Source organism: Boleophthalmus pectinirostris, unplaced genomic scaffold (assembly GCF_026225935.1).
Source record: "Boleophthalmus pectinirostris isolate CB_2022bp ecotype Guang Dong unplaced genomic scaffold, ASM2622593v1 HiC_scaffold_10, whole genome shotgun sequence".
In the NCBI taxonomy this organism is placed as follows: domain Eukaryota; kingdom Metazoa; phylum Chordata; class Actinopteri; order Gobiiformes; family Gobiidae; genus Boleophthalmus; species Boleophthalmus pectinirostris.
The window spans coordinates 14196982-14310454 of NW_026570971.1; the positions used below are offsets into that span (position 1 = coordinate 14196982).

Sequence of the window (113473 nt, forward strand, 5' to 3'; positions counted from 1 at the left end):
TTTCCCCTTCATAAAATGTATCAAACATTCTCTTTGTTCCGGCTTTAAATCCTCGATCTCAGGAATCGTTGCCAACACAGAATATATGGCTCTTCGCTGATTGGCTGGTGCCTGAACTCACACTTCCAGGGTTCTTGCAAACTGTCTAGTGTATTATGATTCCTGACCTAGTCACTTGGAGAGAAATGAAATTGAGCGGAGGCACTAGGTGGCACCAGCCTGGCTACTAAGTCTATCCCATAGTATCGAAATTTGACACACTACACTGTAGTAATGGGCTTACACTGTACTATTTTAGCTCTTTTTATCTGACCCTCTACAAGAGAATTTATAGCACTCCTTTTCAGACATGAATAATGATATTACACTGACGGCATTTATCCTGGTCTGTAATTAAATAAACATAAAGCCTTCATGTAGAAATTAATGTACGTCACCATATTTCATACTTAACATTAACCATATTGAAGTGAGTGATGCTGGGTTTCAGACAACGTCAAAACATTGTATGAGTCTGTTTTGTAAAATGATGGGGGTATGTTAACAAGCAGTGTCGCTCTGCTTGTTTTATTTTTAGATATTTCTTTCAAAATACCATATCATTTATACAAGAATTTTCTGAAAACACTTAAAACACCCCCCAGCCACTCTTAAATCTAGAGATGTATTAGTTCATCAGCTGCTTGTACTTCTGTGAGTAATAAGAAACAAATTGACCAAAAAATAAAAATGTATGCAATGCCTGTCCTTGTCATGAGTTTACCCATGTCTCAGTAAGTTATAATCATGCTTCGTCCACAGGGTCGTGTACCTCACCTGTGTGTATCTCACCTGTGTGTATCTCACCTGTGTGTACCTCACCTGTGTGTATCTCACCTGTGTGTTGTTGGCCTTGGCCTTCTTGTTCTGCCTGTTGCTGGTGAAGTAGTGCAGAGTGCCGTACTCCATGAGAGCAGCGAAGGTGAAGATGAAGCACACAGACACAAACAGATCCATGGCCGTCACGTACGACACTTTAGGCAGAGACTTCCTGGAAATGGTGCTGAGCGTCGTCATGGTGAGCACCGTGGTGATGCCTGCAATAAAACAGGACAGGGCATCATTGGCGTGTTTATACAAGCGGTAAATACTATGGGTGTGCAAAAATCTGCTTTATTGATATATCCGCAAGAGTATTTTTTAGTATCTTTTAGCAGTTGCTTATTTCTTGCTTATTTAGTGGAAGGAAACTTATGCAATATTCTTGATTTATTCACAGTACTGACGATTAAAATTAAGAAATAAAAAACTGAGAAATACTGTTATTAGGGGTGTAACAATATCCAAGTCTCATGATACGATATTGTCACAGTATGAATCTCACTTTACGATATTTATTGCGATATAGTGGGAAAGCTCATGATATGGTAGGGAGTCTCACGATTAGGGATGTAACAATATCCAAATCTCTTACGATATTTATCCAATATTTTCACGATATACATCTCACGGTACAATATTTACTGCGATATTTTGTGGAGGTTAACAAAACTGTTAATATGCTACTTTTCCTCTTAAAATGCCTTGACAAGACCCAAAGAACTAAGACTCAAAAGTGTTCAGAACTGTTATTTCTTCTTGTAGTCTACACCGAAGCAAAGGATCATGGTCTGTGTAGTTCTCTCTGTCATTTTTGGGCTATTGCTGCACCATAACTCTTAATTTAAGCAGAGACTTGTAATTCGATATATTGTGATAGCCCACGATATTATTGTGAGAACTTTGACGATACAATATCACGATATTTCGGTTATTGTTACATCCCTAGCTGCAACTAAAATGCATTTGGTTCTTAAATAAAACAGCATACACTGGAAAAAACAAAACAATATCTACTTAAGTTAAAATGACTAATTAAGAACATTTTACTTTATTTGAGTAGATTCAACTTGACAAGTAAAATTATCTACCAATGGAATAAGTGTGTTTTTCTTAATTTAAGCAACATTCAATTTTGTTTCTTATTTTAAGTCCAAAAAGTTGTTGTTTTTCTTATTTTAAGTGTAGCAAGATGCATTTTCATATTTCAAGTACAAAATATCTTGTTCCACTGGCAGATTATTTTACTTGTCAAGTGAAATTGACTCAAATCATGATAAAACTTTCTTAATTCAAGTCATGTTAACATGACTAGACTTTGTTTTTTGCAGTGTACATATCACAGAATATCAGGTGCAGTATAAAAATGACAGCATGTATCTCCAAATTGTGATAATATTGTATCGTGAGCCATGTATCATGTATCATATCAAATTGTGAGGGACCCTGTGATTCCCATCTGCAACTAATCATTGAAATAGTTGAAAAAAATATATATATAAATTATTATTATTATTAACTATTATTTCTTTTATATATGGGTATATTTTAACAACATTTTAAGAACATACAGGCTGAAATATGGTGACTGAAGGCTTGAGACTTGAGAAACAATGTCTGAAATTGTTGTGTAATTTTTTCACATTTTAATGAATTTTTTTCAGCCTGTATAGTTCAGATAAGTAACAAAAATATGATTATGATTATTATTATTTCAATTTATCATGGCAATGGTTGTAAACACAGTATCAACTCACTGGCGCAGAAAGGCTGTGTCCTTGTGTCGTCACTACATTCAAAAGAGCTCGTTGTTACATAAAGTGCTAGAGGCGGGTCAGATTTCTATGGTGGGGTTTTCATGTGGCATGTTTTATCCTGGTTTACGGTTCATGTCTCTGTAATTATGAGGCTTATACAAACGAAATAATATCTAGCAGCAGAAATGAACTGAACCAGTGATGTATTTTGTTCACTTATTCATAAAATGGCATGGTGTTTTTTCACAGACCCAGTGACGTGCGGGCGGGGACTGCATCCTTGTTGATCCAGAAGGAGACCCAGGACAGCACCACGATCATGCTGCAGGGGATGTACGTCTGGATGGTGAAGTAGCCCATCCTCCGGCTCAGGTCAAAGAAGATGGTCATGATCACATATTCACCTGGAGTCATGAAGACACACATTTTAATCTGCAAAATATGAACTAACTTTAAATGTGCATTGTTTTGTCCCTGTAAGAATGTTAAAAAAAATCTTAACTTTAAACTTTAAGGAGCACTGTGCAACTTTTTGGTTCGAGGTCACCTGCTTGTTTCTATGGATATGTCATTGCTCTGCTTAGAATGTTCCACAGTATGACATTAAACAGCTCTACAGTTAGAATTCATTCGCCTGACAGTAGGCGGGTACTTTTTATCATTTTACCACGTTGCCATCGCTGCTATTTGGTCACATATGTAATGCGCCGCTAACAGGGATATCTGGTATATTAAGCTTTTCCCAAATCCCATAGGAAGAAGGGCAATAATGTCTTTCCCCTTGATGAAATTCGACATTCTCTTTATTCTTTCTTTAAATCCTCGGGAATCGTTGACAACACTGAATATATGGCTCTTTGCTGATTGACTGGTGCCCGAACTTGCACTTCCAGGGTTCTTGCAAATCATCTATCGTATTTTGATTCCTGACATAGTTGCTAGAGAGAAATGAAATTGAGCTGAGGCACTAGGTGGTACCAGCCTGGCTATGGTTTTATAGCTCAAAAATACTAAAACAAGTATTCTAACTGTGAGTGGGGTTGCCTCTCCACTAGGGGTGTGCAAAAATATAGAAATATTGATATATCGTATCATTTAATGTGATGTGATATGTGATATAATATCAATATTGTGAACTGCTGTATTGATATATCACCAAGAGTATTTTTTGTTATGTTTTACTAAATTATTTTGTTAGAGTGCTACAGTTTTGTTGCTTGTTTAGAGAAAGGAAACTTGTTTATGCAACATATTTGACATTTTCAGTGTTTTGATGATTAAAATGTTTGTGTTTCATATTAAGTTTGCACAAGAAGTGGTTTAACAAAGACTTTTCTTATCACAGCCATGATTTAGCCATTATTTTTTACTGAACCGTATCAAATCAATTTGAAATATATCACATCGAAAGTGCACTGTATTGAGATATGTATCAAATCGTGACCTATGTATTGAGGTATGTATCATATCAGCAACTTCTTAATGATACCCAGCACTCCTCTCCACAGATCTGGACTGTAATTTTGTATGGTTTGGATTCCATGAAGATAGAAAGGTTTAATACTATGAGGCATTTCAGACAAAGCAATAACATCTCCATGAAGAAGTTACATAATGCACTTTTAAGGTTCATGTAATTTTGTCTCATAAAATGACGACCCCGTAGAGCAATTATTTTTGTCATATGTAAAAGATAAATGCAAAATGTTATGCTTCAGATGTTATTGCTTTGCCCCTAATCTTCCACAGTATAGCATAAAATTGACCTATTGGGCTTGGATTCAATTACAGCTGTTTTATTGCGAGAGAAATTGCCTGTAAAACTCATTCTTACTGTGAACATGCTCGCCTCTCTACAAATCTGATCTGTAACTTGGCCTTGTGGCATCACCTGCTTTGTCTCCATGGAGATAGATGAGTTTAATACTGTGAAATATTCCTCTCTACTCTATCAGAAAAGTTATAGTGCACCTTTAAGCAATGTATTTTAGACCAACAAATCGATGTAATCCGTCATTTTCAGACCCACAAATTTAAGATTAGATGTATTGTAAAAACTCAGAGTTATATATTAACACACAACACTTTTTAAATCAAGCAATATTATCACTATTGCAGCATAATTTTGGATTTTAAAAGTAGGATTCTGTTCAAAGGGCATTTGAGAGAAGACTGAAGTATAAACAACTAATCACATTAATTTCAGAACATGTTTGTAGAGATCTGAACTAGGCACAAGAGTTCTCTAGGCCCACAAAAAAGAAATAATTGTAGCGTTTGCACCAACTCAAATTAGAATTTCTGTTTGATTACGATTAACTGTCCAGCCCAGATTATCACAGAGTAAACCTCCTGTCACTAACCATACAAACATGAAGCACTGGTCACCTGACTGCGTGTGAGCCACATCTGAAGTGTTCCTGAGCCCCACGAAAGCAAACTGGTACAGCCTCCAGTAACGTTGGTCTGCCACCTCCACGGCCCTCCTCTGCCACCGGTACATGATCTCATTCCTGGGGTAACCATCTGGACACATGCAGCGAGGAGCCAAGACAACACAATGGGATTATTCTCATGTGTTTTACAGGAACGACATGTCTGCCGTCTGAATAAAGGGCTGTTTGCACTAGAAGAAACGCAAGTAAAATTTTGACTACATATCTTTCATTGCTTACTTCAAATAAGAATATTAGTTTGGATTGCAGTAGTTTTTAATTTGTTCAGTAGTTTATAATGCAGAATATTTCACTGTTTTCATGTGTAAACAGCCCCCATTAAATCTCTGGTAATGTAACTGAACACTACAGTCTCATCAAACTCACTCCAGTGAACATCACATTGGTGCTGAATGACAAGTGGGTAAGCAAGTAGCTCTATTTATTCAGTTACACTTACTTGAGTAATTTTGAAGGTTCAATACTTTTAAAGGTGTATTGTGCAACTTATCTGGTGTGTCCATCACCTGCTTGTCTTCATGGAGATGTTATAGTTTTCCCTGTTGCATGGACTTTAAACACTTCCATCCAGCATTTTTTCATTACAGCTATTTCTATTGCTCAAAAATACAATAATTCTCTCTGTGAATAGTGTTGCCTTTCCACAGATCTGATCTTTAATGTAGCCTATAGTTGTCTCCCTTGAGGTAGACAGGTTTAATCTTCTAGACGAGACAATATCATCTCCATGAAGATAAGCATTTGACAGACCCTTCACCAGAAAAGTGTGTGCAATGCTCCTTTAAGTAGGGATGCACCATTACTTGTGTCAAATATCAGCACCAATAATGAAAACTTAGCTGAATCGGGCATCGGTTCCCTGGTTGGACCTTTAATTGGATGTAATAAGACCACTTAAGGCTGATTTTGACCTAGAATGTCTTATAATGTTTGAACTTTTATTCATACAAAATGTTTCTGTCATCGTTTGAAGGATGAATAACAGTTACATAATCTCTCTTGTGTCCTGTTAACTATGTGTAAAGATATAAGAGCGACTTTCCATCCTTTCACTGGTATCGGTTAATATCAGGTATTGAGAGATACTTAAAATATCAATATCGGAATCGAAACTGAAAAAGCTGGATCGCCACATCCCTACTCTTAATGTGGCTACTCTTCTCAGTGCAATTCAAGTGACAGAAGCTTTGTCTTGACTATAAATGTGTTTACATCTTCCAAAATGCACTTTAAATGTTATGCGCATAAATCAAAATGAAGCAAGCAGATAAACTTTTATGCAAATAAATGGTTCTAAATGTGATATTTGGCATTTCCACCTCACATTTATGTATCTGCCTTTAGTTCTGCATTATGAAGTTGCTATATTTGCCCATCTAAACCTGAATACAAGTTTGTGATTTAAGGGATTGGTGCAAAAATAATTTAGTTATGAGCATTTCAACCAAAAGGTGATGTTCATAGTGTGAATTTTTGAGACTTCACTTTTCTATCTGGATTTCTAAATGGAAAATCTGTAAAGAACCCAACATGAGGCAAAGCACAAGACCAGATGATAGATGAGGAATGGCACAAGGACACGGACAAACGGATCAGACTGGGACGGTTCACAATTCATCCAGAGACTCCGGTGGCTGGTGAGGCTCTTCTCTACAGCGGCGATGGGCAAAGAGTGGGCGAGAGAAGGCAGTCGCAAGCATATATGAACCATGAGTGGGGAGCACGATTAGCCAGTGCACTGAATAGTAACGGAGCCGGAAATGCGGCGTTCAGGAAAATACGGAATAACATGAAGGGAAAATATGTGGGCACCTACAGCTTGAAAACTCCAGGGGACACGAGTGCTCATCCATTGGAAAGTTATGCAGCTTAAGGTAGCACTCGGCATTTATAGTCAACCTGACAAAGACAGAATTGTGACACAGAGAAAGTGCTCTTAGAAACGTTTTTCCTTTTCAAAACATGATTGAGTATTTGGTAAGGGCAGAAAATATCCAAAAAACAAATATATATGCACACTAAAACTGAACAAACCACACATGTAACTAGGCCTGTCACGATAACACATTTTGAGTGAGATATAAACAATTCAAAATAATACTGAAACAAATTTATACCACTGATAAATAACTATTCAAGGAACTGCATGTAGCCTGCACTCTTACTGTTTTTAAAGGTACTGTAGTCACAACTGAATCTGAGTTGCCGGTGCCCAAATATGCAGACAGAGGCTGTGAAAGCCCCTGTGAATGCACAGAACCTCCAGAATTCACTCACTGAGCTGCAGAGGCTGCACTAGCACTGATTCATGACTGGCTGCTGGTGCTGGGGTTTAGGGAGTGACCACTTAGATCAGAGAGGCATTTTACATTTAAACAAACTGGGTTTCAGCATTGAAACCCAAATAGAAATCTAAATGAGAGTCTTGTGTGAGGTCATTCTGATTGGCTAATCATTTGGCTAATCATTTAATTGGTCTTGACAGCCAAAAGCACCAAATAATAACATAAACAACTTGGCCATCATTTCCGATATTGTAATCAAAGATAAATCAGCATTATATTGATGTCAGTAAAAGCTATATTTGATTTGAACATGTATTCCTCATATCTGGAACATGAGTATCATAGAATATCTTCATGAAATTTAAAATCAAAATACACACACACACATATGCGTGTGTGTGTGTGTGTGTGTGTGTGTGTATTTTGCTCTTTAGTTAGTATCTATGATGAGTCATAGAAATTATTAATTCAAGTTGAATTATTCAACCCTCTACAGCTGAAATCACAAAAATAACCAAAAACTTTACACAACTGCCAAGAAAAAGTACCCATGATAAATACTGACCCCAAAAATGACTTTTCCATCTATCAAATACTGAAGTGGAAATAGTAATTGCCGTGACAGGCCTGTACCTTCCTTCCCTTGTGTGCGTGTCTGTGTGTGTGTGGAGGAGAGCCTTACCTCAGTGTGTACATGACGCGCCCATTGCTCCACAGGCGGAGCAGTCTGTTGGGGGTGGTGATCCAGTGAGCGTCAGATTTTCGGGAGTTTCTGAAGAAGGTGTCTGGGATCCAGATTTTGCCTACCATGTTACTGTTGAGCATGAGCAGCTTCATGGTGCTGTTGAACTTGAGCCTGCTGTCGTACCATGTCTGAGCGAAGAAGATGTCAATGGTGTACTCCTACACAACAAATACAGGGTGTATAGAAATGTATATAATGAAATGTTATTTCACACATAACTGTACTACTACTAAGTCCCCAAAATCATCCTGTATCCATTTAGTTAGAGGAAGCAGCCTCAGCAACAGTGGCTGAAAGTGTCTTTAAATGTGCAAAAACATGTGTATAGGGAGGAAACTTTTATAATTATATAGTGATAGAATATTTTTCTTCAGTCTTCTTCTTTTGAAAACTATAAACCATGCTGTTAGAGAAATACCATTTCTGAGGGCACTCACTGCCAGCTCAGTCTCCAGTTCCTATTCTGTGTGAACGTTCGACTGCTACAAAAAAAATATTACCAGGGACAGTTAAATCTCTCTATAATCACATGCCTCCCACAAAGTGCAGTGTCAGTGTCGGCTCACCATGTTGATGGGGTCCACAGGCCCAATGCTGTTCACGTACACGGCTGTTTCAATCACTGTAGGCCTCACTAAAACAGTTTACCTTGTTAAACATATTCAAAAATAAAGTCTTTCTTCATAAGAAAAGCAGAAAGAGCACTTACCTCCAATGTCTGGCCTCAGCTTGTTGTCGTAGCCTTGCAAAAGTTTATTGAGAATCAAAGTGACATCGCTCTCATAGACTTTAGGTGATAACACCCACGTCTTGTTAATAGGCACATCTTCATAGTCCTCCTCCTGCTGTTTACTGGACCCAACGGCTGCCCTGCACAAACCACAGTCATATATCAGAGGATCAGTGTAAGCTCTGAACACAGGCTACAGAGAGCAGGCTCTTTGCTCCTATTGTGGGCTGGGACAAGCAATTCAAATGAAAAACAACATAGTGTCACCTTGTGGGTGGAACAGCCAGTCCACACAGGAGGCTGCACACTCCACTGGCCAAGTTTGGTTCCTTGTCCTCTGGACAGATGTCAGTAATATTTACTGCTCATTTAAGCGACTCACCTGGGTCTTGAAGTTATTCTGCTGTTGTTCTGAGCGCTGCTGTGAGTGTGGGGTGTTACAGGACTCACTGAGTTGTTGTATGTGCCGGCAAAAAAAAAAAAAAAATAGTGAAAAAAATTTATGCATTTACATGTACGTCTAATAGAATGTCTCGAGTGTAATAAAACAGGAGCCTGTTTTTTCCCTGGAGGAAAGGGGAAAAGCTATTTAGTTTAAAAAGGTCTATGTTGACATGGGAACACATCCACAAGGACATGAAGCTAACAAAAATGGAAACTCCATTGTGATGTTTCATCAAACAGAAACAATATTGGGCTGTTCACACCAGAGACACTGGTGTTTGGTTCCTGGCCCGGGCTAACGTGTGATGCTGCGGTCGGAGCTCAGAGCTGGCCCCGCAGACGCAGTGTGGCTCCAGATTAGCCTGCGGAGAAAAGACACCGGCCAATGGACCTGGCGCACACTAAAAGAGCACACCTCGCCATGTCGGTCACGGCATCCAACAAGGATTTGGCAAATAAGTAGAACAAGAGGGCGTTTATGTATATGCTAAAGGGTCTAGGCCCCACTGTGGTGAAGAAATGAATGACAGGTGAGCTCGGAGGGGACTCGCTCACACGCGGGCAGCACTCACAAACACACTCTTTATGATTAATGATAAAACAGCTTACCAGAGGCGCAGGAGAGCGAAGAGCAGCCAGGACTTCATGGCTTTGTCCCGCTGGACGCTGTTTGAGCGGAGTGTCCAGCGCACGCAGACTCGGTGGAAGGTGCAGAGCCGTGCCGAGCCAGCGGTGAGCTGCAGAGGAGAGGTGGAGAGGGAGCTGACTGCGCGCTCTCTGCAGTGGCGCTAACAGCCTGCTCTCTGTGCACAGAAGAGCACAAAGCACTCAGCCTCACGCTCTTGTTCCCTTCTATTCACTATCTCCAGCAGGCTGCACGAGGCTGCACTCACTGTGCCCACGGGCACGGCACTAATAACGCCGACATGTCACGTCCAGTCAAACAGAGCAGCGCTGCGTGGCACAGCTGCCAGAAAGAGCCACAGAGCAGAGGAAGGAGGAGGATGTCAACTCGGCCTGTTTCTGTGGAAGTCCTCTTTATATACAGACTATTTATATTTATTTAACTCATTCGTTCATTAGTCCACTGTTTGCTCCCAGCTCTGATAGCCCCTGTCCTCTCGGGCTGAGGGTCAGGCAGACTGTGATTGTGATGTGAGAGTGGACATGCGCCTCCCTGTGGTCAGGCCTAAGATCATATTCTACTTGAGGGAAAACTTGCTTCAAAGGTCAAGTAACTGCAAAAGCATATGGAGTTGTGATGCTCCTCAGACTGACAGTTCTCCACATTACACTCCAGGAATCCTTCTGACAGCCTACTAAAATGTAGCCTAAAGGCTAATTATTAAAAATACATAAACCGCTATCTAAACACATGCAATGGCTTTTTCATTTTGAGACTTGCAGGCTGAAAGCAGCAGGCGTGGACACGTGTGAATGTGCTAAGTGTAGAGGACAGAACGGGCCGCTTAAGGGCTGCTGAGGCATCACTGCGCGCTCAGGTTATGTGCAGGGTAAGCAGCACACAACAACAAAGGCACGCTCAAGGAACACCACACCAGCACTTTCACAGCACTCAGAGGTTTATTAGAATACTCAGAACATGTCATAGGCTAGTCACAGTCATTTGGCATGTTGATTGTCGGAGTGCAATATTTTTGTAATATAGGCTACGTGTAGAAGAAATTAAGACATAGATTAAGTGAGGCAAATGTGTACACAACATTACAGTGAGAGGTATGGTAACTGCACAAGAGAATTTCAATACAAATCAATTGCTTTATATTAAAGGCGCACTACGTAAATTTTCCGGTGGAGGGTTCGTGTGCTCTGCTACCTGCTTGCTCCATGGAGATGTTATTGCTTTGCCCTGAGTGTTCTGTATGGCATTAAAGTCAGTTCCGTGAAACACATGTATGTAATTAAATAACTGAAATATAGATATTTTTAATGCCATGCTTTGGAACATACCAGGCAGAGCAATAACACCTCAAGACAGATGGAGATCCCTCCACCCGACCAAAAATAGTGCCCCATTAATAACAAAAAATATATAGGCCTATGCAAAAAGTATAATTGTAAACATAGAACACTTATACACATATTGATACTCTGACATCATGCTGGGGGTGTTCTACATGTAGGCTATCTGTAATGGTGGAATGCTTAGGGGTTACCATGGTGATACAATGCAGACGTTAGCAAACATGGACAAAAACGTTCATGTGCGAGAGACTTGTTTAACAGCACAAATTAGCTCACTGTTGTAGTTCCAGCTAAATGAGTTGTTTCTCGTCAGATTGTGTTAAAATAAAGCACAGATTAAAGCCTAGTAAACACTCAGACAGAGCAGAGCCTACAGATAGCATCACACCCCCAGGGAATGTTGATGTAGCAGCTGCAAAGTATCCATGACAGTAATTTAAACGCTACATGTATCAGCTACTTATTTAAGAAATAATGCATAAGGGAGTATTTCGGCACTGGGTCAAGGCTATACATGTGAATAAGACAACGAATATCCAATGCACTTTAATGTGGACGTTTTAAAGAGCCTGTACCTGATTTCACAACTTTCTGGGATAGAGTCAAGCAATTGTTTCTGGTGACGCGAGTTGAGGCTCACTGATGAGATGGGAATTTTTAAATCACCAGCTCCAGACACCAATGTGAGAACTTCATTTATCTCACAGAGGGGAACGGCCGAGGCTGAGATTTGAGATTTTAAAATGGTTCAAACTTAAGAGTGGGAGTGTGTCCGCTGAAATGAAGCATAATCTAGGCCTACATAAAAAGTAACACTACAAGAAAATATGTCAAGCAGTGGTGGAGTTAGTAATTTGGGGGCCCTAGGCAAAGTTGAGTTTCGGGCCCTCACTATAATGCGCCATTTTTTTTGTTTGTTTGTTTGTTTTGTTTTGTTGTTGTTTTTTAATATATTTATTGTCTGTTTTACCCCATTGTTCTTGGCACATGCACTTCTCTGTTTATTTGAATTATGGTGGATTGGAAACCAGAACTGAAAGTAGTTTTATTTTTTTTGCTAGTATGATTACAATTTTGTTTACATCTATTACATATGATTATTACTTTTTTTTCTCATGATTAACGTTTAAGAGTAAACTACTCTCATTTAATGTCATATTGAGAGAAAATCAAATTGGTTGGGGGCCCCTCCAGGTTTGGGGGCCCTAAGCAGCCGCCATCTTTTTTTTTTGAGCAAAAAGCTCTCATTTGTGGTGCCTACTCTGCTTATGTGCAAATTCTTATGTTGAGTTAGTGTTACTCAGTTTAAAAATGCTTAAAAAAATAGGGGGAAAAATGACAAATCATGTTAAGGAATCATTCAAAAGAGCCAAGACAGAGAATCAAGTGCCTCAGATAGTGTCAAGGAGTTGGTTTTCCATGATTCTTGGTGAACAATGTGCCTGATTGGATGAAAAAAGATGACCCTGTAAGTAGCCTTTATGATTGTTATTACCTGAGGAAATACTGTAAATGGACAGATTATATTTTAGACTATTTTTTTTTCTTATTTACCAGCTTTTGCTATACAATGCCTGATGTAAAAAAAAACAAAAACATTTAACTTGACAAGAATACATTAGAATCAGGTACAGGCCCTTTAACTTACATGCCCTTCATTTAGTACATTATTGGCAGTGTTTACGATTTCACCATCACACTTACACCCATATTACACCTAGGCCATATATATATAGAATAACATGTTGTAAACAAGCTAAATAAAGGTGCACACGTTCTCAATTGTAATTTCACGCCAAATGTGCTGCAATAACAACTTACGCAATCCATGTCACCTTGCGCATTTAAGTTCATGATTTACTGAACGAAACAACCTAAATCTTCAGTAGAAATGAAAGCAAAGTTTACTGGTTTTGGTGGCAGCAAAGAAGATGAAGAGGCTAAGGAGGCTGGTAGTCCTGCTGCTGCGGTATACAGTTGGCAGAGTAAGTGAAATAGAAAGAGTGGAAAGAGAGTGTATTTATTTGAGATGTGATAGATGAACATTTGGAAGGCTGAAGGAGGGAGGAGTGCTTTTACATGAGAGCAGCTTATTGTTTAAGGCTGTGCCATTAAGTGAATTTTGATCACGATTTCGATTTGAGAGTCAAACGATCTCCAAACTCATATAATCGAGTTGAAATTATTAAAGCGATATTTTTCTGTAAATTTGCACATTTATTTTATTTTCTAAATATAGAGATTGTAGAACAGCTGAATATATACTTTATTTTGGATACATTTATGTTTTTCTATGCCTTATTTCATGTTACAAGTAGATTTTAATCATTTTATGTTTTATACATCGTAAAATTGCTCTAAGGTACATATCTGTAGTCTATATTTATTTTCAATTTGAAAGTTTGGTGCAAATTATCAATAACAAAGTGTTCCTCGCAGTGTTAGGATTGGTTCACTCGACGGTAGGCAGGTACTTTTTTTTTTATTTAACCAATCACTGCTATTTGGTTGTGACGTAAGTAATGCGCCGCTAACAGGGCTAACTGGTATATTAAGCTTTTCCCAAATCCCATAGGACGAAGGGCAATAACGTCTTTCCCCTTGATAAAATTCACCAAACATTCTCTTTGTTCCGGCTTTAAATCCTCAATCTTAGGAGTCGTTGCCAACACAGATTACACGGCTCTTTGCTGATTGGCTTTTGCCCGAATTCGCACTTCCAGGGTTCTTGCAAACCGTCTAGTGTATTCTGACTCCTGACCTAGTCGTTGGAGAGAAATAAAATTGAGTGGAGGCACTAGGTGGCACCAGCCTGGTTAGTGAACAAATGCATCATGTAACTAAAAAAAATAATCGTTTGAATAATTGTGATTTCAACACTGACCAAAATAATCAAGATAGTATTTAGTTAGAGAATACCTGTATTAAAAAGTATATTGTAACCTCTTATGTTATATGGTCCAATCAGAGTACTGTATTCTGAATGCTTAGAATTTTTTCACATATATTTGAGCAAATTTTGTATTATCCCAGTACAGATCTATTGTATAAGCAGCTCTCATGGTCCAAATAAGTTTGCTGTGTGCTGTCTGCATCTAATTATAAAGTGTGTCTGGTGTTTGAGAGCTAGGAAAAGCACTTACAAACTTACAAAAGTGAATTATTCGAATATTCGTGAAGCATAAGTTAACTGAGGAATAACTTTGGGCCACATAGCAGCTTTAAGTTTCATTATATTATATGTAAAACTGGATAAAAACTGTTTGATGTATGGAGAGGATGAGGAGGCTGACCGTTCTGCTGCTGTGATGGAGAAATGGGTTGAGGAGAATGTGTGCGACATACTGTAGCTCAGTTTCCAAGATGGAGGAGAGTTCAGAGAGTGGCTCTGAGATGATGGGTCAATGCTCAAGATCGCAGTCTGTGATTGGCTGACAGTGACAGGCAGGTGACATGAGCAATTACAGTCTCCTTGATTGAATTTACCTCAGTAACCCTAACCATGATCATCTTGTGTAATGGATTGAACCCTTTTTCAGAGGCAGTGGTGACTTTTGTGTTACCGGCTGCAGAATGCCTCAACTAAATGTCTCCATATCTTTGATCACCAGTTCTCGGTTAAGGTAGGTGGCCCAGTAAACCAAATTAAAACTGCCGAAGAGCACGGGGAACATAATGCGGGACAGGCGGTCGATCTTGCTGACACTGTTGAAGGTCTTCTTGGATTGGTCACTCTTAGTGATGGTTATGGCCGGGCTCTTGCTGGGGTCAATGGGAGCGCACTTGGAGATGGTGGGGATGGGGGAGTCCTTGGTCAGGCTCGGGTAGTAGTTAGCCACGGCCACAGCGTACGCGTTGTTCTTTTTGATAATAGACATCTCTTTTCTCTGTGGGAATAGTATGAAAGTGTGATTAATAGTAGTAATGATATTTGCGATAGTTTTGCATCAGTCAAGAGGCAGTTTGTGAAGAAAAGTTGAGAAAAATGTTGAAAATTACAGGAATTCAGTTTAAAATTTCATTTAAGAAATTACAATTTTCAGTGTCTGTTTTATACATTAGATTAATTATGGCGCCTGATTACAGTATGGTTGCTTGATAATTTTTGGAATTATGGAATTACCTCTAAATATTATGTGATTTCTATGATATTATTTCACATCTGCTGCACAAGTCCAACCAGGAAATCAAATTATGAACATGACCAAAAATGTCTTTTAGCAATGTTAACTGTGTGTTGTGAAAACAGTAGTCAGTAGTCTAACCTCTCATAACCCTTTTTTTTTCTATTAAATTGAGAGAAAGAGAGAGAGAAAGGACATAAAAAGCTATTTAAGCACAAGCATTTTCAGAATAGAGACAGAATGGTCACAGACTATTTCCTGTTTAAAGTTAAAAAAAAAAAGTTATCAATAGAATACACTCTAAATATTCTCAGACCACATATGAGCTGTCATAAGGTAAGCCAGAGCCCCCTCAGCACCTTGTCCTCCACCACAGTCTTGCCGTCCCAGGCCCATCCTCGCTTGGTGAAGTAGTTGACTGTGGCAAACTCAATGAGCGCAGAGAAGACGAAGGCGTAGCACACAGCGATGAACCAGTCCATGGCTGTAGCATAGGCCACTTTAGGAAGAGAGTTACGGGCGCTGATGCTCAGAGTGGTCATGGTGAGGACTGTAGTCACTCCTGAAAACACACCGAAGGGGGTTCACTGTATGAGTGTCTTGAGAGTCTAATCACAATGTAAACTATTATCACAATATCCACTTCATGGTAAGTTACAATATGTAAAACAACAACAATAATATTGTGAATAGATTCATGATATTACAAAAATATTACTCTAAAAATGCATTAACAAAACTTTTTATTAGACTCTTACAAGATGAAAATATTGGCAATATGCTTACTCCCCTTGACATCTGATATTGTTGCATATTGTAATAACTCTGCATACTGATGGTGAGCGTCAGTGAGATCAAAACTATGGAGCTCATTCTGTGCAGGTGGCAGAGCAAGCAGCAGAATTAGAAAATATTTTGAACCCTGCACGTATGACCTGGAGACTTAAGTGTTAGAAGAACTGCAAATGAGCACAGGGCCGTGGGCAGGGAACATTTCTGAAGCACTCAAATTCAGAATAATACAGGATTACTAAAACCCCATGAATCACTCAAAAATACAACTCCAACCATTTCATCCTCATTAAAATCTCCAAAAGTCTATTTAATACGTCTTTAGAAAGCCAGAACAACTCAAAAGCCCCCTGCTTAGAACCTCTTAAGTGTTTGTGCCGATGTAATCATATTATACTTGTTGTTTTCTGAGAGACTGTAAAGCATGAGTGACTCACCAAACACAGTTCTAGCAGGGACAGACTCCCTGTTGAGCCAAAAGGAAACCTGTGACAGGATGACTGTCATGATACAGGGCAAATACGTCTGAATCACAAAATAGCCAATTTTCCTCTTCAGGTGGAAGTGTGCTGTCATCACTGTGTATTCCCCTGCAGATGACAAGAAACAAGCAGCACATTTATTAAGACATGCTTGGCTTAATAAACATGTTTTCTTCTTTTAAGGAGTCAAAAATAGAGATAAACAGAGACTCACAATAGCAAATGCTAGTGTTAAGATTATTATGAGAGGAAACATCACATTTTGACGATTATTCACCATTATTAAGACCATGACCAAACAAAAATGAAATTCTCAGCTTTCTTTTACAGCCATTGTCTCATACACATAACCCTTCCTCTTGCATGTGACCAACCTTCTGATGATAATATTAAGTCAGCATGACATACGCAGTCTCATAATAAAGAATTACACTTGTTTTTTTAGTTTTTTAGAGAGTAAATGAAACTGAAAGGACTTCATCTTGCCACAGTTATAATTCTTTGATTAATCAAATAATCTTGACGTCCCTCGCGCTGACCTCCCTTGGCTAAATATAGTACTGTACAAGGTCCTGACCGGTGCTGGACTTGATGGTCTCTTTGCCCACTGTCTGCCCCACCAGGTCATACTGGTTCAGCCTGGATCCGTCCGCGGCCACCTCCACGGACTCGGTGGCATTTCGGGACCAGATGTACGTCACTTCTGTTTTGGTGTAGGCATCTGAAGAAGAGAAACATGCACAGACTTCAACTCTGATCGGTTCTACCATGGCTCATTCCTAAGCAACTAAATAATCAGCATCTAAAAGGCTGTTTAACCTTGTTTTGGGTGATAAAAACAAGAATGTGTTTAAAAAGAAGAAAATGAAGCGAAGTCATGCAGAAGAAACAAGGATATGTCAAATTACAGCTTCCAAATTTCAGAGGGCAGGAGTGGGAGTCCATTGGGAAGTCCTCCAGGTGCATGGGACACTCGGCTTGAACGGTCAGCCTGGATACAAAGCAAAAACACAAAAATGAATCTATACATCTTAAAATAATTGATACTTTGCAGCTACATCACGCTGGGGGGTCGTACGTGTGTATTTATGATGGAATGTTCAGCAGTTACCGTGGTGACAAAGCACACATTAGCAAATACGGACGAAAAAGCTTGTGATCAATACAAGCTTTCACGGTGCTGTTTAGGTGTTTCATTTTCAACAAAACCAGCAGATTGCATTAAAACAAAGCTCAAACTAAAGTCTAACTTGAGTGACAGCACTTTAGACAGAGAAGTGCTCACAGTTAGCGTCATACTCTTAGGAGAATGTTGACGGCATCAGCATTAACAGAGCTATGTTGACAAAACTGCATAACTTCTATATAGTGCGTACTCTAAATAAACTATTTCAAAGTCAAATATTACAACCAATTAGGGCTGTGCAATTAAAGGTGTAATGTGTAACTTTTCTGTCCAGTTGCTAGCTCCTTGTAAGTGCTTTCCCTTAATGTTTCACAGGATGTTATTAAATGTATCTATAGTATTTATTTAATTGAATGTGTTTTATTGCTCAAAAAAAGTGGGCTCTCCTTTTCACAGATCTGACCTTTAACTTCTCGCCTTCTCGTCTCCATGGAGATAGATACAGTCAGTTCGATGTCATACTGTGAAACATTTCAGGCAAAGCAATAACATCTCACTTTAAAGGAGGAAATCATTGGAATGCTACACAGAGCACCTTTAATCCAATTTAAACAAAATGGAGATACAGTCATTTCTAAAAGCATGTGGTTTGGAGTTCAGGCTTCGAAGATAGAAATGTGACTATTTTGTGTTGAATTCATAGAGTGTAAATATAAATGGACATAGCTGCCGTGTTCAAAATAGGTAGTGAACGTGGGGGTGCTCCATCAAGTCTGGCTCCAACTGACTTTACATTGAAAAATTGTCACTCCTCTCTCTGTAACTCCTGCACTGAGCCTCATCATTTTGGTCTTAAAATGTTCGTATTAACCTGCTCTACTTGATCGTGGTGTTTTTATTTTGCCTGTTTCTAGTCCTATTTGCTACTTCTATTTCTATTCCTATTCGTAATATTGAACTCGGCTCAAAATTCGCTTCCATTCGCTGGCCTTGTGAGCTTCATTTGATTCATTTGATTAGTCCACTTCTTGATACACTCTATGGTTAAACGGCAGTAATTAAGTATGAATTGTTGATGAGCAGTAAATTAATACTGAAGGCCAACTGTATTTTTAAATCACTCAGCCCTGTACCTCATGGTGTAGAGCAGAGTCCCGTCCTCCATGATGCGCAGCAGCTTGTTGGGCATGGTCATGTTGTGGGCCACAGACTTCTTGCCGTTGTGGAAGAAGGTGTCTGGGGTCCAGATCTTGCTGGCCATCAGGTTGTTCAGAGGGAGGATGTTCATTGGTCCGTGGAACTTGAGTCGCTCGTCTTTCCAACTCTGGCGAAAGAATACGTCCACTGTGTACTCCTGTGGAATCAGATTTAAATAATGTTATTTAAACACACAAACAAAAGAGGCAGGAAAAAAGAACATAGAAGCCTATTAGGGGTGTGCAAAAATACAAATATATCGATATATCGTATCGTTTAATGTGATGATACAGTATCGATATCATGGGCTGCTGTATTGATACATTGCCAAGAGTATTTTTTGGTATATTTTACTAAATTATTTGTTACATCGCTACAGTTTTGTTGCTTGTTTAGAGAAAGGAAACTTGTTTATGCAACATATTTGAGATTTTCACTGTTTTTTTGATGATTAAAATGTGAGTTTCATATTACGTTTGCACAAGAATTGGTTTAACAAAGACTTTTAGTATCACAGCCATAATTTAGCTTTTATTTTTTATTAAACCGTATCGAGTCGATTTGAAATATATCGTATCGAATTGAAATTGCACTGTATCGAGATATGTATCATATCGTGGCTTATGTATCGAGGTATGTATCGTATCAGCAACTCCTTAATGAGACCAAGCCCTAAAACCTAGATTAATTTTTAATCACAAAATAGTTTTTTACTAGAGTAATATTATTAGAAATAATACTCTTAGGTTTCTCGCCCCTGTATTTTCAGATTTTTTTTTTTTAAAACACCAAAATTTTATTTTTGTGGCATTTTATTCTTTTAATATTCAAGCTCTCTCAAAAATCAGACTTTATTTCTAACATTTATCCCATTTTGAGAATATAACATCACTTCAGTGGTAATTTATTTGAGACTCAAATTTTAACAACAGTGTACAGTCTCAACAACAGTATACAGTCTCAACAGTCTCAACAATACATTTACTTATAGCTGGTAACTTTCAGAATCAGGTGTAGCTGCCCTCTTATTGTCGACATGAATATTGCCTGTAATGTTCCATGAAGACAAACAGGTAAAGCCATGAGGGCAGGTCAGCTTTGTGGAGAAACAAGCCTGCACAATGTTTATCTTTTTTCAATTAATTAAGTGCAAATGTAACACATAAACACACACGTTTGATGCTATAGTGTGGAACAATCCAAGCAGGGCAGTAATATCTCAAAAGAAACAAGCAATTTGCAGACCCGCGGAAAAGTGACAGTGTGTCTTAAAGCATATTTTCGGAAACACAACCATTCCCTAAAGAAGTTATGTTTTATAGCAATAAAGGCCAGCCAAAAGAACCAGCCAAAGCTAAACCATCAGATGACTCATTGAACACTAGAGGGCAGTCTGTGTGTGGATCCCCCGACACCAGGATCGCCCATAAGGAAAGACGACACATCCACCTCTCCAACAAACACACACACAATATTAAGATTTTAATTATATCATTTCTCTGTGTTTCTCTGAAAGCTTGAATAATGCGTAGATTTATACCCCATGTGCTCAGGGTTCACAGCCAGTCTTGGGGCCGTCAGAACATTGGCGTGGTTAAAATCCAACTGTTACCCCAGGCAAGTGTCAGCTCTCATCTCCATCAGCTCAAAAGCACACCACCTCCAACCGCCTGGACGCAGCCCAGCGCATTACACATTACCACAGTGTATACAGAGCCTTGGAGAGAAAAGCCTTTGTTTGTGAGAAGACAAACCATTGTGGAATTGTTACAATATAATAATTATCCTTTGTTGATTAGGCAACTGTGACAATGATAAATGCCCACTTTTCATTCTGTGGTATAATGCACTTACATGTCTTTATATAAAATAGGAGGGCTTGTTTCTGTGAATATGTTCCACAATATGACATTAAACAGCTCTACCTTACATTTATTCAATTACGGGCGGTTTTATAGCTCAAAAATACTTCGAAAAACAGGCATTCTGACTGTGAGCGGGGGTGCCTCTCCACAGATCTGACCGGTAACTTTGTCTAGTTAATTCTTCATGAGGATAGAAAAGTTTAATATCATACTGTGCAACATTTGACGGACCCTCCATCAGAAAAGTTACACAGTGCACTTTCAACCAGGAAGAAAATCCCATTGAGATAAAAAAAAAAAAAAAGCTTCTTTTTCAAGGGAACCCTGGCCAAGAGGAAGCAATTACATAGTTACAACATTCTTATACACAACAATAAAATTACATGGATCACAGATAAGTAGAAACAAGTGCACATTACTGAGGCCGTCTCTGATGCTTTAAACTACTGTACTATTTTCAGATCTGTTATAATGTTGTTTCCTCATCACAAACATAACTGGAGCTGTGTTTTGTTTCATATTTTAACACACAGACTCTCCATCTCTCAAACGGAAAACAGTCTTTTCATGTGGCAATACAAGAAGTGCTCCACTGTGTAATCATTTGGATGATTTCAGCCCATCTCTACTGAACAAAAGGTAAAAGGAGCTGCTAACTTGAAAACGATAGGGGTAACGATATCCAAGTCTCACGAGACAATATCGTCATGGTATGAACCTCAAGTTACGATACTTATTGCGATATCGTGGGAAAGCTCACGATATGGTGGGAGGCTCACGATTAAAGATGTAATGATATCCAAATCTCTCAGTTTTCATGATATACATCTCACGATACGATATTTATTGCAATATTTTGTGGAGTTTAACAAAACTTTTAATATGCTACTTTTTCCTCTTAAAATGCCTTGACAAGATTTAACCCAAAGAAATAAGACTTAAAAGTGCTTAGAACTGTTTTTCTTCTTGTAGTCTGCATTGAAATAGAGCAAAGAATCAGGGTCTACGTAGTTCCCTCTATCTTTTTTGAGCTGTAAAAGAGAATTTTGAGCTTTGGAGATGTAGACAAACTAATAATAAAATGTTCCTCAAACATGTGTGAATGAAATAAAATACAACTCCAGGCGTATTTTGAGGAGACAAATTTGTGTAATATATGACCATAACAGCAAAACATTTAAAAACAAGAGCTCCAAGCAAGTAGAGCTGCGTGGAGAAAAGCTTTCTTAAGCAAGTCTGTGCAGACAAAACGGTAGGAAACAGAAGGCAGCTGATCATTAGAATGCAAGGAGTAAGAGTCAACTCTTGTCTGCGCAATTAAAGTACAAATATAGGCAGTAGTCTAAGTATAGCCGAGTAAATAAAAGTACTGTATATCAATGCCCCTGCCCCCTATTGGTACAAATCACAGTGATGTGTCATATCAATTATAGGTGTTTTCATAGCCCCACCAAAACCTGTAACTTGTTCTGTTTGCGTCATGATGTCTCCATGGAGATAGATTAATGCCATAATGCAATATAATATAAGTAAGTATTAGTATAAGTAGTGTATCCCTCACCAGAAAAGTTATGTAGTGCATCTTTAAAGTGCTTGTTATCAGATTACATTCTCCTCTAGGTTATAATGTTATTTCCTCATCACACACATTCACATTCACACGAACCCTGCACATTTAGGCTGAGTTCTTCTCTCAGACAGAAAGCACTCTGTTCCACCTTGTGATGTCACATGGCATCCAATACAGGAAGAGCACCACTGTGTTTGAAACTCACTAGAAACATTTGGGTACTTTCAGCCCTGTAATTGCCAATCTCTAATGTACAAAAGGTTTATAAAAGGTAGCTGTTAAGTTGAAAACAGCTCCTTCATGACATCACAAGGTGGAAACTTGATCTTTGGAGGTGTACAGACAGACTAATAATAATGGGTTACTCAGTGAATGAAACAAAACACAACTCCGGGTATGTTTTTGAGGAGGTAACTCTGCTGTTCAGACCTCTGCAAACATGGGATTCTTGTCTTAATTGAACAAATGCTCCTGGTTTAAATGTGCTTTGTCAACTGAACCAAGATTTTAAAAATAAAAATGAAACCAAATCTTATCTCAGTAATTACAGAAAAAACACAAGCTGTAGCATTTTTTTTCAATTTGTGCATTCAATGGCATGTACGCTCCGACCATTGTATGACATATTTTTTATTCATATAGAAAAACAGGATTGAGATGTTCTAACTGCTGGTCTAAAGGAAGTGAGTTAAGTAACATTAAGAGGTTTTCTGAGCATTGGAATGGTACAGGGCAGTGCTATGGCTATTAACACAAAGGCCACATAGGAGTGAGTGACATTATCTGATGCAACTTTGATGGAATCGGTAAAAAATACATAAGAAAGGCAGCCCTTTCTCCCTTTTATAGAAGTGTTGTTTCAGTCTCATCCACTTACTGTGCACTCTGCCCTACCTCTGCTGCTGAGCCACTTCAATATTTGAGCAGACCCCACAAAGGAAGCAACAGTGCGCGCAGAGCAACTGTCCACAGCCTTTGCATAAAATCACCAGAACAGGGCACAAAGCATTTAGATAGAGTCCAAGAAAAATACATATTCTCCAAGGTAGTCTAGTCGTGCTTCTACTATGAAATATGCCGATGTGAGCTGAGGTCTGTGGGCACTCACCATGTCTGTGTCGGACACTGGGCCAAAACTGGTCACATAGATGTCAGTCTTCACCTCAGTCACTCGATCTATTATGTAAAAGGACTCTGTTAGACAGCACACACAGTACCACTGCACACACAGTCAGATAGTGTTTAGTCATTAACAATACATACAAAACTTGCATCGTTTTTTTTTTTTTTTTTTTTTTATATATTGCAAAGGTCTGTAGTTGTAAAGGCATACTAAGGCATACTAAGTACTAACACGAGAGAGTGAATGTGTGCAGTGAATAATACCTCCTAGCCCGGGTCTCAGGCGGTTGTCATATCCATCCAGGAGACTGTCCAGGATCTTGGTGAAAGTGGTGATGTCTTTGGAAGACCGTGTTGAGTTGAACTTTGCTTCACAACTAGAACAAATTAAAAATGAGACCACAGTTAATCATTTTTTTCGTTTTAACAGTAAAATATGATCAATAAGCACACATTACACGTGGCAGAAAATACCTCTCGGTAGCCGGTAATATGTCAACATGTGTCATGGATGGTAAAGTTCGTGACACATATGGTCAATCTCCGCACTTACCGGCTGTGGCACAGCACAAGCAGAGACAGTAGGAGCGGGAGGCAGGCGGACCTCCGCGGGTCTCTCCCGTGGAGCGGCGGGAGCAGCTCGGTCATGATCAAAGCGCGCACCCACAGATCCTGATGTCTTCTTTTTATCGCATCCACGCACGCTCTCTGTCACCTGCTAGAACCATGTGTTTACACGAGCCGGCACGAGGAATCCATCAAATTCACTGTTTTCTTCTTCGAGAAGCTTCAAGTTGTGCGCGACCAAAAGCGCTCACCGCTCACTCACCCGTGGCACACGACAAGCTGCTGACTGCCGCTTTCGGTTGGATGCACGGTGGACTGACGCGCCCCTCACGAGCACAGGCCTACTACATGGTAAATCACTATAAGCTGTGATAGAACAATGCTCTAACGTAAAACCACAATATATTTAGCTCCTGTTCTACATTGATTAAGGAGAAAAAATAACTATATTCTAGGCCTAATTCAACTTAACCACTGTAGAACTTAAACTCGTTACACTGCCCTCTGCTGTCAATGAGCTCTATTAACAGCAGGTGGGAAAAGACCTCCTACAATAGCCCACTGTTGACTAAATTATTGATATTTTATATAGGCCTCCTGTCTGTTCTGGGGTCACAGCTCACTGCCACTTCTCACAGTGAATCACGTAATGTAAAGGAACTTTTATATTTTAATAGCCCATGCTCCTGTTGTTTTGTATTTGAGTTGAATTGAATTTAATTGAAAATCTATTTTGGCCTGATCTTGTGAGTTTGGGTTTGGCATAGTATTGATAAAATTGCAAAATGATGCAAAAATGCTTAATTAATATTTGTATTTCCCTGTAAGTTTATGCACAAAAATGTACTCACTGGCAAAGACAACAAGTGTTAAAACTGTGTAGAGTGAAGTGGATATATGATGAGTGCCTTCAGAGCATGATGGAGGGCACAAAATTGTACGCTTTATGAATAATGCAGTGGGCGTGCAAACAGATGGGGGAGGTATGTTTGAAACGGGACTGCTTATAAAAGGGTATACTCTAGACTGACATATACAATTAAAAAAAAAAACATTTAAATGCAATAAGCCTATAGAGTTTTTAATGTGTAAATGTCCTATGAGGCTAAATAGTTGTTCTTTTTCCCCTCTCCTATGGAAGAGCAGAAACACGTGCGCCCTGTGATGTGCGTCGAGAGGAGCACGTACAGCTGCTCTGCACATACAGATCACGTATCCTGACTGTGTTTAGGCTCAAGTGAGTCTGGGAGGCAGCGATAGGCAGAGCTCTTCTTTACTGCAGTCAGCACCCCCTGGACTCGTCACATCCGCGGAGCCTTTTATTAACGTAACCAACGCTCCGTGAGCCCGCTGCACTTCAGGCTCTGGCGTCCTGTGTCCGGGACCACTGGAGCAGAACACGGATGAACTAAGGCGCCTTACGGACTTCATAATTGCACGCGTTTGATCTTTTTTTTTTTTTAAGAGCTCTACTGCCTTTCTGAGCGCGCCCGTTCGGCTAAATGCGTGTGGATGTGGGGGGAAGGACGATGCGTGTTTTGGGGCTCTAAGTGCTCAGCCTGAGTCTCGTACGGGATCCTTCTTCGGGCTCAGGTGCAGCGGAGTGGACATGACGGCCGGTGTGACGCGCGGGCTATGCGGGCTTTTCTGCCTGTCCCTGCTGCTTCCCATAGCGTGGGCTTCACAGAGGTGAGAGAGCATGCATGTTTAATGTCAGTCATTTTTAAGCACAACTTCACTGTTCCATCTTCATTCTAGCGCCAGCGAGCCCAGTAACATGTCGTATGTAAAAGCCACGGTGGATAAGCTGTTGAAGGGCTATGACATCCGCCTCAGGCCTGATTTTGGAGGTACGGCTCGGAGTCTGCAGTGTTCCGCTCCTCCTGACGCACTGGCATAACGCTGCTCTTCTTGCAGGTGCACCTGTGGACGTTGGCATGAGCATAGACATCGCCAGCATTGACATGGTCTCTGAAGTGAACATGGTCAGTACTTTTCATGGGTACATATGTGTGTGTGCTGAGGGCTAGTCTCTGGAGGGAGCGAGCAGAGGAGCAGGTTGCAGTAATTACATAAGGCCTGGAGTTTGTGGAGCACTGATGCAGAGGAGCACAGCCAGAGCAGGTGAAGATGGTTCATTTGAATTTTAAGGAGGACACAGGGTCCGATGCAGTAAAGATCTGCACTTGGTAGAGTGTTACGCTTATTCAAGAATTGATATTAAATAATGTATTAATTCTGCAGATAGACATGCATTAAACATAACCTATGCAGAGGGTGGGGCCGAGACCAAAAGTGCCAGCAAACATGCCCTCTGTGCTCTTCATATTTCAAACATTCACTGTAACATTGACATAGACTTATTTCAACACCAGATTTACACAAGAATTACAATTTTAAAGATAATTCTATTTGAACAAAGAGTGCTAAATAGGGAGTACACCTAGGAAACTTAACAGAGAGCACTGAGAGAGCCCAGAGACTGTACACTACACCAATAATGAGTAGAGGAGAGAGCAACTGCAGTCACATAGATAGACATCAAATAAACACGGAGTACCCCACTGCATTTACATTTACATTTACATTTACATTTACATACATTCACACAGCATCCATATAATGAATTCCACTGCACACAGCTTTAGAACAGGGAGTACCCCAGGGAGTACCTCACTGAATTGTACTGTATCCATAGAGACAGCAGGGACCTCAATGTACCCACATACAGCCGAGAGGAGAAAGTGAGTTTGTATTATTTTGTATTATGTTATAGTGTAAAATGCAGGATAAAAACAGGGTAAAATAGCGTTACTGGACCGTTTGTTGCACATATTTGTATCACCAAATACAAAAAAGAGAAATCATGTACACATCATAACAGCCATGTTGTTGTACTACGGTACAGAGCTGAGAGATAGGGAGTACTCCACATCACCCACATGTAACGATCCAACCAGAGACCAGAGAGTACCCCACTGTATCTATATACAGTAGAGCGCAGGAGGAAGTAGGTCATGCAGCACCACACTGCAGTAGTGATGACAGGGCATGAATTTCTATATTCTTGTTTACTGCAGTGCACAGAAACACAAGTAAAGAGAGAAAAGAAAATACTAAGAGCTTCCTGAGGGCAACCAGGGACAAAGCGAGCTAAATGTGCTGCAGTGACCCACACCAGCCTTCAGAGGTCAAGATGTTTCATGCTGTGTTAGAATGGCCCACTTTAGCAGGTGGAAAGTAGACGGGCTGTAATGTTCACAGGCTTTTGCTGTTCACACGTTGTTTTGACACGAGTTTAGCTGATCAAAGAGGAAGCACGCTTTTGTAAACAGCCTCTTTTAATGATGAAATGGAGTGGTTGTTGTTTTTGTCTCTTTTCTTTTACAGTTCAAATAGAAGCACGCGTTAGTTTGTATGACGCTCAGAGTGAGTGAACGAGGTGATAGGTTAAGAGTAGGTTAAGGATAAGAGTCATGCTGAAGGATTTGATAAAATATCTAATTCAGAGTGTTAAGTGTGATAAGATTTGATTAGGCTTCATGTTCTTAGTCTAGTTTCAGGTCAGTATGCACATTTTAAACACATCTACAGAGAGTTGAAATGTTAAAAATGCACTATATGTAATGTGTATGTTTTGTGGTGTTGGGGTTCTTGGGTTTTTTTTTTTTTTCTTTGGGTATAACATTCCACATTATGGCATTACATTTATCTTCATCAAATTGCAGGTGTTTTAAGTGCTAAAAATAAGTGTATGCACACTTACTGTGAGAGAGGTCACCTGCATATTTCCATGGCGATAGATATATTTATTGCCATACTGTGGAACATGGCTACAGTACACTTGAAAGCGTACACAGTGCACTTTAAACTGATAAACTAATACAAGAGTGACAGCCATTTTAGAACATGTTTGCAGCGATCTAATGTTAGCATATTTTTTACATTATACGTTTCCATGGAGGCTTTTGTACAGTTTGCACAATAATATACTTCCTAAAATAGCAAATAGCAGCCTTTTCCCTTTTCTATTTTTGCTCAATTGATATCCTGTAGCTTTTGCAGCAGAGAAAAACTGTGCTGGGTCTTGTGTCCACAGGATTACACCATCACCATGTACTTCCAACAGTCTTGGAGGGACAAGCGCCTCTCCTACACGGGCATCCCCCTCAACCTGACCCTGGACAACCGCGTGGCCGACCAGCTGTGGGTCCCAGACACTTACTTCATCAATGACAAGAAGTCTTTTGTGCACGGTGTGACAGTCAAGAACCGCATGATCCGACTGCACCCTGACGGCACCGTCCTGTATGGGTTAAGGTAACTCTACTTGTAGAATCATCATCGATACTAACAATATAGTATCATACCAGTGAGACAATTTGGAGACAAGGCCTGGAGGAGATCGTCTTACAGTGCGGAAATCTCACATCCTCTCACCTCCTCTTGTATAGCTCAGTTTTCTGCCTTTGTAGGATCACTACCACTGCAGCCTGCATGATGGACCTGCGCAGATACCCACTGGACGAGCAGAACTGCACTTTGGAAATAGAAAGCTGTAAGTACTCCATGATCTATGTGCTATTTTTCATATTTCAAATGGAAACATAAAAGGGAAATTTCAAAATGTAAATGTTATAAAGCATTCAAGAAGTGCAGTGCATTTAATACATGTGTTGCTACTAATATTGTAATAATATCAATAATTATCACCTGATCATTTCACTTTGAACTTAAGTGGTATCATTTGCAAACTGGATATGGGTCATATTTGTCCTAATTTGATTGAAGTCACAAAAGTTAGATTATCAAAATACAATATTGATACTTTTAAAAGTGTTAATGCTGAAAAAAGGGCCATGTCAGCTGTAGAGTTTTTTAGGGGGGCGCTATAGGCAGATTTGTGATGTTGCCCGCCTGCCTTCGCCCACGGTATAGTCTATAATCAAGTCATTTTGCCAAGACCTTTGTAGGCATTACTCTTTTAATTAAGGCTCCTGAATAGAATTTAACATTGAATTAAATCTACAGATGGAGCCCAGTAATTCATCAGTTCTTTTGCTTGTAGTTGAATTCTTTGCGTAAAAGAATAAAGATTGGATTAGTACACCTTGTTGAGTCTTTGGTTTCACTGTTAATAATCAGACACATTCAGGGACATGTTATTGTGAGATCACGGTTGGCCTTTAGCCCACACTGCCTATATGTACCACAGGTCAGGTCTGAAATAGGACTACGTGCTCCAAATGCCTCTTTGTTAAAACCTTATTGACTGAGAATCCTCATCTGTGCTTTCAGATGGCTACACCACAGACGACATCGAGTTCTACTGGCAGGGAGGAGCCAACTCCGGCTCTGTGACCGGAGTGGAGAACATTGAACTGCCACAATTCTCCATCATAGACTACCAGACCCTCTCCACCAAAGCAGTGTTTGCTACAGGTCAGACAACAGCAATTCAGGGCAGAAAGGGGAGACCTAACCAGACAGACAGGAGGGTGCAAAGAATAGTTTAGAATGCTTTTTAAGACATCCTAGTGACAGAAGGGAAGAGATGAAGAGGCTGAGGGGGCTGATGGTTCTGCTGTTGCAATGGAAGAGGGTAGAGAGAGTGTATATTTACTATTTATCAAAGGCAAAGGTAGCAGGCTTGATTTGGATGAGGTAAGAAATGCAGCCCCTCTAACTGAATTTGATCACAACTGCTGGTCTGGTACAAATCATCTCTGTTTGTATGTCTAAAGATCTGTGTTTATGTCTCTCACAGGTTCGTACCCCAGGCTGTCCCTGAGTTTTAAACTGAAGAGGAACATTGGTTACTTCATTCTGCAGACCTACATGCCCTCCACCCTGATCACCATCCTGTCCTGGGTCTCCTTCTGGATCAATTATGATGCTTCTGCTGCCAGAGTTGCATTAGGTTAATTATTTGGCTTTTTAAATTTGTCTTTGAGGCAAGTAGTAGGAAGTTTAGTACAGCAGAAATAGGAGCAAGTTCAACATTGTTATCTAGCATGAATTTTGAATATGTATTAAATTGGAATATCACAATGGCCAAAATAGGTCTAAAACAGGACAAAGCAGGTATAAAATAGGACTAAACAGGGGTTTTAAAGGTGCATTGTGTAATATTTTTGGTGGAGGGTTCGTCAAATGCTTCATTGCTTTGCCTGGAATGTTCCACAGTATGACATTAAAGAGCTCTACCCTACATTTTTTAAATTACAGGTGGTTTTATATCTCAAAAATACCTAGAAAAACAGGCATTCTTACTGTGAGCGGGGTCGCCTCTCCACAGATCTGACCTGTAACTTGGTCTAGTACCCATGAAGATAGAAAGATTTAATACCATACTATGAAATGCACCAGACAAAGGAAGCATTTGAAGGACCCTACACCAGAAAAGTTACACAATGCACCTTTAAAAAATGCACATTTAAAAAAAAAAAAAAGCCTAAAGTATGACAAATCAACCAGCTATAAAGTATTTCTTAACCACCACTATTAAATCTAAACCTAAATCAGGAATAGCTCAGAGAAGTTTGAATAACATTTATGGACCTAATGGCTGCTTTCTCTCACAGGAATCACCACGGTGCTGACCATGACCACCATCAACACCCACCTCAGGGAGACGCTCCCCAAGATCCCCTACGTCAAGGCCATAGACATCTTCCTCATGGGCTGCTTCGTCTTTGTTTTCCTGGCTCTGCTGGAGTACGCCTTTGTCAACTACATCTTCTTCGGCCGAGGTCCTCACCTGCAGAAGAAAGTGGCGGAGAAGGCCGCGAAGTCCAACAATGAGAGGAGGGGCATGGAGAGCAACAAGGTGCAGGTGAGATAGACTAATCATGTCACGTAGGCTCATTCATTTTAGACACAACCTAGACAGCCTAGATCATAATTTTATAACATTTTGAGTGCATGAATCATCATCTTTGGGGTTACTCAAGTCATCTGCTGCTTCTAAAAGTTCACTCTTTGCTGTGATTGGGTAAACCCTTTTGTCAGTGTAACAGAAGCTGGCCAGTAGGAGGTGTAGTTGAGTAAAACAGTCTGAGCATAGAGAATTAAACGGAGAACCAATGAACAATATAATAATGTTACCAAAATAGAATACAGTTGTTCGTTTGTTAATAGAAGCATTGACTTATATTGGTTTGTGTAAAAAATATCTGAACTGTATATGGTTCTTCAATACACACCGGAGTCCAAAGATTAAGTCTACGATCTTGGTCAAACTATTGTACATGTCTTTGGTTGAAAATTGGCCTCCAAAAAACAAAGACACGGGAAGAACATGTGCACGTACATATCAACTTTATAGATATCTGAGTTGGATCACCATTCTGTGCCCAGGTGGACGCTCACGGCAACATCCTGCTGACGAGCCTGACCGGCGAGATGGGCGGCGCTGACATCATGGGCGCCCTCACGGACCCCCGAGCCACCATGTTCTCCTACGACAGCGCCAGCATCCAATACCGCAAGCCCATGACCAGCCGGGACCTGTACGGACGGCCAGCCATCGAACGCCCCCTCAGCCACAAGAAGGGCAGACTGAGGAGGAGGGCATCCCAGCTCAAAGTCAAGATACCCGACCTCACCGACGTCAACGCCATAGACAAGTGGTCCCGCGTGGTCTTCCCCATCACGTTCACCCTCTTCAACCTGGTCTACTGGCTCTACTATGTGCACTAAGCAACCAGCAATGCAGTAATAAGTTATAAGGGACTTGTTTTGAACATATAGAATGAAAAGTCACAAATCATGTAAATATGATGTAAATGTAAATTATATAAATATATATAGAGAGAATACTTTATAAAATGCTTTTTTAGTTACTGGGATAGGCTCCAGTACACGCCGCCCACAGAATAAGCAGATAAGGTGAATGAATGTACATGCTTTTTTGCTGTTTGTTAGCTCATTTAAAATACAACTGCACAGGATACACGCAGTTACTATATGCAGTCATACATTCTTTCTCTTCTAGATGGTATTTTTCATATTTTAATGTTGCATGTGTAACTTTTTCCTTATTCTAATAGTTAAGAAAATGAATAGAACCAAGAAGAGTTTGCAAATGGGTAAATAAAAGTTGTTGAAAAATGTCTGTACAGTTGTGTTATCACGATGTTAATATGTCAAACTCGATTTCGATACTAAGGAATGGACTCAAAATGCTCAATACTGATTTCGATACCGCTATAATAAAAAAAAAACTAAAAAAAACACTCTTTATTTAGACAATAGGATGTCATTTTCAACATTAAAAACTCCATATTACGCTATTTTCTGATCTCTTATGTTGTTACCTATTATGCTTTTTGTTTCATTCAGTTCAATATTTATGCATATTCAGGCTGAGTTCTCTCAAACAGAAAACACACTATTCCACCTAGTGATGTCACATGTACTTCACTGTTTTTAAACTCCATACACCATCACCAGAATCATTTGGATAATCTCACTCTTGGTATTTCCAATCTCTACTCAATAAAAGTAAAAAAATATAAAACGGAACTTGAAAGCTGCTTCATGACATCACAAGGTGGAACAAGCTATTCAGTAGTTTCTGTACTGTGAATGCGTATCAATACTTGTTCAAATGAGTATCTAGTTTTGATACCAGTTTTAATATCAATTATTATATTTTTGACCATCCTAGTGTAGTAAATGTAGTAAATGACAAGTTATGGTTTACAAGATATTTAAGATTTTATTTACAGTTACAAACAAATTATTTGCTGCTAAAAAAAACAAAAATGCACCAGTGGAACATTGAATTAAACATGGTATTACATCTTTTGAAATAACTCTGGCCTCTTCAGTTATGACGTTCTCATTTTAACTGTAGAACCACCTGGAAATGACAAGTACAAGAATAAATCAAACACTGACTATCAAAAACAGAATCTTGAAAAGGTAATGTTGAGAGTTAAAGACCACATATTACTAGGGATGTAACAATAAGCGAAATACTGCGATGTCGTATCGTCAAAGTTCTCACAGTAATATCATGGACCATCACATAAATTAAAAGTTATGGTGCAGCAATAACTAAAAAAAACTACATAGACCATGATCCTTTGCTCTGTTTCAGTGCAGACTACAAGAAGAAATAACAGTTCTAAACACTTTTAAGTCTTAGTTCTTTGGATGAAATCTTATCCAGGCATTTTAAGAAGAAAAAGTAGCATATTTAACAGTTTTGTTTGCCTCCATAAAATATCGCAATAAATATCGTACCGTGAGATGTATATCATGAAAATATCGTGAAAAACGAGAGATTTGGATATCATCCCTAAACGTGAGCCTCCCACCATATCGTGAGCTTTCCCACAATATCAAAATAAATATCATACTGTGAGGTTCATACCGTGACGATATCGTATTGTGAGACTTGGATATTGTTACACCCCTAGATATTACCTTTTATATTCATTAATTTCCTTTCATTAATGAACTAACCTGGGTTTAACTTTCTGGACTGCAGTTGCAAGAGTAATCTGTACTGCTTGCTGTGACGTAATATGATGTCAGGACACCAGAGACAATAAATAATTTTGAGAAAACATCAACTTGAGATTATTTTCGGGATCATGATTAGTCTGTGATTTATTAATATTACCATGAGAGAAGCCTGATATACTAACTAAACATCAAATATACACATTTCTTCAGCATATTTGTAACGATCTAAACTATATGGTCAGCAAGTTTTATACACACAAAAAATTGTATGTGACATTGTGTTGTGTGTATAATTGCCGCCTTTGCCATTTGTGATTTCATTCAAATTGCAATTTCAGCTTGATTAATTCATCTTTCAGCCTTATTCTCCACCATTTTGACAGATAGCAGAAACACTGGCTGCATGAAGCTTGACTGCTGTGTTCTGTACCTTATTAGCTGCCTCTAATGAAGTGATGAGAGTGTTAAGTTCCTCTCGGGTCATCTCCATGGTAACTGGACGCAGGACTCCCTTTTCCCTCACATCCAGACTCAGACTGAGCAGCGGAGTCTGTAGAGATGAGATCTTGTCACTGGACAGAGCAAGCTATGAAAACAAGAAAAGCATGTTATTGAGAAAGCAATATCCCACCAAGAAAAAATGACCAGGTTTTCAGATTAGAATGTTGAATTTTCTTGTTTAAAAGGAGACATTATGCTTTGTGGGGGGACATTTTTAAACTAATATACAGTATGCAGATCAATATTGTACATGTTGATGCAGTATTGATCTAAAATGGCATAGGTATAGAAACATTCACTGGATTTCTCTGTTTCAACTTGCAGATCTGAGAAGCTTTTCATGGTGGAATTTCACCATAGCAACCAGCAGACTTTGTTTTTATTGTTGAAAAATGGCCACTTGACATTTTGTCGCTCTACATGTATGACTCAGAATCTGATGTTTTTGGAATAATTTGAACTTTCAGTAAGTAAGTAGATACAGAGCACTAAAGCCCTGTATGCAAGATTACTCAAAAAGTGTAGTGTCATAATATGGTTGATAAAACTACGTAGATTTTACATAATATGCCCCCTTTAAAACACAGAGATTACCTTGAGTTGCCAGTCAAAGTCAGTGAGGACAGCAGAGGAGATGGAGGTGGTTTTGTCCAGTAATGCATGGGTGAGCTCTTGGCGTCTGGCTTTTAAAACACTCAACAATATATCCTTATGTTTGGTCTCTGACAGGGCAGCCAGCACCTAACAACCAAACCAATAGGCGTTACTGTAAGAAGAAGGACTGTTTTTATGCATAAGAAATGTTTTTTAAGAGCCTCACTTCCTCATCAGAGCTGTGACCCCCAGCTGCTAAACAAAACAGTCTGGAGAGGAACTTGTTCAGGTCCAACCACTCATCCAAACTGCAGATGGCGCTGTAATCCTCTCTTTGCGGCTGCTTTCGTCCACATACTCCATCCACCACTGCATGGCACAACTGAAAAACACAACACTGATTTTAACAGCAGGGTTTAAAAGAATGACATACACCCACTGAAGAGGATTGTCCTAAGTCAGAATGCTATTGATTAAAGCTGCACTATGTAACTTTTCTGGTGGAAGGTCCGTCACCTGCTCGTTTCCATGGAGGTGTTACCAACAGTATGGCATTACTCTTATCCATCTCTGTAAAGAAAAGCTGGGGCTGGGGGTACATACAGGTCAGATCTGTGAAGAGGCGACCACTCTCCCGCAAATAATGTTTCATGTAATAAATAAATGCAAGATAAATAAGTTTAATGTGATACAGTAGAACATTACAGATACACCATTTACACTTCCATGGACGGGAGCAAACCTGTGGCAGACCCCTACTAGAAATATACAGCAAATGCATGACAGGCTGCATGAGTATTTTTGCTAGAATACATAAAAAAATAAATAAATAAATAAAAATAAAACAGTTTGACATCTTATGCCCACTGGGGTCTTGGCTGGGTACTTACTTTACGACATTCCGTGTCTGAGAGTTTATTCAGTAAAAGAGCCGTCATATTTGCACCATTTCCACAACACAAAGCTTGAACAGAAAAGCACGAGTTTCCGCTTTTTCCCGTGAGTCAGCTGACAGAGGTCACGTGAGAGCTCAAGCTGCGTTCAAAGACAGTATGTGGATTTCAAAAACTAAGATTTTAGGTGTTTTTTAACGTATTAAATTTGTTTACAATATTTTTCACAATATTTTTATATTAGTTAATGTTTATATATTTATCTGGAGTGTTAATAAATTCATAGGGTTGTGGCAAAGATAAAAGCACAACAGTGTAGATGCGTTGAGCAGTGAACGCGGCCCGGAGCTGCCTCCCGTACACATCCTCCCGCTGCTGCTTTGACCCTGGAGCTCAGTGATGCCTCTGCCCGCAGCCGTGTCCCCAAACCGGGCTCTGACAACGGCTAGTACCCCCAGCCTCTCCCCCGGACCAAGTTTTTTCTGATCCAGGACTATGGTTGAGCAGCGCCCGGAGAGACGCTCGGTCTGTCCGCTTTCACTAAACAATAGCCTCAGGTGAGCGACTTTGTTCTAACCTTTCATGACTTCCGCTGCTAGTAAATTGTAAGCATTGCTGTAGCTGATCCTACAGAAGTGCTGCATGCTCGTTTGTAGGTCAGGTGTACTTTTTAAGAAAAATAAACCAAGTTGAGATTATATATAGATTAGAGTGAATTAAAGAACTGAAAGTGGAATTTATTTCGTCCCGAAGGTGCACAAAGCAACAGAAAGATGCAGCCACGATTAGACAAACCACAACATCCAGTGTTCATAAACAAGCACTATCAGATGGCTTAGTATATAGTTGTACAACTGTTGTTACTGTGTGTAAACTATAGCTCTGGTCTGTCAGGTTTTGGTGCAGGTACACTGTTAGGGACATATCGTGTTGCTACTCTGTGATAGCATGAATAACACTGCTCTGAAGAATGGGGGTGATCAGGTTAGGCATGTTGCAGCTAGATGATAACAGCACAGATGCAATGCACTGATCACTCAACCAAAAACATGCTTTGTTTTGTCTTGTGCTACAGTGTAATTTTGTCATTTGAAACTGACTGTAGTTATTGAAAAGAAATCGTGAATTGAGAGAAGACAATATTGACATTTTACAAAGTTGATATGTTTGATATAATAGACCTGTGAATGATATGTTTGTTGTGTAGGCAGCTGATGATCTGAAATGGAGCAGCTGCACTGGGTCAGGTTCCGCTGTCAGCAGCTATGGGTGGCCAACCACACCCAGGGCTGGTACTCACCCGCGAACCTCGTCTCTGAGAAGTACTCGCCACAGAGGAATACTGGGAAGAGGAGGACTGTACTGGCCCGCTGGGGTCCACACCAGGATGAGTACCACAGTATCAGCAAGGCCTACAAGACCAACGCTATCCGCACCACCAAGTACAGCCTCCTCACCTTCCTCCCCATGAACCTGTTTCAGCAGTTCCACAGGTGGGCAAGAGTACAGCCTCTCAGACTCATACACTGTATAAAGAAGTCTCTGCTCAGACCACACACTCTCACATCTTCTTTATTATTATTATTATTATTATTATTATTATTATTATTATTATGTTAATACAGAGTTTGACAATGTTGGTAACAATGTAATAGAGCTAAATCGAAAGTTGTTTAAAGGTTCTATATTTAATGTTGGGAAGTAACTAAATACATGCACTGAAAATACATGGGCCTATTCTGAATAGTAATTTTGCGTAACGTTATTCCGGTACAGTTGCTTTTTCATTTAGTGCTAATCAGAATATAGTTACTTCCCCAAAGTCAAAGGAATGCATTGGAGAACATGATCACACAATTCATGTTTCAAACTGCACAGTATTACTGGGAAAAACGAAAAACTCAGCTCTTGTGGTGAGTGCAAGTGTGATTTTTAACTTCTCCATTGCGTTATAAGAAATGCTTAACCAATGGTACAACAAACATAAGGCTGTTTATAATCCTATATTGCATTTTGACTTTATAATTTAAATGCAACTGTATGTAAAATGACTTAAAATATTTAGAAAACAGTACTATGATTGGACTGGATCAGAGTACTTTACTTTAATGGAGGTAATCAGTATTCTGTAACTGAATACAGTTTTAAAGTATTCTTCCTGTCTGTGCCTAGATTATACGAAATGGATTCTTGTGAAGTTTCACATACCTGAAGTTGTGTTCTTTTTCATGCTCACATGCTTGAGTAACCCTTAATCTGTCTGCATCTCCATAGCTCAGAATGCTCTGTTCCACCTTGTGATATCATGTAGTGATAATTTTCAAATGAACAGCTGCCTTTTATTTTTTGTTTAGTAGAGATTGGCAATTCCATGTTTGAAATTGCCCATATTATTCTATTGAAAGTGTGTGGAGTTTAAAAACGCATTGGAGCACAACAGAGTGTTTCCCATTTGAAAAAGAACTCAAACTAAATATAGAGGGTTTGTTGTTTGACAAGTGTGGACGAAACAGAACACAACTCAAGGTATGTTTGTGATAAGGAAACGCCATTATAACAGATCATAAAATAGAGTAATATGGGGCTTTTAATCTTATCAAAGACATACAGTATTTTAAAGCAGAATAAAAACTGAGAACTATATCCGTCGTACATTCTTTTGCAATACAAACAACATGAGGACACTGCTGTTATGAAACACATTGTTCACTCCACACAGTTTTGCAATAGATACAGTATTTTACCACAAGGTTAATAACATGGTAATACCACAACATCATTTAGATTTAATTATAATGAGCGTGAACTGTCTGTGGCACTGATCTTGTGGTGAATGTGTGCAGAGCGGCCAACCTGTACTTCCTGTTCCTGGCGCTCTTGAACTGGGTCCCTGTAGTGGAGGCCTTTCAGAAGGAGATCACCATGATTCCCCTGGTGCTGGTGCTCACCGTCATCGCCATCAAAGATGCCCTGGAAGACTACAGGCGCTATGTGTTTGACAAGAAAATCAACCACAACACAGCTAAAGTGTACTGCCCGTGAGTACGCTATATTGTTCATACTCTTTCATTTATACAGGCCAATGATTTTGGTATTAGGATTAGTCAAAAATCATCTAACATTCTACAGTGTCTGATAAGAAATGAAACACTGTACTGCTATAAAGAGGAACTATAATTTCATTGTGGTTTCATTTATGTGTAATACACAGACTAAAAACTTTGATTTTATTTATTGCTTCCTGGTCCTTGTGTTTTGACATAATAACCAAAAACAAATAATGTTTAGTTTTTTTACACTCTGCTTTACATCATATCCAGCTTTGAGACTACTTGAATTTATTCTCTTCAATAAGCACAGGCTTATTACATCAAAATACCAAACAGTAACTGGCTGAAATTCCTCTCTAGTTGTAACAAGCTGTGAACAATCAAGTGGGTGAAAGTCCCTGCCCTTTAGCAAACAGCCACTAGGTGAAACTCCTGTCCAGGATTACTGTCTGGTGAAGGCAAAAGGGTGAGATTCCCAGTGTAGTTAAGTGTAAGACTTTCTCATGAGGGAGAATAAATTCAAGGGAGCAGTGCATCTCCTACAGGTCTAAGAATTAAGATAAAATGTATGAACAAAAAAAATGCTAATTTATGTGTGTACTCTTGCAACATCACAAAAAAAACAAACAAAAAACAAAACACAGGTGCTCCTCGATTGCAACTATTGCAACTGGTTCCAGGAATTTTGACGTCTATGCACCTGCAAATTTCTTTTATCATTCATCTGCTGGAATCTGGTTTCTTCATGTTCAAATACAGATGATCCTGTGTAAGATAAATATTTTTATTTTTGCTGTTTTAACAGATTAAAATACAGTATAGCATATATCAATGTGGCTTTCTTTTTTATTTCATAGATTAAAGATCCTATATTATGCAAAATTTACATTACTTTAAGCCATGTTATAATGCTGTTACCTCATCAAAACATACCTGGAGTTGTGTTTTGTTTCATTCATACATTTTTGAGTTGTTTATTATAAGTCTATATCTATATCTCCAAAGGTTGAAATGCTCTGTTCCACCTTGTGATGTCATGCAGTATCTACTTTTTACCTTTAGTTCAGTAGAGATTGGCAATTCCAGGGCTGAAGGTGTATGGAGCTTAAGAAGAACGCAGCTTAAATATGCAGTTTTAAACATGTGTACATAGAACAAAACACAACTCTGACTATGTTTTTGATGAATAAATAGCATTATAATATCAGAAAATAGTGCAAGTCACAAAAATAAAATATTGAGTTTGTATGGAAAATTACTGATAAGAAGTGATCAGGTTCAAGATTGGCGTCTGAAGATTACAATCATATCTCTCTCTGAACTTTTGACTCCACAGAGCATATTGACCAGCTGTGTGTCCCTGTACTCTTTCATTATGACCTCACACTTTGTACAGTATTAGATTTCCCAGCACTGGCTGTAAAAGTTGAACCTTGAGATTATTTATTAGAGGTGCGGTGGTTCAGGGAGGGGCTTACGTCCAGTCTCCACTTTCCCAGTCGTTCATTTTGCTTTAGTATGTTCACTGGACTTTGAAATGACGGCTGGAATATGCGCGAGGAAAGCTGGCATACTGGACTAATGTGTAAACTGAGGCATGGACTTGGACTTGAGCAGCACCGGAGAAAAAGAACCGTGGTGTCTTCTTGTTGTCATGACGATGATCAGCTGACGCTCCTCCTCAAGACGTACCCGAACAACAGGATACGCACCACCAAGTACACGCTGTTGTCCTTTATACCCAGGAACCTTTTCGAGCAGCTTCATCGCGTCGCCAATATCTATTTCATCTTTTTGGCTGCTCTCAACTTTGTTCCTGTTGTGGAGGCGTTTGAGCCAGAGGTAGCACTGATCCCCATTATTCTGGTGCTCCTAGTGACGGCTCTGAAGGACTTCTGGGAGGACCTGCGCAGGTTTAGGTCTGATCGTGAGGTGAACAGGCTCAAGTGCAGGGTTTATTGCAGGTACGCTGACCTGGCACGTGAAAGGTCATGCTGATAAACACACGTGCATAGATCTTTATTGTGATGTAACTACATGTATTTTAATGTTTCTTTTTTAGATACCAAAAACATTGTAGACTCATTGTTTAAAGATGTACTATGTAACTTGCTTGTCCCCATGGAGATGTTACTTCTTTGCCTGAAATGTTCCACAGTAGCCATACCTTTCTGTCCTCTGTTCATGGATTACAGTCATTTAAATTACACAGTATTTTGTTTTAAACAGGTAATTGTTATCGCAAATGTGACATTTTTAATCATTTCATCAGTTTTTATTGTCCTGAAAATCATTGCATTTTTACTGTGAGCAAGGTGTCCTCTGTACTAGGGGTATTCAACTAAAATTTAAGGAGGTCCAGAGAAAATCTCCTCAAGCAGAGGTCCGAGACATCATAATGTCTAAGACTGTCAGATCAATGAAAATACAAGTTAAAAACATTGGCTAAGTAGCGTCACGTGGGTGGCTTAACTCGCACACGATTGGTTTGTATGTTCCATGGTCCATTAATACAGTGCTGTGAAGGCCACTACACAACACAGGATTTTTCGGTCTTAAACCATTTTGAAACGTGCAACAAAAAGCACACACCACAGACATGACAAAAATCTTATGAAACTTAAAATCTCAGATTACAAAGACTGCTGATATGACTGCACTATACTGAGTTGACCTACCTGGCCTGGTGTTTAGTTATTTATTTAGTTTATTTGGGCTCTCCTTACATTTAGTTTACATTACAGGTGTCCTTACATTTAGTTTACATTACAGGTGTTCTTACATTTAGTTTACATTACAGGTGTCCTTACATTTAGTTTACATTACAGTTCTTACATTTAGTTTACATTACAGGTGTCCTTACATTTAGTTTACATTACAGTGGTTTTACATTTGTTACATTAAGTCTTACATTTAGTTTACATTACAGGTGTCTTACATTTATTTACATTACAGGTGTTCTTACATTTAGTTTACATTACAGGTGTCCTTACATTTAGTTTACATTACAGGTGTCCTTACATTTAGTTTACATTACAGTGTCCTTACATTTAGTTTACATTACAGTGTCCTTACAGTTTACATTACAGGTGTTTACATTACATTACAGGTGTTCTTACATTTAGTTTACATTACAGGTGTTCTTACATTTAGTTTACATTACAGGTGTTCCTTACATTTAGTTTACATTACAGGTGTCCTTACATTTAGTTTACATTACAGGTGTTCTTACATTTAGTTTACATTACAGGTGTCCTTACATTTAGTTTACATTACAGGTGTTCTTACATTTAGTTTACATTACAGGTGTCCTTACATTTAGTTTACATTACAGGTGTTCTTACATTTAGTTTACATTACAGGTGTACATAGAAGCTTAGGCCAAAAGGCTGAAGCAGTTGCTTATTAGCACCTACTCCCATACAGTTTAATGTCATATTGTGGACCATTCCAGGCAAAGCAATAAGAAAAGTTACATAGTACGGTACACCTTTAAGATTTATTTGTATAATTTAGCACCAAGTGACGCAGGTTCTTTGAAAAGCAGTATATGTATTTATTTTTCTCACCTCTGACTATTTATATCCCTTGTGTGTGCAGTAATCAGAGGGACTACGTTGACTGCTGCTGGAAGGATGTCCGTGTGGGGGACTTTGTGCGCCTGTCGTGTAATGAGATCATCCCTGCAGACATGCTCCTGCTGCACTCGTCAGACCCCCGGGGGCTCTGCTACATCGAGACCGCCAACCTGGATGGGGAGACCAACCTGAAACAGAGGCAGGTGGTTTCCAAGATGGAGGTATATACTCTTACTGCTCATATCCGCACATTCAAACATGTCTTATTTTATAAACTCCTAAATAAACAATGACCCACTTGTAATATAATCTCATAAGTAAGGTACCAAATGTAAATTCTGTTTCTATATTTAGCAAAACCCTTAAGCGTGTCAGTTGTCAATGTTTAACCTCAATCCATTCAAAACAGACAGGTAATGGTTTATGGCATGTGTACTTTTCCTGTTTGATTAGAGCGTTATTATCAAAGACAGTATGCCAAACATAGATCGACTTCTGGGTTACATCGTGTCATATTCTTATCCTGCATTATCTTTTTATTTCTCAGAATGTGGAGTTTGTACCTGAAGATTTCCACTGGCGTATTGAATGCGAGAATCCGAACAACAACCTCTGCAGGTTCAGAGGATATATGTAAGTTGTTTTAATACACTGAAGCTCTTAAAACGATCATGCACTCCACTCCAGCCCCTGCATATACATAGAACAACAGTAGATATTCATTTGAGCAGGTACTGATATTAAACGTCACATTCACAGGACAGAAATTAACCCCTGAATAGCTTAAGAATGATTTTGAGCTGTATCAAAACACATATAAAACCACATAGATTAGTATACACCATAGACTGTATATATAAATGGTCAAAGCTAATACCGTAGCTGCCGTGTTCCAAATAGGAAGTTTGCATACAGGTTCTTCCAGCTCCTACTGACTCTGGCTCCTGTTGACTTACAATATTGTGAATATTGTGGCCCCTTCTCTCTAACTGCTGCTGTGAGCTTCATCATTTTGGTCTTAAAATGCTTGCATTAACCTGCTCTACATGATCCTGGTGTTTTGTGGCTTTTTTGTCCATATTTTGAACTATGAACTATGATTTAAAGGTGCACTGTGTAACTTTGCTGGTCTGCCACCTGCTTGTCTCCATGGAAATATTATAGCTTTGCTTGGAATGTTACACAGTATAGCCATAAACATTTATCTAGCTAGCATTTATTTGATTACAGGTCTTTTAATTTAATAAAATACCTTGAAAACATGCATTCTTATCATTACTGGAGTTGCCTCTTCACAGATCTGACTTGTAACTTGACCTGGTGATGTCTGCATGGAGATATATGTCTTTATTGCCATACTGTAGTGCAGTGTTTCCCAAACTTTTTTCTGGGGATCCATATTTTAAAAGTCACAAACCATTGCGACCCAAGTTAATAGACATTATTCATAAATCACAAAATAAAGGTGGATTTGGCCATTATTGAACAGAATATTTTATTGTTAACTGAGTGATCGTGTCTCTCTGAACAATTAGTATAATTCAAGTAAAAACAGTAATTGAACCAGCAACAGCAGGAGGTATCCACAAGTTGCCTGTTTGGACTTTAAATGCAACCCATTTCTTTTTCATTTCAACATTCAATTGAACCAGCAATATTGGAATAAAATAGTCCCTAGCTCTCTCATGTGTCAGAACTGTATGTTGCAGATCTACATGCAGATTGTAACAAGGTGACCCCCCAAAAAAATCTCTTACAATCCACCTGAGGGTCATGACCCAGTTTTTGGGAAATCATGCTGTAGTACAACATTCCAGCCCAAAGCAATAACATCTCTATAGATATAAACAGGGGAAGAACCCTCTACCTTTAATGTTGAAACTTACATTCTATTGTCTAAATAAAGAGGTTTTTTTATTATCAACATGGGATTGGAATCAGTATTGAGTCTATTTCTTAATCTCGAAATCAAATTAGAAATGTGAATATCGTGACAACAGTACAGTGTAATCAAGCACATCTTTCCATTTCTTCCCTGTATTTGTACATGATATTGCAGCTGCTTGGCTCCTTCCACAGTGCTGCAGTAGTCTCTGGGGACCTTTATAGGGAACACTGAGCTATCTAATGTAGTCACTGTTGTGTGTGTCCTCAGGGAAAACTCCAGTGGAGCTCGAGTCGGACTCCATAACAGCAACCTTCTGCTCCGGAGCTGCACCATCCGCAACTCTGAGGCTGTGGTGGGCATTGTGGTTTATGCTGGTGAGAAACAGTCTCCATTTTGTAGACTTAGATTTAAATTGAGTCAAACTTTATTGATCCACAAGAGAAATTATTTGGACACAGTAGCTCACACATCACAATAAAATATAATAACAAAGAGCACGGAAAAAAAAAATAGCAAGAGACTGGTCAAATAAGTTATAGTAATATAAAGTGATATGTACAAATAAAGTAAAACATTTAAACAGTGCCATATAAACACAGTATATCACAGTTATATACAAGGGGTTGTAAGGAAAAACAGTGCAAAGATGATATGATTGGTTCTTCCTAACTGTTTATTCATTAAGTCCTTGTAGTTGTTTGCACAATATATCGCAATCTGAAACCGAAATTTGAGGTGGCGCAAACCACAAAGGCTGCAATTGTCCTCTGCAAAGAAAAAAAAAATCCTCTACAAACATGTTCTGAAATGGTCGATTATGTTTTAGTTCATCAGTTCATATTTCAGTCTTCTTTCAAATGTTAATTCCCCCAGATTTAGACTTGTCGTGTCTTGTTCTGCACAGTCAAACATAAACTGACATTGACTTGTGCTGTTTGAATTAGGTCATGAAACCAAAGCGATGATGAACAACAGTGGGCCCAGGTACAAGCGCAGCCTTCTGGAGAGACGTCTCAACACGGACGTGCTGTGGTGCGTCGTGCTACTCATAGTAATGTGTCTCACTGCGGCTATAGGTTTGTATGAAGAGAACGTCTTATCTAATTATTCAGAGGCAGTTTCTCTTTAATATACCAATGTGTGTTTAGGTCATGGCATTTGGCTACAGCAGCTTAAAGATCCGATTTTTCAAGTGGATGGAGAAACATCCCCTGCACTGGCGGGCTTTTATGTCTTTTGGACCATGATCATAGTGCTACAGGTAAAACCCTTTTCCTCACTGGGCCAGAACCCCACCAAAATGTTGGGTCAGAAATCTTTATATACAAAAGTTTACTGGTTTATACTAATTGGTTTATAAAGAGGAAATATACTTACATGAAACCTGTTTTGAAGCAGTTAATACCATCTGCATCTTACAGCAGAGTATAGCTTTGATATATCTTTTTCAGTCACAATCTTGTGATGTGTTTTATTTGTTTTACTTCAATAAAACCTACAATCACTTTCTCCCTTTCAAAACAGGTGCTGATTCCAATCTCACTTTATGTCTCAATTGAAATAGTCAAACTGGGTCAGATCTACTTTATCCACAATGACCTGGATTTGTACAATGAGCACATGGACTCCAGGATCCAGTGTCGAGCTCTGAACATCACAGAGGACCTGGGACAGGTGCAGTACGTCTTCTCTGACAAAACTGGAACTCTGACTGAGAACAAGATGGTGTTCCGCCGTTGCAGTGTCTATGGAGTGGAGTATCCTCACGATGACAATGGTGAGATAGAACACTAAACAAAATTATGAGTCTAAAGGATCCGGCCCCTCTGATGTGTGATTATGGGATGTGGATGTGCAGGGCGCCGTCTGGAAGTGTACAGTGAAGACAAAGAGGAGGCACGTCGCTGCTCCCTCAGCCCTAGGGCGAGCTCCAGGAGGAAGTCTCTGAGCTGCCGCTCTCTGAGCTGTAACCGCAGCTCTGTGTCCCTCAACACTCTGACCGCTGACTCTGAGGAAGAGGAGGAGCTGTCCTGTGCCAGCCTGCGCCGTCCCAGTGCCTTCTACAGCCAAATGGTTTGTTTACATGACAACAGAGCAGCTTCACATATACACCACTATACATCTAACACACTGTTGTGTGCTCAGGCGAAGGAGGTGGTTCCAGACTGTGAGCTGGTGACAAAGCTGAGCTGGCTGCGTGCTCCTGACCTGAATGTGGCCCACAGCTGTGCCAAAGCCTCCTCCAGCCTGGAGATGGCCTTCATCACAGACTTCTTTCTAGCACTGGCCATCTGCAACAGTGTGGTTGTGTCTTCGCCAACACAGTCCCTAAATGTGGTGAGTATAGTCATCTTAGTGAACCACTGCAATGACTTGTAGCATTGCTAAACAACCAGAAATACATCACTGTGCTGAACTACCAACAGATTTAAAAACGAACAGTTCTTGCAATGCAAGATACTCCGTACTGTCAAAATACAAATTATACATTATACTAACCAACTCTGGTTGGCACTAGACTATTCAACTATTCAAAACATGCACTTTTTAACCTGCCTAACCCCAGTAATATAAATAAGATAAGATATTAAGGAGTGTGCTATTCAGTGTGATATTAAGATAAGATATTAATCTATGTGTTCCATATCTACACTTGAACCTAAGACAAACAGTGGTGTGATGTGTTGTGTATTTATATTGACACGTTTGCTGTGTGTTTTAGCTTCCTCAAGCTCAGACACCTCTACGTTCTCTGGAGGAGATCAAACTCATGTTTCAGCGCTTTAACCTGTCTGCACTCCCAGTACTGCCCACTCTGCCTCCCCCTCTGAAGAGCAAACTCTTTACCCGAGGAAAGACTGGCTCTTTCACTCTCCCCAAACCTGCGGCAGAGGGCTGTGATCACACACCAAACCCAGAGAACTTCAGTGTAAATGGTATAACCTGTAAAACATCTAGAGCAGACATGTCAGACTCAGGCCTGGGGTCCAAATTTGGCCTGCGATATATTTATATTTGCCCCGCAAAATCATATCAAATATGTATTAGAGCTGCCCACTGGCTACAGATAGGCTATAGAGACATTATTTATTTAAAATTTTGTTATTATTTCATATTATGTTTGTTCTGGATTCAATGTTTAAGCCAAACTATTATTAAACATTTATTTTAATAAGAAAAGATTTAACATTACATATCTCGAAAGAAGAGAAAACATACAAATGTTGTTGAAATGTTTCTATAAATATTTAGTTTGGCCCATGACTTAGTCCAGGTTTTTAATTTTGGCCCTCTGTGAATTTGAGTTTGACACCCCTGATCTAGAGGGTCATGTCTTTGTATAGATCTAGGACTCATTAGGACAACTTATTTTCCCTAACAACCTGCATCCACAATGTTACAGCATGTTGTATATGGATGGCTTGCTAAATTTATCAATAGTATATAGTTTAAACTAAGGAACCATATATTTTGATTATAGATTCATTATGTTTATAATTTGGTGTTTTGGTTTGCAAGACAATTATCCATTCAGAAAGCATCATGAGCCTCACATGAGCCTCTCATTTGGGTTTCCAGTTGTAATGCTGAAATCCAGTTTTAAACCTTGAATGTCTCTCTCTGATTCATTAACTACATATATATCATCTCATCATTTAGCTCCATTCACTATAATGATATAAGATGGCTGTATAAATTATGGTTATACTATAATGGCAGAAATTAAAATGGTTGCAAGCTGCTCCCCCAGACAACAGTCCAGTCCAAGCTGTCAATCAAATCCTAGCTCATTAGATATGCATAAACTTTAAAACTCCACAGCAGCTAAACAGACCTCCAACCTTTTGTTGGGTTGTTGTCAGACACCCATAACTTGGCATTTGAGGCCAGAATCAGTTTTTAACAAGTGGAAAGTCAACATAGGATTTCATTTTGTGTTGCCGGTTCTGTAGCCAGATCTTGTGGTCAGCAGCCAGATTGCAGCAATGGCAGCCTGCCGTCATTAATTAGTGCTAGTGCAGCCTCTGCAGCTCAGCAAGTGGATTCTGAGCTTGAGGCATGGCCATTACTGAGATTGAGAAAAACTTTGTATGTATGTCTGGTCTATATGCAAGCTAAGGCACTGGTAACCCAGGTTCAGTTGTGATTGTAGTGTCCTTTTTAAAACTGTAAGAGCACAGGCTACATCCAATTGTGCTTTTGGTCCTGTAGGTGGTGAAAAGTTGAATGTTCCTGATGGAGAAGAAGTGCCTACATTGATCCTTCCTGAGGCAGCAGCAGCAGCGGTGGAGTTTGAAGTAGTGGACCCTGAGGACACAGTGCTGTATGAAGCAGAGAGCCCTGATGAGGCCGCTCTGGTGTACGCCGCCAGAGCCTATCACATGACTCTGAGAGCGCGCTCTGCAGACAGCCTGCAGGTGGAGCTGCCCACAGGGGGCACTGTGCAGGTTCCCCTGCTGCACGTTCTGCCCTTTGACTCCAACAGGAAGAGGATGTCTGTGGTGGTGCGTCACCCCCTCACAGGACAGGTGGTGGTTTACACCAAGGGAGCAGACTCTGTGCTCATGGACCTGACCCGCTCCCCCACAGGTAACAAAAATAGTGTTCTAATTGAACTGAAGCTTTTACTCTCTGCCTCAGCACTTTGATTTCTTGTGGAATTTGCCTTTGTCATCATCCTAGTTCCTTCTCTGTGTGTTTGCAGCTTTGCAACTGGCTCCAAATGTTTACAGTCATATACGGCTGCAAACACAGAAGCACCTGGACAGCTATGCCAGAGAGGGGCTGCGCACACTGTGCATTGCAACAAAGGTAAATATGTCACACTATAACACTGATCCATGTGCCCCTGTCCCCTAAAGCTCCTGTGTATGTGAGCAGACAATGGAGGAGGAAGAGTATGAGGTGTGGCTCAAGACACAGCTGTTAGCGGAAAGCAGCATCGAGAACAGAGAAGAGCTGCTACTACGCTCAGCTCAGGCCCTGGAGACCAACCTGACTCTTTTGGGTAACAGTGGATACACTCACTCAAGTACACACACGCACACACACATATGCACAGAGAAGTAGCAGCACCTGTGTACTGTGTGTACAGGAGCCACAGGAATCTTGGACCGCCTGCAGGAGGAGGTGTCTGAAACCATAGAAGCTCTGCAGAGGGCTGATGTCAAAGTATGGATCCTCACAGGGGACAAACAAGAGACCGCTATCAACATCGCCTTTGCTTGTAAACTACTGTGCCCCTCTGACCAGCTACTGACAGCCAACTGTGAGGATAAGGTCAGCTCCCACCCACATGTCAGGACACTTTTAATGTATAATTCACAACAAGTCTCTGTAGTTCTTCATTTGCTTTGCTTGCTTTGAGATTTGTTTTAGAAAGAAAGATCTTCCTTTCAGTTTTCATGTCCTGCACCTAAAATAGTGACGCAGTGTTGTCTGTGATTGTGTTTTGCAGGAGAGCTGCGCAATGTTAGTGCAGGATTTTCTTCATAGACTCACCTGTTATGACACTGAAGCCTCAGGCTCAGGGACCTCCAGCACAGAGGCCCCTAGCACAGAGGCCCCTAGCACAGAGGCCCCTAGCACAGAGGCCCCTAGCACAGGGGCCCCTAGCACAGAGGCCCCTAGCACAGGGACCCCCAGCACAGAGGCCCCTAGCACCGGCACAGCTGGGTCTGTGCTGGTGATCGATGGACACACTCTTGACTGGGCTCTTCAGCCTGAGCTACAGGGAGACTTTCTAGAGCTGAGCAAACATTGCAAAGCCGTCATCTGCTGCAGATCCACTCCACTCCAGAAGAGCCAAGTGGTCCGGCTGGTCCGGGATAAACTTAAGGTCATGACCCTGGCTGTGGGTAAGAGCACCACTACTATTATCATTATCCAAAAGCACAAATAACACTGGTATTAGACAATAGCATAGGTGCTATCTGATGACTCTCTGTGTAATGTTTTAGGTGATGGAGCCAATGATGTGAGCATGATCCAGGTGGCAGATGTTGGGGTTGGGATTTCTGGACAGGAAGGCATGCAGGTACTACACTGCTGAAGACACTGTGAATCTAAGAAGCACAAATAACCAATGAGAAGGTGCTTAATGAATCATTACAATGGCCGTCTCTGTAAATCTCTGTGCTGGCTTTTAGGCTGTGATGTCCAGTGACTTTGCCATCTCCAGGTTCAAACACCTCAGGAAGCTGCTGCTGGTACATGGCCACTGGTGTTACTCGCGCCTGGCCAATATGATCGTCTACTTTATCTACAAGAATGTGGTGAGAGACAGCTTGCATAGTTCATGTGAGAACATGCTTTATCCACTCTGTGGTGTGGTCTTCACCTAACAGTTCATGTGTTTCAGATGTATGTGAACCTTCTGTTCTGGTACCAGTTCTTCTGTGGTTTCTCTGGGAGTGTTATGAGCAATGCATGGGTTCTCATCTTATTTAACCTGATCTTCACCTCTGTGCCTCCTCTGATCTATGGGATTCTGGACCAGGACACGCCTGCAGATGTTCTGATGGCCCACCCTGAGCTCTACCAGAGAGCAAGGACCTCCAAGGTTAGTGTCCTGCTTTATTTGATTATCACTCTATGTGACTACATACATTATAATTTGAATGTGTTCACAGGCCTATGTTCCCTTGATGTTCTGGATGAACATTCTGGATGCCTTTTACCAGAGCCTTGTCTGTTTCTTCATTCCATACTTTGTAAGTCCACCACCTTTGTATCCTCTGTATTCTTCAGTGTAAGTTTACAGTAAGACGATAATATGTTATGTTTCAGGCCTACAGGGGCTCAGACATAGGCAGTCTGTCCTTTGGGTCACCCATAAACGCCTCGGCGCTGTTCATCATCCTGCTGCACCAGGTGGTGGAGAGCCACACTCTGGTCTGTGCTGCTGTGTGTGTGATCACTGATCAGAGGATCTAGTCTATTTTTCTGTCTAATGCCCTGATGTGTCCCTGTGTACAGACGTGGATCCATGGCCTGGTGTTCTTCCTTAGTGCTGGCTCATACTTTGCCTTTGTGCTGCTCCTCAGTGTGCTCTGTGTGACCTGCAGCCCTCCTACTAATCCTCTGGGAGTAGAAACTAAGCAAATGTCCCAACCGGCCTTCTACTTAGTGTGTACTTTAACTACTGTCACAGCACTGCTACCCAGGTAACTCATCCCCACTCAGGGCTCACTCATTTCACCTCGAAGTGCATTTTAGGCAATGAAATAGAAACAAATAGAAATAGAAAGTTTACAGTTGTGAAGACCTGTTTTATCTTCAAATATTATTAGTCAAACACAATTTCTGTGGAATAAACATGAGTGTTTGTGATTGGAATAGGCTGTGCACTCACTGTTTACTGTAAGTACTAATAGAGTGCCCCCTGGTGTTTGTTTCAGGTTGTTGTTTCGAGTTCTGAAAAACTCCTCGATCAGAGTGGGAGGAGCAGAGCAGTGGATTCTGAGGCCACACAGCCCCTCTGTGAGGGGCAACTGTCCAGATGTGGAGCCCACAGACCCTGAGCTGTCCTGACCCCAGCATACACTGTCATTACACTGATGACTGGATGCTGTTGTTAGGTTATGGTTATGACTATGTGAAGGAAATAGCAATGTTGAATATTCACTGATTTGCCCGACTGAACTGCACTGTTTCCACTGGAGAAAGAGTGGGCAAGTGCATGTGAAACTTTTCTCTAATGAGGTGCTATTTATTACTTCACCAGTGCTAAATCCAACGCCATATAGTCCTATTGTGTTGTCCACATCTTTTGTACTTGTCTGAGTTTAATGTTCCTGTGAGGGACATGAGAATCTGTGCTGATTATTTATTACTTGTTTTTGCTTGTTTGAAAAATTATATACTTGTGTCAATGCAAGTTACAAAACCTCAAACACAGAATCTCTCATAATCATGAGGACCGTAGCACATGCCACTTTCAGTGTTTTTGTGTGGATATTGTCAGAGTGGAGGTCTCTGCTAAACGTATGGGGCTGTTGGCACCACTGGCATGTCTCAGGCAGTTATCAATCACCGTGTATGAGACGTGTAGTAATAACACGGATATGCCTCAACTTTTTACTTCTACATATTTCCCAGACTTTGCATCCTCAATAACAGTCACATTTACACTGTTATATTGCTGTTACCATCCTGATGTTTACAATTTTGCATTTGCAAAATAATATTTTTTTTTTTATTATTTTAATATATTGTAATATTATGGTTCGTGAATTTTAAAATGTATTTTCTGGCTCAGTCTAATAATTTTACACTCCACATCGAATCATCAAACATGGATTGCACACACCCGTGTTGCCTTAGGTCCCGTTTTTATGATGAATAATATTTTTTTTTGACTGACTGCATTTACAAACTCCTCAAACCTGCAATAAAGACATTTGTACAGAAAGCATATTTGTTTGTTTGCATGTACTTCTTCCTGGGTTTACACAGTCACTCTTCTACGCTACGGTGGTTTTCCCCAGTTCCTTATTACGCAGTATGGAGCTGGTGCGTGTTCATTGAGCGTGGAAAGCGCACTCTGTAAACTGGACACACTGTCCGCGCTGTGCCAAACACTTTTATACACTTTACGCTCAGCACCGCGGGCATTGTGTCGGACCGAAGGATCATGAGTTTGAGCTCCTGTCACAGCAGCAACTCGGAGGACATGAGCGACGAGCTGGAGACGCTGGGGTAAGTGCGGCTGTTTACGGTCGGAGTACTTAAGTTACTGTTTGATCAAATTATTAGTTATGATTAAAATGCGGAAAATTCTTATTGCTCAACTGCACTGCCAATGAAGTAGGCCTAGTTTTCGATGGAAAGTAGCCTATCGGTAAAACACAAAAGGTTTTTGTAAACACAGACGTTAGAGAATATTATTCAATGTTGTGGTCTACAATTCAAGGGGTTTATTTATTTATTATTTATTTATGCATTCTAAATATAAACTCGTAAAATTGATATGGCCTACTAAAATAAATACATAAACAAAATAAACATAATAAAAAAATAAAAAACAGAACAGATGAGGTGACCAGGAGGGCCATTTTAACCAAAGAACCAGTGGCTGACAAAGTAAGACTATAGTTTTGAGCATTCCAATTGTTTTTTTATTTGGTAAAAAACCCCTGTGCTGTGTGCTGTTTGCTTACAGGTGGTACCACTGTGACCTGTCCCGCCATGCTGCTGAGGCCCTGCTGCTAAACAATGGTGTGGATGGAAGTTACCTCCTGAGGAACAGTAACGAGGGCCCGCAGAGCTTCGCCCTCTCTGTCCGGTAACACCACCTCACCTGTCCTTTGCTTTGGTCAGATCCTTCAAAGCTCCATACACTCCACAAAGGCTCACCCCCTTACCGGGAAAATTATATAGTGCAACTTTATTTCTTAAGTTAAAACCAAAACATGGAACTTTCACAGTGGGAACAGATATGCTTTTATTATCATTTGTTTTTGTTTAATTAAGAGGTTCATAATAGATAATAAACGACTTGTGTATTATGAATGAGTCTTTGTTTGCCTAAATAAAGTGTTAACCTATTCTATAATTTCACAAACAGGGCCAAGGATTCAGTGAAACATTTCCACGTTACCCGCAGAGACAGCAGTTATGTGTTTGGCTTCAATGAGTTCCCCACACTCGAAGATTTCGTAAAGCACTTTGCAAACCAGCCTCTCCTGGGCAGTGACACTGGTGAGTCTGTTTGTTTAAAGTCTATATGACAATATATGACAATATAACTGGAATTACCTCTATACGTATATGTCATCTGCTGCCAGTGTTCAAAGAGGAAGTAAAGCTTTAAACTTGTTGAAATGTAGAAAATAATGTGTGATTATTTGCAACATTTTAAATATAGGCATGATGACTACATTTTAAATGTCCTATATTACACAAAAGTGACTCTTGTGAGCTTTAAGACATGTTGTTATAATGTTGTTACCTCATCAGAAACATACCTGTGGAGTTGTGTTTTGTTTCATTTACACATGTTTAAGTAATCCATTTACACTATTAGTCTGTTTATATCTCCAAAGCTCAAAATGCTCTGTTCTACCTTAGTGGTAGTTTTCAAGTTAACAGCTTAATTTTACCTTTAGTTCAGTAGAAATGGGCACTTCCAGGACTAAAATCATCTAAATTTTCTAGTGAACCTGAACTGAGTTTAGAAACACAGTAAAGCACTTCCTGTATTACCTCATGACAATGGTGCTTTCCATTTGTGAGAAGAACTCAACCTAAATATGTAGAGTTTGTGTGTGAAACAAAACACAACTCCAGGTATGTATTTGATGAGGAAACAACATAATAACATAGATCAGAATATAGTATAGTATGGCGGCCTGATTCATCAGTCTGACCTCGCAGCATTAGGATTCATTCGCTCGATGGTAGACGGGTACTTTTTAAAATTTAACCAATCACTGCTATTTGGTCGTGGCATATGTAATGCACCTCTAATGGGGCTAACTGGTATGTTAAGCTTTTCCCAAATCCCGCAGGAAGAAGAGTAATAACGTCTTTCTAAAATCTTTCTTGATAAAATTCACCCAACATTCTCTTTGTTCCGGCTTTAAATCCTCGATCTCGGGAATCATTGCCAACACAGAATGTATGGCTCTTTACTGACTGGCTCGGACTCGCACTTCTGGGGTTCTTGCAAACGGTCTAGTATATTCCGATTCCTGAACTAGTGGCTGGAGAGAAATGAAATTGCCTGGCCAATAGTATAGACCCTTTCATGAAAAATCTAGTCTGACTTGTCACTTTAATGTGCATGTCTCCGAGGATGCGAGGAAGCATGGACATCCTTATTACACTGACGTATTAACATTTCCTGTCTGTGTTGCCATAGGAACGCTGATGGTTCTCAAGTGTCCTTACCCCTGGCGCGTAGAGGAACCACCTATCTACGAGTCTGTGCGTGTTCACACAGCCATACAGACAGGCCGCACTGAGAATGACCTGGTGCCCAACGCTCCAGCGGTAACTAAACATTTTTGTAACCATTCATTTATCACACTTCACGCTAGAGGCAAACTCAGAGTATTGCTAAAAGAATTGTTAAGGTTTTAAATGTTGGTTCACAACTTTTCAGATGGACAGCTGGGATTAACTAATAAATACAAGCGCAGGTATTGAATATTGAAATCCATTCCACATACAAGTTGAACCAGATTGTTTTGGTATTAGGTATTCACAGTCACTTAAGATCTTAAAGTCACGTCAACTGCCAACAATAACACCTGGATGATTGGAAATGATCAACACATCTTATGAGGGCGCATTCACACTCACATAGACGGCATTACAGAGTATAAACGTGAAATCAATCAAAGACGGGTAGACTGGAGTCAAAAATTGTACACACTTCAAAATAATATTACTCAAGTAGAAGTACAAATTACAGCTCAAGTAAGTGTAATTTAAAGAGACAAACCTTCTCTGGAACGCTCTGCCTCCCCATGTCTGAACACCCCTGACAGTGGAGTGTTTTAAGTCTCGTCTTAAAACCCACTTTTATTCTGTGTTTTGTTTTGTTTTTTACTTCTTTATTGCTATTTTATGATTTTTATGTTTTTTAGTTTTTATTTGCTTTTACAGGTTTTATTGTCTTAAGACTGGTATCACCAAATTTTAGCAATTTACCTTTTTGTTGTCTTCACTTTAAGATCTCTGAGCAGCATGATCACACTGAGCAGAAACTGTTTTGTTTATAAAATGTGCTATAGAAATAAAGTGGATATGGATTTGAAATAATGCACAAAATCTGCTATCTTCAAAGGCAGAGTTAAGGACTTGCAAGTCGAAACTTGGACTCGAATCAGACTTGAGTCACTATTTTTTAGGACTTGAGACTTGACTTGATAAAATGGACTAAGACTTGGGACTCAACGTGGACTTGAAGGTCAGCGACTCTGACTTGAGGCCTGCAACTTGAGAAGACTTCATGCTTCTCCTAAAAAGTATTTGTTTTTTAGAAAATAAATTTTCTCTTTACAGTTGATAAACGCGGTGTTGAATTTTATTGGAGCAAACTGGAACATGTCCCTCCCACTTCTGTTTGTTACTTTGGATGTAACTGAAGTACTGTGATATGGCATCCTCAAATGTACTACAGTAACATACAGTACAATACAGTAATATACAGTACAATAAAGTAAATTTGTGGGAACTACAAAGAACACAATCCTTTCATTTCAGTGCAGACTACATCGGAATCTAGAATAACTGTTATTAAGCACTTTTAAATCTGGATTCTTTCTGTTCTGACCATAATGATTCACACGAAGATCTGGTCAAGACATTAAAAAGGGAAAAAGTGCTTTTTAAGATTCATATACATTGCAAAAATCTAAGCTATATTCGGTACTTGTTTGGTTTAAAGAATTGAAATGACTTGAAGCTCAAAGCAGACAACTTGGACTTGACTTGGACTTATGGGACAGTGACTCGAGACTCAACTTGGACTTGGGACTTGCAAAACAACGACTTGGTCCCACCTCTGTTCAAAGGATAGACACAAAAGGAAAGTTACTCTAGTAAATGTAAATAAGTAATTGTAAATACCCAGCAGGCTGCCTCCCACCTCAGCTGTAAACTACTGCCCTTTTAGAATAATATATTGACCAAAATTCTGTCTTTTGTCTTTCTTTTTTCAGCTTGGTACTAAAGAGGGCTACTTAATCAAACAAGGAGCTATAGTGAAGGTAAGAAGTGGTGATCTGATCCACTATCGGATGCATTGGCTGGAGTCTCTTTATACTGAAATTATTGTATTTATATGCACAGAACTGGAAACAGAGGTGGTTCACGTTGAATCGATACGAGCTGAAGTATTTCCGAGACAGAGAGGTGAGTGCGTAGTGTACTAGTTAGGTTTGATAAGCATTCATAGAGTCACTCCTGATGTTTGTGTGTATCTGTGTGTAGTGTGTAGAGCCAATCCGGACTCTGGACCTTAGAGAGTGCTCTGCTGTTCAGTTTGACTATTCCCAGGACAGAGTTAACTGCTTTTGGTGAGTAATTACCTCATACAGTGTTAATCTTTATTGTGGCTACATTGCTTCCTACATTATTTTAGTGATGTTTTTGTTAGGCTTAGGGAATGTGCAATCAAAACTGCACATAGGCTTAGGGAATGTGCAATAATTAATAGAACAGAAGAATGCAAGGGTTTGCCTGTTAAAGATAATTTAAGGGTCCTGTTGGTGCATCAGTCGTGGTCATACTGGTCTTATATTTACTTTGTTTTATGGTGTTTGTTTATGTGCTGCTTTGTGTTGTGTTGTCCTGTTTTTTTGATAAAGCATGTTACCCCCTGTCCCAAGATAAATTTCTCCCATGGGAGACAATAAAGGATTATCTTATCTTATCTTATCTTATCTTATCTTATCTTGTCTGGCATGTTCCATAGTATAGTATTAAATTATATTGCATTTGATTCATTATGTTTTCTTTATTGCACAAAAATACCTTGGAAAAACATTCTTCCTTAGTGCAAGTGGGGTCATCTCTCCACAGATCTGGCCTGTAACTTGGTTTTGTGGGATCACCTGCTTTTCCTCACAGAGATAGATTCGTTTAATGGCATTTTGTGGAACATTCAAGGCATAGCAACAATATATTCATGGACACTGATTGATGCACTTTTATGGGCTTTACAGTTATATTAGTTTATACAGATGTTAGAGGCCAGGTGTGTTGCCCCAGGACACAACAACACAACAGTATGCACGAATCTGAGCTGGGATTGGGCCGCAAACCTTTGAGTCTGAGGAAGACCGTACTAACTGAGCTACTGCCTCAACTGCCACAACTGGATTATTTTAGTTGGTGACGCCAATGACGACCTTTATCCTGTTAACTAGACATAGACCAGCAGATATTTGAACTTTTTAGCATGCAGTATCTAGCCTGATTTAACAGCCAGTTTCAATTCGTGGAAACTGTCTGACCTTGCAGCATTCGTTCGCTTGACTGTAGGCGGGTACTTTTTTTATAATCACTGCTATTTGGTCGTGACGTATGTAATGCACCAAATTCGGTAGGAAGAAGGGCAATAACGTCTTTCCCCTTGATAAAATTCACCAAATATTCTCTTTGTTCCGGCTTTAAATCCTTGATCTCGGGAATCGGTGCTAACACAGAATATCTGTCTTTGTCTACATCCATCTCGACCACTTTGTTTACTGTTGTGCTGTACTGTTGTGTGGCCGGTGCGCTGGTTCGGGGTTCTTGCAAACCGTCAAGTGCATTCTGATTCCTGCCCTAGTCGCTGGAGAGAAATGAAATTGAGCAGAGGCACTAGGTGGAAAATGTCTGTGTGTCTTAAAGATTTATGGTTTAAAAATGGGCTGTGGGTGAGTTTGTCGTAAAGTTAAATTACAGAATTTGAGGGAAACTAGTAGGCATGGTAGAAACCTAGTCACATTTAATCCCGATGTTGATATGGTGTTTTTGCAAACCCTTAGTCCAGGCTTTGACATGGTTTAAACCTGACTTAACTGTAGACATAATGTAAACTTTATTTTCTTGAGTCTGGTTCAGTTTAGCTTCAGATCTGGAATAATGCTGGTTTAGAATGGTCATGGTCTTTTTGTAAGTGTAGTTATGTCTTAATATGGTCCTTGCCTGAATCTATTTTAGTCCTATTTTAGCCTGGGTTTAGTGTTTGCCTTTTGTTGTTGTTGTTGTTTTGCAGGTTTTTTTTTAGATAATCAAAATCAAAATACATATCAACTCAAAAATATCGTCAGATCTTATCAGCCATCGGTTGATCTGGATTCTAAACAATCGATATCACATATCGGCTGATAATTACTCTTAACCAACCAGTAGACATTGCAATTCCTGTCATTTTAGCTAATCAGTTATTAGGAAACCGCTTTTGTTATTTTTTCTTCATTTTGACGACACTGAAACTAAACCGTCACAGTTTTTGTACATACAGTATATTTTCAAAATCATGTGTTTTAGGATGTTATGTTGATGCTCCTTCTCTACTTTGAACCGCTCCTGGATGAACGAGGGGTTACTTTGTCTTGTCCTGGTCAATATACCCAACACTGACGACACTGTGAGACTTTTAATATTGCATCGCTGCCATAGTCTCAATATTGTCACAACACCAGTGTAATAAACATAGAGCGGTGTGGGCAGGTGGCAGATATTGTTTAAAACTGTACTTTCCCTTTGTCACTCAAGCACAACTTTGTGAACACTGTGCTTGGAAATGGGGAAGTTTAACAGAGAAGGAAATGGGGGAGGGAATATCGGCTTCTATCACAGCTGTATTTAAACTCAGATTTTCGTTGCGTCGACGCGTTTTATTTTGATCTTTTTACTTTAATTTAGTAATTGTAGTGGGTGTGCTTGCCTGCTGTTGGAAGGGTAGCTGGTTTAAGCATTATCTGAGTCATGGTTTAAGTCTGAGTCTGGTTTAAGCATTATCTGAGTCATAACCGTGCCACAGTCCAATAAAAATGACAAATCTGTAATATTGTGCTTGTGTTTGTGACAAGAAGGGTAAAATATCTGCAACATAAAAAAGTGAGCTTCACACATAGTCTGTGGGTTGTGGGCTGTGAAGTGTTTAGTGATGGTGTAATATAATAATGTGTTATAATGTTGTTTCCTCATCAGAAACAGACCTCAGGTAGTTTTTTTTTTTTTTTTTTTCACACATGTTTAACTCACCAACCATGCATATTTATTCTTTTCTCAAACTGAAAACACTCTGTTCTACCTTGTGATGCCATGTGGTAATACAGGAAGTGCCCCACTGTGTTTCTAAACTCCTTCAATTTCACAAGAATCATGTGGATGGAATTGTCTATCTCAGCAGAACTGAAAGTAAAAGGTTAACGAAAACTATCACTACATGACATCACAAGGTGGCACAGAGCGTTTTGAGCCTTAGAGATGTAGACAGACTAATAATAAAGAGTTACTCAAACATGTGTGAATGAAGCAAAACACAACTCCAGGTATGTTTTGGAGGAGGTAACATGTCTTAAAGCTCCCAAGAGTAAATTTTGCGTAACATAGGACCTTTAATGTACAAAACTATTCCAGTTTTATTCTCCTGGTTTCAGTAAGGCAGACTTTGGATTTCATAATGGATATAGCCTGCATATTGACCTGCCTGTACTTTAGAATTTTTGTTTATTATTTTCTTTTATATTGAGTGTTTGTCTGTGCATGTATACTACCAGTCAAAAGTTTTAGAACATCCTCTTTCTGCTAGTTATTTATTGCAATTCAAGTCGTGCATGAAATGGTACAAAGGTAACAACTGAACAGCCAGAGGTAAAAAAAAAATAATAATAAAATAAAAAAAATGTCCAAGCGCTGTCAAAATTACCTCAGAAAAAAAACAAAACAAGATGGTGAGCTTGAAAACATGGAGTGGCCAGCACAGTCTCCAGACTTAAACCCCATCAAGCTGGTTTTGGGATGAATTTATTCAACATTTATTTTGAACGTTTTTCAAACTAAAACCAAAAATAAGAAAAAGAAAAATCAGCAGTTTTCTTCATTATTTGCCTCTAAAACTAAAATGAAAACACAATTTGTTTTTTCAGGTTTCGATTTTGTGTTTAAATGAATAATGGAAAAAATTTATCTTGTTTTTGTGGCTTAAACTGAGATGCCGGACTTTTGCGCCGCATACGGACTGAACCAGGACTAAAAAAGGTCTAAACCAGGACTAAACCAAGACTGAGTGTTGGGTGATCAGGACCAGACCAGGACTGAGACCTGGACTGAGACTGGGACCAGACTGGGACTGAGACCACAACCTGGTTTAGTCCTGCTTTAGTCCGTATGCAGCGCAAAAGTCCAGCATTGGAGTTTAAGTCACGGAAATGGGAAACGTCCGTTACCAGTTTTTTCCATTATTCATTTAAACACAAAATCGAAAACTGAAAAAACAAATCATTATCTGTTTTTCCATTTTGGTTTTAGAGACAAATAATGATGAAAATATGACAAAAAATGAATGACTAAATGATACAGTTTCAAGTGCCACACATTTATGGGAACTTCTGCAACAGACTTGGGAAGAACTTTCTGAAGAATATTTGATTTCTATTGTAAAAGAACGAGCCACGAGTGTGTTCAGCTGTTATATCTGCCAAAGGTGGACACTTTCATGAATCAAAAGTTTACAATACGTTTTGGTCAACAGTAAAAAGTAAAAAGCTGGAAAAAGTGTGGTGTTCTAAAACTTTTGACTGGTAGTGTATTTAAGATGCAGACTTTTTGAAAAGGAGAAATGTATTATGTAACACAGAATGACTCCATGTTTACAGTCTAAACGTAATGGTATATTTCACAGTATGGTGTTTCCGGAGAGGACTTTTTATGTATGTGCAAAGACCGGTGTGGAGGCTGACGAGTGGATCAAGATACTCAAGTGGAAACTGGTGAGAGCGCTGTCCGTTTTCTGAAAGTGAAAGTGAACATTGCATTAGTTGAGAGAGGAAACTAGAGTGGTATACATGACATCCTGAAATAAAATTACTGTTTTCCTTTTTGCTCTTGTTGTTTTACTGGCAAGCTAAATTTGTCAACATGTGTTTCAGTCACAGATAAGAAAAGGCCGATGACCCCTTCCGCAAGAAACCACAGGAGCTTTCATATCTTTTCATACATTCATTCTCAGTTATTTTCAGCTCCCCTATGCTTGGTATTATTTATTGACACAAAACATGGGGGACATTTGTACTACAAAATCAAAGATGCGCTCTGGTGCTGAATGAACTCTACCCACTCGACATGTGTTTGTAAGATGAAAATTGTGTTTTTAAATAAAAGTGTGTTTCTGATTTCACTGCGTCCATTCCTACCTCTACATGCACCATTTTATTTAGATTCTGGGACAACTGCAGAAAAGAGAAGTCACTGAGAGAGGTAGTTGTAGATTTGGTATTTTCTGGTATCTATAAAAAGGCAGATTAAACTCACAAATTCAGCTCGCATCTAACATACATAACCATTCACACGAACAGTGGTTTCCTCTTTACTGTGAGGAAAAACAAAAAATAAAACTCTAAAAATACATAGTTTCCTAGTACTTTTTTCTGCAGAAATTGTTGTTTTTGCATGAATTCCCTTGCAGCTGTAGTCTTGAGTGCAGTTTGGGTTAGACACATAGAAATAGGTAATAGTTTTGAGAGCTTTTGCCACCCCCTTTATAGTTGACTAACCAATCAGCAGAACATGTCTTTAGTCAGCCAGGAATTTCTTAGGTCGACTACAGCCTTCATAATACACTTAAGTGTCAGTTTGTGTGCAATATTTCCTCTTTATTGTATTTACAGAAAGCATAGAAAACATTTGACTTGAATTGGAAGTCCCTAACTGGGTTTACAACTTATGAAGAAGAGTTCAACAGTAGTAGACAGTACTTTACACACAGGTTAGTCAAAGCATTTAGATAGAACACTGCACATAGAGAGGAGGCCAGATGGGGGAGCGTTTTGAAGATCATGTGACCTCCACCACCTGCCTCAGATCGTCTATTAGCGGGGCGAGTTCTTTCTCCAGACTCATGATCAAACCTGCGCACAGAAAGTTTTAACATTTTCAGAATTAATCTCAAAACGGTGAAAGATGCTGCTAAGCAGGTGGGCTTCTAAACTTACCTGTGTTGGCATTACTGCTCGCAATGAAACTGATGACCAGAGGCAGTCGGTTGAACTGTACGATCTATAAATGAATGAATCAAATGCAAAATGACAAGGACACAATGTACCAGACTGACCACAAAACAATGGCACAACGAGTTAATTACTTCAAATTTGAGCCTGTTTGCTGACTTTACAGGAGAGTATGGTAATTACAGGGCGTGTGTGAAATACAATTATAGAAGCTACACCGTGAAAAGGGAAGTACATAAGCAATAGACCTGAACAGTTTTTAAAAGGTACTGTGGTAATTGTTTGGGGTTAACTGAAGTGCAAAACACTGCAATTAAACATATTTACATACTATGATGAAAAATGTAATATGTACTGAATAGCTTAATTGAATTATGGTTAAAATACCAGAAGTACTCTAGGAAACTGAAACCCAAATGGTATCCAGTAGGCATGTTATGATAATTATTATATGGACTTGTTCAGTATTTGAAAGCTGGAACAATATATTTTGGGGCTCAGGATTTATCATGTGTACAATTTCTTTGCAATAATGGGGAGATTTTTGCAATTTTTATGTAATACGGTTTGAGCTGGAGAAGAATGAAAGCAAAACAAACCTTCTATGGCAAGTTATTGGTTAATTCTGTCATTTATTTGTTGCAGCTCAGGCCTTTTAATGATACTGTCTAATTAAAATAGGTTTACTGGGATTATCATACTTTATGACAGTGGCATAAAGTAGTTTCAATATTAGTGTTTATTGCAATATTTCTCTGTAGCAATACATTATGCTTCAGAATTTGACATTGTGACAGGTCTAGTATCTATTTCTAACTGTTTAAAATGGAGCTGTCAGTGCTGTAAATTTAAGTGGCAGGTCTCACTGTAGTAGTTACCTGGTAAGTGTTGTAGTAGCAGATGATGCTCTTGTTCTTGGACAGGCCCAGCTTGCTGCCCTGGTCTGTGGCAAGAGCAAAGGTTGACAGGAAACCCGGTCTCAGAGCATGGACGGGGGCGTTGTCATTAGCAACTGCACAAGCCAGACAAATACAAATCAGTCTGATGTATTTTCCTCTTAAATAAATGATGACTAAAACAGAGACAGTGAGCTGGTATTTGCCCATAAATGGTGGTTTCTGCTGCTGGTTACCTTTAATAACTGGGACACCATCTCTGTCTGTCACCACAATGGCATGAAGACCTTCAACACTGTCAAGACAATACATTCACATAAAATTATTTTGATGAATGTGGTAAGTACTCATGAAAAATTCTTATGAAAACACATTTACCTTTGGAGCTGCTTGTACAGGAATCTTTTAAAATCCTGAAATGAGACATAACTTAAGTCACCTGTATTTGGTTTGTGGAAATTATATTTTGATAATTCAGAATACAAGTGTAGGCTGTATATGAGTGTATGTGATGTTTTGAGTCAGATGGAGACACAAATAAAGTCTAACATATTTGTCAAATTGCTAGAGCATATAATTAGTCTATATTTTATGGTAACAATAGGCTCTACAAGCATGAAGACTAAAAATACCAACTGAATGCCTCATTAATTGCTATATATGTCTGGCCAATTGTATCGTGACCTTTCTAATTTGACACAGAGGCCATTTCCATATATGAGAGTGAACATTATTCTTCTTCTGTAAAGGCAGCTGTCATTCACGCCCTAATGACTCAGTCCCAGAAGACAGGGACAATGCCCACACATAAGATGAGACTTGGGCACACTCACATCGGCCATGGCAGCAGGGTGGATCTGATCTGTGGCATAATACAAAAACAAAACAGGAAAACATGAGCAGCAAACACACAAGGCGCTGTAGTGTGTTAGCACTGTCACAACACGAGCCCTTTATTAAAACATACACTCCATTTAAACCACACCAGACGATCTTAAGTTAAAAAAGCAAAGCAGAAATAATTTTAAGAACAGATTTTTTTTGCTTTAGATGCGTATTTAGCCTTCAAATAAACATTTTCGTTAGAGCAGTGTAAACATACCAGTGAAGACAGCACGGGTCACATGACAGTGACAGGCCACGTGACGTCTGTTCACGCTTCCGGCTCCAGTGGGACAACAAACGGCGCCCCCTGTTGGACGGAGTGAAACTGCATGTTCTTTTTCTCCATAAAAGGGATTAAGGAGAAGTTTGTCATGGTGAAGGGAGGTGCTAAAAGAGAGGACATAAAAAAACCGTTATGTCCACTTTCAATTTTTAGAAAAGGGACAGTATGACGCCTAAAAAATACAGTTTAATGTAACCTTCTTGGTCTGTTAAAAAAAAAAAAAAAAAAAAAAAAAACAGGCCTGTCCCAAATAATTATCAGCAATAATATGAATGATTATATATATTTGGGTCTGAGCATTTTTCTTTCTTTATGATATATATATCTAATGTCACATATAACAGAAGAATAAAAACATAAACAAAAAAAAACAAAATCAAAAGCATGTTATCATTTATTTATTTATTTATTTTGGTTAAACTGAAAAACTTACATCCTTATTGTGAGCAGGCTCGCATCTCCACAAACCTGACATTATTTGGGCCACCATGGAAATATTATTTTGGCTTTAATATTCTCCGTTCTTGTCAAAGAAGAATGCGCCAAAGTATGGTTATAGCTTTCATTTTGCCACGCAATTGTGTATGTGATGTATCACCTCCAGAAAGTTACATACTGTCCCTTTAAATATTTTGTGCTAATGACCATAAATGTTGGCTGCTTATTTAAAATATGTTATTAGATATTATTTTATCAGATTAAGAATGTGGAATTACTAGGCTATTTATATTTTAGGACCCATATTACACAATTTTTGGATCTATTTTATAATATTCCATTCATCCATTCATTTTCTTCCACTTATCTGGGGCTGGTTCGTGGGGGCAGCAGTCTAAGCAGGGACTCCCAGACTTCCTTCACCCCAAACACGTCCTCCAGCTCCTCCATGGGGACCCCAAGGCGTTCCCAGGCCAGCCGAGAGACATAATCCCAATATTTTATGTTTCCTTTTCAAAAACATACCCGGAGTTGTGTTTTGTTTCATTCAGTTTCTGAAAACACGTGACTGTGTGTTTTTAAACTCCATAAACCTTCAGTAGTCAATTCAGTAGAGTCATTTCTGCATAATACAGGACCTTTAACTGATCCCATAAATGCCGCATCACAAAATATTTTGATACACACTTTCTTTCTGAGCAGTTTCTTACTACTATATTGTTGTCTTCACTTATCTCGCTCTTTCTATTGACTGACATTGCACTTTCTCCACAGGCCTCATCCAGCATGCAGGAGAGAAGCTTTGGCCTATAATCCCCTCCCACATCTGCAGTTTCATCTGGACGAGCTTCTTATATCTGACCCTAAGACCGGGAGATGAGATGCTCCAAGACTCCTCCTGCTTGCTACTGCTTTTATAAGTCCATATCAATACAAATGCTGCGCCTTTAAAATATTTCACCTCATGTGGACATTTAGTGTGTGTTACTCGTTATGTAAGCTCAGCCTTTTTAACACATCTCTGTAATTATGCACAGACTGCTGGTTATATAATTGAGAGTATCTTGGGACAGCTTTCTCTTAGGTTTGCACTTGCTTTAAGCTGATTTAACACCACCGAACATCACAGCTTATGTATTGGTCATAGCAGGAGACTATTCCAGATCTGCAAGAATACAAAAACTTAAAGGGCCCATAATACGCTGTTTCTGGTCTGTGTTATAATGTTGTTTCCTCCTCAAAGACAGACCTGGAGCTGTGTTTTGTTTTAACAGGACCATGTTTAGAGGCGTGTGATGGAAATTTACATTGTGGAAAGATTTCTCTCAATCAAATCAAATCATAGATTTGTGTAAATGAATGTGATTTCTACCTAAGATCAGAGCCCTGTAGGAAAATATTGATTATGACTGATAACATTAAAATAGTGATTAATTTATCTTTTAGAAACACATTTGATCTTGTAACTAAAACTCATTTGGCCTGATAGTTAAAGTTAGTTTGAAATGTATGTCCTCTGGTCATCTCAGGCTTTATAAACTTGCTGCTTTGTAACATTCAGTGTCAAATGGGGCAAGATGTGGTAGGGACATACTGCTGGTTAAGAGAGGCTGCTGGTCTCTGGCCAGGGCAGGCCTAGACCCTGTCCGTATCTGCTGTAATAAGAATAAACCTTGGTCTATATTCCAAAAACTCATGAGGCTTCACAAATGGATTAATTATTTATCATCAAGAGATACAGTGCATTGTGTAAGTTTTCTTGTGGAGGGTTTGTCAAATGTTTTATTGCTTTGTCTGGAATGTTTAACAGTACGATATTAAACCTTTCTATCTTCACTGAGACCAAACCAGCCCAAGTTACAGGTCAGATCTGTGGAGAAGCAACCCCGATATGAGATTACTCTGTATTCTATTAGCAACACGTAAAAAGGCAATAATAAGGAAGTGGCTTGAACCTGAGCGACCAACAATTGGGAACTGGACCGTTATTGTGCAAGAGAGCTACACGACAGAAAAGGTTTCATTTTTATTGAAAGAGCAGCTGGACTTATTTGGTCTAAATGGGCAGAGTATGTAAAGCCGGTGAGATCAGACTTCATATAAAACTACTTCATATTTGTAATGTTTTGTTAATTTGTGAAACCTGCTCTGAGTTTGTGTATGTTTTTAAAAAATTGCAAAAGCAGGAACGTGTGATTTCACTTTACACATTGCAATGTATAATCTGCTTTTTCAATAAAAAATAAATTTGAAAAAAAAAAAAGAAAATACCTGTAACTGAATAAATGTAAGTTAGATCTGTTTAATGTCACACTGTGGATCATTCTAAGCAGAGCAAAGACATCCATAGGAACAAGAAGATGATGCATCTTTAAAGTCATAAGAACGCTCGCTAAGAATACTTGAAAACTTTCAAGGACTTAGTTGGCCAACATGTGTGGTGCTACTGAAAAAGAACTTGTAAAATATTAAATGACAAGACATATGTTGATCCAGTTCTGTGCTTTGATGACTCTCCAAAGCCCTGGACGTGTTTTCATTGTGTGTTTGTTTGAACTTAGCTGCTTCTACAACTTGGCTGTGGTCCATATGATGTCCAAGGTATTATGTGAGGAAACCTATACATTCACTGGCATCTCATTCCAGCTCATGTAAAAATGCACTTTTAAATGCACTTTTATGTAGGTTAATTTGCTGATCTGAAAAAGCAGTTTACCCTGAGGACTACCGAAGCCCAGATGGGATAAAACAGCCATGTCCAGAAGGAGGTTTTTAAAATGCAGAAATGGAACTGATATTTTTAAATGCTCTGATTTTTAATTTACTTTGGTTAACATCCTGAGACGAACAGAATGTGAAGATTTTTAAAAATTAATTTATGCCTTTAAACACTTTGGTAGTTTGTAGGGATGTAACAATAACCGAAATATTGTGATTTCGTATCGTCATAGTTCTCACAATAATATTGTGGACCATCACAATATATTGAATTACAAGTCTCTTTGCTTAAATTAAGAGTTATGGTGCAGCAATAGCTCAAAAAAGACAGAGGGAACTACATAGACCATGATCCTTTGCTCCATTTCAGTGCAGAATACAAGTAGAATGAACAGTTCTAGCACTTTTAACTCTTAGTTCTTTGAATTAAGTCTCGTCAAGGCATTTTAAGAGAAAAAGGTTTTGCCTGTTTGAACTCGCAATAAATATTGTACCATGAGATGTATATCGTGAAAATATCATACAAAGAGATTTGGATATTTTTACATCCCTAATCGTGAGCCTCCCCACCATATCGTGAGCTTTCCCTCAATATCACAATAAATATTGTACCGTGAGGTTCATGCAGTGACAATATCGTACCATGAGACTTGGATATCGTTACACCCCTAGTAATTTGTGTAAAAAAAATCAATATTTGAAAGGGGATTAAGCAACTAAACTGTTGGTATCAGAAACATCAGGCTGTAATCAGAGCAGACTTTTGTGATGTCTGAACTACAGGAAATCACAGAAACATTTACCTAGTTTGCAGTAAAGTTGCCAAAAATCACAAGGAACAGCAGATAATGCTATTAAAGGTGCACTATGTAACTTTTTTGGTAACCTGCTTGTTTCTTTGGATGTCATTTCTCTGCTTGGAATGTTCCATAGTATGACATTATACAGGTCTACGTCACATTTATTCAATTACAGGTGGTTTTATCGCTCAAAAAAACTAGAAAAACAGGCATTCTGACTGTGAGCGGGGTCACCTCTCCACAGATCTGAGCTGTAACTTGGTCTGGGTTGGTCTCAGTGAAGATAGAAAAGCTTAACACCATACTGTGAAACATTCCAGACAAAGCAATAACATCTCCATGGAACAGAGCATTTGATAAACCCTCCATCAGAAAAGTTACACAATGCAAAAAAGTGGAGTTAGTATTTAGCTCCTCTTAAACATTTTTACACAGATTTTACCCATAATGTAACCCTATATGAGAAACGTAAAAGGACAGAGTGTGAATTCAAATACAAAACATTTAATCTTTTATCATACATAAACATACTTTCCATAAATGCATTTTGTCAATAAAATCTCTATGAAAAGAAAACATTTTATTGCCTAAAAATGTAAGTGGTCTGTAAGCTGAAAAAAGACAATACTAGCAACTGGAATCCATAATAATGACTACACAAAGTAAAAAAGCATTTGATATAAATAATAATAATATTCTGCTAAATAAATAATAGAACATCAGTGTCACAGTAACTATACAAGCATGCTCCAGACAGTAAAGTGTGTGATTGTCTCAGAGTTGTGATCCAGATTACAAATTTACAAAATAAAAGATTTCCCTTAGAGTGCATTTGACAGGTTTTCACATTTTTCTAATTATTACGTGGTCTGGTGGGATAGTAGCAGTGGTATATATTTATCATAGTTGTGTCAGTTAAGTGGGAGTTTGTGGAAAAAGAAAAGTACAAAAAAAAAAAAATACAGGAAGTAGCAGTAGGTCAGTTCTAAAACAGAATCCCTTTGCTTGTATCATCAACATGGAAAATTCTATATAAAATACAGGGATGATTTATGACACATTTTTCTGACAGATTACACATCGATTAAATTAGATAAAAGTGTTGTCATCTATTCTATTTGTCTAATCATAACTACTGTGCAGTTTTACAAGTTCTGCCCACTTCATTTGTTTCCATACAATGCCATTTTGCACTGGTGATTATGATGGCAAAGGTTTTGACAAAGTATTTTTTTACATTCAGATTAATGTTAGGAGTAGCTTTAGGAACAGTTAATAATTTTTTTTTGTAAAATGAAAATCTAAATAGGACCTGCAATGTGCACTGGGGCGGTTTGCAGCTGAGTGTGAAGCGGCTGGGATGAGGATCAGCTCTTCTAAATCAGAGGCCATGATTCTCAACTGGAAAAAGGCGTCTTGCCCTCTCCGGGTGGGTGGAGAGTCCTTGCCTCAAGTGGAGGAGTTTAAGTATCTCAGGGTCTCATTCATGAGTGAGGGGAGGATGAAGCGTGAGATTGACAGGCGGATCCGTGCAGTGTCGGCAGTGATGCGGTCACTGTATCAAACTGTTGTGGTGAGGAGGGAGCTGAGCCGAAAGGCAAAGCTCTTGATTTACCGTCAGTCTATGTTCCTCCCCTCACCTTTGGTCATGAGCTCTGGGTAATGACTGAAAGGGCAAGATCGCGGATACAAGCGGCCAAAATGAGTTTCCTTCACAGGGTGGCTGGGCACTCCCTTAGCGATAGGGTGAGGAGCACAGTCACATTGGAGGAGCTCGGAGTAGAGATGCTGCTCCTCCACGTCGAGCGGAGCAGTTGAAGTGGCTCGGGCATCTATTCCGGATGCCTCCTGGGTGCCTCCCTCGGGATGTGTTCTGGGCATGTCCCACCTGAAGGAGGCCCCGGGGAAGACCCAGGACATGCTGGAGGAACTATGTCTTTCGGCTGGCCTGGGAATGTCTCAGGGTCTTCCAGAGGAGCTGGAGGAAGTGTCCGGGGTGAAGGAAGTCTGAGAGACCCTGCTTACACTACTGAACCCGTGACCTGGCCCCGGATGAGTGGAAGAAAATGGAAGAATGGATGGAAAATCCTAAATAATTATGTTAACTCCTTTTTAGTGAAAAAAGTACTCTAACCTGTCATATGCACTTTCATTTTCTTTTTCTTTTTTACATTTGAACACAGTTTTAGCTTAAAAATAAAAGTCTCATTGTGCATCTCTGGAAATGTGCTTGACTCTTTTGTAAGTATACAAAAAGTATTTCTCATCACTCAAAAATGTCTACGCGTTAAATTCAACACTGTCAACAACAAGCTTGTCTTCATTCAACGCAATGACAAATAAATATTCCAGTCTTGGTTCAAACGTACAAACGCTCATGAATAGCTCAGAGCAGTCCGTCAGTTTTAAGAGGCTGGGTCAAGAAGGCAAAGATCCATCTGTCTAGGCCCCAGTGCCCTAGATCCACTCAGCGAGAGCCCCATCACCATTACGACCATCATTAGGAATATATGGACCAGTATATGATGTTAAAGAGGATGTACGCTCCGGGAAAGACCACTCTGGAGTATTTGTCTATGGCGTGCGTGTCGATCCAAATGTTCACGTAGCCCCTCCCCTTCACGTGGCCGGTGAGCTGGGGGTCGTTCAGTGCCACCTGGGCTAACATGCGCTCCTGCCGCCCACCATTCTCAGGCATCCCATAATGCCCTGTGGTGTTAGGGTCCATGGAGCCGTAGCCCGTGATCTGAGGGTCTATCATGATCTCGTCTGGATTGCCAATACCACACGTGCATGGCAACTGCAAGGAAGATAGGGTTGGGAAGACAGTGTCAGATTCTAATACTAACAATGATGATAATATTAAAAAAAAAACACTCTTTCTTTAGACAACAAATTATTCATCAGTTAATTTCAAGAATAAATTGTAGTACTTTCTTTTAAATTACCACGTGGCCTTATATCTGTGTAATCCCTCAGTGGTCCAGGTAGTCTATGTGCTCTTCTACTTGTTCTGATACAGCTCAAGGTCATTCTAAAGCTTCAGGAAAGGTTCATTTCGGTCCTGTGTGACGTTTTAGTATTGATACTTGCTCAAATTACTATTTAGTTTCGATACTAGTTTTAAAATCAATTAATATCTGTAAAGCTCTATGTAGACATAAAAAGCACAAATTATCTTTATTTTATGACATAATGACATAAAATAATAATAATAATAATAATGTCATAATGTCACTAATTTAGTTTCAAGGTCAATTTAAGAGGAAGAAATACTTGAAGGTAACATTTGTGGTTCTGCAATTTGATTGTCTTTGTTTGTTTGATTGTCTTTGTTTGTTTGGAATGTTTATGGCATTGAATTGCAACGATTCAATCAAAGAAAGTTTATATTGCTCATACCTACTCTGAAAAACATGCATTCTTAAGGCCTATTCATACCTCATAAGAACATAAGAACTTTGTTCTTGCTCTTATCACGTCAAGAACAAAAACAAAGCTCTTATGAAGTATGAATAGGCCTTTAGTGTGAGCAAGGTCTCTCATGCTTGTCTCCATGGAGACAGGGAAGTTTATTGCCGTACCGTGAAACATTTCAGGCAAAGCAATAACATCTCCATGGATACAAGAAGGTAGTGGACCCTCTACTAGAAAAGTTACATAGTGCCCCATTAAATCTTCATGCAGCACAGTTAAACCTAGATTCATTTCATGCACATAACGTTCCTTCACATCAGAGGGGACACATTTTAGCTGGATGTTATTCTTACTTCTCCCTGAGGCCGGCACTGAAATTTGGCTCCATATGCCACAGCATTTGGCACATGAAGAATTAACGATTTTCACAAGCTGCAGTCTCAAAATGTTTCTCTGAGAACATCTTATAAATTTTAAAAACGTGTCTTTGGAGATAAATTATGCCAAACTTATTTATTTTCTGGGATACCGCAAACACACTTCTCCAGTACTTTGCGAAAATGTGAGTCACAGTTTTCAGATGGGCGGGATTGACAGATGGATTAACTAGTGATGCAGCATTGTCCACCCGGATCAAAACAAATATCACTACTTATGGAAAAAAAACAAAAGAAAAAAAATTCTAGGGAAACAATGAGCAAAGCACTAAACTCATTCATTAAAGCTGACAAATACCCTCCTTCGTTTCACGTGAGTGTGACTGCACGATCACATTCATGACCACACAAAGCCACCCCAAGGTTATAGTGCACTTTTAACCCCAAAAACAATGGAGTGATTTGTGTTGCTGCAGTGAGCTCACCCTCTCTCTGAGTTTCCTCTCTTTCCTCTCCTGCACGGTGGAGAGGTAGTTGACCGCGGCGTACTCTATGACAGATAGAAACACAAAGACGAAGCTGACCCACAGGTAGATGTCCACAGCTTTGATGTAGGACACGCGTGGCATGGAGGCGTTCACCCCCGTGATGATGGTGGACATGGTCAGCACTGTGGTTATGCCTGGTGGGAGAAAATTATGATATCTAAGGTATTTAAGTTTGTAGATCAACATGAAAAAATCAGAAGAACCAAAAATTGTGTTGTCAATTTGGTTTAGGTATTTGCTGACAGATCTATCAAATTCAAAGGGCCCATATAATGCTGTTTTCTCATGTTATAATGTTGTTTCCTCATCACAAACTCCATAACCCTTCCAGTCTTTGGAGTTAGCTGTTAACTTAATCTGTAGAGGTATTTTAGAACACATGTACTGAATAAATGGAAGACAGACCGGGTTAAATTTGAATGCCATACTGTGAAACTGTGCGACTGCAACAAAACACAATTCCAGGTACGCTGGAGGTAACAGCATTGTAACACAGCTTAAATTTAGTATAATATAGGAGTTATCCAATGGTACTGCAGATTTGTTGTGTAAATGTGTGAAAATGCACAATCCAGATGAAAGTACACTTAGTAAAGAACCATGTGTTACCTAGAGGCACCCTGGCAGGCACAGCCCTCCGGTCGATCCAGAAGGACACCCAGGACAGCATGACCATGAGCGTGGCCGGGAAGTACGTCTGCAGCAGGAAGAAGAAGATGTGGCGCCGCAGAGTAAAGTGGATGTACAGACGATTGTACCAGCCTGGAGACAAAGATACTGTTACACACTGAAAACACTGTGCTGAGCTCCTCTGTCATGGACTGATACTTTATCTGTGTGCGAGAGGGAGAACGCTGCAGGCTTTTAAGCTGCCTACAGACGCTACAATTTCATTTTGGGATTAAGTGAATCCTATTATGTCTCTTTAAGTTTTTAAAAACAAAATTGCTCCATTTTACTGAAAAGGTTGGTAGCACTACAAAGTAAAAATGAATACTGAAATGTCACAGTGGTAATAAAAACATCTTTTGGAGCAGACAACTTTTTCAAAACAATTTTTCTAACCGTATTTGTGCAAGCTCAAAGATAGCAATAAGCTTACTTCAGGATGGGTCTGTGTGTCTCACATGTTATCCCTTTATAATAATTATATAATATAGTTATTAGCATGACATGTCTTAAAGGTGCACTATGTAACTTTTCTAGTAGACGGCCCGTTTGCCACCTGCTTCACTTCCTGTTCAATGTTCTACAGCATGTCATCAAATGTATCCAGTATTTCCAAGGAGACAAGAGCACTAGGCTAAGTTACAGGTCAAATCTGTGGAGAGGCGATTCCACTCACTGTAAGAATGTAAGTTTGGGAAGGTATTTTTGAACACATGTAATGAATAAATGGAAGACAGGCATCTTTTAATTAATGGCATATTGTAAAACATTCCACTTAGTGAATACTTAATGAAAACCCTAACCTTATTTCATATCCTAACCCTGACTCTTAAGGTGTAGCTCTTATGAGTGTGTCCAAAAGGGTCACTGGCTGCTCCATACCTGTGCTGCTGTAAAATGCCAGCTTGGTGGTGGTGTGGAACTTCTGAATGAGGAACTGGGACAGAGAGATTCTGTCATCAGTGTTCAGAGACTCGTTCCCTTTTTTCCAGTAAAGCATGAGGTCATCATCTGTGTAGGCATCTGCAAATGAAAAACAAAACAAAATGTAAATGTACTTTGTGAATACTTACTTCTTGGGTTTGTTTATGAAGAGCCCAAGCACAGAATGCACACTCACAGCTCTCAATCTCCAGTGAGCATGTTTGTGTGTCCAGGGGGAAGCGGCTGAGGTCCATGTTGCACATCGCTGTAACTGTGACTCTGCAGAGAAAGAAGAAAAATGGAAATCAGATGGAACCAAACAAGCAGAACAACAAACAAAATAGCCTGACCATTCTGAGCTGTATTACTGTCTGTGTATACTCTGTGAACACTCAAGAGTCGCCCAGGGACATTTAAATACACCACAGAGATTATAAATAGCTGTCAAATGAACCAAATCAGTTAAATTCAAGCTCATTAGCATGTGTAAAACTAATGATTCAGAATCCTAAATTCCCATAATAAATGGGGCACTCAGTGACTGAGGCTGGAGCTGGGATCATTTGCATTCCCTGCAGGGCCCTGATGCTTCAGACAGATAGTGGTTCTTAGTTTAATTTGTGCCTTTATCTGTCCTCCTCAAAGCCTTTCTGGATCATTGCAGCTGCAACACACAGACCACACACACCACATTTAGACCTGCTGTGCATCTGTACTTTTTATACGTTATGGTTCTAAATCAAATTACTATGCTGCAAAATGATCTCACATGTATAGTCTTATTACATCTCATTGTCGATTCACTGGCATGCCTCTTCAGTCTGGATGGCTGATGTCCAATCATAACATCGGATTTTATTTGATTCTAGGAATGTAATGAATAGTGATGTAGGGGAATATCATCCCATCATATCATCATATAACATCCACAGAAGTGGGTAGAGAAATTAAAAGGGTGACAGGTCTTACTTAATTTCAATGCATGCCCTTATTTTTATTTGACAGTAGTTAATATGATTATTCTTTGTTTAATGTTGCACCATAAAACTGAAGCTCCTAGTTTGTGAATTTTGTTTACTTACAATGGCAATAAAACATATTCTGATTCTGAAGTTTTAGTATCAGGGTTTCAGCTAAAGTCTGCAACTGTCTTCCTGAAAATGTGAGACAGCTCCCCCTACATTTCAAATCCAGGCTCAGAAAGGCCTAAAATAATCTTGAAAATTATTCTATATGTTTCATCTTTGCTGTTACGTAAAGCGCTGAATTACTTTGGGAACAAATTGTGCTCTATAAATAAAAGTTCCCTTGCCTAGTTCTAGTTTTTTTTGTTATAATAATAAATAAATAAATAAATAAAACCATTAACAAAAGTCAGTTTTATCTAGAAATTTGACGAAGACAAACTCAGATAGCCTCCATTTGCTCATATTAAAAAACTTATAAAAACAGAATAAAGGCTGAAGGAGTGAGACCTGAGGCTGTAGAGCACATTCCCATCGGGGTAAACGCGCAGCATGACGTTGTCCGTGGTGGTGTCGTGGATGAAGGAGCGTTTGGAGTGAACGAAAAACATGTCCGGCACCCAGATCTTCTTCACCAGGCGCGAGTCAAAGGTCATGCTCTGATTATTGGTGCTGGGGAAGGACAGGCGCTCGTCCTTCCAGTAGTGACGCAGGTACAGGGTCATGGTGAAGTCCTGGAGGAGAAGAAATCAACAAGCAACTATTTTAAGTTTTTCTTGTGTATTTGAGCAAAATTTGTCTTACTCCAGTACAGATATATTGTAAAAACAGCTTGAAGTCAAATAAGTCTGCCACTCCACAACTAGCATGCTAATAGCGCACCAGCCTTTCTTTGTGGTTCTTGGACAATAAAACAGATGCAGACAGAGCATAGCAGTTTCATTTTGACCCTAAGAGCTGTTTTTTTTTTACTTTATTACATGAAACAAATTAGGTACAGCCTCTTTAAGTTCCATATTTCTTTGGAGACAATACTACAGAAGGGGTAAAATAAAGAAACATTTGGAGTAGTGGAGGATTTGTTAACAGTTCTTACCATATCCACCTCCGAGATTGTGTCGAGACTTTCAACCTGGACATCTACTCCGACAGGAATGGGGGGACCTGAAAAAGTCCACATCAGTTTTTTTTTTAAGTTTTTTTTTAAATTAAATAATTTTGCAGCACTACAAAACAAAAACAAAACAGACATCAACTACATGGATCATGACAGAAAGGGTCCAAGCTTAAGCAAAAGTACCAAACCCTATTAAACAACAACCAAATTCCAAGAAAGAAAAGAAAGAAGCGCATGAACAACAAGTTTGCATTTACTACTTCACTTACGACTCGCTGTACATATAAGAGACAAAATTAAAACAAACAAAATTTTATGCATAATTCATTCATTCCAGAGCTCTATATCTTTCAAAACATAACGCTTTATACTCTTCACTCAGGTTGTTCCATAAATATAGAGGGGTTACCTCTACCAAAAATGCAATCACTTTTTTTTCCTTAGTTCTTATCTTCATTTATTTATTTTTTTTTAAAGATGCCAGCTTTGATTTGTTTTTTGTTTTTGCTTATGGTCATACAAACTAATAATAATGTTAACAAAGGCACAGAAGTTTATCATTTATGATTTTAGAAAATAAACCATAATGAGAATGAAAAAATATAAGGATTTTTTTGTTTTCGTTTATGTTTGTACAAACTGATACTAATGTTAACGAAGGCACAAAAGTTTATCGTTTATGATCGTACAAAATAAAATGCAATGTTAAATAAAATGTTGATGAAAAGCGTATGTTTAATCAATAGTCGTGGTCTACCTGTGGACACAGTAGCTCTAATCTAATTGTTTTTTTCACATCAGTATTTAAAAAAAAACATCATCAGAGCATGAAACAAAATTAATCTTGCAGCTCACAAAATGTGAATCTGCAGAGACTTTTACCTTTGATCTATTTCACCCATCAGAGAGAATTTTCATCTCTCAAATTCTTCATTTTATTGCTAAAAACTCCTGTGACAGAGAGGATGGCCTTTCAATCACAACTTTCATCTTGCAACAGGAGTAGGCGGCATGTTGGCAGAGTGGTAGAAAAGGATTCGAGTCTCTGTTCAGATGGGGTCATTCTGTGTAGACTGCATGTTCAGCCTGTCTATGGGTGGGTTTTTCCAGGCAGTTAAATTTCTCCTATCAACCTAAAACATGTAGAACTCCAGAGAGGCACAAACTCTGGGGATGAGTCTCCATTAATACTGCAGAGGGCCACTCATGTTCAAATTCATATTTTCAGAAAACTTAACCTATTTTGACCATATCTTAACTTTATATAATGTTGATAATGCAAGTGTGTATTAGTGACACTTTGCAATTTGCAGGTGGGGGTGCTCTACATGTATCTCTATTGGCGGAATGTTCAGCACTTTCCATGTTGACACAATGCACACATGAGCAAACACTGACTTACTTACTTAGATTTAGACTAAACTTTATTGATCCACAAGGGGAATTGTTTGGACAGAAAAGTTTTCAGGTTGTGTGAAAACTCAAGAATGCAAAATTGATTCAAACAGCGCATTTTCAGGAGTGATCAATATAAGTGTTCATGGTCCAGTTTAGGTTTTGATTTTCAACAAAAAAACTTGAGAGTGACTAACAAAAAACTGTTAGCTTATGCTAGACATCAATATGCTGACATCAACTGTAAAGTACCAATTAATGATTTCAGTCCCCACAATGATTTAAATACTCACTCACTGCTCCTGACAGATTGGTCAAGCAGTATTGAAGAATGGGTCAAATGCAGAGGACAAAGTGATGGACACATGTGTAAACATCTGCGTCACTGCGTCCCACAATGAGGTCACAGTAATGAACCGAGGTCGATGTGATGGAGGATAAAATCTCTTTTTGGGCAAACCCAGCACAAACATCACACTAAATGTCTAAATGTGCCCTGGTGAAAATGGATTGTGTTGAGGGTACCTCGGGTCATTCCAACAGCAGATTGTGGTGTGATTAAAAAACACACTGTGTGGCACTAACCAAAATAGCATGTGCTGTATCACTTAAGCGTCAAAGCAAACACCCATCTGGCAGTGCACTCATATCAAATAGAACAGTTTTTAAATGGGAAGAAAGACTGTGAATGAATTGACCGTGAAAACAATGTTTTATAACATTTTGTTCTAGGACGGAATGATTTTGGGGAAAAATTTCTGACAACCATTGTGATTGCAATTCGATTTGTGAATTATGTTGTAATTGTGTTCTACAAAAGACTGAAAAATGAAGTGACAAACTAATATGAGAATCACATTTCAGAACATGTTTACATAAATCTAAAACACAGGGTTAGCAGCTTTACTGTATGTAGAGATATTTTGCTTGTGGAGGAAATGATGATACTTGGTGATTTACAAATTGCATCCATTCAGATTGCTTGATTTAATTTTGATTAATCTTGGGGCCCTATTTTGTTATATTTTTTCTTAAAATAGTAAGTCTGCCTATATCTAGATCCCACAGTAAAAACATAAAGAAACTAATGCACTGATACAATACTGGTATGTGATATTGGAGCCGATATTGAAATTTTGGTGGAACAGTCCAAAGATACTGGTTCAGCCGATATCCCATTTTGGTGTATAATTTGGTGTAATAAGACGATTTGCTGGAATGTTGGTCCAAAACATCTCAGAATATTAAAATTGTGTTTTTACAAAGCTGTTCTGTAATAAATAATAGTCACAAAACACACTTTTACTGTAGGCTACTTGTGCTTAAAGAAAATACATTTTCTTTTCAGTCTCTGTCCTTCTATCAGCAGATATCGGGTATCGACATTAGTAACAGAACAGAGAAAGCTGGATTGGTGCATCTCTAAAAAAAAAAACGCCAAATCCCTTTAATATACAAGGAGACAAATGACATGCCCTGACACTACACAGACAGAGAATGTAACAGCTCCATCCAGCTGCCTGGACATCTCATTAAGACTGGAGCTTAGCCTTAGGAGCAACCAATGACGTCTTATCCCCTCACACTGGATGACCCATAATCACATATATAAGCATAGCGCACGTTACATACACTCATGCACACGTACACAGATATACACGCATACGCACATACACAAACACACACACACACACATGGAGTTTGATATAGTTTACCTCCAAAAGCAGGTCTCATGGTGAAGTCATGGTCATCTATTCTCAGGAGCTGCTCAGATTTAGTCATGAGGGACTTGGTCATGTCTGGACTGCGCTTGTAGATAGGACTGGAAGCAGATGTAGAAGAAAGAGTGATGGATATGTTAATAGATAAGACTAGGGCTGCAAAGAACGGGTAGTTTTGTAGTCGACTAATCAGCAATTAATTCTGAACCCAAAAAAATTGAAATACGGTGAAGGCTTGTAGACAGTGAATATTTACAAATAGTTTAAGTGTATTAATCTAGTTTGCCATGTTTTAAAAATACCACTATTTTTCAATAAAATGTATAAAATGTGTCTTGACATGTAACCATAACGATTATCTAAACATGATTACAACTGCTTTAATAGTTGAATACGCAAAATGTGTTTCAAATATAACACAAAATATCACATAAAATACTGACCCTCCAGTTTTGTGGCCTCCACCATCATCCATGCGAGCTTCTCTTCGTGACCTTCAAATGGAGAAAAGTTTCAGTTAGGTTTAAACAAAGAAGAATTACCAAATAAAATATTGCAATTAGAATACAAAATTAATGTGTGACTAAACTTGATATCTGACTATAGGTCACAATAATACAAATAAACAATAAATAAATAAATAATTACATTAATTAGTTAAATATAAAATAAAATAACCTAAATATAATCTAATTAATCTAAAAGGAAAAGGGAAAGATACAAAACCCTTTACTTAATTTCACTTATTAAAACGTTCTTATTTAATTTAATTTATATTATATTATTTCTTTTTTCTTGTCTTATTTATTTTTTCTTTTCCTTTTGCATCTATTATTATCATTATTATTATTAATTTTCTTCTCTGTGGTGATGGACCCATATACACAAGCTTGCCTTTGGGGAGTCCATGTTTTGTTTTAGTTTTTTCACAGTAAACACATATGGCATACATAATATAAATCAAGTACATGTACATATTTATATATATGTATAAAGGTGTACCTTGTGGGATTATAATTTAAAATTGTGGAAAAAAAATAAAATTGAAATGAACTGAATAAATGCGAATAAATACATAAATACATGGGGCTCAGGATTTACAGTATTATTTTTATATAGTGCGCTAAAGTGCTTTAGTGTAAGACAATTACTCATTGATGGTTTCTGCAGCAATACTATATGTTGTACTTAAGAGATAGGTATGCATGAAGATATACACCTTTTTTCTAAATTTAGCAATAATAGGACTGTTTGTCGTTTGTTTATTCTATTATTATTCTATTCCTGAAATGTGTATAAAATTGTAGCCCTGACTTTATAGGCCATAAGAGGTTGCTGCAGTTACAATTAGCGCCACGTGTTAAAATAAATAAAAAGCTGACGCACACGGACATCTCTTCAGCTGCTTATTTAGGCCACATGCAGGAAGAGAGATGAATTCCCCAAATCCTAAAATGGATTAATAGAGTAAAGCATGCTGTGGTTGACGGGACAAATCCCTGACATGCATTTAGGAGCTACGAGTGACACAGAATGAGGGAGCGGGCACAAAGGCACAAAGGCAGAAGGTGAGAGGGGAGGGTGCTCATGCTGCTGGGGGCTCATGGCCAGTGGGTGCTACTCATCTGGGTCTCTGCAGCATCTGAGAACTAATCCTCTTGGCAGAAATGTCTCTCCAATCCTCTCTCCTCCACTCTCCCTCTCGTCTCTCTCCTTCACTCTCCCTCTCAACTCCACTCTTTCTCTCTCCTTCACTCTTCCTCTCTCCTTCACTCGTTCTCTCTTCTCCACTTTCCCCCTCCCTCCCTCTCTTTTCCACTCTCCCTATTTCCTCCACTCTCCCCCCTCTCCCTCTCTCTCCTCCACTTTCCAACTCTCTCATCTGCCCTCTTCCTCTCTTTCACCTTCCCTCTTGCCCTCCCTCTCTTTCTCCCTTTCCCTCCCTCTCTCCTCCACTGCCCTCACCCTCTTTCTTTCTTTCTTTCTTTCACTCTTCCTCCCACTCTCTCCCTCTGCCCCCCCTCACTACCCCCATCTCTCTCCTTCACTCTCCCTCTTTCTCACGTGCCCTCTCTCTCCCTTTTACACTTTCTCACTTCCCTGCATCCTTCAATCTTCTCTTACTCCCTCCCTCTCTTTCCTGTTTCTGCCTGTTTTTCTAGGTATTTTTGAGAATCTTTCTCCCACTCTCTCCCTCTGTCTCCCCTCTTCTCTCTCCTTCACTCTTTCCCCCTCTGTCACGCTCCCTCCCTCTCGATCCCTCACCATAGATGCATATTAGAGGTAATAGGATGCATTTTGTAAAGGTCAACCTGGAGATTTATGCACACAAAACGCAGCGATTCTATTCACACTATAACCTTTGATATGTTTAAGAAGAAGCACCATGCATCCATCCACACAAGGACCCTATATTCTCATAAATATACTCTACACAAAGGTTGAATTCAAAGGGGATTATCTGAGAAACATAGACAACATTTTTCCATATCTATATTTTAAGATGCTCTGGAAAAAAATGCAAGTAAAATAAAACAATAGGAAGATATAGCAACATTCTTTCAGTCTCTACTACGACTCTAATTCTGCTCTCGTTTATTTTCTATGTCCTCTTATATTGGTATTTTTACTCCGTGATGGGGCAAGCTTCTGTTGTCCCGGACAACTTCCCCACACGATAAAAAAGAAGCACGCTCTGATTCATTGTGCGTAAGTGATGACCAACTTCCAGCACTGTTTCTGAGAAAAAAGATTGACATTTTTTCATTATAATCTTGTTTTATAACTAGACATATTGTTCAATGTTCCAGGCTGTAGAAATAGCAGCTGTTGTGAGTGATATGTTTTGGCGAGTATCAAAGGGCACCAGGATTACGGCCGAACGGGGCATTCTGATACAGCCTCATTACTTAGCGTCGCCGGGCAAACCTTATCAGACCAATGACACATTCACCCACACACGCTGAACTTGTACTCGATGCAATCAAGAGCTCTTCTTACAATACAATGAGTTCTGTCTTCTTTCTAATAGGGATTGTTCAATATTTCATCTCTATTTTTTTCTACCAGTGCGCTAAAGAATTCTCTGCTATGAATGTTGTGTTGTTGTCTTGTGTTTCTATTTGTAATTTTGTTGTTTACTTTATCACATTAAAGGAATCTTGAATCTTATATTCCCATTTTTGCTCATGAGTCTATTCAAAACGACAGATTTGACAAGGACAAAGTGGAAATGAAACACAGGCACACACAGGCTGGGATAGTTTGGAAAAATATCACTGCCAATTCTTGCAAAATTCTCAATATTGAATGAATAAAGATACTGGAAATGAACCATCCTAGAATGCAGTATTTCAAGGTAGCATTCTAAGTATCTATAATAAGATGAAGAGTTCCTATAAGAGCTTTTTCTTTTTCATAGATGTGATGCCATAAGTTACCACTGATAAGGTGAGTAGTATTTATAGGTTAATAGCTTTATATTAGCTCTACTGAAGCCTCCGCTTTCTCTCTTTCTTTCTTTTTTCTTTTCCACTTTTCCAAGAACATCTCCAGCGATTACACACACTACAACGGAAGAGTGGGCAGACCTGAATGGATACTAACTATATACTAACTACACTACATACTACTACTATATACTAAAGAAGGTCATGTCTCCGGGTACACACATCCAGATTTGAAACATTTCTACAACAACTGGATTAAAGACAAAAAGTTACAAGCAGTACATTTATTAATTTGGGACGTCTTGTGGTTAAATCATCTAGCACTGTAAATTGCGATATACTGTAATGAAGAAACAAGAACTAAGTAAAAAAAAACAAAAAAACAAAAATACGGCTGGGTATCATTAAGAAGCTGCCGATACGATACATATCTCGATACATAGGCCACGATACTCGATACAGTAAACTTACAATTCAATGTGATTTATTTCAAATCGATTCGGTGCGGTTCAATAAAAAATAACGGCTAAATCATGGCTGAGATACTAAAAGTCTTTGTTAAACCACTTCTTGTGCATAGTTCATATAAAACGCACCTATTTTAATCATCAGAACAGTGAAAATGTCAAATGTGTCGCATTAACAAGTTTTCTTCCTCTAAACAAGCAACAAAAATGTAGCGCTGTAACAAAATAATTTCATAAAATATACCAAAAAATACTCTTGCAGATATACAGTATCAATACAGCAGCCCATGATATTGATACTGTATAATCACATTAAACGATACGATATATTGATATTTTGATATTTTTGCACACCCCTAATAAAAAATTTTAAACTTAATGTAATTTTTTATTTCATCCATGCTTTTTGGAAATGTATTTTGTTTCTGAAATACGTAATGGAAACTAAATTGAATAGCCTTTTCCAATGAGGTTCGCTCCATCACTTAAACCATTGATGCACAAAGGTAGCAATTAGCCTAAAATAGTGACCTAAAATGACTTTGAATGCTGTCCGCGGCTAAATGGCTTTTGATTGGCCGGAGGCGGTTATGGGCTAGCAGAACACAACACGGGGAAGTAGCACAGAAATAGATGTGGGGATTTAGGTCTTCCTCTCTCTTTCGCTCTCTCTCTCTCTTCAATCTGGCGTCTGAACGAAATGTGTGCGGCCCTGACCCCTCCCCTACAGGTTGATACATGGAACACGGGACTAAACTGTGTAATACAAGCAGTGACCTTCCATGCCCAGTCCTGACCTGGTCTCAAGATATGACAACACGAAAGATGGTTGTATTATTAGATATGTTGTACTGTATCGCACAATGCTACACAATATTAAACCAACATAATTATGGGACTGGGTCTCCTTTAAGGGTCTTTATACACTTGAGGAGTGATAATAAAATGTCAACTGCCGAAAGTTTAGGATGTTGATTAAAAAATTTTATAAAAATTAACCTGGACTGAACATAATGAATTATTTTAATATGATTTATGTTAGCTTATGTTCCTATACTATACATAAGAGTGTTTTATTACCATATGATTTTCCTTTTTGTTCTTCAAATGTGTATTTTTTATAGTACAAGCACATTGGATTTATGTTCATCATAGGAACTGTGCTGTGGTCCAAAGCAAGAAAAATATCTGATGGAGGCTTTTTTTGCTGAAACGTTATTTTGAAAATAAAAAAGCTTTTGGACATCAGCCATTTGAGTGTGCTATGCATTTTTTCACTTTTGTCTTGCTGCTCCTTGCATTTGCACCTCTATAAAAGTTTTGGTGTGCGTTTTTGGTTTCTTTTGATATCATATGAACTGTGCAATATGAAGAAAATTATTATGATATATTTTAATATTAATATAGTATCTATTAATGTTCACTGCTTATGGCAGTTTTTGAACCATATCTTTTATCTTTTACAGTTAAATCATTTTACCTAATATTTGTCAATGTTGTTCTACTTTATGTTTGTAGTCGCAGTAATAATGCAAGCTTGAGTTTGACTAAATGTGTATTCTGTATTCTCATTGAAATTTATGAATTATGGTTATGGAGTTTTGCAGGTCTATATATCATACATTGATTCCAATTTGGAGATTTTTATTTTATTTTTTTTATGGCTGATACTACATACATTATGGACAGTAACAAGGCAAATAGACATACACAGATATACAACCATTCACTCTCATATTAATTCACGTAATTTAACAAGAACTAAGCTGTATTTGATCAATATTTATCAATGCTGAAGCCTAAGCACCACTCTAAACATTTGTTTTTTTGAAATCCAGAAGTACACATTCAAATGTTACTAGATATTACATATACAACAACTTTTCACAATTAAAAACAATGTAAATATGTAAAAAGCCTTATTGTCTGTGGTCTTGGTAACAGAAAAACATACTGACAGTTAATATGTATAATCTCTTTTCTAACTGTTGTATTTATTACCTGCTTTGTTTGTAGGTCTCCAGCTTGTGACCCCTGGCCTGGCTCATCTTCCCAGTGGCCCCGGAGAGGAACCAAACACAGAGCAGCGCCAGCACAGCATCCACCTGCATTGTTCCGTGGAGGATGAGAATCAAGAATCACTCCCCTCCGAATCCCAGAGCGCTCCGGTGTCCCCCTCACGCATTCCCCTGCTCCCCTCCTCCGCGCGTGCCTGCCAGAGTGAAGAGAGAAACAGCACTAGTACAGAGACTCCACTGGCACTGTTCTACATGGAGTGGAAAACATCCTACGGTGGTTAATCTGCGCAGTGGGAAAAGCAATTTTGACTAAAGCCATAAATCCTTGCGCGTCAGATGGTCCAGATTTGATCCCTTCGCTGTGGCGGATGTGGCCGGCTCTGAGCTCTGCCGTGCATGTGTGCTCTGCTCTACTCTAATGCGCCCATCCTCACAGTGATGCAGCATTTGTAAGGTCAGTGTGGTGGAGAAGAGGCTGGCACACGGTACACAGTCCGGAGGAGCCAAAAGGATGTTCAGTGCTCTGCTTTGATGCTGTCACACGAAATATGGAGTTAATCTGGGGAGTTAAAGGTCTGATAATAGGCAAAATGAACTCTTGTGAGATGTAAAATAGAGTATCTCCAAAGTTCAAAATGCTCTGTTCTACCTTGTAATGTCATGTAGTGGTAGTTTTCCAGTTAACAGTTTACCTTTAGTTCAGAAGAGATTGGCAATTCCAGGGCTGAAATTATCCAAATGATTCTAGCAAAGGTGTATGCAGTTTAAAAACACAGTGGAGCACTTCCTGTACTCCCACAGGACATTGCACGTTGCAACAGAATGTTTTCTGAAAAGCTCAGCTGTGTTAAATTTTGCATGTGAATAAAATAAAACAACTCCTGGCATGTTTGTGATGAGAAAACAAGAAAATAGTGTAATATGGACCCTTTAAACTGTCATATCCACCGTCATTCACACTTTATATTTGGCAGTTGCTGTAAGTGAAGTGCTCATTATTCAGTGAAAGGTACATTTGGATCATTGCATGCATAAAACTTTCTGGGTGCATGATGTGTAGCTATTGTTTAGAAAATGTTCAAGCTGTAGGCCTGTCACATTAACACATTTTGAAGTGCGATGTATTGTTGGGAGTAAATATACGATAATATTGCAACCAAATAAAAGCAGAATTAACCCCAAAAAGTATTCTAAATCATAGCCTAGAAGAGAAATGCACGCATACATTAGGCACATGAAGATTATCATTGTTATTGCTGTCAGGAATGTTACACAGTATGGAAATAAACATTTCTTTCTCCGTGTAGACAAGAAAGTGACCTGGACATGTTACAGGTCAGATCTGTAGAGAGGTGGATCTAGGCAAGAATGTATGTTTTTTAACATATTTGTTCAGAAAAAAAGACTGAATAAATTAAATAAATACATTTGAGATGTATAATGCCATACTGTGGAACATTCAGGTTAAAGCAGTGACATCAATAGTTACATAGTGCACCTTTAATTATTCAGTATATATTGACTGATAAAGAGGAAATGTGAATGAATAGTAATTACAGAATTAAAAATTAAACTTTTAATTAATTAATTTTATTTTAGTAATATCATCCTCCTAGGCTATTTGAACTGTAGAGAAGTAGAATCATAGTATGTCACATGTTGTATGTTGTGTCATGAGTAAAAGTGAAGTGTTTTATGCTTATTTGGCCTGAATGAACCGTAATAGGTCATCTTCGCCTGCTGACATCACAGCGGCATGTGCCTGCCTTGTTATTTTGGGCTAAAGAGTTGGATTATAAGGCATCAATTTAGGTTAGGTCAGTGACACAAATGTCAAACCAGTCAGAAATGTGAAAGCAATGTCTGTTACAGCTTTTACTTCAGTTATTTCACTTCAAAATGCACTATGCAACTTTTCCAGAGTGTTGTCTGCCATATACTTGTCTCCTTGGAGATGTTATTGCTTTGCATAATTTATTGTATGGCATACATTACCTTATTTAACCTTTTTGACCACAATCCAGCTCCACATCCAGCAGTTGTCACCTTAAATACAATAAATGCATAGCTTAAAAAGGTTTTAAAAATATAAATAACAAAATGAGCCAACAAAACAAAAAAGACAAGTTCATTTTTTTTTTACATGAGACAACAATAGAAAATAATTGGATATTTTTCATGTTTGGGCTTTACAGGAGAATTTGCTGAAATCGGCCAAGCTCTCCTCAGGTGGATCCCTAGTTGTTTTGATCACATGAGGGTGCTATTTCTAAGCACAACAGTGCTCCAAATGCTACGTAGTACATAACATTAATTCTAAGTCATTTTAATGTTCATACTCCACGTCGGAAAAGACAATAAAAGAATAATAACTAATAAAAAAGACACTCAATCCATAGATCATAGGACTGTATCATAGATCCACACCATGCACTTACAAAATGGGCGGATCTTGGGCGGCTACAGGAATCAAAGTTATCTCTATTATTTGACTGTCAGGCATTACTAATGTTTTACCGAAGTAATTTGGGGTGAAACAAGTAAAAGTCGAAGCAGCAAAATATGACGACATAATTTGCTTTGGATTTTGCCTGGGTACATTTGTATACATTTAACAGGTATTGGTAATGCATGTGCCTAAAAGACTAAACATAGGGGAAATTATTACATACAGCAGCCATTGGTTTCTGCCGTACTGGCGCGGTTTTGTGAAGTTGAGTTGTCCTTTTGGAGCGATTGTGCCACAAACTACAATCAAAATTGTAGAGACTCAAATGTCCGATCAGACATTTAACTGACATGAATGATATTAATGGCAACAGGCGGGATTGTTGATATAAACGGCATATGTTGGCGATGTCGATAACGCTGTCCGTTAGCAGACAAGCTAGAGGCGCGCTCTGCGCTGGCAGAAGACACAGTCTCTCCTTTCACTCAGAATCTTGAAGATGAGTTTTGCCAGAGAAATCAAGCGTAAGTACCTTGTCATGTTATGATTTGCTATTTGATTTCCTATTTCAAGGCTATATTCATCAGACACTTATTTGCTACAGAGCTACAAAAAGCAAAGAGCAAGGCCCAGAACAATAACAACCTGAGAGAGGAAGCAAGTATCTGCAATCAGCTGGGAGAACTGCTGTCTAAAAGTGGTAAGAGCTGTGAGTTTAAGTAACTATTGAGAATACATTCATTTAAACTGCATGATCTTGTCATGAGTGTGTGATGTGTAAACATCTGTTGAAAATGGCTTGTATAGCTATGTCATGGATAAAATATATTTTAATGCTATTGACACTTAACGGTTAACGTGGTTTTGCTGCTGATTCAATTAGCAGTTTTGAAACCTTTATCCTATTATAATCCATGCTTCTTATCAAATTCCTTTTGCATTCCTGATCCCCAAACACTGCACTCCAAACTCTGCAGCTGCAAGTTTTTTTTTGTTTTTTTTGTTTTGTTTTTTTGATCACTTGCATTTTTATGTTTTTATGTCATAGGTGATTATGAGGCTGCCATTCAGGAGCACCAACAGGAGCTGTCCCTATCTGAGGTGCTCAATGATGTGATAGGTCGAGCTGTCGCTAATCGGAAAATAGGAGAATGCTACGCTGAATTGGGAAATATTGACGCTGCTCTAAGGGTAAGTCATAGTTTTAGTTTTGTTTGGTTTAAGTAATGTTATTACTCAGAAGAATCAGCTCCTATAAAGAATATTTTTCCTTTCAGTATCAGAGGCGTCACTTGGATCTGGCCCGTTCTGTCTCAGATCATGCAGAAGAACAAAGAGCTCTTGCTACAATTGGCCGCACTTATTTATTCCGTTTTGAGTCTGACCAATCAAGAAGCAGTTTGGAACAAGCTGAGGATGCTTTTAAGAAGAGTCTTGCCATTGTTAATGACCGCCTTGAAGGTCTGTGTATTTTCTAATGCTTAACTATGCTTTCTATAGCATTATAGTTTAATATAGCTCTCACTGGCATCCATTTATTGTACAGGGATGGTGCCAGAGCGGGAGCTTTGTGAGATGAAAGCACGTCTCTTCCTGAATCTTGGTCTGGTTTGTGATAATCTGGGAGAGCCCAAACGCTGCAGTGAATTTATAAGGCGCAGTGTGTTCATTGCAGAGTAAGAAACTCTCTTGGCATACTGAATTCATCTTATTATACTAATGTGGCACACAGTTGACTGAGATTTCCCCATTTGCATCTATCTTATTTGATATTTGTTTTGTCTTGATATCTAGGAAGAGCCAACTCCTTGAAGATCTCTATCGGGCCAATTTTAACCTGGGAAATATTTACTTCCGCAATGGACAAGCCTCAAATGCAGTGCGCTGCTTAGAACAAGCCAAGGAATGTGCCAGGAAAATAAAAGAGAAGCTTAGTGAAAGCGAGTGTTTTCACTGCATTGGCAAGGTTTGAGCTGACCTTTGTTAATTAAAGTCAAATATATCTGCATTTTTCACATGTCTATATTTGTTATTTCATTACAGGTGCAGCTGTCTCTAGGGGATTTTGTGGCTGCCAGACGCTCTTTAAAGAAAGCTTTGCAGCTGGGATCCCAGCAGCAAACAGACAAACAGGCAGTGAAGAAAGCATTCAAATATGGTACTTTATTAACTGTCTATTATTTATTACTGTTTTTTGCATTTCTGTGTAGCTAAGTCATTGTTTTCCAGCGGACAAAGGGTGTAAACTGGAGGAGGAATTAGGAGAAGACCAGGGCAGACGACTCAGCCCACATCAGGCTGTGGAACTGACAGAGCAGTTGGGAGATCTCTACTGTAAAGTGGGCTGCTACAGTAAAGCCTTGGATGCTTATCAGGCCCAAGTAAAAACATAAATATGCTCTAAATAATATTTTAGCATCACTTTTTGTTTGACCTGCTTTGATTGATACAGTTTTGTCAAACATTTTTAGTTGACTGGTGCAGAGGCAATGGGGAAGGCTTCTCGAGAGCTGGCTGTGATCCATGTTTCACTGGCTGCGACCTACACAGATCTAAAACAGTACAGCAAAGCAGTGGAGCACTACAGACAGGAGCTCATGCTGAGAGCAGGCAGCGCCTCAGAGGTACTCTGTTAGTATACTGATAAAAGTCTTTTTCCAATATCCTTTCATGTACAGTGTGAAATGTAAACAAACACCCTTGCATCTGAAATGTTTTGTGATATATTATAACAACATTAACTATTTTACTTTTCCTCATTGCAGGAATGCAGTACATGGCAGAACATTGCAGCAGTTCAGGAGGAGGGTGGCTGTGACTTCAATGACGTAGACCACAGTTTCAGTAAAGCACTGGAGTGTGCTCAGAAGACAGGACATGCCAGGATACAGGTAGGATAAGATGTGAGCTTATATCTGAAATAATAACAGCTATGCTTTTCTTCAGGATTTGGATTTCATGATTATATGACTATTAGAGAACTGCCTCCTGGCAAAAAGAAAACCCCACCAAGTCAAACAGTTCTGAGCTTTTGACATAATTTATTTCCTAAATTCACCCATAATTAGGCACTGAGTAACACAGTTGTAATTTAAAACTGAATATTTTCTTAACACTAATATATTCTTTCCACAGAAACGTGTGTTGAGGCGCTGGCTTTCATATCAGCGACGAAACGGCTCTGCCAAATGTGCGGACACCGAGGCCCATCTGCAGGAGCTGTGTGCTGCAGAGGGCTGGAACCCACACGATAGTGAGGGAGAGGAGGATGAAGAGGAGGACATGGACAATAGTGAGCCTCTGGAGGACAGTGACGTCATCCTCTCTGACTCAGGTACTCATTACTCTGTGCTGTAGAGGCATGGGCCTAAGTGGATACTTATGCCTCTTCCTTTGACATTTTATAGATGATGATCTGGAAGGGTATGACAAGATGGTGACAGGAAAAAGGAAGAGTGGACGAGTAAGTTCATATTTTGCTTTCACTTTTGACAACCTCAGTGTCTTAAAGTGTAATTCATTTTCTGCTTTAGTGGAACAAGCGCAATGAGAAGGGTGAGACCTCTCTTCATAGAGCCTGTATAGATGGAAACCTGAAGCAGGTCCAGTACCTTATTGATCAGGTGAGATACCCCAAAATACTTGAAAACCTGTGCTTTTAAAACAAAATCACTTAATTAATGAGAAATATGCATAAGTATGCAATTAATGAGTCCAAATTACAATATTATTTGATAATAATAAAAAAATTCAGACACTCTACTAACATACTACATTCTCACACATCACTTGTGTATGACCAGGGTCATCCAGTGAATCCCAGAGACTACTGTGGCTGGACTCCCCTGCACGAAGCCTCTAACCATGGACACTACGGTAAAATAAATTCTGATCACAAAACACATTTCTAGTAATATAAATTTTTGCTCACCTAAACTGTATTTGGCAGACGTAGTAGCAGTGCTGTTAGATCGCGGGGCCTACATTAATGACCCCGGGGGACCTCTGTGTGAGGGGGTCACTCCTCTACATGATGCTCTGGCTTGTGGAAACTTGGCTGTGGCTCGGCTCTTAATAGAAAGAGGAGCATCTGTGACTTTATGCAACTCAAAGGTAACTGTTTTGAAGAACAATGGCATGAAAATGGGCATAACATTATGAATGAAATTTTTATCTTCAAAGGGAGAGTCAGCCATGGACACCTTTTGTAAGTGGCAAAGGACATACAGCAGGGAGCTGGACAGAGAAACCAAGCATGAGTGTGCTGTTACAGAGAGACTACTGAGGAAAGCACTGGCAGGATTAGGTAAGAGATAGAATTAAAAGAAGAGATAGCACAATATATAGCATGTTTGTCTTTTGAACCTATGCCCATCACTGAAAGATGCTCATCGGGATATCTATAAAAACATGTATCTACTGTACAATTTACTGTTTTAAAAAAAAAAAAAATCTGGTAATTACAAAAGAATAAGAGTTGATCACAAAAAAAAAGATCAAGAGCCATCTGCTCAGTAAAAATGAAAACATGACATCCTGATTATTTGTGATTTCAAAACAATAAGATTTAAACAAGTTTATGCAGAAGATCACGTGCATGTATACTCAGACTTTACTGAGTTTAATCCAAATATTCCTGTTACTGTGTGCCGCAGTGACTCCTGCCTCTGTTCCTGCCAAGCCTCTGGATGCCTTAAAGGATAGCCAGCTGTTTGACGCAGAGAACTCTGAGCCCCTCACCTCTTCCAGTCAGGACCAGATCCCTGGCAGCAGGGCCTCACAGGGACACTCAGCAGCCAGCACGCCAGCACTCACCAAACCAGCACGCAGCAACAGCTCACAGCAGAGACAGCACAGGCACCGGGCCAGAGGGACAGATGCTCTGCTTTTCTACGGGGTAATAATCTGCATTTTGGCAAAAAGAACCATTTTAAGATTAAGAAGTCTTAAATTGTGTGAGAGGGACCTGGTAGTATTAAAAATAAAGCACTTAAACATGTCCTTGCCTTGTCCATTGCATCTGTTGTTACGGTGAGAGACAGTAGCTCCATTGGTACTTGAGTACCACTCATCTGAAGGTTGGAGGTTCAAATTCTGATCTTGATATTAATACAGTATCATTGGTAGAGTGATCCCCCTGGCACACAGAATTGCGGTGCGATTCCAGCTCCCACTGTTGAATACTGCTGTTGTGTCCTTGGGCAAGACACTTAACCCTCCCTCGCTTAAAGTGTCTGTATTACTTATACTGGTGAATGTATGAATAGGAGTGTGGTTCCTAAAGCTGTTTTAATGCCTTGTAGAAAAGTGCTACATAAATGTGAGGGGGGGTTTAGGTCTCCACTGTCACTGGTAAATTATAGCTCAGAAAAAGGTTGGGAACCACTGCTCTGTAAAATGCATCACTTAAAATTAACCTAAAATATCCTTTATATCCAAAACATTTTAAACTGGTATCTGACAATACAATACGTAATGCCCCAAATCTGTTTCTGTGTCTTTTTAGACTAACAGCAGCTCTTCAGATGACAGTGACACAGATGCTCCTGTGAGCCCTCTGCGCCCTGTGCGGCCCAGACACAATGGGATCCCAGCACCCTCCAGTCAGAGAGAAGCTCCCAACAAAAATGATCTCAGCTCAACATTAAACTCCACTCAGGACAGCATAAGAGACACTCCCGCCCCTTCTGTGTTTGAGCGAGAGGAGTACCACAGCGCCATCCGGAGCCTGGGAAGCGCCAAGTCTCGTCTGCACAGTTCATCACAGTTCTCCAGCGCCCCAGCCCCATCTACCAGCAACAGGTCCGCTCTTGTGCCCGAGGAGGAGTATGTAGCTGATGACTGGCTGGAGGATGACATGGGAGATATTCAACCCAAGAAGAAGAGGAGGCTTCAGGTGGAACAGAGCGGGTCAAGAGCAGAGAGCAGTGTGTCGACGGGCAGAAGCCAAATCAGACACACACATTCAGAGCACACAAGCAGAGGTAAGAACACATCCTGTGAGAGTTCACTATATTTATACTCACAGTTTACCTATTTACTGGAGTATTCTGGACAAGGTATATTGTAATAAAAAGAAAACTTGTACTGAAAGATTTTTTACATTTAATTTCACTTCAGTCAGTCTTTTCTAGAGTGGATCTTGTGCATACTGTTCATTCTATCCTTGGGCAAGACAACCACATTGCCTAGTATGAATGTGGTACGGGTTTGAGTGTTGTAAATCCACTGTATTATTATTTACTTGTGCTTGAAATTTCGTCATTTCACATTGACATAGCATCAGTTATCAACATGTGTTTGTATAACCAATGAGCATCAGTCAATGTTATAATCCATTTTGTGTGGGTGTGCAGTTCTGCCCTCCTCCAGCAGGGGTGTCTCTGTGAAAAAGAGCAGCTCTGTGAAGCCGCAGCAGGTGAAGATGACACAGATCCCTGGAATGGTGAGACTGGGGCGCAGAGAGGTCAGCCGCTGTCCCAGCCCCAACATCACTGATGAAGAGGACGTGAGGGCCCTGACTCCTCCCCTTCCTCCTCCTCCTCCACACATGTACTCACAGGTGAGGCAAGACCGCTGCAGGCCAGGCACTGTGTATGGATCTGTATGAATGACCTTTTATACCATGTTCAAAATCATGTTAATTTTTCATATATGTTATAGCCTCAAAACCACACTCTGCCTCCACCAATCCGAATGAGGGTCAGAGTTCAGGAGGATGTCTTCCTTATCCCTGTGCCACAAAGGTTAGTCAAAAATTGGAACTGTATGATATTTTATGAACTCAATAGGGTTCAGGTTTTACAAAAAAGGGGTTGCCTTCAAAATTAACTTTGGGGGGTCATCCATTCTTTTTAAACAGATGTGAATGATTTGAAGATGATTTGTTTTATTACGAAAAAAGTTATTACAAGAAAAGTTGACAACTTTGACATCTACCCGTGTATATATAATTTTTATTGTGTTTTTAAGATGACTACAATGACAACTTTAAAACAGTTTCGTTACTATCAGCGTTTCCTAAATCAAAATAATTGTGTGTAAATGTGAGTTTTACAGAAAAAAAATGACATTACACTGCATCCCCTTTAACCATTGTACCTCGTGTGTCTGTGGCAGTGAGGCGGACTCGTGCACTGTGGCGTGGCTATGTGAACAAGCAGCCCAGAGGTTCTACCAGAAGTGTGGCCTGCTGCCTCGCCTCCAGCTGCAGAAAGAGGGCGCTCTCCTCTCACCACAGGACCCACTGCTCGCCGTGCTACACACAAACGAAGAGGTCGGCATGATGAAGACGACTGTGTTAATACTAAGTACAAATGATTAATGTGTGTCTTTTTCAGGTCCTGGCTGAGGTTTGCTCGTGGGATCTACCTTCCCTACCAGAGCGATATAAAAAGGCTTGTCAGAGTCTGGCAGTGGGTAAGAACAAGAAAACAACACTGAAAACATAACATAAACATAGCTCTACTCACTTCCTTTTTGAGAATGACTTAAGGTGACTCATACTTGTTGTAGACCATATCAAAATTAGATTAGAAGGATGAGCAATAGAATAGGAGCAAACCAAGTCAAGACTATATAAGGAGTAAGCAAAATTGGGCTCAAACCTGTCTGAAAAAAACTTTCAAAAATGGCTATAAATGTCTCAAATATAACAAACAAAATGAGTTTTTAATACAACCATCTTAGCAACCATATAATATGATATACAGTAACAAAGGGACATACTTCTGTTTTATATTCAGTTAACCTAAATATTAATGTTTTTTATTGTTGAAAACTGAAATGCTAAAGTGGGGCTAAACACTCTGCAACCTCAACCACATTTCAGATAAAACTGGGCAGGACCTGAAGGGTGAAAAGGGGTGGGGTATAACAAGCAGCATATCCACACATCCAAAACACGTGACTGTAATCAGGGCAGTCTTCTGTGATGTCACCAACTACTGGGACTCAGAGGTCACTGAAGGCAACACAAACTTAAATTTAGGCGTTTTGTCCTAAAAGCTGCAAATTAACTAGTTTAAACTGAAGTTGCCCAAAATAAAATAGAATAGGAACAGTAGATGCGATTAAAACACCATATATACAATTGGTAGCAAAAAAAAAGTGGATTTAGTGTTTAGTTCATTAAAACTTTCTATCTTCATGGAGACCAAACCAAGCCAAGTTACAAGATAGATCTGTGCAAAGGCAACCCCGCTCAAACCCACTTGTAATTGAATAAATGTAAAATAGAGGTGTTTAATGTCACGCCATGGAACATTCAGGTAAGCAGGGGACAGACCCCCAACCGAAAAGTTACACAGCGCACCTTTAATGTTTGTGTTCTGTGGAGCAGAGGAGAACCGCCGCGTGAGCCGGCTGTGTGAAGTGCAGGACGGGGGCTCCTGTGTGTCAGTGTGCAGTCTGAGCTTGGCGCCCTCCTCTCTCACCCCCCTCCTGCGGGCGCTCAAACTGCAGACCAGCCTCACCGAGCTCCGCCTCTCGGGGAACTGTCTCCACGACGACCTACTGCCCGAGCTCGTGGCCACCGCCGTCACCATGCCCCGACTGCGGCTGCTGGACGTGTCAGCCAATCACATCACGGGGGCGGGGCTGGAGAAGGCCGTCGCCGCTCTGAAGGGCCACAGTCATCCTGCTTTTCCTGTAAATAAGCACATACTCACACACATTCATTTTTACAACTTTATGACACAATTAATGGTCCTATATTACGCCACATGGACCTTTTGATATTTAATTCTTGTGAGAATGTTTTTACGTAGTCAAAAACATACCTAGAGTTGTGTTTTGTTTCATTCATGAGTAATCCTGCATTATTGGTCTAGCTACATCTCCAAAGCTCAAAATGCTCTTTTCCAACTTGACATGTCATGACTTTTTGTAGTTTTCAAGTTAACAGCTATATTTTACTTTTTTTTTTTTTTTTAGTAGAGATTGGAAATTTCAGGTCTAAAATTATCCAAATGATTCTAATGAAGGTGATTGAATAAAAAACTGTAATTGACGACATTTTGATAATCTGATAACTCCAGAAATGATCAGATTTGCGGTGTGCATGTACACATAGCCAGTGTTTTTGTGTGAAGTGAGGTGCTACCAAATGATTTCAACATGACTAAAGTTCACATTTATATTTATAGTATCCAGTAAATACAAATGAACTGTCAATTTCCCAAGTATGATTGTAAACACACTTTAATTTTCAGTGAGACAGTGTACAATATTAAACTTTACAATAATGTAAATGGACCTGAATTAACCAAAAGGACAGTTTTCATAGGCAAGTCCCCCTACCAGATGGTAATAGGCTCCCTAAAATTTCAGAAATTCATGTAAAAGGGAATTTGTTAAAATACAAATACCATTCACACAGTTATATATTCATATGATCATAAAAAACTAAACAAAAATATATGTATATAAACTTTTAGCACCCACATGTCATCACCATTTAGCATGTGTGAAACCAACATGATTTTTCTGAGAAGTAGCCACACCGTTTCTTGTGACAAACTGAATGCACGTAATTCTCTGACACTTTTTTATTTGTGGTTTTAACTTGCGTCACCTGATCATTTCAATTGACTAAACCCAAGAACACAAAGAATACAATATTAATTTCAGCAGCCCCCGTCTGTGTCAAATATTGAAACTTTACAGCAACCTCCCCTGGGGGGATTTCTACATCGATCTATTGGTAGAATGGTGACACAATAAGCAAAAGTTAATCTGAGAACTCAAAAAAAAAAACAAAAAAAAAAAACCCCACAAATTGCATTTAAACAGCACATTTACACTAGCCTATGATCAATACAAGGGTTCATGATCCGGTTTAGGTGTTTGATTTTCATCAAAAATGGTGAGTGTGAGTAAAACTATTGGGGAATGCTAGCGATCTTGTGACTGTAAGTTCTGTGAGTGGTCAGTTCTTTACGGTCAGATTGTTTTAAAACTAAGCTCATATTAAAGTCCAAATCGAGTAACAGAGCCCCAGACAGAGCAGTACCTCCAGTTAGTTTCACACCTGCAGCGAAAGTTGAGAACTTCAGTTGCAAAGTATCAGTTGGTTTAGAGAATGTTATTGTCTGAAACAAAGCAATATGACACTTCTCTTTTTTCTCCTTGTGTTACAGTGCCTTGAGGAGCTTGACCTGAGTTTTAACATTCTGGGCGACGGCGTATCCGAGCCTCTGTCCTGCCTGCTGAGCTGCTGCCCTCTGCTGGTCAGACTGTCCCTGCAGGCGTGTGGTCTGACTGCACGCTTTCTGCAGCAGCACCGGCTCATGCTGGCCCAAGCGCTTGCAGGTAAAACGACATGAACAGTCTCCTTTTTAAGTGGTGCTGTAAACCAAGGGGGCTGAGACTGACCCTTTGCGCATTATAATCGTTGCTGATTGTGGTAAAATGGCTTAAATGGCTATTCAGAATATTTCTGTTGGGTCTTATTAAGCCTATAGTTAGACCTATGAAAAAGAAACGGCTAAACTAACACAAGAATGACATGCATTTCAGAACATATTTGCATAAGTTTAAATCCTCCTAGGTGTGTATACAGTAACCGAAATATCGTGATATCGTATTGTCAAAAGTCTCACAGTAATACCGCGGGGTGTCACAATATATCGAATCACACATTCCTTTGCTTAACTGCATTTTTTTATAGTAGCAAGAGCTAATAAACATCAGGAACTACATATCCCATGATTCATTTCAACGCAGACAACATAATTATGTTTTTTTACTGGAATTCTTGGGATTATGACGGTAATAACACACACCAAAATCTTGTCAGGGTATTTTAAAAGCAAAAAAGTGTCCTATGTACAATTATATCAGCCTCTCCAAAATATCGCAATAAATATCGTACCGCGAGATGCATATCGTGATAATATCGTAGTGAGAGATTTGGATATCGTTACATCCCTAGTACACAGTAAACTGAATCTTTTTAAGTTTAATACATGCATCGCCATTTTATTTACAGCACACTTTTTTAGGTTAGAGTCGTTAAATGTATTGAAAATTAGATACTAAAAACTAGACACACATATATTAGTACTAGTGTACACCCATGGACCACTTTGGAATATACTTGTACAACAGGGATTACACCAGGGGTCACCAAACTTTTTTCTCTGAGGGTCACATTATCACTCTTGACTGTGATGGGGTCCGGGGTCTGGTCGGCCATTTAACAGAATTGCTTGACCCTGGCGACGCAGATTGTATTCTTTGAAAACCGCCCCACTTTCTTTACATATCAGACAAACTGCACGGTCCTTACACTGAACAAAAAAATAACCAGTCTTCCACTGTTCTTTGAAAACTCGGCGCTCTCTGTCAACTTTTCGTACTTTAACACTAGTCATTTTGCTCTCTTTAACGTTGACTGCCACTGTTTGATCTCGAGTTTGTCAAGTGACGAAAATTTGGTGGCAAATGTAAATATGTCATATTATTTAAATATAAATACTTCATATAAATAGAATTTTTTTATTGAAAAAATCAACAAAAGACAAGATGCAGACATGTTATTATTTGCCAAAAAGTTTAAAAAAAAAAAAGAAAAAAAGGCCATGACAACTTTTGAAGATTGCCACACAGGGCCAGTTCAAGTGGTGGTGGGGGGCCGAACAAAGACACATAGACGACCGGAGTCAGCCCGCGGGCCTTAGTTTGGTGACCCCTGGATTACATAGATATAAGGCCACATGGTAATTTAAAGAAAGTACTATTATTTAATGTTGACAATCATGTTCTATTGTCTTAAAGTTATTATTGGCATTGAGTATCAAGTCAAATCCTTAGTACTGATATCAAGTTTGAAATTTTTGTATCGTGACAACACTAATCGTGCTGCACCCCGTAACTAACTCACCAATATTACACAGTACATTTGAATATTTTCACTGATAATTGAGCATGTACTAGTATATCACAGTATTGCTACCATTACTGCTTCTCTTTACCTGCAGGTATGGGCCATCTGAAGTCTCTCTGCCTTTCCCACAATGCAATGGGCTCCACTGGCTTTGAGCTGGTGTTAAAGACAGTACCTCTACACAGCCTCACTTATCTGGACCTATCGGCGGTGCACAGTGGGCCAGCCGATCACCCAGCTCTGGAGCAGCTTGCCAAACTCCTGTCCCAGGTCTGAGGGGGAAATGTTCAAGTCTGTGTTAACTGCAAAAATGTGGTTTTAAATCTCTCTTTCTCTCTCTTTCTCTTCCTCTCTCTTTCTCTCTCTCTTTCTTCTTTTGGTTTTGTAGAATGAGTGTCCTCTGACTCATTTACACCTGGGATCAAATGGGCTGACTGACAACAGTGTGGTCTCTTTGGCTAGGTTAGTACCACAGTTTAAAATGTTATGACTAGGGAACGAAAAATTTTTTATTTAGTATCAGTCAAGGTTTGGTATACAAAATCTTATTCTAATTATGTCCACAAAATCTATAAACATTTATTCAACTTTATACTTTTTCATTCATTTTATTATTAATATTATTTATTCGTGATTTTAGGATAATATCAAAATGTGTTTTATTTCCTATTTTTCTTTTTTGTTTTGTACATTTTATCATACAGTTTCAGTCAACAAACATGACTTGAGCTGAACTTTATTTGCAACTGTTGCCCACTGTGTTGTTGTAATGTCCTATATTGTTGTGTGTTTGTGTGTTGGTGTTGGTGTTTGTGTTGGTCAGGTGCCTGGTTTCGTGTCCATCTCTGGTGAACTTGAATCTCTCAGGAAACCCCTCTATCACCTCAGCTGGCCTCTACCACATCCTGGCTTCTTTGAAGGAGGCGGGGCGCTCACTGAACCACCTTAACCTGCAGGGTGAGTCAGAACATTTAAAATAAATCACCTCTGTTCTCGATTAGTGTGCGAGTTACAGAGAAATGTAACATAAGGTGTATTCATATGTGTGACTGTTGTCCAGTTCACGCAGTTTAACATCTTCTATTTTATTACAAATGAATAAAGGTGAAAGACTGGGAACTAATTAGAACTAAATACTACGTAACTTACTGAGTGTAATAATTTTATGTTATCTGATATGTATTACAGAATATTGGACCTTGTTACCACAGAAAAGTCATCAGAACACAACAAAACTGACATGAACATTTTGAAAATATGATATCAGTTCATTTCACTTTTACCACCTGTCCAATATTCAGCATTTTTAACATTCTGATGAGATACAGTTTTATAAAGGTTCAGCACTGGTAGAATTTATTTTTCCTTTAAAAAATAGTCACTCAAAAATAAAGTAATATTGGAGTTTGAAATGTATATTTAAATCAAATGTATTTGTTTGGAGGATAAGCCCCTTGAGATGTCTTGCCATCTCATTTTTGAGGGGGTTCTCAGAGTCACAACAAAAGAAGACAGATACAGGAGCGCAGACAGTAGGCTTGATAAATTCAGGAAAAAAAAAACAAAACAGAAAAAACAAAACAACTAAATCAACACCGCCATACACACGCACACACACACGCACACACACGACTCTTAGACACTGAATAAGTCCAAGTCTAAAACTATGACAGAGTTCAAATATAGTCACAAAATGAAACAGGATGAACAGCAAAATTCAACAAGATGATCAAAAACAATTACACAGGTTTTGTAAATATTGCACCAGAGCACTTTTAAATGAAGAGACAGAAGTTAAAAATTGGTCCAATCAAAGGGAGCTTTATATTTAAATGATTTATTTTTTTTTTTTTTTTTACTCTTTCATTCATGTTACTTTTCTGGTGGAGGCTTCGTCAAATGTTATTGCTTTGTCTGGAATGTTTCACAGTATGATACTGAACCTTTCTATCTTCATGGAGACTAAACCAAGCCAAGTTACAGGTCAGATCTGTGCAGAGGCAATCCTGCTTACAGTCAGAATGCCTGTTTTTTTTGCCTGCTTAGGTATTTTTGAGCTCTAAAACCACCTGTAGATGCATAAATGTAAAGTAGAGCTGTTTAATGTCATACTTTGGAACATTTCAGGCATCCTAATAAGCAGGACTTCTAATGGTGTGTGTTGTACGCAGGCTGTCAGGTGAGCGGGCCCTGGGACAGCACTGGTCTGGACGGTTTGACAGATCTGGTCCGGGACATGAGGCTCTGTTCTCTCTCGCTCAACAAACTAGACAGAGAAGCCCTCAGACACCACTGGGACACACAGGGACGCTTTGTGGACAGGAACGCCAAGTGTCTCATGACCACACTGTCTACAACTTAAGACTAATGTGAGTTACTACATTGTACAGTGTAGCTTTCAGTCCTCTTTTTTAAGTCTTTACCAGAATTCTTCAGTTTTGATGTAGTTTTTTTTAACCAAACTTCTTACTGTGATGTCTGTGTACCTATTTATGTGTCCATGTGAAATCATGTGGAAATGTTATGTACTTCTGTTGTGATATTTGTGGTCTTATTTTACTGAGTCTGTCTTGGATCAAAAATATTAAAGTATGTAAAATGTATAATCGTCTCAACTTGGCATGGAATAAAAGTTTGCTGATTTGTGCTGTTAAAGAAGTCACACTCAGTATTGCCCAACAGTTCAGTTTCTCACTTTCACCTTTTTTGTTGAACAGGAACATTTGAACTTGACAGTATTTGCTACTGTGTGCATAAAGTGTGTCTCTCCACGTTAACGGATGAAGATTACACAATACATACATGATATCACTGCAAAGGATACACGCATTCATATATACTCATTCATATACACTGTATCGTGAAAATATGTATATTTTCTAAAAGGAAACAAAACAGGGCCTGCGCAAAGATGTGGTTTGAGAAGTGAGACATTATCAGCAACAACTTTGTTCTCGTGGTCAGTGTGCTTCGAGGGGACTCATGTAAATACCAAAAAATCATACCACAAGAAGTGTATAGTCTTAGTACAGCCTTTTATTTATTTATTTTTTGGATGATAATGAATGCATATTGTAACAAAAACAAATCCACATATACCCCACATAGAAATATTTTACTGTGGTATATTACTCATCCACGTCATCACCACTGAAAATTTCTGCTGGGCTGTTGTAGTAGAGCACTTCCTTTGGCCTAGAGAGAAACAAATATTTAATCACTGCCATCACTGTATTGTTATTGCAAAGTTCTTGTAGATTGAAACCGACTTGCAAGCCTTGGTGCGGACACAGATGGTCCGGACATCATCGGTGGTGGTCAGTTCCTCGATGAGCACCCCGAGGTGCTTGTTCACAAACTTCTGGCACAAGGATTTGAGGAGACCGATGTTTTTACAGACAGCCAGCAGTTTGGCCTTAATCGACTGTAAACAGCAAGATCATGTGTGTTCATTCAGTTCAAAGTCTGTAATGGAGTACAATGCTGCTGTGTAAACTTACTTCAGCTGTGGCATTGTTCCCAATAATTTTTTTGACGTTGTTCAAAGCCCATTTACAAGCCCAGCACACTCCTGGGAGCTAAAAAACATTTGCTATGGTTACTTCTGAATTTCTAGGAAAAGTTGGTAACATATGCTATTTTCTGATCTACCTTATAATCTTTCCTCATCATAAACACACCCAGAGTTTTGTTTTATTTTATTTTATTTACACATGTCTAACACACAAGCCCTGCATATTTAGACTGAGTTCTTCTCTGAACTAGAAAACACTCTGTTCTACCTTGTTATGTCATGTGGTAATACAAGCTCCACTGTGCTTTTAAACTCCATACACCTTCACTAGAATCATTTGGATAATTTCAGCCCTGGAATATTCAATTTCTATTGAACAAAAGTAAAAGGTAGCTGTTAACTTCACAAGGTGGGACAGAGCATTTTGAGCTTTGGTGGTATAGACAGACTAATAATAAAAACTCGAGCGTGTGAATGAAATGCCCATCGATTACTACTGAACCTACTTGGATGACCAAGTAATTGCATAGATATAACACTATTGTATTATAAAAGAAAGTACTATGATATAATCTTGAAAATCACATAACTGTGATATCTGAATTGGTATTGAGTATCAAGTCTATTCCTTAGGATCTTGACAACACAAAGACAGACTGAAAATTTAGGTGGGCTAATATAGAGGAATATGTGTATTTGTTTTATAAAGTAGGTTTGATTTCATTTGAGTAGGCAATTCCAACCCTTGTGTAAAGCTAGAGGCAGCCCTGTATCCAAGTGATGCGACTTCAGATCTGTGCCCCAACAGGTGGCCGTTAGAAAAACCACAGTGGGTAAACAAAATTTTTCATTACCTTTGTCTCAGAGACTTCCGCCTTGTTCTGGTTTTGTTGGTCATCGATTGCCACACATTTGCCCTGAACCATCCACACTGAAACAAATCAGGACCAGTGAAAATATTGTAAAATTGACCCAAGAAAAACAAAATCACAATCTCACCAGAGCAAGAGAGCAGAACACAGAGGACCACAAGGGAGGACCTGTCCATCTTTTGAGCCAGTGCTGATCCTGTAGTGGAGATATGAACCTCTGTGTACCTTTTATCCTTTTATATATGTCATAGGTGAGAGGGGACGGGCAGGGGTAGGAGGGGGGACAGGGGGGTTATTTGGAAATCACACCTAAAGCACCACAATGACACTCAGCCCACTGCATTTTGAGAGACAGTTTCAGAGCAACAGTAACCTACTTATCACTCACAACCACCAGTGATTCCGAGCAAAGCCTGAGAATTGAGGTTAATCTGACTTTGGAAATGTACTTTTCACAAAGACGCCAAGACTTTAGCATAATATGTGTTTTATTATTTATTATTAGAACATGTACTAATAATACTAATACTACTTCTACTACTACTACTACTACTACTACTGCTACTACTACTACTACTACTACTAGTAATAATAATACTACTAATAATAATAACAATACTAATACTAATACTGCTTCTACTAATACTACTACTAATATTACTACTAGTACTACTTTTACTACTATACTACTGTAACCGGGTGATTAGACTATGTTGTCCTGCTGTGTTGCGTCCACCTGTGCGTCCACCTGTGCGAATCTGTGTAACAGATTGCCACTGCTGCATTATTCTTGCTCTTTATTCTTTATCTTAGTGTTGGTTTTAGTTGAATATTGATTAACAGTAGCCGAGGTCTTGGAGGGAAGTGCAATATTTGGTCAGGGGTCAGTGCAATGCAAGGTTAGGTCTTTGGGTTGGCACAAGTCACTTTCGCCCAAATAGGCCTCCTTAGCACGAGCACTTTCACTAGCTTTAATTTTATGCCCTTTATTGTAACGAAGTCTACCTCAGATACCTTGGCACAGGCACTTTAAATAATATTACATAATTCAGGTTTACAGCGCACCCGCACTTTAACTTATTGTAAATGTAGGGTTCAACTAGTGTTTGTTTTTTTGGTATTAACGTTTGGTTTGGATTATTAATTTGATTTGTTGTGTTTTAGTTTGGGGTGTTGTTGAGTCCTACATTTATGATATTTGAGGGGTGTATCAAGAAGGGAACCAGGAAAATGAAATGTTTCTTTTAAATGTTTAGAAGATTAAATAAAGATGTGTAACTTTTATACCACATTGCCCTTGTCCTTTTTTATGCCAGAACGGATTCTGTGAGTAAATAAGGGTTCTCGGTCGCAACATTACACTACTATTAAAAATAATAATGTATTAGTTTTATATAGCGCATCTCCAGATGCTCAAAGTCACTGTACAATTTGGTGCATTACACATTCACTTCATACACTGTGGTGGTACCTGGAATTCCCAGCGGTCTCCCACCCAAATACTAACCAGGCCGAGCAACGTTTAGCTCCAGAGATCTGACGAGATCAGACTTTGACAAGGAGGTTTGGCCATGTGTTATAACATTAGCTCAATATATTTTTTTAAATTTAAAATGAATTATAGATCAAACATCACTCATGTCGATCGGAAAGAGACCCATATGTTAAATGAATGCAGTGTCATTTAGATTCACACCCCTCACCTCTGTGAGAGCAGCAAGTCACGAAATGTGAGAGCAGCAAGTCTCGAAATGTGAGAACAGGAGTGGAAAATAGACAGGTCACTTATTTTTAGCTGCTTCTAAATAGTTATAAATGACTTAAAGGAAAATACTGAGACAAAGGACAACTCACTTTAACCAGAAGATGCACATTTGGGGGGGGGAATAGTTTTTAGAAGAGACTTAGACTCGGACTTAGACAAACATTATTGATCCACAAGGGAAATAATTTGGACACATCACAATATAATATAATAATAAAGAGTAAAATATAAATGGTAAAACAGACAAAGATGGTCGGTATGTAATGGTGATTGGTGAGATAGCAGGCACAGAGATTACATTGCTCAATCTTTATGCCCCGAATGAAGACTGTCCCAGATTCTTTAAGAGTATAGCATCAGAGTTGGCAGACAATGCAAAGGGAATTATTTTGATTGGGGGGGACTTTAACTGTGTGTTAAAACCATATCTAGATAAACTACCTATGGGAAAGGGCCCAATATCTAAAAAGAAAACTACTCTTTGTACTATGATTGAACAACTAGGCCTAACAGATATTTGGCGTCATTTGCATCCGAGAGAGAAGGATTTTACTTTTAGATCACAGGTACATGGTAGCTACTCTCGATTGGATATGTTTTTAATCTCAAACAGTGACTCCTTTAGGGCCAGTGAATGTAAAATTGAACCAGTAACAATCTCAGACCATGCACCGGTTTTGTTAAAATTAAAATTAGGACCTACCAATCAGTTTAAATATTGGAGACTTAATGTATCCCTGCTAAATGATGTAAACATTAAACTGGACCTCCAGACAGCTCTAACAGAATATTTTGAAATGAATGAAACAGGTTCAATTTCACCTTCAGTATTATGGGACGGGAGTAAAGCTGTCATGAGGGGCAAAATTATAGCCATCTCTGCAAAACTAAAAAAGCAGAGGCTCTCTGAACAGAACGAGCTAGAAAATCGACTCAAAGAAATGGAGTCAATATTCCAACGTACTCATGACAAAAGAGTGTTGGCATCATTGACAGAAAACAGAAAAAAATTAGATGATCTATTAACTTATAAAGCTGAGGGAGCTCTAAGATTTTTAAATAGAAAATATTATGAACAAGGAAATAAAGCCAGTCGGCTGCTGGCCTTCCAGTTGCGTAAAGCTCAATCTAACAGAATAGTGAGCAAGATAAAATGTAATCAGACAAATCAGATGCTCACACAACCAAAAGATATTGCTAAAGCATTTGCTGACTATTACCAAAAACTGTATGAGAAAGAACACCTGCCAGGGAAGGAAGATAGGATAAAGACATTTCTAAAATCTATCAAATTAGCAAAACTAACCACAGAAGAAGCTGACTCAATAACATGTCCTATAACACAGGAGGAAATAAGGAAAGGCATTCTTAAATTAAAAAATGGCAAATCACCGGGGGGTAGATGGGCTATCAGGGGAATATTATAAAGCTTTTGTCAGTGTTTTGGTACCCGTGTTAAGTAAAGTATATAATTACACCTTGGCTGAGGGAGACCCGCCAGGATCATGGTCAGAGGCAGTGATTAGTGTAATACCAAAAGAGAATAAGGACCTAACATTCTGTGCCTCTTACCGCCCAATAAGCCTCCTGTGTGTAGATATGAAAATTCTTACCTCAATTATTGCAAATAGAATCCAGAAATGTATTAAGACTCTTATAAAGCCTGATCAGACAGGTTTCATAGCTAATAGACAAGGATGTGACAATGTTAGGAGAGCCTTAAACTTACAAGTGATAGCAATGAGACGGAACACCCCCGGCAATGCTTCTTGGCTTAGACGCCGACAAAGCATTTGACCGGGTGGACTGGTCATTTTTGGAACACTCCCTTAAACATATGGGTTTTAACGAAAAATTTAATAAATGGTGTGTCAGGTGTCACTGGCGTTGCCCACGTGGGCGTTGAAGTCCCCCAGTAGAACAACGGAGTCCCCAGTTGGTGCACTGTCTAGTACCCCTCCCAGGGACTCCAAGAAGGCTGGGTACTCAGCATTGCTGTTCGGCCCGTAGGCCGACACCACAGTGAGAGACCTGTCCCCGACCCGAAGGCGCAGGGATGCGACCCTCTCGTTCACTGGGGTGAACTCCAACACGTGGCGGCTGAGCTGTGGGGCTATAAGCAAGCCCACACCAGCTCGCCGCCGCTCCCCGCAGGCAACACCAGAAAAATGGAGGGTCCAACCCCTCTCGAGAGGTTGGGTACCAGAGCCCAAGCTGTGCGTGGAGGTGAGGCCGACTATATCTAGCCGGTACCTCTCAACCTCCCGCACAAGCTCAGGCTCCTTCCCCCCCAGTGAGGTGACGTTCCACGTCCCTACAGCCAGGTTCTGTGTCCGTGGACTAGGTTGCCGGGATCCCTGAACCCGACCTCTGCCTAGTTCACAGCGCACCCGACCCCTATGAAACCCTCTGCGGGTGGTGAGCCCACAGGAGGGCGGGCCCACGTCGTCCCTTCGGGCTGAGCCCGGCCGGGCCCCGTGGGCGAAGGCCCGGCCACCAGGCGCTCGCTTTCGAGCCCCAACCCCAGGCCTGGCTCCAGGGTGGGGCCCCGGCTGCGCCATACCGGGCGACGTAACGGTCCTTGTTTGGGAGGAACGGCCTCCCTGATCTGAACCCGAGTGGTGTTCTGTTATTGGACTTCTGTGCTAGTCACAGTTTGTCCATAACAAACACCATGTTCGACCACAAGGGTGTCCATAAGTGCACGTGGCACCAGGACACCCTAGGCCGGAGGTCGATGATCGACTTTGTCGTCGTGTCATCTGACCTCCGGCCGCGTGTCTTGGACACTCGGGTGAAGAGAGGGGCTGAGCTGTCAACCGATCACCACCTGGTGGTGAGTTGGATCCGCTGGCGGAGGAGGAAGGGCGGAGGAGGAAGCCGGAAAGAACTGGCAGACCCAAGCGTGTCGTGAGGGTCTGTTGGGAACGTCTGGCGGAACCCTCTGTCAGAGGGATCTTCAACTCACACCTCCGGGAGAGCTTCTCCCAGATCCCGGGGGAGGCTGGAGATATGGAGTCCGAGTGGGCTTCATTCTCGGCCTCTATTGTCGATGCGGCTGCTCGGAGCTGTGGGCGTAAGGTCTGTGGTGCCTGTCGCGGCGGCAATCCCCGAACCCGGTGGTGGACACCGGAAGTAAGGGAGTCCTATCGGGTCTTGTTGGCTCGTGGGACTCCTGAAGCAGCTGATGGGTACCGACGGGCCAAGCATGCTGCAGCTCGTGTGGTCACAGAGGCAAAAACTCGGAGCTGGGAGGAGTTCGGAGAGGCCATGGAGGAGGACTATCGGACGGCCTCAAAGAGATTCTGGCAAACCGTCCGGCGCCTCAGGAGGGGGAAGCAGTTCTTCACCAACACTGTTTACTGTGCGGGGGGAGAGCTGCTGACCTCGACTGGGGATGTAGTCGGACGGTGGAAAGAATACTTTGAGGATCTCCTCAATCCCACCGCCACGTCTTCCGAGGAGGAAGCAGAGACTGGGGACCCAGAGGCGGACTCGTCCATCACCCTGGCTGAAGTCATTGAGGTGGTTGGAAAGCTCCTTGGTGGCAAGGCTCCGGGATTGGATGAGATCCGTCCTGAGTATCTTAAGTCTCTGGATGTTGTGGGGCTGTCTTGGCTAACACGCCTCTTCAACATCGCGTGGCGGTCGGGGACAGTACCTCTGGACTGGCAAACCGGGGTGGTGGTCCCTCTGTATAAGAAGGGGGACCGGAGGGTGTGTTCCAATTACAGGGGAATCACACTCCTCAGCCTTCCCGGTAAGGTCTATGCCAGGGTACTGGAGAGGAGAATCCGGCCGATAGTCGAACCTCGGATTCAGGAGGAGCAGTGTGGTTTTCGTCCTGGCCGTGGAACACTGGACCAGCTCTACACTCTCCATCGGGTGCTCGAGGGTTCATGGGAGTTTGCCCAACCAGTCCACATGTGCTTTGTGGACTTGGAGAAGGCATTCGACCGTGTCCCTCGTGGTGTCCTGTGGGGGGTGCTCCGGGAGTATGGGGTTCGGGGCCCTTTGCTAAGGGCTGTCCGGTCCCTGTATGACCGGAGCAGGAGCTGTGTTCGCATTGCCGGCAGTAAGTCAGACCTGTTCCCGGTGCATGTTGGACTCCGCCAGGGCTGCCCTTTGTCACCGGTTCTGTTCATTGTTTTTATGGACAGAATTTCTAGGTGCAGTCAGGGGCGGGAGGGGGTCCGGTTCGGGGACCACAGGATCTCATCTCTGCTGTTTGCAGATGATGTTGTCCTGTTGGCTTCATCGAACCAGGACCTACAATGTGCACTGGGGCGGTTTGCAGCCGAGTGTGAAGCGGCTGGGATGAAGATCAGCTCCTCCAAATCCGAGGCCATGGTTCTCGACCGGAAAAAAGGTGGCTTGCCCTCTCCGGGTGGGTGGAGAGGCCCTGCCCCAAGTGGAGGAGTTCAAGTATCTTGGGGTCTTGTTCACGAGTGAGGGGAGGATGGAGCGTGAGATTGACAGGCGGATCGGTGCAGCTTCAGCTGTGATGCGGTCGCTGTATCGGACCGTTGTGGTGAAGAGAGAGCTGAGCCGAAAGGCGAAACTCTTGATTTACCGGTCAGTCTTCGTTCCCACCTTCACCTATGGTCATGAGCTCTGGGTAATGACCGAAAGGACAAGATCGCGGATACAAGCGGCCGAAATGAGTTTCCTCCGCAGGGTGGCTGGGCGCTCCCTTAGAGATAGGGTGAGGAGCTCAGTCACACGGGAGGAGCTCGGAGTAGAGCCGCTGCTCCTTCACGTTGAGAGGAGCCAGTTGAGGTGGCTCGGGCATCTTTTCCGGATGCCTCCTGGACGCCTCCCTCGGGAGGTGTTCTGGGCATGTCCCACTGGGAGGAGGCCCCGGGGAAGACCCAGGACACGCTGGAGGGACTATGTTTCTCGGCTGGCCTGGGAACGCCTTGGGGTCCCCCCAGAAGAGCTGGAGGAAGTGTGTGTGGAAAGGGAGGTCTGGGAGTCCCTGCTTAGACTGCTGCCTCCGCGACCCGGCTCCGGATAAGCGGAAGAAAATGGAATGGAATGGAATTTAATAAATGGTTAAAAATTTCCTACAGAAATCCCAAATCCAGAGTTCGAGTCAACGGCCACTGCTCAAACTTCTTTCCTCTAGGGCACGGGACACGTCAGGGCGATGGGCTTTCTCCATGTCTGTTTGCTCTTAGCATTGAGCCGCTGGCAGAGCTCATTAGGATGGATCCTCATATACAGGGTATAAGAGATGAGGCTAACATACAACACAAATTAGCACTTTTTGCTGATGACATTTTATTATTTCTGGAAAACCCGCTTACCTCCATCCCACCTCTGCTACAGCGACTCAGTGAATACAGTGCTGTGTCTGGATATAAGGTTAATACAAGTAAATCAGAGGCAATGCTGGTTGCTGGTGAATGGCCTACTGAATTAAATGATCTGGTTACATTTAAAAAATCAACCAGGGGATTTCGGTACCTTGGAATCAATCTCACACCTAAAATTTCACAACTATTTACTTGTAATTATGAAAGATTAATTAACGATGTTAAAAAAGACTTAAACAAATGGGATGCTCTACCTTTATCATTCCTGGGCAGAATAGAATCTATTAGAATGAATATTCTACCAAAATTCATATTCTTATTTCAATCTCTCCCTACATCAGTACCACAATCTACATTTAAAACACTTGAAAAATTGATATCCAAATTTATCTGGCAAAATCGAAAACCAAGGATACGACTGAAAATATTAACGACAAAGAAAGAAAAAGGAGGGCTTGGACTCCCTGACTTAAAACTTTATTACTGAGCATCTCAACTTCGAATATTGTCAGCTTGGGTGGTCAATGATCCCGAGATCTTATGGATTTCTATAGAACAGAACTCTATACCAGGATTGTTAATCCATTCTCTTCCATTTATGGGCCAGCACTTATTGAAAAAGGTTAAAATTGATAATCCTTGGATTTTGCAAACACTAAGGATATGGAACGTAATTCAAAAACAAACTAGAGGTGTGCCAGGGCTTTCTAGGGCTATGCCCATTGTAGGTAATATAGAATTTCTACCATCCATGTCAGATGGTGTTTTTAAAAGGTGGGCAGACAGTGGTCTGGTAGTTATTCACCATTTATTTAGTGGACAAACATTTAAATCTTTCTCACAACTACAAGAGCAATTTTCCTTGCCCCAGAATGACATGTATAGGTATTTGCAGATTAGAGATTATTTGACAAAACATCCACAGTGGGATGTTGTAATGAGAGAGCCTACTAATATAGAAATGTATTTTGTTAAACTGTTTGAAAAAGAAACCAGAATGAAAAAAATCATATCCTTAATGTATAAAAACCTATCTGAAAACATATCAGATAATACGCTCCATGTTAAACATCAATGGGAACTTGAGATGAATGTGATTATAACAGATGAGCAATGGGAAGATATGTGTTTATATTGTCACAAAGGAATTGGAAGTCAAAACTGGAGAGAGTTTGACTGGAAAACAAAAATCAGATTTTTCAGAACTCCACTAAGGACATTCATGATTAAGACTACCACCACCAATAAGTGCTGGAGAGGATGTGGTATGGTTGGAGACCACACCCACATCTTTTGGGATTGCCCAAAGATAAGAACATTTTGGGAAAGTATCAAAAAGAAGACTGAAGATACAATTAGATCAGATATTCCAATGGACCCTCTACTGTTTTTGCTTGACTTATATCCCAACTCACTCACTGATGACCAACAGTACATTTTACATGTACTTTTACTAGTGGCAAGAAAAATAGTAACCCTGAACTGGCTCAAGCCAATCCCACCAACGATTGCTCAATGGACACAAAAATTTAAGTACGTTTATCAGATGGTCTGACTGCCCAACTTCAACTCAAAATGGATATTTTCTTAAGGCGATGGTCACGTGTACCATCTTTATTTGACTGAGTAGTTTTTTTTCTTTTTTTTTCTTTTTTTTAATGCCCTGCCTGACTACTGTACTTAACTACATATGACTAGAGTTATGAGCCAAATCTCGACACTTGTTTTTGTTTGTTCTAATGTAAATTGCCTGTTATTTTGTACTTTTGGCAATAAAGTAAAAAAAAAAAAACATATATAAATGGTAATAATACATTTAA

The 113473-nt window shown here is 39.6% G+C and overlaps 11 protein-coding genes across 12 annotated transcripts in view; 5 read left to right on the forward strand and 6 right to left on the reverse strand.

Annotated features, from left to right (window-relative positions):
* gabrg1 (gamma-aminobutyric acid type A receptor subunit gamma1) overlaps window positions 1–10203 on the reverse strand; it is an 11803-nt gene extending 1600 nt beyond the window's left edge. The window contains exons 1-9 of the mRNA XM_055160901.1: window positions 10169–10203; window positions 9885–10052; window positions 8811–8971; window positions 8668–8735; window positions 8039–8259; window positions 6888–6970; window positions 5004–5141; window positions 2867–3019; window positions 877–1076 (exon numbers count right to left, since the gene is read on the reverse strand). Of these exons, the coding sequence (XP_055016876.1) occupies window positions 877–1076; window positions 2867–3019; window positions 5004–5141; window positions 6888–6970; window positions 8039–8259; window positions 8668–8735; window positions 8811–8971; window positions 9885–10052; window positions 10169–10203 (1227 nt within the window). The remainder of the gene's footprint in view (window positions 1–876; window positions 1077–2866; window positions 3020–5003; window positions 5142–6887; window positions 6971–8038; window positions 8260–8667; window positions 8736–8810; window positions 8972–9884; window positions 10053–10168) is intronic.
* A 4007-nt stretch (window positions 10204–14210) lies between these two features.
* On the reverse strand, window positions 14211–23912 carry gabra2a (gamma-aminobutyric acid type A receptor subunit alpha2a). The gene is made up of 8 exons (XM_020919531.2): window positions 23804–23912; window positions 23526–23593; window positions 18919–19139; window positions 17568–17650; window positions 17237–17380; window positions 16615–16767; window positions 15745–15947; window positions 14211–15148 (listed from the first exon to the last, which is right to left on the reverse strand). The coding sequence occupies exons 2-8, from the start codon at window positions 23526–23528 to the stop codon at window positions 14840–14842; spliced, it is 1116 nt and encodes a 371-aa protein (XP_020775190.2). The 5' UTR covers window positions 23529–23593; window positions 23804–23912; the 3' UTR covers window positions 14211–14839.
* Window positions 23913–25600: 1688 nt separating this feature from the next.
* Window positions 25601–32309, forward strand: gabrb1 (gamma-aminobutyric acid type A receptor subunit beta1). Of its 2 annotated transcripts, XM_055157131.1 has the most exons (9): window positions 25601–25795; window positions 25865–25956; window positions 26024–26091; window positions 28206–28426; window positions 28582–28664; window positions 29405–29548; window positions 29874–30026; window positions 30691–30941; window positions 31466–32309. In XM_055157131.1, exons 1-9 carry the CDS (start codon window positions 25716–25718, stop codon window positions 31805–31807), a joined length of 1434 nt encoding a protein of 477 aa, XP_055013106.1. In that variant the 5' UTR covers window positions 25601–25715; the 3' UTR covers window positions 31808–32309. The 2 variants fall into 2 exon arrangements, with proteins under 2 accessions (XP_055013106.1, XP_055013111.1); XM_055157136.1 differs by lacking the exons at window positions 25601–25795; window positions 25865–25956; window positions 26024–26091 and adding an exon at window positions 27572–27669.
* A 499-nt stretch (window positions 32310–32808) lies between these two features.
* Window positions 32809–35706, reverse strand: commd8 (COMM domain containing 8). Its single transcript, XM_020919295.2, has 5 exons — window positions 35569–35706; window positions 34905–35060; window positions 34679–34825; window positions 34014–34169; window positions 32809–32972 (listed from the first exon to the last, which is right to left on the reverse strand). Exons 1-5 carry the CDS (start codon window positions 35614–35616, stop codon window positions 32952–32954), a joined length of 528 nt encoding a protein of 175 aa, XP_020774954.1. The 5' UTR covers window positions 35617–35706; the 3' UTR covers window positions 32809–32951.
* A 92-nt stretch (window positions 35707–35798) lies between these two features.
* atp10d (ATPase phospholipid transporting 10D) lies at window positions 35799–52493 on the forward strand. Its single transcript, XM_020919530.2, has 24 exons — window positions 35799–36128; window positions 36779–37064; window positions 38415–38609; window positions 42222–42420; window positions 42747–42832; window positions 44355–44461; window positions 45032–45163; window positions 45236–45348; window positions 45612–45864; window positions 45946–46160; window positions 46233–46424; window positions 46810–47023; window positions 48300–48677; window positions 48793–48899; window positions 48969–49095; window positions 49183–49367; window positions 49546–49945; window positions 50048–50124; window positions 50237–50362; window positions 50449–50649; window positions 50720–50800; window positions 50877–50981; window positions 51066–51253; window positions 51488–52493. The coding sequence occupies exons 2-24, from the start codon at window positions 36796–36798 to the stop codon at window positions 51618–51620; spliced, it is 4083 nt and encodes a 1360-aa protein (XP_020775189.2). The 5' UTR covers window positions 35799–36128; window positions 36779–36795; the 3' UTR covers window positions 51621–52493.
* Window positions 40053–40672, forward strand: LOC129410053 (phospholipid-transporting ATPase VA-like). The gene has a single exon (XM_055157168.1). It carries the CDS (start codon window positions 40173–40175, stop codon window positions 40617–40619), a length of 447 nt encoding a protein of 148 aa, XP_055013143.1. The 5' UTR covers window positions 40053–40172; the 3' UTR covers window positions 40620–40672.
* Window positions 52494–52576: 83 nt separating the features above from the next.
* Window positions 52577–61927, forward strand: dapp1 (dual adaptor of phosphotyrosine and 3-phosphoinositides). Its single transcript, XM_020919294.2, has 9 exons — window positions 52577–52787; window positions 53251–53373; window positions 53656–53789; window positions 54952–55082; window positions 56759–56806; window positions 56889–56951; window positions 57030–57115; window positions 61438–61525; window positions 61685–61927. Exons 1-9 carry the CDS (start codon window positions 52723–52725, stop codon window positions 61706–61708), a joined length of 762 nt encoding a protein of 253 aa, XP_020774953.2. The 5' UTR covers window positions 52577–52722; the 3' UTR covers window positions 61709–61927.
* A 459-nt stretch (window positions 61928–62386) lies between these two features.
* On the reverse strand, window positions 62387–64832 carry lamtor3 (late endosomal/lysosomal adaptor, MAPK and MTOR activator 3). The gene is made up of 7 exons (XM_020919296.2): window positions 64760–64832; window positions 64491–64519; window positions 64036–64070; window positions 63894–63952; window positions 63640–63773; window positions 62747–62810; window positions 62387–62662 (listed from the first exon to the last, which is right to left on the reverse strand). The coding sequence occupies exons 2-7, from the start codon at window positions 64497–64499 to the stop codon at window positions 62589–62591; spliced, it is 375 nt and encodes a 124-aa protein (XP_020774955.1). The 5' UTR covers window positions 64500–64519; window positions 64760–64832; the 3' UTR covers window positions 62387–62588.
* A 4537-nt stretch (window positions 64833–69369) lies between these two features.
* LOC110155229 (gamma-aminobutyric acid receptor subunit rho-1-like) lies at window positions 69370–86087 on the reverse strand. The gene is made up of 10 exons (XM_020919292.2): window positions 85832–86087; window positions 80358–80408; window positions 79909–80015; window positions 76778–76845; window positions 76192–76415; window positions 74913–74995; window positions 74675–74815; window positions 73733–73885; window positions 73061–73257; window positions 69370–71581 (listed from the first exon to the last, which is right to left on the reverse strand). Exons 1-10 carry the CDS (start codon window positions 85939–85941, stop codon window positions 71282–71284), a joined length of 1434 nt encoding a protein of 477 aa, XP_020774951.1. The 5' UTR covers window positions 85942–86087; the 3' UTR covers window positions 69370–71281.
* Window positions 86088–88504: 2417 nt separating this feature from the next.
* On the forward strand, window positions 88505–102858 carry tonsl (tonsoku-like, DNA repair protein). Its single transcript, XM_055160632.1, has 28 exons — window positions 88505–88821; window positions 88902–88997; window positions 89346–89488; window positions 89575–89758; window positions 89844–89973; window positions 90092–90263; window positions 90341–90455; window positions 90527–90678; window positions 90769–90921; window positions 91063–91188; window positions 91433–91631; window positions 91705–91760; window positions 91831–91920; window positions 92101–92173; window positions 92247–92410; window positions 92480–92603; window positions 92953–93194; window positions 93804–94281; window positions 94654–94859; window positions 94961–95043; window positions 95417–95573; window positions 95638–95716; window positions 96639–96946; window positions 98437–98608; window positions 100279–100454; window positions 100573–100646; window positions 101008–101141; window positions 102356–102858. Exons 1-28 carry the CDS (start codon window positions 88797–88799, stop codon window positions 102544–102546), a joined length of 4302 nt encoding a protein of 1433 aa, XP_055016607.1. The 5' UTR covers window positions 88505–88796; the 3' UTR covers window positions 102547–102858.
* A 342-nt stretch (window positions 102859–103200) lies between these two features.
* nkl.4 (NK-lysin tandem duplicate 4) lies at window positions 103201–104826 on the reverse strand. The gene is made up of 5 exons (XM_020919797.2): window positions 104698–104826; window positions 104553–104629; window positions 103685–103762; window positions 103454–103608; window positions 103201–103379 (listed from the first exon to the last, which is right to left on the reverse strand). The coding sequence occupies exons 1-5, from the start codon at window positions 104744–104746 to the stop codon at window positions 103313–103315; spliced, it is 426 nt and encodes a 141-aa protein (XP_020775456.2). The 5' UTR covers window positions 104747–104826; the 3' UTR covers window positions 103201–103312.
* Window positions 104827–113473: the final 8647 nt, after the last annotated feature.

Bases quoted from the DNA above. Each gene is read 5' to 3' on its own strand.
- gabra2a (XM_020919531.2), bottom strand. The intron at 17,381-17,567 runs GTAATTTGACAT...TCTCTTCTTCAG, and splicing joins CCCTCTGAAATTTGGAAGCT to ATGCCTACACCAAAACAGAA. The intron at 16,768-17,236 runs GTCAGGACCTTG...TGTCATCTGCAG, and splicing joins GACCATCAAGTCCAGCACCG to GGGAATACACAGTGATGACA.
- gabrb1 (XM_055157131.1), top strand. From the start codon at position 25,716: ATGACGGCCGGTGTGACGCGCGGGCTATGCGGGCTTTTCTGCCTGTCC. The intron at 26,092-28,205 runs GTCAGTACTTTT...TTGTGTCCACAG, and splicing joins TGGTCTCTGAAGTGAACATG to GATTACACCATCACCATGTA. The intron at 28,427-28,581 runs GTAACTCTACTT...CTGCCTTTGTAG, and splicing joins ACCGTCCTGTATGGGTTAAG to GATCACTACCACTGCAGCCT.
- commd8 (XM_020919295.2), bottom strand. From the start codon at position 35,616: ATGACGGCTCTTTTACTGAATAAACTCTCAGACACGGAATGTCGTAAA. The intron at 35,061-35,568 runs GTAAGTACCCAG...TGTGTTTTTCAG, and splicing joins CAGACACGGAATGTCGTAAA to TTGTGCCATGCAGTGGTGGA. The intron at 34,170-34,678 runs GTAATCTCTGTG...TTGTTTTCATAG, and splicing joins ACTTTGACTGGCAACTCAAG to CTTGCTCTGTCCAGTGACAA.
- atp10d (XM_020919530.2), top strand. From the start codon at position 36,796: ATGGAGCAGCTGCACTGGGTCAGGTTCCGCTGTCAGCAGCTATGGGTG. The intron at 38,610-42,221 runs GTGAGTACGCTA...TTGTGTGTGCAG, and splicing joins ACAGCTAAAGTGTACTGCCC to TAATCAGAGGGACTACGTTG. The intron at 45,164-45,235 runs GTTTGTATGAAG...ATGTGTGTTTAG, and splicing joins GTGTCTCACTGCGGCTATAG to GTCATGGCATTTGGCTACAG.
- LOC129410053 (XM_055157168.1), top strand. From the start codon at position 40,173: ATGCGCGAGGAAAGCTGGCATACTGGACTAATGTGTAAACTGAGGCAT.
- dapp1 (XM_020919294.2), top strand. From the start codon at position 52,723: ATGAGTTTGAGCTCCTGTCACAGCAGCAACTCGGAGGACATGAGCGAC. The intron at 55,083-56,758 runs GTAACTAAACAT...TTCTTTTTTCAG, and splicing joins TGGTGCCCAACGCTCCAGCG to CTTGGTACTAAAGAGGGCTA. The intron at 57,116-61,437 runs GTGAGTAATTAC...TATATTTCACAG, and splicing joins GACAGAGTTAACTGCTTTTG to TATGGTGTTTCCGGAGAGGA.
- lamtor3 (XM_020919296.2), bottom strand. The intron at 63,774-63,893 runs GTAACCAGCAGC...TGGCTTGTGCAG, and splicing joins TGGTGTCCCAGTTATTAAAG to TTGCTAATGACAACGCCCCC. The intron at 62,811-63,639 runs GTAACTACTACA...ATTCATTTATAG, and splicing joins GCTACTACAACACTTACCAG to ATCGTACAGTTCAACCGACT.
- LOC110155229 (XM_020919292.2), bottom strand. From the start codon at position 85,941: ATGCAGGTGGATGCTGTGCTGGCGCTGCTCTGTGTTTGGTTCCTCTCC. The intron at 74,996-76,191 runs GTCTCACTCCTT...CTTTCTCTGCAG, and splicing joins AATGTGCTCTACAGCCTCAG to AGTCACAGTTACAGCGATGT. The intron at 73,886-74,674 runs GTATGGAGCAGC...CTTTGTCTCCAG, and splicing joins GGCATTTTACAGCAGCACAG to GCTGGTACAATCGTCTGTAC.
- tonsl (XM_055160632.1), top strand. From the start codon at position 88,797: ATGAGTTTTGCCAGAGAAATCAAGC. The intron at 100,455-100,572 runs GTCTGAGGGGGA...TTGGTTTTGTAG, and splicing joins TTGCCAAACTCCTGTCCCAG to AATGAGTGTCCTCTGACTCA. The intron at 101,142-102,355 runs GTGAGTCAGAAC...TGTTGTACGCAG, and splicing joins GAACCACCTTAACCTGCAGG to GCTGTCAGGTGAGCGGGCCC.
- nkl.4 (XM_020919797.2), bottom strand. From the start codon at position 104,746: ATGGACAGGTCCTCCCTTGTGGTCCTCTGTGTTCTGCTCTCTTGCTCT. The intron at 103,763-104,552 runs GTAATGAAAAAT...AATGTTTTTTAG, and splicing joins CGGAAGTCTCTGAGACAAAG to CTCCCAGGAGTGTGCTGGGC. The intron at 103,609-103,684 runs GTAAGTTTACAC...TGCTGTTTACAG, and splicing joins GGAACAATGCCACAGCTGAA to TCGATTAAGGCCAAACTGCT.